Source organism: Hydractinia symbiolongicarpus, chromosome 12 (assembly GCF_029227915.1).
Source record: "Hydractinia symbiolongicarpus strain clone_291-10 chromosome 12, HSymV2.1, whole genome shotgun sequence".
Taxonomy (NCBI): Eukaryota; Metazoa; Cnidaria; class Hydrozoa; order Anthoathecata; family Hydractiniidae; genus Hydractinia; species Hydractinia symbiolongicarpus.
This window is the reverse complement of record NC_079886.1, coordinates 11,268,728-11,387,610: the sequence shown is the minus strand read 5'-3', so window position 1 is coordinate 11,387,610 and position 118,883 is coordinate 11,268,728. Positions and strand designations below refer to the sequence as shown.

Here is a 118,883-nt window from a genome sequence, read left to right as displayed (position 1 = left end):
ACTAATTGGCTTCCTTCGTCTGGTAAAAGGATTTTTGGATATCCAACCTCACATGAAAACCGAATAAACGCTTGGATAAAACCTGAGGTGCTGTAATCTTCCATGACTTTTATGTTTATGGTTGAAGTTGTGGTACAACAAAACACCAAGTACCAAATTTTTACAGTGGTTCTCTTGTTGTGCAGTGAATATGACAAGAATGGCACTGCTAGATCGACTTGACACACGTAAAACGCAGGAGCGATATTGAGATTGTGATTGGAGATCGGCCCCATAGCAACTTCGATAGTACGTTTAAGTAGATATTGACATCTTTCACAATTTTTCTGATAACTTTTACTTGTTCTCTACCTTCGATTATGTACACTTGCTTCATGACGTATCGATGAACGATTTCGATACCGGAATGCTTAGCAACAGGGTGGTGCCAAAGAACCTCATTGATTATACTAACTATATAAGCAATAGGTGAATATTTATCAACAATTGGTACAAAAAATGTGGAACTTGTCAAATCTATCATAACATCTGTCATAGCGCTCGTGTTAGTGAACTTCTGATCTGGTAGAATACGTCCTGTATAATACAGTGTTGTTGTTTTCTTTTGATATCTAAGCATAAGAATCTTTTTTGGGGAATTTCTTAACTTCAGCGGTTGCTTTTTTCCAAAAGTACTCTCTGGCAGCCTTCAAGTCATCACTAGACAAGATAATTGTTTCCACATGAGAGGTGGACTTATTTGATTTTGTAATAAAACAATTATTTTTACAGTTACTGATAAATCTGTAAGCAAGTCCAAGTAATTGGATAACTTGACTGAATCTATGTTTCAATGGATCGATAACGTAATTTGACAATTCGTACCTGGATATCACCTTGTCAGATATTTTTCTTAAACCTGTGAAAACAAGTATATCTGGTGATTCTTCATGGTGTGCAATTTCTTTCATTGTTTCGGGTAAATCTTCTTTCAAATTAAGTGTATGCAGGAAATTTTGATACGTCTGACTTCATCCACTCGAATCCTTCTATCCATGTAGATCCTGGACTGACATCTAAGATAGTTGCACCTCGTCTAGTTCCAACATCAGCTATCATTTCTTTAGTTTTGACATAAATGCAATCATCACGTTTGCTGAATCTGTTGATATCAATTACTTGATTTCTCACCCATGTTTGGGAGTTTTTTGTTTATTTGTTATCCAAAACAAAGCAATTTGACTGTCGGTTAGTTTGACTGATCCAATATGGAATTTTCCAAGAGATCTTTTCACAACAAAGCCTGCGTGGGCAGTTAAGTTAGCAGCAATTAATTCGGCTCTCGGCTGAGTTGTTCCTCCTGAAAACATTTTCGAGCATTCAAAAAAAGTTGACATGAAAACGAACCATCCTTTTTTAGGTAACGAGCATAAATAGCAGAACACGCAATTGACTGACTAGCATCTGCAGTATCGATTGTATTCACATCTAAATTTAAGGCATCAGACGGTACTATTGCTCTGTTGAACCAAATTATATTTATTTATTTCATCATTTCAAACTGGCAGCTTCATGATATCCAATTCAGACTGCCAAATGTAACGTTGCAGACACCACTCTTGCTCTATTAACTTGACGGTGTTGTACATTTTCTGTACATCTGTATGGAAAGCGATTGGATGACTAAACCAACGAATGACAATTTCCAGCAATTTATTCATGTTATTGGTACCTTTAGCAAGTATGTCATTTAAACTTGTTCCACTGTCGGTGGGTTGCGACACGTCAAATACAAGTCGGCATGGTGTTGTAAACGATTTTCCCCATACAGCTGTTAAAAGGTGAAATATGTGACTAACCTGATAATCCTTGTAGCTCTGACTTGGGTTTAACACAACAATCATTAAACACAACAGCAACACAACAGCAACGCAACGTTGTACCAATGTATCAGATCTGCACCAAACAGAACAAAAACCCCATCCAACACTATTGTAATTAGTTATACTGTCTAAACACGAACAGTAGGTTAACAACAGCACGCCAGGGAATGTAGTTTTGGAGTTGATAGTGTTTTAATGACTGTTGTTGTGTCGGTGTAAGGTTGTGCATAAACTCTACAAATCCAAGTTATTGCATTTTCTTTTCTGAATCAACAGATTTGTTAAGTTTTCTGAGTTGACTGTAGTAAACTTTCAATGCTTTTTTCTTGTTTGGAGCAAGTTTCACTGCAGGTTTATGAATGAATGGTAATCTGGCAATTGTGAGGTTACTTGTTTCATCTACTGAAACTGATCAATCTATTAATTTTTGTTCCACTTCTTCCTTTAAGCTTAGAATTTCTCTCCATTTTTGCATTTCTGACATGATCTACTATCAACACATCTATATTTGATTTCTGAACCAAATTATTCTACCTGATTGAATATTTTCTTTTCCGGACGATGTAAGTGTCCGGACTTTCATGATTTTCTACTGACGGCTTGTGTACAAATTGATGACTGTCTTTTAGGATTGCTACATCTGGGTTGACTTGATAGCCCATTTTATAAAGACTATATTGCTGGCTAAGGTACGATTGTTGTCTGATATTCGATCGATTATGATGATGAAATTTGTGTATTTCTGTAAACACAGAATGTGGTCCTCCTACTACTCCTCTGCCACCAGATGCATTCAAAAAGGGGGATCGATAAATTGTCAAACCTGAAGGCAACTGAAATACTATTTTGGGATAATATCGCAGGTACTTGATTCCAATCATAAAGTCGGTTTGGCCTCCCACAGACTCTGGTAACTGTGGTAGATCTTCTATTATACCTCCATGATTGCGATACGGTCTATGCAAACTCCTGTCATGACTGCATGTCTTCCATCATGTAGTGGGAACGTTATGCTGTAGATGCCATGTGGTGATTCAGTTTTTACATTGCCAACTCCTCCTAGTGTAACTGGACCAGCTCTTTCTTGAGTGCCATTTATTCTTTTAACTGCTTTATGTCTGCATACGAAATCTCCACATCCATTATCAAAGATTATGGTGTACGTCTCATTTTGTACCTTGATTGTTTGAAGTATGCAGATAGCATGTTCAGTGATAACTTCAGAGTTGGATTTCGCATTACCTTTCAGTGATACGTAAGCTGATTGGGTATGAAATGACAGCTTGATGTTCCTTGCGAATTCAGGCAAAGGTACTCTTTGTCTAAGGATGCATTTGTCTTTGTACTTTTGAAGAGCATATTGATTCGTTTCACAGTGGTCTTGGCATACCAAAACGTTTTTCTTCACTGTGTACTTGTCATGGTGAGAATGAGGACATATAAAATCGCGTTGACACTTTTCTTGTGAATGTTTACCTGTTGATTGTAATGCTCCTGGAAAAAGACATTGAATACATAAACCTTTACACTTAATAGTGTTGAATCTCTCTGTGGGAGTCATTTCAACAAACTTTTGACATGCAAAGTTGAGTACTAGAAGATTCATTACAATGTGACATATGGGGTCTTCATCGCTTTGCCTATCATTTATATGGTGACTTTTGTACCTATCTTGTGAATCATTGTGATAATTTTTTTCATATTTTTTGTACTCCGGAGCCTGATGCCTAGTAACCAAAGCCTTCTCTTGTTGTCTCCTTAATTCCTTCTCAAGAAATAAAATCAATCTCTCCCACTTTACAGGTTCTTGTAAATTTTCCTCATAGATAGAAGACAACCACCTAGTAACTCTCGCATCTCCCATAATATGGCAAATCATATTCAATCCATCACCAAAATAAAGCCTATATTTTGAATATTATGAACTTTGGACAGAGAAAGAATATCCTGGAGTAATATAATAAGTTTTGATAAACTGTGTTGCAAAGTATCAGGACTTTTTAATTTCCATAGTGGACCAAATTTCTTAACATCTTCGAGTTTCTTTTGAAGCATTGTTTTGGAATTACCAAATGCTCTTTTAAGCTAATCCAAATTTCCTCAATATTTTCAAGACCTTTCACTAAAGACAGCTCAGGTTCGTTAAGATGATTAAGTAAGTCTGGTAACAATTTTAAAGGTGTTGTTTTTGAATAAAGCTTCTCAAACATGGATTGAAATGAATAAATATAAAGCTTTGATTCATAACCTCTGAATTTCTCCAATTTTATATTAAGATTTGATGAACTAAACAATTTCTCTTTGGATAACTCCCTGGTTTGAATTTCAGTTTTAAGATTTTCGACATATTCCTTCTTTTGAAAATTTAATTTTTCATAAGCTTCTATTATCGTTTGCAAAACACTTTCCTTATCTGGATATTCAGGCAGGACAGTGTCCAACAACACTGGATTTTCTTTGCTAATTTTTCACATTGACATAAGTTGAAGTTGTAAATTCGATTCCTTTTTAACTACAGTACAGTCCAGATGTAAGCGTACGCGTACTCTCAAGTTTCACACCTTTTTCTCGGAGGCGGTAGATGTTTGTCTTTTGTTCTTATTAACGATCTTGCGAGTTTTGTAAGTCATTAACTTGCGCATAATAAACAAAAGATTATTGAAGAACAAATAGCTTATTATAACTGCGCGTAACTATTCCTAAATAGTGTTAACATAACTATTCCCAATAGCATAATTGCAAATGTTATAAACTATATCAATGTGGCATGAAGAGCCATCGTTTAATAGTTTTATTAAATAAGTTTTGCGTGGAAACTAAATAAACTAGCGAGAAGGCATTGTTGGTTGCACGGGTTAAATAAAGCTTTTAAGCGATAGAAATTATTATATTTTAACAAAGATTGAAACTTTAATTTTGATAGAAAAGCCTTTTTAGATCACGTTTTAAAAGTTTAAGAACCAAAAACGGCAATAGAAATGTTTTTTTAGATCGTGTTTTAGAAGTTTAAGAACGAAAAACAACGATAGAAATGTTTTTTAGATCCCGTTATAAAAGTTATATTTTTAGACTCTTTCTTTGGTATTGAAATTTAAAAAACAAAATGTTCTCACAAAGAGTGTTTTGATATTTCAAGAACGTCGAAAGTTTTATTTTTAGATTTTTTGTCTGTGGTATTAAAATTTAATTTGTTTTCGAAATCTTATTGTGAAGGGAAAAGTTCCGAACGTAGGGTTTTTCCGTTTGCATTGTTAAACGTTGCCTTTTATAAAAAGAACTTTTAAAAGTTTTGCATGTTAAAAAATATGTTTCGTGATAAATATTACTAAAAGTTTTTAAAAGTAGCAGCATATGTTTTTTTTAAACATTTAGACTATTGGATTTGTTGTTTTTTAAAAGAGCTTGTGTTTTTAAAATATATCGAGATTAAAATCGCGTTACTTTAATTAGTTTCGTTGTTAAAAAAAATAAAAATTCAATGGCATTCGCGTTTAATTTTTTCTCGCATAGAGTATTGTTTATAAACTATGTTTTTCGCTATGCTTTTGTTTTTAACACGAAGCAATTATTCTCGCGCAATTTGAAAGAAAGTCGCTATCTTATTGGGTTTTTAAATGAAAGCAATTATTTTTGCAAGTTGAGCGTACGCGTACGCTTACATCTGGACTGTACTGTATTTCATCGTTTGATGTGTCTTTGTTGACTAGAAAATCTTTTGAAAGTTCATTTATTAGGCGAAAACCAGTAGTTTTAATTTTTTGTTTCAAAATGATGTTTTTTGTTTGAAATTTCTCTTTTGCTCCAATTGATTTTCTCAGATCTTTGGCAGACTTGATATAAGTTTTGATGCTAGCAGAAGACATTTCGACGTTTTTGGCAAATTCTGCTTCAAATTTAGCTTCACCAATATATTTCATTTGATTTGATTAGAAAGCGATTGCAAATTTATGTCGGCAAGTAAAGCATTAATTTTGACAATTTTATCGTTTGCCATATCTAAATCATCAACACTGATGTTTTGAAGTAAATTTGAAAGTTCGTTTATTGATTCATCACATGTTGATGCGGTTTCCTTTTCGGTTTTTTTGCCCGTATTGTGCAAAAGTTTATAATCAATTCTGGATTGGACTCTTTTACTCATGAATTTTTGAATTAAGGTTCGAAATTTTGTAGGTTTGGGTTATCAGTTGTTTGAATGTTAAGTTTTCGCGGGATGACAAACAACCCTAATAGAAATGTTTGGAACTTTTATCATCAAACAAGGTTCAAACTAAAATAAATACACAGAAAATATGAAAATACGAAGAAAAACACAACGCCTAAACTTGAAATGAACAATAACTAAAATAAATAACAAATGTATACCAACTATTCTTTACAGGGCTTGAAAGGATGGACATTGTTGAGCGTATAACTTTCTTCGAACTTCTTTAACATACGTAATTAATTGCTTTGGGTTCCAGAATAATAACACAAATTGATAGAAACAATGTATTTCTGTTGGAATGAGTAGATACAACACATTCAGTATGCGTAGACTATTTATGGAAATTTTTGGGGAATGGGTAGGAATGAAGGTGCCTCCTTCGTGCTCCGTCATATGCACAAATATATAATGCATAACCTGAGCGTCAGGTTATGCGTTATAGGCGTTTTCATGCCCTGAGCGTCAGGTGCATGAGACAGATGAGATGCACTGAGCGTCAGATGCATCGACATGTCCTGAGCGTCAGGCACATGCTAATTATGGTGTTCTCTTCCATACCCTGAGCGTCAGGTGTATGAGAGATGCCCTGAGCGTCAGGGGCTTCATCATGCCCTGAGCGTCAGGCGCATGTTTCTTATTCACATGATGACTACACTAGAGATGCCCTGAGCGTCAGGCGCATCGACATGTCCTGAGCGTCAGGCACATGCTAATTACTGGTGTTTTTATTCATACCCTGAGCGTCAGGTGTATGAGAGATGCCCTGAGCGTCAGGGGCTTTATCATGCCCTGAGCGTCAGGCGCATGTTTCTTATTCACATGATGACTACACTAGAGATGCCCTGAGCATCAGGCGCATCGACATGTCCTGAGCGTCAGGCACATGCTAATTACTTGTGTTCTTATTCTACAATGACTTTTATCAACACATTACTTGCCTAAACGGCTGACGAAGGAGGCCCAACACACCCAAATTCCCCCATATTGTAAAAAGGAACAATAAGAAGAAACACACTATTGCATAATTCTCCAATATGACGTGATGCAATGTAATAACACAATAATAAATTCACATATGTAATTGACTGACACTGCCACACTTTATTGCACCAACACTCACAGCTGATATTACACAATGCAGTCATAAAAAAAATTAATTTTGAATAAGGAAACTGTTAACGTTAAATAATATTAAGACAATTTATGTCAACAAATTACACTGAACACACTAAAGAAGCCTCACATTCCATAGCCTAGTGATCTTATTAATCATTGGCAATATTATTACACCAGTTTTCTAAAACATTGTAATTAAGTGAATGTATCTGCGATAACAGTCACATCCTGGTTAACCAGATCTTACAGACTCCAAATGAAATTTTTTAACTTGATATGAATGTTAAGAATGTTATTGTCCTACGAACTAAAATCATGTGGTGATAAGTGTGTGAGAGGATTCCATTTGTGTTTGGGAGGAGAGATGTACTCTGATACTGAAAATGGCTGAAAATGTCACTGATACTAAGTAATACAACATAGTTTTATCGTAGTTAGGAAATTGCCTATCCCTCTAAAACAACAAAATCTCAGATAGATGAGCTGGAGTAATTGGTAGGCAAAGTACATGTATGTTACGCAAGCCTCCTGCTAAGCAGTCGGTTGAGCCTGGAGTTTAAAATTTCAATAACTAGTTGTGATAAATAGATAACACAATAATAACTGGTTTCTCATCATACCCTGAGCGTCAGGTGTATGAGAGATGCCCTGATTTTTAGATGCTTTATCATGCCCTGAGCGTCAGGCACATGTTTCTTATTCATGATAACTATGATAACTGCACTAGAGATGCCCTGAGCGTCAGGTGCATCAACATGTTCTGAGCGTCAGGTACATGCTAATTACTGGTGTTCTTATTCTACTTTTGAGAAACTCTTTTTATTCTGTCCACCCTTTTGTCTTTTATATGAAAATAAGTTTCTTAATGTTAAAGATTATCTCATCCTGCTCAAATTTTTAAAAGTTTCTTGAAATTTTTGACTTTCCAAGCCTAAGGTGTAACATGCATAGTTTATGTTTGGCATTGTGTTATAACCATAATAACGCTCTCATATTGGACTCCAGCAAGACAAACTGTCATGGTTTTTATTTGACCATTGACACAACGGAGGTACTCAAAGATTTTAAACCTAATTCCTGAAGTGGAAATAAAGGTGTTGACAATCGACAGCAGAACCCTTTGTATGCACGAAAACCAATACTTTCATAAAATTGTTTGTAAATTTAGCTTCTGTTAATCCTTGTACTTATATACACTACAAGCTTTATGTAAATATTTAGACTGAAGATGACATAAGAGTAGCTCAGAACATGTATATGAATTAAAAAAATGTGAGATTTTATTAAATTAGTAGTTATGACAGCATTTAAAACACTCTTCATTTTCAAACTTTACAGCTTGACAATACTCACATTTTTTGTCCATAACACCTAAATAATAAACATTAGGCAATACATGTTGACGTGCAACATTATAGTATGGGGCATTTCTGCGAGCACGAACAGCAACATTTCGTTGTGCATTTGCTCGTCTTCTATTTGCAACTTGCCCAACATTTTGCATTTGTCAAGCAATAGCTTGCCTTGCAGCATCTCGAGCACGTCTACTGGCAGTTTGATCAGGATTTTCTAAACGACGTGCGGCAGCTTGCCTTTCAGCAATTTGAGCACGTCTATTGGCAGCATGATCATTATTTTCTAAACGACGTGCAGCAGCTTGCCTTTCAGCATTTTGAGCACGCCTATTGGCAGCTTGCTCATTACTTTCAGCATTACGAATTGCTGCCTGCCTTATAGCATCACTATGATGCCTGCTGTTAGCTTGGTCAACAGTTTCAGTACAACGCAAAGATGCAACACGTTGTGCAAGTCTATGTCTAGCTAAAGACACATCTTCATTAATTGATGCACGTGGTATGACATTTACCTGCACTTCATGTGGCAATTCAACATGTTGGGGATCTGGCATTTGGCCCATAATGAGTCCTACTAACCTCTGATTATTTCCAGGGCATTGTAACACAAACCTACCAGCACTATTGAAAAGCCTAAAACCACGTACAGGGTTGTTATTGTTATTACTCTCTAATGGGTTTGACATTATTGGAGAAAAATACAACCTTAAAAATACAACCTAGTAGCTAGCTATTTACCACAAATTCTAAAAAATAAAATAAGAAAACAGTTAGAGTTTGCCCAGTAGCTATTACCGAATATCGTACTGCAAAAGTTTTAAAAGCTTAGCTAAAGAGAAGCTTGAAATTTCTTACTTCTTACACTGTCCTCACCACTAACCTTCCTCGTTTCGTCTTTATAACCCTGGCTACATGCAATGTCTCTTCTGATGAAATATCCAAAGCTTTTTATCTAATGCCTCCTTGTGCAATATAATCCAGTATATACATAGAAGGATAATGGCTAGATAGATAGATTTGGCTTCCCAAAACTGCAAGCTGTAAGGTACATCTGAAGAACTTGTGCAGTGTGGGATGTTGGGTTCTTATATGCAACCATTAATAATCAAGACCTGGGTAGAGTCCAGTTCCTTTACAGGCAAGTGAGACTAATAACCCTGGCAATCTTTAAGATTAGGTCTATAGGTAGAAACCACCCCCACTGTGTCAGGCTCTACATGACATGTTCAATGACTAAGGTAAACCTAATGTATATTACCCACAATACTAAAGAACTGTAATTCTGTCACCACAATTAACATGAGCAAAACTTGCAGTTTAGCTCCATATTATTTGAATTTTGATAAAAAAAACTTTGTAACTTTATATTTGAAATTTGATTTTAAACTTGTTACTTTGTCTTTTTGAGCGGGAATGAAACAAGAAACGTGAAAAAACTACATATATATAAATTTTATCAATGAAAATAGCACACTTGAGACACGAACATAAAACACAAGTTAATTACGCAATACACCATAAAAGAACAATAAAACATGCACGTAACATACATATTGAACACGAAACGAACGTATAGTATCATATATAACACGAAATCAACACAAATCCAGTGTTAACTGTACAACACTTATTTAAAATAAAATAAAAGATAAAGCAGCGGTGTTTAAAACAAAAAAAAACTTTCTCTTTATTCTCATTAACACCTAACCATCACGACACATCAAGACGGATTTTGTCACGATACTAGATTCTCGATAGATCGTGACAATTTATTTTAATTGTTTCTTATTATTATAAACGCGGTACATCACGTATCGAGGGAGCTCGATATGTTAAACAACCTTTTTCCAGTACTGTATATATATATATATGCAGGCCTGGAAATTTGTGGAGTCTAGGGAAACGATCCATCGTTACCGTAATTTAAAGCTGACGGAAACAATCAAAACGTTTTTTCGTTTCCGTGAAGTAAACTTTGCCGAAACGATACAGTAACGACGGTAATGATTAGCTTTAAACTGATAAATAAGTTGAGAACCATTTCATAATTGCCCTTAATTAGTGACAAGACCTACTCCGTAGTGCAATGTGTCTTCACCTTCCTTATAAGTAATCCAATTCACTGTGCCGACTGCCATATTGCATTCTCGCTATATATTTATTTGGATGGATATATAAACCATGTTGGCACTCAAACTGTATTTATGGTCATGGAAAATATCTCAAGTCATAACACTGAAACAAAGTTCTGGGAGCAACGTTAATGAGAGTTAAAAAGAGAAGAAAAAAATTTATAATTTGAAATATTGTCCAAGGGATCCGATTTATCGTTACCGTCTTCCTTGATTCGCGGAATAGTCCCGGAAACAATTTGAAATATTGTCTAAGGGAACCGATTTATCGTTACCATCTTCCTTAATTCGCGTAATAGTCCCGGAAACGAAACGATCGTTTCTGCCAAATTTCCAGGCCTGTATATGTATATACATAGCTAATTTGAAAAAGCAACATATAATCATACTATTAAAAACTGGTAAGTACTGAAAGCACAAATCAACCCAAAACAATCCAAAATGATCCTGAACCACCCAAAAATCCTATACTTTCAGAAAATTAAAACATAATATAATCAGCTAATGTTGCAACAGCAATAATATTAAGACAAGGTAAATTTTGTTAAAAGTGCAAATAATATATTTATGCTTTATATTTATGGAAAGTATTATTTTTTTATTCTAAGCAAGTATATTAGTGATGGAAATTGTTAGTGAGTCTCATACTAACTAACAAAACATGAAGACATCTGGCCTTTTTTTAAATAATATGTTTTTACCCCTGGAAAGTCATGACGCAAAATATGATATAAGATAGCACAATTTTGCTAGCTTTATCAAAGAATTTAACCTTTGTGACACCTGTCGAAGTAAGAAAGGAATGTCTAAAAATAGCTTCACGTAATAAATTCATTACGTTTTTAATTGTTTCTTAATTGCTTTTGGGAAACAATTTGTTTCAAAATTGGTTTCGTAATTCATTCCTGATTTTATTTCTAGATTCGTTTTAAAATAGTTTCAAAATTGTTTCCCAGTCTGTTCCCACGCGCTTCTACAGTATTGGAATCAGGACACCTCACATTGTGAGAGCATATCACGCACAACACAAGCAATCCACGACCCAATCATGACCATCGCAATAAAAATAATTAAATTTTATTAAATTTTAGAAATAAAGCGACTCCAACTTAATTGGTTGTTCTACAGGCGAAATTGATAGTAGCTTAGGGCCTGTCAGTCAGCGAAATGAAAATAATTTTACAGAAAATGTATAGTCAGAACAACAAAAAAATAATTATAAAAATAACAACGGAGGAGGGTGTTACAACAAGCATATTTTTCTATGTATTTTCGCATAACGCACGCAGTTTATATATTTTAGTTATGAAAAAAATAATAATTTGTCTCACTAAAAAAATGTAACTAGCACTCAAGGAAAAAAATAAAAATACTTGCATGCTCAAAAACTTGTTTCTACAAGTTATGCAGCTAAATTTTTTCTTGCGTTGTTTTGAAAGCTATATATACAGCAAGAATTATTCTTGTACTGTTTTGAAAGCTATACAGCAAGAATTATTTGTGTTGTTTTTAAAATTATACAGCAAGGTTTACTTAGGCTGTTTCGAAATTTATTTAATCTTCTCTAACTTAAAATAATGAAAAAACAGAAGTTATTTTAATAAAACATTTTAGTGTTCTTTTAATGTTTTTTGTGCAGTCTTATTAGAAAATCTAAACTTAAGTGCAAATCTTTTTACAGACTATAGTTTAGTTGGCAATATTTAAAGTCTTTTGCGGCATTAAAATCATTAATTTAAAATTCATAACGGAAGAGGGTGTTACGACAATAATAATCATTTAGCTAGCAGCTAAAGTTTTGTAAAAAGTAAGGTTAGCGTTAGGCTAGCTAGCTAGCTTTGTTCTGCCCGGATAATAAACGCTGCCCTGGTTAAGTACGGCAGTTTGCCCCGGTTAAGAACAGGACAGAAAATACATAATCAGGGCAACATAATCAGGATGGGCCGGCTTATCACTCAAAAAATATTATTTGGCACTTATAAAAGGAACATAATCAGGGAAGGCCGGCTTATGTATGACCAGGCCTGGTCAGGAGACGCGTGCGATCACACGCACACACGCGCAAAGAAGTTTACGCGAGCGATTTATCGCTCACGTAAGAGATTATTTATCAGAATTTTCTAGAGATCCTATATCACATTTTAAGAGAATCTACTAAATAAGTGCCACCAAAAACACAAAGCTTATGAAGAACGATCGTGTTATTTTGAAGAACATGAGGTAAAGAGAACATTAAGGTCGGCTCCTTTCCTTCATGCTGACACTCTTATGCTCGGCTGGTGCATTACACTGAGACTCAGACGAAAGAGGGAAGACCATTTGGAACCATGCCACAAGTCAGTCCGACCTTCATCGTCACAGAGAATACTGCGAGAAGAGTGTGCACCCATGCAAGTTAAAATAACCAGAACATGGGAGAGGTTAGGTGCCCTGTACCTTAATGCAGCAACACATCATCGCGTTCAACTTTGCATTTGTGGTTAATACGTTTTACAAAATTCATTAAATTTTTTGGGTTTCGTTTTAAGGCTGGGATTTCTGCATCTGCAGAAAGAATTTTTTTTTTTGTAACAGTGACCAAAAAAAAAAATTCAACCCTCGCTATGTTACTAACCCGGTCAGGCGACGGCAAACACAAACATTTCTATTCGTAATAATAATCGAAAAAATTGTATATTGTATTAAAAAGAAGTCCAGAAGTTCTTTCTCCCACACGACACAGCAGGCAATAAGTCAGCCCTGCCCTCGGTTTTGTGAGAACAGATGTTCTATGAAGACTCTAACAATTAAGTCTCCTGTACAGTTTTACTTAATGTTAAACTGTGCTGGTGACAAGCATTTTCGAAGCCCTAATCTAATAAGTTCGTCTAGAAACATAGAAAGCCAGTTAGCAGTGAACTATTAACCTAACGAAGTTCACCATCCAGAAGGTATGTCAATAGAACTTAGGAGATCAGTGCATTGAATTTATGAGAGGTCTAGCCCTAATAAAAGGTGAATGATGGACGATATTGCCAGCTGAACAATTTCACTACAAAAAAATATTGCCGACACAATGCAGACGCAAATCAGTTGAAATGAATCTCACACCGTTTTATTGCTGACGTAAAAAATCCTAATTTTAAGGGCTCTCGATCGAGTATTTTTGCTGATATTTTTGATCAGCGACGACTGGATTATTTTTAGTTTTATTTTACAGATCAAGCATGTGCATGTTGTAACTTTTTGTTTCATTGACCAATCACGCAAACTAATTTGCAGGAGCTTTTGTGATCGCACGTGGATCGCTCACGCAGATTAATTTTCGCGAGCGATATAGCGCTTGCGGGGGTAAATTTTCCCGACCGGGCCTGTATGACAGTCAAATATTATTCAAGACTTATAGAACAAATACAGTACGGTCCAGATGTAACCGTACGCGTACGCTCAATTTGCAAAAATAATTGCTTTCATTCTAATAAACAATAGGATAGCCAGTTCCTTTCAAATTTCGAGAAAATAATTGCTTCGTGTTAAAAACAAAAGCATAGCAAGAAACATTGTTTATAAACAATACTCTGCGCGAGAAAAAATTAAAACAAAAGCATAGCAAGAAACATTGTTTATAAACAATACTCTGCGCGAGAAAAAATTAAACGCGAAGGCCATTGAATTTTTATTTTTTTTAACAACAAAACTAATTATAGTAACGCCATTTTAATCGCAATATATTTTAAAAACACAAGCGCTTCGCTTTTAAAAAACAACAAATCCAATGATCTAAATATTTAAAAAAAAAATAAGCAAGGAGGTTTAAAAGAGAAGGAGACACATCTTTGAAAAAACATTTCTATCGCCGTTTTTCGTTTTGAACTTTTAAAAATCAATCTAAAAAAACATTTCTATCGCCGTTTTTCGTTTATAAACTTTTGAAATGCGATCTAAAAAAACATTTCTATCGCTGTTTTTCATTTTTAAACTTTTAAAAATCGATTTAAAAAAAACATTTCTATTGCCGTTTTTCGTGTTTAAACTTTTAAAACAAGATCGAAAAAAGCTTTTCTATTGCCGTTTTTCATTTTTAAACTTTTAAAAATCGATCTAAAAAAACATTTCTATCACCGTTTTTCGTGTTTAAACTTTAAAACACGATCGAAAAAAAGCTTTTCTATAGCGGTTTTTCGTTTTTAAACTTTTAAAATGCGATCTAAAAAAAAGCATTTCTATCGCCGTTTTTCGTTTTTAAACTTTTAAAAATCGATCTAAAAAAACATTTCTATCACCGTTTTTCGTTTTTAAACTTTTAAAATGCGATGTAAAAAAACATTTCTATCGCGGTTTTTCGTTTTTAAACATTTAAAATGCGATTTAAAAAAACATTTCTATCGCCGCTATTTGTTTTAAACTTTTATAAAGCGATCTAAAAAAGCTATTCTATCAAAATTAAAGTTATAATTTTGTTAAAATATAATAATTTGTATCGCTTAAAAGCTTTATTTAACCCGCACAACCAACAATGCTTTCTCACTAGTTTATTTAGTTTCCACGCAAAACTTTTATTTAATGAAACTATTAAACAATGGCTTTTTGTTTCACATTGATAGAGTTGATAACATTTGTAATTAAGCTATTGGGAATAGTTATGTTAACACTATTTAACAATAGTTACGCGCAGTTATAATAAGCTATCTTTTTCTTCAATAATCTTTTGTTTATTACCCGCAAGTTAATGACTTACAAGACTCGCAAAATAATTATTAAGAACAAAAGACAAACAACTACCGTCTCCGAGAAAAATGTGTGAAACTTGAGCGTACGAGTACGCTTACATCGGGGCCGACTGCTTTTATATCATTCGTCATCACTTCTGACAAGCAGATAGCCCTGGTGGCAAAGTTGTTTTTGTTCTCAAATGAAACAAAATTTTGTGGCAAATACTAAATTTGGGGATTCGCAAGTTTAATAACTTTTCACCAAACTTAACTCCCACAAAAAGAATAATTTAGGTTCCGTGAAATTTAGTTACTTCAAAGTATATTATGTTGAAATGTATTTACTACAAGAGTAGTTTATACTAAGACCAAAGGAAGTCGTACCTCAGTTTACCGTCGGCCGCCCGCATGTATATTTACCACTGCATGAAAAATTTCATTATTTAAAAAAATTCCATTATTGTCTTCACTTTCCCTCCAAAGAATGAAAATATGAAATAATGACTCAAAGAATATCTTAATAAAGCCTTCTGACATGCTTCGCACATCAGCACATCATCATCACTGAGGATTTCCAACAACAACTCGAATCACCGCGCATGTCGTCATCATCATCATCATTCATCATTCTCGGCTTAACGTCCGTTTTCCATGCTAGCATGGGTTGGACGGGGTATATTAATGACCCTCTTCCAATCTGATCTAGACTGTGTTAGATCTAAACTCAACTTCCTCTCTATCAAGTCTGTCCTTATAACCTCCTGCCAAGTCTTTCTCGGTCTGCCTCTGGGCTTTGCCCCAGGAACTATCAAGTCTCTACACTTTCTTACCCAATTATCCTCCTCCATTCTTTCCAAGTGCCCCAGCCAATTCAATCTTCTTATCTGGATAACATCTTTAATTCTACAGGGACTTAGCCTGCTTCTTAGCTCATCTGAACTCTTTCTGTCTCTCAGACTGGCATTACACATCCACCTAACCATTCTCATATCATTCCTTTCTAAACGGTCAAGATCTTCCTGCTTCACTGCCCATGTCTCACTACCGTACAACATAACACTTCTTACACAGGCCTCATACAACCTACCTTTTACCTCAATTGACAGGACTCTGCTAGTCAATAAAGGAAGTAACTCTCTAAACTTTTTCCAAGCAGAACCTATCCTGCAAGTAACACTTCTTCCAACACCCCCTTCACTGCCCAACATATCACCTAAGTAACAGAAGTTTTTAACTATCTCTAACGAGCCACTGTTGTACATCATTAAAGCTGGAAATACTTCATTCTCTATAATCTCACCTTTGCAACGCTTGCATACAAACTGTATGCCAGCTCTTAACCTTCCACTAATACTACTGCACTTCTTATGTACCCAATGCTTGCAAGTCTGACAAAAAATTGAGTTACTACCAACCCCTTTCCTGCAAACTCCACAAGGCCACTTTCCAACTACAGGGTCACACTTGGCTGCAATGCTACTTATCATGACTTTAGACTTTGCTGTGTTTACCTTCAGCCCTTTCTCTTCTAGTCCTTTCTTCCACTTCTCAAACTTTTCAACCAATTCTTCCATCGACTCTGCTATGAGAACCAAATCATCTGCAAACAATAACTCCCATGGGCAACCTGTTCTGAACTCCATCGACAGCGCTTCTAAGACTAGAATAAACAACAAAGGACTAAGTACAGAACCCTGATGTACACCAACATTTACACTAAATTCATCACTAAGTGAATCGTTAATCCTGACACGACTTCTAGCATTGCTGTACATAGACTGAACCATCGTAACTAGCCACTCATCCACACCTAATTTTCTCATAGCCCACCAAATAACTTTACGTGGCACTCTATCAAAAGCTTTCTCTAAATCTACAAAGGCAAAATAGAGATTCTTTCTCTTTCCTAAATACTTTTCCTGAAGCTGTCTGAGTAAAAATATTGCATCTGTAGTGCCACGCCCTGGAACAAAACCAAATTGCATCTTATCTATATCAATTCTTTCTCTAAGTAACTTATCAATCACTCTTTCAATAACTTTCATTACTTGATCAACCAACTTCAAACCTCTATAGTTACCCCTTTCTAATGCATCACCCTTGCCCTTGAAACAATTCACTATTACACTCGACTGCCACTCACTCGGAATAGCACCATCCTTTATAATCTGGTTAGCAAGACTTGTAATAAGCTCAACTCCAATATATCCAGATGCTTTTACCATCTCTGCAACAATACCTGATACTCCTGCAGCCTTGCCAATCTTCATTTTCCTAATAGCCTTCACTACCCATTCTGTCTTGATCTGCATGGCTGGCCCTTCTACGACATCATCATCAGACAAATTATCCTCGTCCCAATCAAACTCAGTGTTAAGCAACCTCTGATAATGATTCTTCCAAGCTACCCTTTTCTCCTCCTCTGTGCTAGCCAAAACACCTTCATCATTACGTATACACTTCTCACCTACAATATCTTGATTAGTCTTCTTCATTTGCTTTGCTATCTTGAATACCTCATTGCGCTGGTCTTCCCTTCTTAACACATCTGCAAATCTGTTTCTCTCTGCTTCTGATTTTGCCTTATACACTGCTGTACGAGCGCGACGCTTAGCTTCTAAGTAAATATTTTTACTACCACCTGACTTCCACTCTTTCCAAAGTTTCCTCTTTTCCTTTATACACTGGTCAACCTCATTATTCCACCACCAGGTCTGTCTATGTCTAGCTGGTCCTTTCGTCCACCCACAGGTATCATCAGAAGCTTCTAGAAGACAATTCTTCAAAGTAGTCCAAGTACTTTCAACATTGTCACTATCACATTGACTATTGTAGGCTAACTGCTGAACTTTTGCACTAAATTGTCTTGCTACAATCTCTTCCTTCAGCTTCCAGACTTTTCGGCGGGGCCTGTACTTTCCCTTGGCTTCTCTGACACTCTTCAAGATAATATCACAAACCAGCAACCTATGCTGGGAAACACACTCTTCCCCCGATATAACTTTCACGTCCTTCACCACTTTCTTGTCTGACTTTCTAACCAAAAAGTAATCTATCTGTGTCTTACAACCACCTGACTCATATGTTATCAGCCTACTCTGTCTCTTACTGAATGATGTGTTGCAAACCACCATGTCCGTTGCCATTCCAAACTCAAGCAATCTCTCCCCTTCCTTATTTCTGCTCCCAAATCCATAGCCTCCATGCACACCTCTATAACCTTCAGATGACTTCCCAACATGACCATTAAAGTCGCCGCCCACCATGACAAGTTCAGTGTCTCCAAACTTTGATGTGACTGCTATTAACTCATCATAAAACTTATCTTTATCTTCCTCACTGAGTCCACACTGTGGAGCATAAACTGACAGAAAAGTGACAATCCTATTACCTATCAAAAACTTTATCACTATAATACGACTATTAACACGCATAACATCTATTACTTTTTCTACCCACTTCTCTGCAACGAATATGCCAACTCCTCCATATCCATCACTATTACCAATCCAAAAAAGCTTATACCTTGCCCTCCTACCTTTCACAAATCTCACTGAAGCTCCTCTCCACCTAACTTCCTGAACACAACACATATCAACAGATTTACGTTCTAACATTTCAACTACTTCACCTGCTCTACCTCTCAGAGTACCAACATTTACACTAGCCATCCTCAACCTAGTGTTATCTACCTTGTGTGTCGTCATGCTTTAAAATAAATAAATAAAAAAACAATTAAATATTCAATATACATAAACGATGAACATATTCATCAGAGTTCCACAAAGAAAGAAATGAAATATACTCAATGCATCCTATTTCAAAAAAGCTATTGCGTAATTTCGATTGATGTCGCAATCGATCGAAAGTGTTCTTTTTTTGAATGTTTTCAAATGTAATGTAATGTGTTAATTTAAATTTCGAAGGGCCTTTGTTCCAATACGTGCCATACAAAGTCGTGCGATCAAGCCTTGCCTCATTTGGATGTATGTCCCAGTCTCCACCCAGAGGTTGTCTTTCGGCGCTGTAGTTCTGGTTCAGGCTCCGAGGGTTTCGGGTTCAAGCTAGCTAGGCGGAGGGGCAAAATAATGAATAATGAAAATTTCCTACATGGTACACCTGAGATACAGACGACAGTAAACTGAGGTACAAATTCCTGCGGCCTAAGAATTACATCTACTTTTTTCTTTGCCATGTCTAGATTTTAGGGGTGTTCTATCTTCCAGAGAATGTTTAATTCACAAAAGTTCGAAGAAAATGCCAATCACAGCCTGCCTGGCCAGCCATTTATAACCAGTGCAAAAAAAACATAATCGACAATGCGTACATAATCCGGCTGTCCCAGTTGTAAACAGGCCGTTTTTGCAATCTGGGCAGAACAGTTCTCGCTAGCTTTTCAAGAATTTTAGAGAATCAACTGAGTATTGAAGCTTCAATTAATACGCTAAAATTTATTTGCGATGCTAAAATTAAGGTAAATCTTTGTGGAAGGGATAAGAAACAACAAAAGAAGAACATCAGCATGTTGTTGTTGTTGAGTCCCACAACTTGGATACCATTTTAACACTTTTCGAAATAGACGGCATTCGAAAAAAATTAGGTCACTTTAAAAAATTGCAGACTAGTTGTGATTGTTTATTGCTACCGTACTTTGTTGTGGGCAGGCAGATGGGTGACAAAAAAACTGCATTTGATACTACGATTTGTTAAATATCCAAAGTTATTATGTATATATACTTCAACAAATTTAATTTTCATGTTTCTTTTATGAATTTTGTGATGATTTCCCTTTTTATCTCGCTTAACGTTGCGCTAACTCAGGTTTTTTTGGCAACGTTATTTACAATAAAATCGCATTTCACATTTCATTTCTCTTTGTTCTACAAGAAAAACACTAATGTAATTCCTTGTCTGGGAAATCAAATAAAATACACACGAAGCTATTCTTAATAAAAAACTTTTATTCACATGATTTTAGCTACATATTTTTAAAACTTGCATGTATTAAAAAAATATGTTTTTCGTCATTTTATTCTATGCTATTTTTTTCAACAAAACCACACAAAAGGTTTACACCCAGGTTCTTCGTTTTTAAACTTTTGAAATGCGATCTAAAAAAAGCATTTCTATCGCCGTTTTTCGTTTTTAAACTTTTAAAAATCGATCTAAAAAAACATTTCTATCACCGTTTTTCGTGTTTAAACTTTAAAACACGATCGAAAAAAAGCTTTTCTATAGCGGTTTTTCGTTTTTAAACTTTTAAAATGCGATCTAAAAAAAAGCATTTCTATCGCCGTTTTTCGTTTTTAAACTTTTAAAAATCGATCTAAAAAAACATTTCTATCACCGTTTTTCGTTTTTAAACTTTTAAAATGCGATGTAAAAAAACATTTCTATCGCTATTTCTATGCTATTTTTTTCAACAAAACCACACAAAAGGTTTACACCCAGGTTCTTTTGTTTCAAAGACTTCTTGCATTTTTTAAAATATATATCCTTCTGAATATTTTTATGTCTAGCTACAGTGCAGTCCGAATGTAAGATTCTGAAGCGCTATACAACACCTTTTCCTGCAAATCCAAAGCCCTTTAATCTTTTGTTTATCGTAATTACTTTAATGATCTTTGCGAGAACTATGTTACGAGTGATTTAACGAAAGCTTCGTGATAAAACAATACTGTAATTATTTTCTCATAACTGCCAGTTTATTGTTTATACTTATTGAAAATAAAATCCCCTTAAGTATTAGCCCAATTAATGAAATTTAATGATTTTTTAACTACGCGAATTATTAAAATAAATCGCCGTTTTAAAAAATATTTTTTTAAACATTTTATTCTACCCTATTATAAAAATCGTGCACAAAACTATTGTTGTTAAAAAGTTTTATGTGCTTGTTTTTTGTTTAAAATTATTATCCTTTTGAACATTTTATTGCATCTTATTTATTTAGTTATTCATATTTAAAGAATTTGATTATGATGTCATATTTAAAGTAGCAAATTTTGACATATTCTTTCATCAGTAATTTTAGATCAGTTAAAGTATGTGCAATCAAACTTCATCAATGCATAGATATTATAAAGGTGAATTAATAAATGATAAAAATGTTACTATGTTTGATTAAACTGAGGCAGTCTAAGGTTTATCATTTTTTGTTTCTTTTTTGTTCTAGTGGCCCCCAGTGGAAACAATCCACTAACTACAGGTTTTTGTGATTTTCTGGGCTAGCCACTTTAAACATTTGTATACGTCTGTCTGTCTGTCACGCAAAATGGTAGCTTAGCTGCGCGAGTAGCAAGACGCACGCAATGTGGTATTATTATTATTATTATTATTATTTATAATTATTATTATTATTATTATTATTATTATTATTATTATTATTATTATTATTATTATTATTATTATTATTATTATTATTATTATTATTATTATTATTATTATTATTATTATTATTATTATTATTATTATTATTATTATTATTATTATTATTATTATTATCTGCAGGTCAGTAAATATATAGGCCCTATACAAGCTTAGCCAGAAAATTTTTATTGCAAACCAAGTTACAGATCATCCCGAATTAAGGCAGTTGTCAAAATTCATTAAGTGGCTCTGTTCTATAAGAAAATCATTCCTTACTTTTCAATTTTTTTAATATTTAAAAAGTATATCTATATGTTTTATTTGTTTGCCTAAGTTTTTTGTTAAAATATAGCTATAAAAGAGCCATGGAAAATCAACTTCAGACTTATAATGTCATAACGCCATAATAATGTGAACTTTCTTGATAATGCTAATGTTTTTATGGAAAGGAAAATAATTTGGTGGAAAAAAGAAACTGTCAAACTGTCAAGTTCACTTTCCCAATATAAAATTACTTCTCTCCACTACTTGACTTACACCTGATTAGTTATCAAAAATTCTGTTGTTGTTACCCTACTTTTGCACGCTTTGCCTTTATCATGTGTTTATAATGCATTCTATACCTAAAAAAAGTTCCTTGTTCTGCTTTCTGCATATAGTCATGAACTTTAAGGCTTAATGACTGGGGATTGTTTGCCTGTATTGCAGGAGGTGTGAACTGTTACATGAGTGGTGGAAAAATTGTTAATTATTTTTAAGACAACTGATCAGAAGAAAGATGTCTTCATTTATACAAACACCTGTAAAGAAGACACAAGCAGTGGATTTTGTTAAACCATTATCAAACTATATCAAGAATACTTTTTCTGGTGAAGTTTTGAATGAAAACAAGGATACACTTGTGGAATTAAATCAACTAAGGGGAAATGCTGTTGTGAGATCCTTAGACAAGCATGAATCATCATTGGATGTGATACAGAGGTGCTGATGCTTTTTGTACTTTTATGCAAAATTTAATTTTTTTACTTTGCTATATGTAATGGTATCCTGAAATATTAAAAAAACTTTAGAAAATTTATATTACAGATCTAAAAAATCCAAATTTCACTTGTTTTTACCTTTACTAAATTTGTTTTTATATTTAAAAATTTTTGTAATGTAAAGGAATTATTTGGGGTTTTCAAGGATTATTTGCTTAACTCTTTAGGTTTATTGTGTTTAACTTTGCAATGGCTAATAAACGTATGTAATCTAACCTTTTCAGATATTACGACCAGCTTGTAACAATGGAAGCAAAGTTGCCCATCTCTGAAGATCAGGTTTAAAGATTTAAATTTGCTTTTGTTTTTTGTTGCATAGGTCATATTTAATTAAATTTAACTCAATGAGTAATGGATTTTTTAGTTATTTGGACTTATACGTGTGCAATACTAACTTTCATAAAAAATTTTTATGAGTTTTTGTTGATGACGTTGTTGTTCCTCTTGACAATCAATTTATTTTTTTAGATCAGGGTTTCATTTACTTGGTATGATGCTTTTGACAAGGGTTCCATATTTGGGTCTACTAAAACAAGTAATTGTTTTCTTTTTGTTGTTGTTGTTGTTTTTATTTTTATTTATTTTTTACTAGTAAAATAAGTATGATACCTTAAAGTAAAAATCTTCAATCAAGGAGCTCTTTTCAAAACCTTGCTTTAACATTCATTTTCTGCACTAAAAGAATTACCAAATAGCTATTTTTTATCCACATAAAACAATTCTACACATAGGCTGTATGTGTTTCTAGGTAGACAGATTTGTGTTAAATAAAAACCATGCTGGAATACTACTGGCAATTCTATGGGGCAATTCTATGGATTGTTACTAATCACTAGTTTTTGTCTCCATTTATCTTCAAACTTGAACTCTGAACCTATTTTTTACTTCTAAAGGTTGCCACACCTCAAAACTCATCCATTCTCCTCAATTTTTAAAAGTGTCCTCTAAGCTAACAACTCTCTCCTCAAATCTCCCCAAGTTTAGTTTGTCGCATGTTTCTATTTTTTTTTAATTTCCTAAGATCTCCTCAATTTCTTTTTTATGAAAATACAGTCAAAATACAGTCAAAAAAGGTAATTCCCATCAAAAGTCCTAAAATCTTCTCAAATTTGACTCTATAAAAAAGAAGTCCAACATCATTTTATACCTCGGGTTTCATTTAAGTGTTTCCTGTCTGCATTAGTAATTTCATAAAAAGAGAGTGTTGGGGTGCAGGTACAGATAGGTACAATTTTTTTTACCGTGATTGAAGCAAAAGAGTTAATACAATGATTAACCTGATGGACACCAACTGTGGTTGTAATTGTGCTCTGTAACTGTGTGAATGAATGAATATAGGTGTATTTTAATGGTTTTCTTTTTTTTAACAGCAATAAGCAGTGGTGCATATGAAAGGTTCTGTGTTTTGTTTAACATTGCAAGTCTATTGTCACAGTTAGCAAACAGCCAGAACCATACAACAGATGATGGATTGAAAACTGCAGCAAAATACTATCAACAATCTGCTGGTATCTTTACGTATTTAAAAGATAATGTTTACCCAGTGCTACAGACTTTACCAACACCTGATCTAGCTGTTAGCTCGTTAGGTGCCGTAAGCGCCATTATGCTTGCACAAGCCCAGGACTGTTTCTACAAAAAAGCATCCTCAGGTATACTATAGTTGTGATTTTTTTTTAAGAATGGAAAATTCTGGATTCCAATGCCTATGTTCTTCCTAAAAAAATTAAATCGACTGGTTACATATATATATATATAAAATTGAAGCAACTTTCCTACAAGCAGTCTCTAAAGTTTCAATTTAGAATAATCTTTCCATATGAACCAGGCTTAAACTAGATAACAACCACCAAACATATCATTCCAGAATTTTTAGGATCTTTTTTAGATAAACTTACTTGTCGGTGAAACGTACAGGCATTCATAATAGAAGGTAAATGTTCACGGAAATTTCTAAGGATTTTGGTATTTGTTTTTTTAGATAAAATGAAGGATAGCATTGTTGCTAAAGTTGCAATGCAGGCTGCAGACTATTATCAAGAAGCAGTGCGAGCTGCAACTCATTACGAAGTGAAAAGCATGTGGGAAAAGGTAGTCCAATTAAAATTCATACAACTAGCATCTTAGGAGAAATAAATTTCACAATTTTTTGAACTTTTTCGTGAAATATACAAGAGACAGTCATTCACAAAATTAATATAAACTAGTTAGGAATGGAGTATTAAAAGAGAATATGTAGGTAGGTGGTATTTTTTGAGAGAGATGGGTTACGGATGAGATAGATCATAGCAAAATGGAAAAAGATTATTCTCTTTTTAAGCATGCTTCCTAGCCGAAATTAACTTCTGCAGAAAATTGTTAACACTTGATTTGCGCAAGGTTCTCGTGTGCTTATATAGAATATTGTGTATAAGGAAATTTCCTCCAAGCTTTTATTAGAGAAAACAATCTAGAAAGCAACGTGCAGAGCATTTAAGGAAATAAAAAGTATAAACCTGCTGAAATTTCAATGTTTGCTAAGCAACTTCTTAGCAATTTTAAGGCTAGACACAATTTTTTTTCTTAGCAGCTGGAATTTCGTTTTAAAAATAAAGTTTCTAATGAAGTCCACGAGATCTTGTAAGGAAACTACAGGCAAAAAATAATTTTAATTTTTTTATTTTTTTCAGGATTGGATTCCATTGTTACAATGTAAACAAGCTTATTTTGTTGCACTCTCTGAGTACCATCAATCCAATGTAAATGTCGCTGCAGGAGGATATGGTGAACAAGTTGGAAGACTACAGGTAAATTATATAACTATCTTAAATTGCATTAGTTTTTTTGTGAATTGCCACATTAAGATGATTCTAAGAATTAACTATTGACAATCTTTAAATGTCATCTCGAATAAACGTGTATAATAAATTTTTTGAGTTCTTCTTTTTATGGAAGTTCGTACATAATTATTTTATTTATAATAATATTTCGACACGTCTTGACTGTCTTTTTCAAATCTAAACTAAGCTATATTTTTATATTAAATTATTTATTTTACATAATTTAATTATTTTTATTGTTTTTGTACTTTGTTGGATTTACTTCGCAGATGAATGCCATACAAAATTTCAGCGGAGATTAAATTTCGCGTATTTAGCCAAAATATGCAAAATCTGTTAAATATAGCCCCTTTAAATTATCCCAATAAAGTATGCTATCTTGATCGTTAAAAATATATGAGTCTTTCATCAAATTGTGATCTTTTTCTGGAAGTACATTGAAATAAAATAATAACATATAAGTGCAAATAGTTATGTTACTCTTCTGCACTTTTACATTCATAGAAAGCTGACAAATTCATAAGTGATGCTATCAAGCAAGGAGGACTGTACACTCCATCTGAGGTGAAGGTATGTGTTCGTAACTTAACATTAGCCTTATTTGTAATGTCGCAAATGTCGAGATAATCAATCATTTTGCATAACTGATAACTTTGCATAACTGATTTTTTCATAACACTTTTCAGCTCTTTCACGGTCCCACTGTCATGTTGCATCTCTCATCTTCTTCAACACTCTTTTCAACTCGTTATGTCTATCTATCTCACTGTCCTCACTTCCCAGCTTTTTGTTTTAATTTTTAAAATGTTCATTCTTCTATTCGTGCCCGACACTTTTAAACAAGATAGATTGTCTTTTCGTTTTTGCTTATGTGTCTTTAGACAGATAGGCAAAAACCTTAAGGCAAAAAGCTTCGCTTTGAATTTTGAATACATCCTAACAAGTGTCGCAAGATAAAAGAATGTTCACTCTGATGGGTCCTCATCTTAAATTGTGCAATTGAAAGCGTGTATATATATATTTTTTTACAACTGCTTCTTATTTATTTCGATCCTTACATAGACAATGTCTGCCACCATTACTAAAACCTTGACGCAAGCAAAGAAAGACAACGAAATCATCTATCTTGATAAGATACCAAGCCAGGATGCGTTAACAGCCATTGGTCGTGCGACGCTTGCTAAGCCGCTGCCTATCACCTGCCCGTTGAGCAGTAATTTTGTGGACTTGTTTACAAAACTGGTACCAATGGCGGTACATCAAGCACTGAGCGCTTACGATAATGCAAAAGCAAATGTTATAAACGTGGAGATTGGAAAATTAAGAGAAGCAACGCAATTCCTTAACGGGTAAGTAAGCCGTCATTGTTTTAAAAAAATTACTGTTTACGCTTTCATAGAAACTTTAGAGTTGCTTAGTATTTCGTTTCTACACTTCTTCATTAGTGCATTGCGTCGTCTATTTTTTTTATTATCAAACGCACTCACCCCACACTCCCTACCAACTTTAACCCCGCGCTTCCTACCAACCTCAACCACACGCTTTCTACCAATCTCAACCCCACACTCCCTACCAACCTCAACCCCGCGCTTCCTACCAACCTCAACCCCGCGCTTTCTACCAGCCTCAACTCTCGCTCCCTACCAACCTCAACCCAACAACCCCCTACAAACTTTAAGATATATTTCCAACAACAAACGCGTTATATTTCAGCATTCTGGCATCTTTGAATCTTCCAGCAGCTATTGAAGATTTGTCTGGAAGTAAAGTCCCGCAATCTGTGTTAGATAAAGCGAAAGAATTGAGAGAAAAGGGAGGTCTGGGCAGTATAGATCAACTCATGCAAAATTTACCTGATTTGTTGACAAGAAATCGCGAAGTTCTCGACGAAGTGAGTAGAATCTTTTTTGCTGTTTGTATTATTTACGTATTTTAACTCATGTTGCTTTTTGGTTCCGGAACAACACTTAACGAAACCTGAATTTAGTTTCTATCTATACACATTATTAAAAATGTGTGCATGGTCCACCCTATGTTTATCCATGCATTACATATTCCAACACGTAAAAAAAAACATTTAACTACACCTAATAGATATTATTGTTTTGTCATTTGTTCTGGAGAAAATGTTGTGAAAATGTTGTGAAAATGTTGCCATTGTTTGGGAAAACAAGTTCACTGTTATAAATATGTTTGGTTGTAACGACCTACACGACTTGTACCAAGTACATGTGGAAGTATGATATTTTGCAGAATGCTACTGTACAAAGCTGACATTTTAAATTTTTTCACAAAGCTTGAAAATAGTTATTTAGATGGTATTTGTTCTTTAAACTTTTTCTTTCTGGCGATGAACGCGTTTTGGTGTTTGTGGAACCCCTAGTAATAGCTTTAGTTCTTTCGTGTAGTCGATTCGTATGCTAAACGAAGAGGAGCGCGAAGACACGCAAATGAGAGATCACTTCAAAGAGAGATGGAACAGAACTCCTTCGGCTAAACTCACAGTTCAACTACGAGAAGAAGAAGCTAAATATCGTAACATTTTAGACAACGCTACAAGCGCTGATGGAGTTGTTAAACAGAAATACAACGAGCATCGACGCTCTCTTGAAATTCTCGGAAAATCTGATGTAAGTACTTCATGTTTAACTTTTTATTAAGAACGTAACGATGGAAACAAGCTTATTCTTGTATAATTTGCTGGTGTAAATAAGGTGGGGGTATAAAAACCTTATCAAATGTCTCCGTCTCCCTAAAAAGTAAGTAATATTTAAAACAAGTTAAATTTAAATTGATTTGAAATCCTCTTGACTGATTTCCATCTTTGTTATTGGAAAAAATATTAACGCAACGAAATGCACGAGTTTCATGTGTTTTTGTTGCTTTTTAAGTCTGAAATTGCTGCGGCTCTTCCGAAAGGAGATTCCTCTATTTCTGGTGCTGGTGGTGACGCAGTGACTCAACTTCGTCAATACATGGAAGAAGTCAATCAAACGAAAAAAGCGCGAGAAGATTTGGAGAAGGAGTTCAAAGGAGCCACTGTTGACATGCAGAGTAAGTTTCTGCAAGCCCTCGCAGCAGAGGGTTATTTAGACGGTGAAAGATTAATCAGCCATAATTTGGACGAGTTGTATAGTGATTTGAAAAAACAGGTGGAGGAGATCTTACAAAATCAAACAGAGCTTGTGGAAAAGATTCAGGTATGTATTATCTACGTCCATGTTTATTTAGTGGCTGGTTCTCAGCTTGCTGCTTTTAGTCGATAACAAAATCTTCAGCAAGAATATCCTCATCCTTAACAAATATATCATTTTTTTCTCAGCTTCAAAGACCTTGGATTAAACTGCATACGTTTGTGTTTTTAGTCAGCCAACGATAAATTTAACGCTGCCAAGCAAAGTCAAGGTGGGGCTAACCCACGTGATCAAATGTTGAAAGATCTTGCTGCAGCTTATGACGCTTTTGTCGAATTGTCTGCAAACCTGCAAGAAGGAACTAAAGTAAGGATTTATCTTGATCGTTAAATGGTTTTCTTTTCTTTTCTGTTGTTTTGTTTTTACCCTTGTTTTTGCCTATATCGTTGTTTAATTGTTCATTCAAAGCGTTTTTTATCTATTAATTTTTATTTAGTTTTACAACGACTTGACTTTGATCCTGTTAAAATACCAAAGTAAAGTCAACGATCTGGTATTTGCAAGAAAAACTGAGAAAGATGATCTTTCCAAGTACGTATACCTTTTTCTTTAATAAGGTTGAATGTTCTGTGTTTTTTCCCCAATGTTTCTCTTTTTAACCTTTGCCGATAGCCATATTCTAACAACACTAGTAGCTAACTCGTGAAAAATCCACAGGTTCGCCCGTCAGTGGTGTAGGACTCGGAATGAAGCTGCGTGCAATTATTTTGACAGACAGAGTTCGAATATTATTGATATAGAGATTCTTAATTTATGGTTGATTCTTAGCCTTATTGTACTTTATAAACAAGTCAGTCACGAGGTTTATGGCAAACTGATCAAGGTTGTACACATTCAGGTTAAATCTAATAAATGAATTTCACACATTTGTAAATTGTAAAATTTGTTTATCAAATTTTGTCAACTGGACCTTAATTGATTAACGTTTTACGCACTAAAATTAGGGACCTGCAACAACAAGCTGCAAAAGGTACATCAGCCCCTCCACCATCCGTTCCATCTCATCATCAAGGTCAGTTTTATTATTGTTTAATGCGTCAGTGTTTTCAGAGGAAACAAATAAAATATTCTTTATCTTTCTTGCAAAAACGTCTTCTGTAATTTTACTTGAAAAAGTTTGTGTGCGTGAGTAATAAGTAATAATAAGCTACAATAATATGTGAAAATATATGACAAGATACCTTATCGAAGAACGATTTTTGGAGCACGAAAATTTTTTGTTTTTTCGATAAGGTAGAATGAGAAAGTTACTAAAATAGGGTATCAAATATTCTCACCTGTAAGAATTGTGTTAATAGGTCAACCACCACAGCCGACAAGTAGACCTGATCGCCCACCACCACCACGTCAACAACAACCTCAGCAACCTGTTCCCGCACCAAGACCCACTCCACAAGGTTCAGTTCCACCACAACAGCCGTCACATAACCCAAGTGCGCCCTACCCGACACAACCTGTGTATATGCCACAACCTGGTTATTACGCGCCGCCCGGTGGTATGTCAGCTTATGGCGGTGGTTATTATCAACCACAGGGATACCAGCCTGCACCACAACCTTACCAAGGTCAGCCTTACCAATACCAACCCCAACAAGGGCAATATGTACCGCCATACGCCCAACAGCAGCCGCCCATGGGGTATCAAGGTTACCCTTATCAGCAACCACCGCCACGACAATAAAAACAGTTATTTTTCATGTTACCAAAAAATTGAAACATATTTGACGTGATAATGGCTGGTTCAAGTTTGGACGCATTACGCATTGTGTACTGTTGATAGAAGTAAAAATCAAATTTTTTTTTGTTTCTTGTTAATATCTTGTTTGTTTAGATTTTGGATGCTTGTTTGTTTGTTTTGTTTTGTTTCGTTTGTTTTGTTTTGTTTGCTTGTTTGTTCCATTTGACACAAGTGTTTTATCCAATAGTTTTTCTGTCATCTCGATGAAAGCTGAACGTTGAAGCCTTTGAATTTTAAGAATTAAGTTTTTTGGCGGCTGTCTTCGTAACATCTTTGATTTCATGTTCTTTTTTAGTACGTGTTGTGTCCCAAATACATTTTTTTTTATCAATTGAACAAATTTTAATGTGTTACTTTACTTGATTACATACAAAGACGTCTTTTTGTATTTGGTAAACTATGAATTTCATGAAACAGTGAATACTATATTAAAATTAAAACTTTGTCAAAATAGTACCACCCCCCGTTCGGATAGTTAGATCAGCAAATTTAGCTAGAGCGGAATTTTTATAATTTTTTATAAAAAAAAAAAACGTTAAGTTGTCTCACATTACGTTAAATTTTTATTTCAAAATAAAAAAAATCCGAATCAAAAAAACTGTGATAAGCGTTTGTACATTGGATTGATTTACATATGATTTTTCTCAACTATTTCTCGATCACTGGAATCGCATTGCTGATGTTGTTAATTTACATAAAAATACATCTGTCTAACAGCTTCAACGAAGCATATAGGTGCGAGAATATCATTCGCAGTCATGTTTACTCTTGAACTTCTTTCTCGTTTTTCTTCTCTACTGGAATGGAGTTCTTTTTATGTGGGCAGCAAGTAGGTGGACAGTATGAAAAGCAGGACACAGAACAAGCGGGTGGACACGCGGATTGACAGCATGTCGTGTCACAAGTGGGTGCACACGTTGAAGGACATTGTGGGCCACACTGGCCTGGCTGTTGGGGTGCGCCTGGTCGTTGGGCAAATGGTGATCCTGGAGCACTTTGCTGACCAGGTGCCCCGGATTGCTGTTGCTGTTGACCGGGTTGTCCCGGCATTCCCATACCATATGGACCAGCTGATTGACCGTTTGGTTTGCCTATGGTTTTGAGTAAGTTAACTTAAAAGTAAAGTAAATAATCAAGGCTAACAATATTCCAGAAAATGAAGACATGTCCATTTCATGCGGACAAAACAAACAGCTTCAAGCAATTGAACTTACCGGGCATAGGTCCGCTATTTTTCCTGTGTCGTGGTCCCTTGTTTTGGTGGATGGCAGCACCTAGAAGGTTAATCAGTAAAATAAACTAACGAAGGGCTATAGGATGAATTGAGATCGTGAAAAAGTATATTTACGCAAGTGTTAGTTAAGATTTTGAAGCAAGAATGGCAGCACAACACACGGCTCTAGCTTGTTTGTTTTTTTAAATTTTAACAAAACTAATTAGTAAACTAGTTCTAAGAGAAAGTAAAGTTTCACCCTGGTGCCATGCTCTTGTAAAATGGTTTTTGCACACATAGCATATAGCTCTATGGGATATTTTTTTCAGTCGACATTCTTCATTGCACAAAACTGTACGGCTCTTCGCATTCGGAAGGCTATTCAATCCTTTGGCTAAAATAAAATGGAATCTTCCAGACAAGCTTCCAATCTTCTATATGCTTGAACGCCATTATTGAGGGCCGCATTGTCGCTTTAAAAATCCTTATTTATTCCGTGTTTTAGTTAAGAATTAAAGTCCATGTTTGTGCTACCATCTTGGAAACTGATAGTATTGAAAATAAAGCAAACAGGATGGAGAGCGTTTATAAGATGCATGTATAATTTGGATGAACATCACAAAATCTTACCCTTTAATGCCTTCACAATTTTCTTTGCTTTTTTTCTTGGGTTCATTCTGTTATGTGCACTTTTTAGGCTATCACCTAAAACAACCATAGTGTTATTGACAAGCAATTATCTTACAAGTTACTGAGAGTACTCTTTTGTGCTTAATTGTAGGGGGGGGGGGGGGGGTCGAATAAGCAGGGGGGGGGGGGTACTCCGGGGAAAATTTCTTAAAGTGGGGGGTTCATAATATAATGACCAATTGGGGTATTACGAAATTTTTAGTAAAACAACTAAAAATAAAGATAACAATGCTTTTGAGATGTTTAAAGAATAAACTGTGCTGACATTTTGTTGATATTTGTTATTTTTAACCTGTAAATAGTATTTGTTCTTGAGATTTTTTCCAAAAGAGAGTTGTGTTTTGATTATAAGAAAAGATGCTGCTTTGTGATATCCAAAAAACTTATTATGGGGAGTGATAATAAAATAGGAGCACAAAAGTAGTTAAATATAGCGTAATGTCAACATGAATTTTGGAGGGAAAAAAAGAGTAAATTCAGCAAATTTATAACGCGTCATAACTGCTTCTTAGCCACGAGGCTTGTTAAGTTTTATGTGCATTGACGTAAAGAAAATAACAAGACCTGTTTACGAGGTTGCACAGGTTATGCATCCCTACCTAAATGTTTAACCAGAACACCTTTCACTTCATTGGCTGCTTCTTTAAACTTCATACCTGTGCATAAAAAGTTACGTCACACGATTAAATATTACATTCCGGTATCAAGAAGAGAGAAAAAAACTGGGGTCGACGTTGAGCTGATATACTTTCATTCAACCCCATCATATATTTTTGTACGTTTATATATTGCGGTTAGTGATATCATCATAATGTCATATTATTTTTTCCCCTTTGTGTTTTTCGTGTATAAAAAGGAGCATACAATCAAAAAGCAAAAAAACTGTGGAGATTTAATCTCTGTTTTTAACTGAGCTTTTCACCTTTTTTACATTTCAAGGATTTCAAAAATATTACTACACGTTTTGTTTTGTTTTTTAAGAAAAATGAAGAAACATGAGGCTCAAAAAGCCAAAAACTTAGAAACATAGCCTGTACTGTAGGAAACAAAAGAAGAGGGGTTATTTTTTAAAAAACAAGTAGCTTTTTTTTTACTTGAACACGTGCCCTAATCACGCTCCTACTTGTAATATGTGATATAACGGATTATCAAACATAATTATGAATTAAATTATTATAAAAAAAAGAATAAAACGAAAGAAAGCTTATTAAAAAAAAAAGAAGAGTGATGTGACAGTGATGTTTTTGGCTACTTCGGAGAATATTAAAAAAAAAATCATTTCAACAAATATTATAGGGTTGCAGGTCGGGTTGTTGATTGAAATGTACATAGTATTGACAGCGATAATAAATTTGGGTATGATGGGAGGAAGCAAGAAAATATTAGTTTAATTAAAAGTAAGTTATAACGAAAGAAAACAAAAACAAAAACTGCATTAAAAATGCCTAGAATGCGAAATTAAATTCGCACGAAATAAATAAAAAACTTTTATACACGTAAGAAGTGATGAAACGGATTCTTGCACGTGACACGCAACTATGCTTGAAATGCAAGTGAATCAAAAGGCGCACGGGAAAATGAATAATTGGTTATGCTTTATGAAGGAAGAGGATGCAACTGTTCGAGATGCTAACGTTGTTTTTTTAAACTCAGGCGGGTTTAATTAAATTTCTTGGAAAAGGGTGCGGCTTTAAGTTTAATATTTTAGGGGCAGAAGGCTGTATTTGACATTAACTTACTAATTTTTTCCTGTAGTAGTTTGTTGATCGCATTTCCTGCTGTGATCTCCGCTTTTGATGATTCTGAAACAAGAGAAAAAAAATTGGATACACGATACTCTAATTTGTCGTTTCGTATCGTGTGTGTGTAAAAATAATTTATCATCAGGTTTGACGAGAGTTTATAATGTTACCTGCGATATTGCTGTAATAAACCGCTATGAGCAAAGCTGCGACAGATATATACCCTAAGAACCCCATAATTCCTGAAAGTATAAAAACGTTTTATACACCAAAGTGGTACAATGGAATAGAAAACTAAGAAGAATACAGTAGTAAGTTTGAGAATTAAATTTGCCTTGAGTTGAATAAACAAATAAAAAAATTGGAAATCAGAAATTGAAAAAATACCAAAAAAATATTTTAGAATGTACCTCTATTTTTGAGTCTGTTCTTTTTTTATTTTTCGAGTCCTTCTATTTTTTTCGTATTGTTGTAAAACGGGTGGTTGCACACGATTTTCGATGCTGATTTCATACCTGAATTCGGCATATTTCTATAACGATGCTGAGAAAAACACATTTTCGCATGATCTTCACGCAGTGCTTTGCTTAATTATCCAGACTGATATCATGAAACAGGTAAAAGAGCTAACTGAATAAACGAGACGAAAGCGTTGTTTGAAAACTCAAATGCGTAGTGAGGGAACAACAATAGTATAGTTTACATTTCTGAAGAAACAAACATAGATTGTGTACATTCGACTTCAAGAACGTGAACAAAACTGCTAGTTTAAAAAGCTTAAAAACAACAACTTCGTTTTCAGGTGTTCGTGCCTCTTTGATATTGAGAGTATACGTCACGTAAGCATCGTTTATCATTTAACTTCACTAAAGTAGGTTTAATCCCAAAGAAATTAGGTACAAAGCTGCAACTCCGCTTTTCATTTCAGCCTTTGCTAACCAAAATTTTTGTTTCACTCTCAGTTGCTTAGCTTAATATTCAAATTTTGAACTATTTACTTCTAGAGAACTACTTTGCAGGACGATTGTAATCGAATTTGCCTGTTTCTTAACATTTCATTTTTATTCTAATATTTATAAACAAATGTATTTTTATTAAAAAAACAGAATGATAAGGATGAAGAATAGCACCGGGTCTCCTGGCTATTAGCAACGCAGTTGTATATGAAAACAACGTGTAAAAGCGGCCCATGAAACCACGAAAGTCGCCCTCCGTTCGTACGTCGAATGCGAGAAAGTCTGTCATGTGGAAAAGTTGCTTGTGTGGATAAATAATCAAAGAGTGTTTATCCAAAGGTTTTAGGTATTCCAGCTGATGCGACTACACAAAAAAACAACACATTTTTCTCATCTAGCCGTTCAAGTATTTTTTTACACTATTGTTCAAATCAAACCTTTTACAATGAAAATTTTTATTCGTCTAAATTCGCATTTTAACAAACTGATTCCAAGGTTTTCCTTTATTGAGAATTTCATTTACTTTAACTAACTACATTTAACGATACGCGCATGTCTTATAGCAGAAGAAAGTAAAACAAACACGTTTTAAGTGTACCGAACAGCGTTTTTGAACTTAAGGCCTGGCTCACACCTCGCCAAACTATAACACAAAATTAAATCTCAAATAGCATTTGCAACGAATCCATTAAAAACTATGGATGTACAGTTGTTTACAAAACTTATAAAAAATAAAGTTAAAAATAACGTATTTAAGAAGAAAATTCTAATCAACATTATTGTAAAAAAATTGCGTGAAGTCGAACACGCAACTCCGCTTCTCACTGCGCGTTACAAAGCAATCTTCACACTTATTGCGGCCACGTTCGATGTCGGTCGAAAATGATTCCTTTCTATATGTACCGAAGGTTGCGAAACAGGCAGTTTATAAAAAAAGGTGACTTCAGGAAAATCTATCAAAGGGCCACAACTATTTTAATAACGCAGAGAGATAAAAGCAGCATGTGGAGAACGCCCACAACGACTTGTAGCACACAAAAATAATGAATTCAAATTATTCTGAGTAGAGAGAGAAGAAAAAGAGAAAGATGATTGTGACTGTTACAACTTTACTTACATAACATACAAAAAAATAATAAAAAATAGTTCGTAACAAAACCAAACTGTTTAGCTTATAACTGTTTCGTCTATTTCTTTTTTGCTACGTTCAATAAGTGAATTAACTCTCTGAACAGCCAATAATAATAAAAAATTAAAAAAACAGCTCTTTTTTCCAGTGTTTTCTCTGTTCTCAGTTCGTGTACTTAAACGTTCGGGTTTACGTGAAGTTTATGGTAACAACTTCAAATCTGTTGATGTCAGTCGAAGTTCAACTTGCAAAACATCGTTATCGACACGCTGCATAATTTTCGCCGCTTCGGAGTTCATAATATTAAAGTCGGGGTCGTAAAGTTTCGAGTTACGAACTTTCGTCACATAAAGTCGGCGATAATTTTTGCGTGGGCTATTTGGTGAGCTATCAGCTCGTCTTCGTGATAAGCTCGTGCTTTTACCTCGCAACTCTTTCAGTTTAGGCGCACGTATATCATCCCCGTTTGTTTCGGGTTTCTTGTTCGGGCGACCAATACCCAACTTCATTTTGACGGAGCCTCCTTTACCCATTTGTAGTTTCATGGGCGGCGGTTCTGAAGAATTTCGATCTTTTTCCTCTGCTTCGTCGTTCTTCTCGTCTTGTTCTTGTTGTTTTTTGCTGGCACTGCTTACTAGTTTTCCTACCGTCAACTTCTTTCCAGATGGACTCATACTTCCACCACCTAAAGTCATGCTAACTTTCAAATCTTTCGGAAGTGCAGAAGGTTGTTTGTTTGTCTGATCCTCGGTCTTAGTGTCATTATTATTCTTTATATCCGCTGCTGAAGAAGCTGAACTATTTGTATGTGTTGGTGTTTTTGATTGGACGATTTTAGGCGATTCTGTTTTTTTATTGCTCTCGCTCTTCTCAACTTTTGACGCATCTTCTTCTTTCGAATGTGTTTTTTTCGTCTTTGGTAATTCCTCTTTTACCTGCGATTCTTGTTTCTCAGAAGTTCCTGGTAAATGCTTTTCCCCACTCTCCGTTGGTGTGGTTGGTTTAGACATTTTTTCCATACTATTTCGTTTTACAAACATTGGTTTAGGAGAACTTCTACCGGGAGTTGACTCAGCCATGTTGGAAAACTTTCCCGCCATTTTCGCTGCAATTCCTCCAGGTATCTTCCCACGTACAGATGTATTATGCAAGTTAGATTTTCCAGCAGGCGACTTCGCACCTTCCCGATTGTTACCTTCTTTACGCAACCGAGCCGGTGAACCAACAGCAGGCGTGGTTGTAGGAGATGCCGAGCGATGAACATCTTCTTTTCTAGCGATGACAGGAGAACTCTCAGCGGAGGATTTGTTGCTTCCATTTTGAGAGTTACGCCCTGTTAGTTTTGTGGGAGATTCCGTTCGACTTGGTGTGCTGGACGTGCTACTAGAAGAAGAGGTTCTTCCACTTGATGGTCTTTCAAAACGATTCGGTGTCCTGTTGTTTTTCACACTATCTGCTTTTGCAGCTAACTCAAATGCCTGTTTTCTTTTTTCTAACGCGGTAAGCTTAGGCATGCCAGTACTAATCGGTTTAACAGTGTTTTTGTGCAATGATTTATCACTCGAAGTAACAACAGGTTTTTTTTCCTCGACGATTTCTGTTTTTTTTGTTACTTTCTCGATTTTTCCAACTTTGGGTTCACTGGTGTGAGGTGTAGTTTTGTCCACATGTTGAACAGAATCCCTCTCAACTTCCATTTTTCCATCCTTATCTTCTTGAGTCTCCTCTTCTTCTAGGACCTCTTTTTTATTCTCTTCATCTTCTAGAATCTTTTTTTTATTCTCTGCTTCTTTATTATTTTCCTTAGAAACTTCTTTTTTTTCCATTTCTTTTGATTTTTTAGCTTCTTTTGGAATCGTTTTTTCGTTCTTTGATTTATTATCGTCAATATTTTCTTTGGCTTCGCTGGTTATCTTAGCGTCCGTTTCGCTGTTAGCAACAGGACTTGGTTTGCTATTACTAACGGAACTTGGTGCCTTTTCGATAACAGATGTCGACTCATTCCCGCTAACAGAAGTCGACTCATTCTCGTTAACAGAATTCGGTTCATCCTCACCAACAGGACCCGGCTCGCTTTTATCAACAAAACTCGTTTCATTTTCGGCAGCAGTATCTATATTCGTTTCTTTCTCATTTTTTTCTTCTTTTTTGTCACTAGCGACACTGTCACTCGTTTTATCCTTTAAAATTTCGGTCGATTTCTCTAACGGTGTTTCACTCTCGCTAGAGGAAGGGTATTCGTCTTCTACGAGAGGCGAGATCACAACATCCTCTGGTTTTTCCAACTGTATATGTTGAGCTTGGATGACATCTTCTGCTGTCAATCCGCCTTCTAGTTGTTTTAACCAAGAATGCTCCAACGCTTCGCAAGCACTCATCCGCTTCCTGCAGTAAACAATATTATATGTAAATAAACAATATTATATGTAAATAAAACAAAGTTTTAACTGAAAAAGAATAATTCCTCTTTTATTTGAATGAAAGTAAAAAAAGACGACAAAATAGAGAATGACTGTCATTTAAAGATCATGAAACAGTTTAAAACCCCTACTTTGGCTGCCGTATTAATAACTTCTCTATGAAGTCAATGGCGTCATCAGATATATCGTCAAATTCTTCGCAGTCAAAATCATATTCAACCATGCCGATATTTGAGTAAGTTTCCATAACATCGTCACCAGCAAACGGAGAGATACCACTTAACCTTTATGGAAAAGAAGCCGAATTAGTAACAGATTCAAGTAATAATTTTTTTTCAAAGACAGGTTTTCTCACATTGTCCGACTTCCTTTAGTTAGTCAGTGAAACTGCAAATTACATGCAGAACCAGGAAAACATCTTCAATCTGGTAAGTGATCTCAAATATTGACTAAATAGCAAAGATGGCAAGGAATTTTCTCGGCATATTAAACATTTAATACAACTTTTAACATATCAGGAGCCTGCTGAAGTAAAGAAACTTACAAGACATAAGTAACGACGCCGACACTCCTACAAAAAAAAGAAGAAAAAAGTTGGACAAACATGCGCACACAATCAATAGTAATGTTGAGAAATAAACTACTGGTAAAATAAAGCAGCAGAAAACACATACCACATATCAGAACCATAATCAATCGGTTCATACGCCAAAACTTCTGGTGCTAAAGCAGGAGTAAAAAGAATATCCTCTTACGTTTCATATAGAAATTGGTTTGTCGTGTAACTTTAGTTGTAAAGTTTCATTTATATCTTACGTTTCATATAGAAATTGGTTTGTCGTGTAACTTTAGTTGTAAAGTTTCATTTATATCTTACGTTCCATATAGAAATTGGTTTGTCGTGTAACTTTAGTTGTAAAGTTTCATTTATATCTTACGTTTCATATAGAAATTGGTTTGTCGTGTAACTTTAGTTGTAAAGTTTTATTTATATCTTACGTTTCATATAGAAATTGGTTTGCCGTGTAACTTTAGTTGTAAAGTTTCATTTATATCGTCAGTCTAAATTGTTAAAATTCAGCTGTTTTACTAAGTACTTACCAACATATTCTGGTGTACCAACAATATCAAACTGACTGTATGGGACATCGAGTCGACGAGACAATCCAAAATCTATAAGTCTGATTTCAGGGAACACCTCTGAATGTTTAGCCAGTAAAATGTTGTCTGGCTATAAAAAAAAAGCAAAAGAACAAATCAATGTTAGTCCGTGTTTTCATTACCTTAAGAGAACAAATTACTTACAGCAGAAATTTTTGCGGAACTTTTTTTGCGTATTAATGGTCCCAAAACGCTTTATTTTAAAGAATATATTTTTCCAGGTGACTAACATATATAATAGAACGAAGAACTCTAAGGCTTAAGTCCTGCAGGAAGTAAAATTTAGAAATTGTTCCAGATAGAAATAAATAGAATTTATCTTTAAATTTTTTGCAGAACCTACTTTTGTGGATTTGGAGCAAATCCGTAAAAATAAATTTCTTAAAAATAAGTTTCACAAAAATGTTCAAGTAAGGTAATATGAAACTGATATAAAAGTTTTCTACACAAAAGTTAGTTTTTTATTTTTAACTAACTAGTCCAAAAAAAAACTTGCAGAAAAAACTAAAAAGTATTCCAGACCATTTAGATTGAAATAGATAAACCACGTTGAAATCAAAGTTCAAATGAAAAACTATCTAACATGTCTTCCATACAATCACCTTAAGATCAAGATGAACAATATTTTGATCGTGTAAGTAGCGAACAGCTTCGCAGATTTGACGAATTAAATAACATATTTCCTTCTCAGTTCGTGCAACATCTCCTTCGATGCAATGTCTGTGTAAATCTCCGCCCGCAGCACTAAAAAGATAGAACACGATTGGAAAAAATACATAAAAGTGACGCAACAAATAGGTGTAAAAGCAAGCACTAGCAGGTCTGAAAGTCACAAGATCGATTAGTTGTCTATTTAATATTCAACACAAATTTCGTGATTCTTTAGTTTTTTGTTGAATACTCTTTTTAAAGAAACTTTATTCTTCACTTAATTACCCTAAATAGCAGTTAAAAACATTAAACTTAATCTCAACAAAAGTGATTCCTCGACTAAAGTTATGTTATGAAAGCTTTTATGTACTTTTCACACACCAATCAAACATGGACGTGTATCAGCTGTCAAAAATAGCAAAAATGAGGAAATTGCATGTGACAAATGATCATGTCACTCTTGCTGGCCATCTGGCAATGCGTATCAGTTGAGTATTGTAGCGCAAAACCTATTGCCCATATATATATAAAGGTACTTTTATATTTATCAATTATATAAGAGGATGTATTGTTTTTTCTCTTATCCTCTCTTTTTAAATTATTAAAGTATGTTTATAAAACAGTTGACATGTCGTCAGACCACTTATTAATTAGTGACTATGAAAGAACAATACTTAGGTATGCTATACTTCACACGATCTATGCAGGTGATAAAACAGACAACAAAATTTTACATAAACATTTTTAAAAACATAAAAAACACTAAATAGAAAACAATTAACCTGATTAGCAATACAGTGGGAATTACAGGGATATTTAAAGGTTGTTAAAACCTATCTGAAAATCTGCATTAATTCTCCTTGGGCCAACTGCAGAAAGAAACGTCAAAGGTCAACTACGTATTTATGGAGAAAAAAAATCAATTTTAAACACAAATAAAACTCCAATCATGTCACATAAAAATCTCAAACAAACACTTATCTATTTTCCTCGCAAACAAAACAGAACACAAAATTGTGAAATTTAATGTGTCAAGCACAGTGAAGTGTTGAAAATCACAACGTTTAACAACATGGAGAACAACTTTGTGCTCCCTATTCTCAAACGTGGGATTGTTTGAGCTTTATTTGTACAAAAAATGAATGAGATTCGCAGATACAGTTACTAACAGTTGTTCACAAACAAAATAAGATTTTAAACACGTTTGGTTAGCTTAACTCGCATGTAATATTTTGTCAACACACAACAACCTTAGGCACACTATTATGGAGATAATAAGTCAATCAAGATTTTAATCATTTTTTTTTTTTAAAAATATAAACACCACTCATTAAAATATGTGAAACATTCCAGCAATACTTAGCAAGATTTGAAATTGCACATGCTTCTACATCTGTTGCAGTGTTAGGTGTTGTGTCCAATACAATATTGTAAATTCTTTCCATAAAATCAATAATAATTACTGATCTTAATTAATGGGGTTATTTTTACATTTTTTTCTACAATTTCAAATTTGTGAAGAAATAAATTTATAACTTTTGTAGGTTTTTTTCAAAATACTTAGTTTGAGTGAAAAATGTTCCTTCTAGTCCAGTATTCAAATTTATCCATGCAAGTGAATGTAGCCTAGTGCCTAATAACAATATCTACTTTGTAAGATCAAAACTTGTGTTTGCAGTGGTATGTAACTGTCACTGAAGATGAAGAAAAAAAATTTTTGAACAGACAATTTGAGTGATCTCCAAAAAATATCAATTTTTCATTTCTCTTCCTAGTCTTATTTTTTTGTTTAGGAATTAAAAACAATGCAGTTAAATTTTAGTGAACAAGAGTATTAGTTACCACTAAATTTTGCATCTTTGATGTAATTTCATTAACATCCGGAATAACAAAAAAAAAAACAGAGAAACTTACAATTCCAATATAAGCTGCATTTCAGTACGTGTCTCAAACACATTATATAATCGAACCATTTTTGGGTGATTGGATTGATTTAAAATGTCAATTTCTAAAAGTAATTGCTCTCTCCCACTCCGTCCATGACTGTTTGTTCTTGATTTTTTTATAACCTTAGCAGCATAATGTTTTCCTGTTTTCTTGCACGTGCATTTCTTCACAACTGCAAAGCGACCCCTACAAAAGAAAGGTTGCAGTAACTTGTGTAGATTACAATATGATCATAAACAATATGCACTTTGATGATGAGAACATAGTCTTTATCTAACATCTAAATCTCACAGAGAACTAGCAAGGGAACCAAAATAATTAATCCAAAATAAAGAGATGACCCAGATAATGAAGTTTTTGATATTGTTAGATACAGTCTATACAGTTTATTTATGCCAGGCAACTATAATTCTTACCTTTCTTATCCGTGGAAAAATTATTTTTTAAACCGAAACAAACATTAATCTAATGCATTTTATTTATTTCAACAATATCCAATGATCTAATTCCACCTTAAAAATTCCAGCATATCGCAATAATATTGTGGGATGCTGGTTAAACTGGTTGTGAAATGCTGGTTCGCCATTTCTTAAATGTATAAATCTAATGGCTCCAAAACATTGCAAGAAGAGAATATGCATCAGGTAAATATTTTAAAAACTCTTACCTTCCTAATTCATTAAGGACATCGTAGTGCTTATCATAAGATTCGGTTTTGTTGACCAAATCCTCTATGTGCTGCATTTTTTGTATCGATTTGTTGATCGTCAAACATGGACTCTTTATTGATTACCACACAAACAATGCACTTCGAGAAAAAAACGGTTCTCTGTAATCAGTGTGTAAAATACAGTGTGAAGTTATCTAGAAGATAATAAAAAAAAGAAAATATAATTGACAAAACATGTGTGGAACAGGGATTCAGGCTATGTCATTTTGTACATGAGTTTTTTTAGGATAAAAAATTTTAATAGAACTCTTTTAATAAATCATTCTTTCAGACATGCTAACAATAACATTTAGCTTAGACTAATACTTATACAGCAACCAGCTTTTAATTTATATTTTCAAAGCAACTTGTCAGTTTATACAGATTACAAATAATTAAGTATGGTTAATACTTTTTGAAGAACAAAAGGGAATGTTTTAAGTGCTTCCTTTCAACACAATAATTTTCTAATAAAAAACTTATTTTATTACTTAAAAAATTTTATTACTTAAAAAAATATTTAACGTTTTTTAAAAACATTATGGTTGAGTGTTCAAGAAAATAAAACTTTATTTTTAAGTTTCTGATTTGGTTACAGGTTTTTTAAATATTTAGGCGAATTGACATCTTAAACTTTTCAAGATCCCCTATTTTTTACCCACATAAGGGGTAATATTTGTTGAAAAAGACTGTGCCAAAAATTACTGATGTGCCTATAGAAAACAGGTAGGGCATTTATTTGTCTTACATAGGTGGCTACATCAATGCCTTCCAATTGGTTGTTAATTCTTTTTCTAATACAAGCAGGGGATGGACAGATTTTATTAATGGCCAACTTTTCAATCGTGTTATGGTACTTTGTCTGCCTTCCATAGCCACTAAATGTGACTAAAAATACCTGGTATTTTTAGAACTTTTACCAAGATCTCTAATGCATTATGATAATTCTCCCTAATTCCTAACTTTTGCAACATTGCAACAAGTTTAGTTTGCTGAGTTTATCAAATCTTTTCACACAGACGGAAACATGAATTTAGATATATTAATGAATAAACAGGATGTAACTTTTAAAAGAAAGAAATGTAGAAACTGGCTGCAAACTAAAACAATACAAAAAATGAGCAATTGCTGTTTCGGGGCTAAATTAAATAATCTGTCTTAGGTAATTTAAGAAGCTATAATATACTCTTGAATATAGAGCAACCCCACCATTTTTACAACAACCCCACTGTTTTGCTCAACTCCACCCTTTTTTACTGAGAATTTCAGAAAGCCGAACCCATATGAAACCCATAACAGCGTTACAGAAACTTAAAAAACTTCTCTTATATATTAATAAACCTATATTTCTCTTAAAATGCCTGCCAAAATATGCTTACTTGGCATCAACTATTTTTGCCATGCCATAGCATGCAGTTGGTTCAGTGTAAAAAAACTTAGATCTTTGGGACCTAAGGGTACATTTATTGCACATATATTCACACATTTTTAGTGTTTATCATTATCCCAGACCTTCAACCTATGATCTTAGAGTACACACTGCGAAACATCAGTTTGCACTGCACGTTCAAAACATCTTGAAAGAGTATTGCCAATGTTAGGACTACATTTTTTCTTTTCCTCTGTGTACCCAGTTTATGTTTGAAAAAGAAGTTGATAGAAAAATAAGCATTGAAGTCTCTAAGAAGCATCACTTCATGTCCAGTTTTAAAGTTTAAAACAGCCCTCGACAAGTTTCTCAAAACTCTCCCAGATGAACCACCTAAGAAAACAGTATAGTCACTGTAGTTCGATCTAACCCTCATCTTCCTCTCTTTAGAGATGGAGTAGAAGAAGAGGAAGAAGTGACTGACATCGGTCGTCCATGACAGGGGTGAAGCTACAACTTCAAAAGTTAACATAAGTAACATAAAGTAAGTAGTGACCTACCGATGTCATTCTAACACTAATTTGGGAATAAAAAAATGTACTGACCAACCATCCTATCATGTGTCTTAAATTTTGTTCACCTATAAACTAAAGTGAATTAAGGCTACTGACCTAACTAGGTGTTTAGGCTAAAGTAATGAGTGAGCTAGCAACCTCCTCCATCAGGCAAGACCTACCTGAATTGGGTTTCTTGTTTTAAATTTTTTTAAATGGAAAGCAGCTGGCGCAAAGTGCTTTATGTTCGCTCAATGGCCACAATAGCACGTAAAAAGGCACAGAAATTCAAGTGCTGACTCAAATGGGAAATTGAATATTAGTGCATAATGAGCATTCTCACTTTATCTTAGTTTTGTTACTTACTGCTACTGGTGAAAAAATTGATTTGTATACACACTGCACTGCGAAATCACTCCATGAGTTATTTTTTTTTTCCAATCAAGTAAGAATCGCTCAATCCAGACTACACCTCTATTGGTGAACCTTAATAAGAGGAACACACAGTATAGACATGTGTCATGTTTGATTTTGCATTAGGAACACTTTCCTGCAAGTTGAAAAACAGACCACAGAAGTCGAATAAATTCATTTATTAAAAGACTTAAAATTAAAAAAATTAAAATAAAAAAGAGATTAAGTTCAGTGCCTTTGTGTCTTGTACTTCATAAATTGTGGGTATAATGGCTCTGCATGAGCCATTATACCCACAATGGTTCTGCTTCTTTACCTAGAATGAGTGGTCACATACCAAAATATTTTTAAGTTTTTATATAAAATATTTTTTATCTTAAATATTTTTAAGTTTTTATTGTGACTTATAGAACAACAACTTGTAGCTATAGCTAGTTATATAGCTAGCTTTGTTTGGCGAAAGGCTTCATGTTGGCATTTAGCAATTGCTCATGTTAATGCCTACATGTAAGCCTAAAATCTTTATTGTCGGCAAATGTCGGCAAATTATAGCAGAGGTGTTTTTTTTATTTTAGATGTAAATTAAACATAAAAAGTTTTTACCTTGTTTTCAGGCTAAATTTAATTGGTATATATGTGCGTGGTAGCATACAATAGAAGTTTGCCAATGCGAAAAAAGTGACAGTTCAATTATGTGACTTTCTGTTGACATAAGGGACCGATAACAAAAACTTTTGTTCTGCAAAACGAACTTTGCTAATTTAGCATGATAAAAATCTTGATTAAGAGTGTCCGTACCTTTCTTGGGAAAGAGAGGGAATATTCAATGAATAATTTACTCATCAAAAACGATGCCATATTAGTTTTCAAAGCCATGAATCACATTGCTCCTGATTACATGCTCTCAAAATTCCTTTTGACAAAAAACTGTCATAATCATCAAACAAGAGGAGCTCCAAAAAACAGGTTCACACTTCCCTTGGTCAACACGGAATTTGGCAAAAAAGCCTTCCCATTTAGAGCTGCAAAAGTGTGGAATAATCTTCCAGACCAAGTGACCTGTGATGGAAGTCTGCTTTCGTTTAAGACTTCCATCTCTAATGTATTTGGCAAATTCTAATGGAGATCACTTTTTAATTTTTTAATTTTTGTTTTTTATTCTTTTTCTTTTCAATTTTCACAGATTATAAATGTTACTATGTTTGATTGAGCTGAGGCAGTCTAAGGTTTATCATTTTTTGTTTCTTTTTTGTTCTAGTGGCCCCCAGTGGAAACAATCCACTAACTATAGGTTTTTGTGATTTTCTGGGCTAGCCACTTTAAATAATTATTATTATTATTATTATTATTATTATTAAGAGGTTTCAACAACTATTTTTTATATGGACATAATAAAATCAAAAACCTTACCAAATTGATGCAGATAATATAGACAGAGAAGTCAGGGAAACTAACAGTAGTAACCAAGAAAACTCTTGCTGAGCTAAAACAACAGTGTCAATTTTTTCTTAGTTTTTATAATAAAGACTTTGGATATATATTTTGATGACCCTGAAATCCTTAAATAAATGATTGAAATAAAATGGTTGTACAGTCACAGAGAAAAAACAAACTAAATTTTGCGAACCCTGATATTTAATGGCCAAAACACAGTGATGTGTAGGAAATAAAAAAACAAATTGAACATAAAGACTCTACTCTGGTCTGGCTGTGAGAACGTGACAGCTACAGTAAAGGGGGTGTTATAGATGACTTTGTTTACATTTTTTCCACAGGCAAAGAGTTTTTTAACTAATCAGATCTTCTAAAAAGAAGTATTAGCCAATTAAATTGCTTTATTTTGCCTGCCAAAAAAATAAAAACAAAAAATTTATTAAGATAGCAAGTCATCTATAGGTTCAATAAAAGATGAAAGAAATCACGTTGAGAATGAAGACAAGAACTTGTAAATAATTAAAAAAAATCAGAAAATTAGAGAATTAAATTTAAATAATAAATTAAGTTAACTTTTGCATACAGATTGGCATTGACAAAACATCAAATCTTCACGAAGAAATACTGCAAGTACTAAGCTCAGCTTACTCCTCTCTTGTTTATCCAAGTGGGGTCCTTCCCACAGCAAGTGAGCAATGGGTCGTTTTATGATGGAGATAAAACTTATAATAGAGATAGTTTTAACCCGGGAAAACCGCGGACACACGCCTGGGGTCGAAGGGTTGCTTTTTTACGATGTATTGATATTTTCGTCTTTGTTGCGAAGATACAGCAATTTTTAACATTTTTCTATGAACATAAGAAGCTTATTTACAAATTTTGAAACGCTATCTTTTGATACAAAACGTAGCACTGTGGCAGAGGTTTGGGTTTGCAAACCGTTTAGCAACGTTGGATAAAGGCAAAAGTCCATTAGCGATCGCAAAACACAACGGCTGTCCCTGGAAACAAGCTCAAAATGGCACTTTGTTTTGACTGACGGTTAAAAAGATTGCGGGCGTGTTTCTAGTTCCTATTAAGCGAGATTGAATTGAAATGGTAGAAATAACATCTTATTATAAAGGAACGAATACAAAGGGGATACGTTTTATCTTGATGCCGATTAGATGTTAGGAGAAGAAGACATGTCACAAACGCAATCAAACGAGAATGCCGTGAACAAACATGCGGCTCTTAACAATGATGGAATAACTAAGAAAATTTTCCATACATAAAGTTTAGTAGAACGTTCCGTACTGCATGAGGAGCTTTACAACATCAACGACAATGTATAGCAAGAACAGAGGAAGTTGGACAGCCTCCACCGAATACCGTAACGCCAGAGGAGTAACGGCAGATGAAACAGAATCATTGTTCCTGAAAGTTTTATTGGAGAGATGTCAAAGGCAATAAACTGAAAATATACTATGGTCAAGGAATGTTACGAAAAAGTTGTATTCTGGAGAAGAAACTTATTTTTGCTTCCAACTGGTGCTGCTGGTAAAAGTTTCATTCAGGAGAAAACCAGGCTGTTGAATTCCTGGTGTGAAGACAGTCCACTCAGAGAAATAGCATTCAAGGCAATACATATAATGCCTGCATTACTCTTACAAAAACCTTTAAAAAACTTAAAGAGTAAAGACCATACAAGAGCTTTGGAAAAAAGAATGAATCTATGGCATTAGGGGAAAATAGAGAGCTTGATGAAAGAAGCAGAAACACTGCAAAATAGACTTCCGTCGACGATTAGAAAAAATGACATTGGAAGTATATCTAATAAATATAAAGAAATGATGCAAAAAGAAAATGTTAACGGTGTAATGAAATTAGTATCAAACAATATGGCTGTTGGGGTTCTCCCTTTAAATGATGATTATACTATTGATTTACTCAGAGAAAAATATCCCGCGTCATGGACAATCTTAACGGCAAACTTGATTGTGTATGGCGTAATTGATGAAGCCTGGGGGTGTAGAAATACTAAACTTGTTGCCTTTGCTCATGATTTGACTTGTGTAGGTTCTTGAAGGTAGGTTCTATAAAATGATTGATTGATTGGCGGATAAGGTTGATTGATTTTGGGTCGAAATATTGGTATTATCCAAAGCCATCCAAATCTTACATCGTGGTAAAACAAGAAAAAGTTGAAGAAGCGAAAACTGTATTTTCTGGTATAAATGTAAATATACCGTCAACTGGCAAACGTCATTTAGGTGCAGTTATTGCCAGTCAGGAATATAAAAGTGAATATGTCGATGAAATTGTTTCGAGATGAATCAAAAAACTTGAGCTTCTTTCAAAAATTGCAGAAATTCAACCGCAAGCTGCATATTCAGTCTGGTTTGCGTGGAAAGTCTGGTTCACATCAAATCGCCGACATGGAAAGAGATTTACTTGCACTACCTGTAAGATTGGGGGGTCTTGGATTGGATATCTGTGTCAGGTCAACAGTGGAGAATAACTGCTCAAGAATGTTTACAAAAAAAACTAATGCAGTCAGTGATAGATCAAAAAATTGTGTTTGATTATTTTAATGAAGAGAAGCAAAACATCAAAGCAGAAATTAAGAAAGTGAGTAGAGAATTTTAATCGACGTAGATTAAAGGAAATCCATAACTTGATGAATGAGGAGCAGAAGACACAGCACGACAATATTTAGAAACCAGGATATTCGTATTGGTTGGTGACTATCCCGCTGGTAGGAACATGGTTATACGCTAAGCAAATTGGAATTTTTGGATGCTATCAGATTACGCTATAACTGGTCCGAACCTTCTCTCCAATGCGCTTGTGGCGATTTGTTTGGTGTGCAACATTCCATGTCTAGCAAAGAAGCTGGTTTCATTAGTCAACGTCACAATGAATTGAGGGATCTCATAGCGAAATTTGCGAAATAAAGTTTGTAAAGACGTAGAAGTTAAACTTATGCTCACTACGTTGTCCGGTGAAGTTCTTACGCACGACGATGCACGATTAGATGCAAGTGCGAATGGTTTTTGGATGAAAGGGTAAAAAACGTTTGCAGATATTAGGGTATTTGATCTGAATGCTTCACGATACAAACAACAAACGATAAAGTGAAAAACGAAATGGAGAAGAAACGCTATTATAAATGAGCGAATCCTTCAAGTGTAGCACGGTAGTTTCTCTCCATTGGTGTGCAGTGTGAATGGTGGTATAGGGATCGAATGCAAATCATTTTATTTAAAACTTGAAGATCTACTGACGGAAAAAAACAACCAAAGTCTATGATTGCATCTTGGACCAAAACAAAAATAAAGTTTGCTCTCTTACAATGTTGTTGTGCGTGAGAGGTTCCAGCAGATCGATGAAAAGAACAATTCATCTTGGGTAAATGAAATCGAAATTGCTGAGAAAGTAGAGAAAATTGTAAATCTATATTTAGTTGATATTTATGTCGTATTATAACGTCATGTGACAGTCGTCAATTGTATCGTGTTTATGTTAAATTTTATGTCCATGTTTAGTTGCCTAGGTATCAAGCCGAAAAAATGGATGGTGTTGTGTTGAAGGGTTGAGATATAACTCACCATCTGAAAAAAAATAAAAAATTGATGAAGTTGTGGAATTGAGATCGAACGAAGGGACGACACAAGGTGATCCGCTCGGTATGGCTCTATATGCGATAGGTGTAACACCACTACTTGACATGATGTTGTCGATAATCAAATGGTAGCGTTTCCTGATGATATTACTGCTGCGGTAAGTGTATCACTAAAAAAATGATGGGATTCGTTAACAAGCATTGGTCCGTTATTTGGTTATTTTCCTCACCTGAAGAAGTCTTGACTAATAGTCAAACAGCAGTTCTATAAAGAATATACAAGTATCATGGAGAGGAGAAAGACACCTTGGTGCAGTTATTTGAAGCCTTGAATACAAAGATAAACATTGCAAAACAATAGTTCATGTCCGCCGCCAAAAACTATCCATGCTATCAAAGATTGCAATGACACAGCCTCAAGCTGTGTATTCTTGTTTTGTTAGTGGGTACCAACATCGATTTTCCTACTTTATACGAACAATACCCAGTATGGAAATATACCTTAGTCCAACTGAAGAAGAAGTAAAACACCAGCTGATTCTGTTAATTACAGGCAATCAAGTCAACGATGAAGAACGGGCTCTACTGTCATTGCCGCCAAGACTCGGTCTTTGACGTTAAAGCTTCAGAACAGTATCATTGGTAAAACAGACAACGAAAACTGCGGAAAAACGATCGAAAAGATCAAAAGTGAAAGAAAAGTGAAAGAAAAGTTGTAAGGGAAAGCTGTTAAGAACTAATATTAATGACGAGCAGAAGCGATTGAACGATGACAATGCCATGGTCGGATCTTCAAGTCTACTTATAAAAGATCTTGGATATGACCTGAACAAGGAGCACTTCGTATCTTCCCAAGCTACCTACCGCATGTGCATATGGAAGCAAGCTCGATCTGACCTATGCATCCTCGTGTAAAAATGTGGATTTGTTACATTACGTCATAACGAACTGCGCGATATCGCCACAACATTTCTTTACAAAGTATGCAAGACATGAGGCGAGAACTACCAATGATAAAAGTAGGTGAAGAAAAGCAGTTTCGCACAGCGAACATTAGTCAGGAAGCAAGACTTGATATCAGTGCTACTGGTTTCTGGACACCTGGTCAACAAGCATTTTTTGATATACGGGTTTTTGACTTAAACGCTCAAAGATACAATGGTTTAAAAATTCGGACGTGTAATGAGCGTGGAAAACGGTACCTTTACGCCAATTGTATTCTCGGCGAATCGGGGAATCGGACGTGAGGGTTCCGTTTTTTACAAACGCTTTCTGAAATGGCGGCTGAAAAACGAAATATTAAAATTTCTCAAGCTGCAAATTTTATGAAAAAGAAATTATCTTTTTCTTTGATGAGATCTATACTGTTATGCTTACGAGGTTCTCAAACAATATACAGCGAACGCTCACTCAGTGATATTGTGCTATCAAACATTCAGGAGTCCGAGATAATGCTTGATGGTAGTAGTATATATGGAATTGACTACTTTCTTCTCTGAATGCCTTCAATTGTCCTACACATGATTGATCCAAAATCCTTCAGAACGTTACTTCTCTGTAAAATATTTGGATCAATTTTGAATACATCCAATCCATCTCGTCGTCGTTGATTGTGTGAGTTTTATTTTGTTCAAACCGGCGGCCTTTCGCTATACAAACAGTGCCATTATTTGCAGACATTTATGAATAAGTACAGTGTAGTATGAGTATATGTGAAGTAAAAAAATATCATTTGTAAAAATATTATTGTTTGGAAGATAAAGAGATATTATGACCAATAAAAAAAATTTCAGCGATTCAATAAGATCATTGGTCAAAAATATGACATTACTTCATTATGCACTCCAGCGCTTACAGCTCTCTTTAAAAGCCTACTTTTTGGAATTTTTCAATAAGACATTGAAGATCACAAATGAAAAGCAAATACGTTTTTGGTCAAGTAACAAATCCTTTATTTTCAGATTTTCTGTTGATAGTTTTCGATAAGGATAGTGTAACATCTGCAAGTGGCTCACACAGTAACCTTTTCGGTCTTGTGTCCAAGATAGCGTCTCGTGAAGAAAATCTGTGTAGTAACTGGACATATGATGCGTAATTTAGCGAAAATATGTTATGGGCGCTTGTGCTTGCGTCATGAGAGCATTTTATAGGTGATCGAGTCATTTTTGTAATAATCGAGAAAGGTGACTCGTTATCTAAATTAGTTGTGGAAACACTGACGTCAGCATTGTTACTCTTGCATTGATGGTCGTGACTTTTGACAAAGGGTTGTGGTTCCGTGTGAATGTAGCCATTACTAAATATGAAATTAAAAATCAAATTAATGACACAAAATATATTATATACTTTCTTTTCTTGACAATTCAAAAGAAGAGTATGTAAAAAATCATTTTAAGCAAATAAGCTTAACACAAAATTGTTTTGTTAAAAAAAGACAAAAAGATGTACTAGAACGGTTACAAAGTGGAAACGAAGCCAGCGGTGAATTAACACTTGCGTGGGAGATTCAACTAACATGTTTATGGAGATTGGCAAGATTTAAAATCAGTCTGTAGGACAGGACAACGCTTAGCTAGTACAATCTTTATTTTTTTTAATTTTTTAATTTTTGAGGTGTGCTTCATAATTATCTTTTCTGCAAATATACGGTCAAGGTAGCAAAATAAAAATAATTATGTGCACAAAATGTTAGCTGTAACTAAATGGAAATGTAAAACTAGAGGGAGAAATATGTGACCTAAAGTTATCGATCCATCCAAGAAAGATAAACATGAAAGTTTGGTTTGGTTTCCCAATCGTTCTTTTTTAGCTTGATGAGAAGTAGCTATACCTTGAATGGTAATGTTGTTTATTGTTTTGAAGCATGCTCTTCATCTCTAAAATTTCAAAATGCTGCCTTCGATTCTCTCCAATCAATTTCGCCATGTGAACTAAGAAACAAGGTATTTCTTATACAAAAATAGATGAAATACAACGCCAAACTAGTAACTAGATTATATACACGTGTGGAACATGTAAATTAAGAAAAGTAGTCAAAGCTTCTTTAGTTCTTCTGATGTCCCCAAAATCCAGATACCGTTTTGATGCAAAAAATGAGAAGCCCTGGGCACAAGGTTGGCATCTAGACAGTTAGAGTTGTGCAACTTTTGTTGATCTAACAGAAGATAGAAAATTGAACAATTTAAACATGTCCTAAAATGCTAAGCATCTGGACAAAAAAAGGAATATTAAGTCCTCGGAACTGGTTGTCTGGAATAAAGCACAGTGTACCTTACTATGAAAGGTAGAAACAATATCAAGCATATATTCACTGCAAAGTAGGAGAAATCTATAAACTGAAAAACTTCCACAGTCCATACCTTTGAGTTTCAGTTCCTCCACTTCAACTTTTCTTTTGATACTTCGGAGATTAAAATCGCTGTTTTTTAACTGTTCGTTTTTCAAAGTATTTTGTTTGCGAAGGACATATAATTCCTGGAGTAACATTCCATCTGAGTGTCTCAGAACCATCTCAAGGGACACGGTTTTTCACCTTTACGCTTTCCTTCTTCGTGGCGGGAGAGCAAGTGGAGACAAATTGTTTTGATGAAAATTTTTCAAACATCGAATTCTCGTTCTGATTGATCAATAATTCATTTTCTGTGAATAAATAAGTCGCTATGGAAAGCCTAGTTTGCTCTGAATAAAAATAATAGAAAACTTTTTATCAACCACATCCGTGACAAATAAACATAACTAAATTGGTCAAATTCGAATAAAAACAAAATCGACTAATGGAAAATTTCGTTTTTAAAAAAGAGTACCACGCTTGCGTAAATGTACAATAATCAACAACAACAACAACAACAAATGCGAAATTTTTTTTATAGGCAAACCAATCTCGTTTTTAATAACTTGATGCGTAATGTTTATGTTCTCATATCTCTGTTTTGCTATGCTAATGTTTTTTAAGAGTTAGTTTCCTTTATAATTAATTAGACCCTGTTTCACCTGGCGTAAGTCGTTGACGTTATGCGGCCAATGCACAACTCACTATGAATACAGGAAAAGGACAATCAGCAAAAGTTAAGGCCGATTTTATAAATCTTTGTTATTTGATTAGAACAGGACAAAAAAAAAAGAGAAAGGGAGTTTGAGGGTAGAGAATATTCTTATCTAAACTTTTTCTACTTAACTATTGATATGTCAGATTTGCAGCTTACCATGTTTTCTGTTTTACTTTCAGTTCATGGGGGAGGCAGACTTTTCATCCTCAAATTTTCGCAAAGAAGTTTCTACTAAATTAGCAAAAACTGACGGAGAACTATATGTGATGCATCAGATTTGAATTAAAAAAAATGCTGTTAAAATTCGGCCTTAATTAATTATAAGCTAGCTGTAAAACGGCATGTATTTTAGCTATCATTATATGATAGCTAAAATATTACAAACCTGCGAGAAAGTGATAAAGTTAAGGAAACGAGATAATGATAATTCCATTTTTAAATGGAGCAAAACGGAGTGACCACAGTGATAAGAAATACACTTCAGGAAATACACCCAGGTTTTTTTACCTTTTTGATTGGTTACTGAAAGTGCACACTTCTTTACTTTTTGGGCAACGACTCTGATAGGTATTTTAAGCTTATGGAAAGTATCCTTGGAACTCAAAAGTAATTTGCTATGCAATCTCGTCTTCAGGACTTCTTTTTCACTTCCGTGAAAGCGAAGCAGAAGTCCCAAGATGTTCATTGAGGATGACGACGGAAGAGTCAAGTAAGCGCTAGACTTAGACATCAGACAAAAAATTCTGTGGACAAGAAGTTTGGCTTACAATTGAGAATTTTTGTATTTAAATAATTTCTGCATCTTTGATATTGAGTTAAATCTTAACATTTAAATTCTAAGCTTGGTTTTACATATTTTATATAAATTTCTTTCTTTCTTTCCTTGCTAAAATAATTTGCAAAAAAAAACCTTTGTTCACGATCAGTATCCAACAAATCAGTTTAGGTAATATAACAAGGGCTTCATTGCATTTATTATAGTCCGTCAGCTTCGCTCCCAGGGCTCTCGTGTCTTTTTTATACCCTTCTTAAAAGATAGAAAATAGCCCTCTTATAAGGGTGGCATTCTATCTTCAAAGACAGTACAGGCTCTGGGGTTGAGGTTGATTTATCGCATATGACTTGTTTCAGAAAACCATATTCAGCCTGACATATGCACAGAAGAAGAATTAATTAGTTAGGTTTTTTTCAAGGTTTTCTGCTGAAGAGAGTTGGTAACTAGGTGTTATTTTGAATAAGTATTCTATCAGTTGTCTTCGTTTGGTTGATCGAGAAAAAGGTCGAAATACACTTTTGCCAAGGAGTGCATAAGACAAAAAACGGCCAGTAAAATTAAATGAATTAATGATATCTAACTCAAACACAGGAAACTATAAGACAGCTCTGCCTTACAAAATATTAAAAATATATAATTGTTTTTATTTACTTCTCTTTAGTAGGTTTTTTAGTAGACGCAGTGTTTAAATTTTGAGTTTGTAATAAAGTATTTCTAAGTTTACTTTCCAGCCGATGATAAATACCTCCCTCGAAGGTTTCGACAGCATTCTGAACGTGCGTTTTATTTTGCAGACGAAGTTCTTTTAGAAGTTCATTCATGCGTTTCAAATCATTCTCTCTTTGCACGTCTTGGTTTAAACGAAATGGAAGCTCACTATTCCAAGTTTTTCTTTTGTTCCTTAAAGAGCTTTCTTTCTGATGGATAACAACGCGAACTATACCTTGTTCATCCAAGTCAGTATCGTCCTCTTCCGAAGGCGCTTTTTTCTGTTTATTCTTTGTTTGAAAGGATCGTTTTTTAGAAACAAGATTTTTCTGTGAGGAAGGACGTTTTTTGTCTCCTTTATCCTCCCTTTCAGAACTGTCTTGATCACTAATGCAATCAAGATCTTGTTTGGTCATGGTATCGACATTAAAATATGACGAATTTTTGGGTATGATTTGCGATTTGGTGTCACATACAAGATCAGCAACACTCAGTAGCTCATTATAAACTTCAGCAGATCTTAACCAATCAAAGTCCGTCCTATCTGGGCTATTAATACTACTTAAATTAACTACATGTTTTCGATACGTACAACCTGTGTTAGTGTTGATGGATTCGAAGAGAATGTTGACTTGATCACAACACGGGTAGACCTGAAGTTCTTCATTCGTATCGCTTTTCGTGATTGGATTTTCAGGGTGGTAAAGACATGATTTGAAATCACACAACGCAAACACACAACCGCAAATGTAACATTCTAAAAAATTCACCATACTCCACAATCTAAAGAGAGAGGCAAATCTATAAGTTTCAGTAAAATGTAGATCAACAAAACATAAAAAAATGAACTTAGTACTACATGCACGACTTCATACTTATCGGGGATTATTTGGTAACATCGAAAATATTAAGCGGTACTAATTATTTGGTAACATCGAAAATATTATACGGTACTAATTATTTGGTAACATCGAAAATATTAAGCGGTACTAATTATTTGGTAACATCAAAAATATTATACGGTACTAATTATTTGGTAACATCGAAAATATTATACGGTACTAATTATTTGTTAACATCAAAAATATTATACGGTACTAATTATTTGGTAACATCGAAAATATTAAGCGGTACTAATTATTTGGTAACATCAAAAATATTATACGGTACTAATTATTTGGTAACATCGAAAATATTATACGGTACTAATTATTTGGTAACATCGAAAATATTAAGCGGTACTAATTATTTGGTAACATCGAAATATTATACGGTACTAATTATTTGGTAACATTAATAATAGTATACGGTACTAATTATTTGGTAACATCGAAAATATTATACGGTACTAATTATTTGGTAACATTAATAATAGTATACGGTACTAATTATTTGGTAACATCGAAAATATTATACGGCACTAATTATTTGATTCCCAATATCTTTTTGAACTGGTGTGGGTAGTGCTGTGTACGGGAAGTCCGAAAAATGCATTTTAAAGGTTGTTTACCAGGCCAAGCGATTTAGAAGAATGAACCTTTCTAAGCTCACCGCTTATACTGCTTTGCTCAGTTGATAGTGGATGGCAATTTTGAAAATTGTCAAAAATTGTTAAAGGATTGTAATTACTATACTCGGTGTAATCCAGCATCGTCAGTGGCCGTTAAATGGCCATCTCCCAATTAAAATGTATCCTGAATTTCCCAATTCATAAAAGCTCACTATACTTACTCCAAATATGGAATTTATAAGCCATTGCATACAAGTTGTGACGAAAAAAGATTTGATTAACACCTCAAACCACCTTGATGAAATTTCCATTAGCAAATCAACAGTACTATTTTAGATTTCGGAATTACTTTCAGGGCACAAAATTTCAGTGGAAGAAACTTTCGTGAGACCAAAAAATCGCGAAATTTTGCGACAAAAATTTTCGCGGGTTGAAATGTTACGATAGATTTCGCGAATGACAGGAACTGTCAAGTTTTAATGAAAGTTTACAAATACAATTTACAGCACTTTCTCCTCCCATTCCAAAGTTGTGTCTCTTTCACAACTTTTTTGACATATCGACTTTAGAAGATATCTTTCTTCTTCTTACATAGTTCATCCTGGCAAATAAACTTTTGCTCCAGCGAGAAGAAGACATATCAATATCACCTGCTGAGGTGAGGGCACTTATTAGATAGAGCTTTTGGCAGTTGCGTTTGCAACAGTAGTGTTGATTACATTTCCTTTTTTGCTTAGATAATGTATGTGCTGTTGGAACTATTTCGTTTACCTCACCGAAAAACCAGGGCCTCTCGGTTCTTCGGGTATACTTCTATATTTTTTCGATTCTTTGAGCCTTTCCTTGCATTTCTGCACTTCTTCGTAGTACCTATTTTTAAGTGATCGAACAGTACTTTCCCTGAGGTCTTAGGATTCTGTTTTGAATTTTAAGACCTCAGGGAAAGCCTGTAGTAGAAAGAGTAATGGGAGAGCTTGTTTTTAAATTTGTGATGACATAACCTCCGTTATTAAACATGCCTGTATCTTCGAAACAAAACAAAAGAAAGAAAAAGGATACCACTTCACTTGGAAATCGAGACATACGCGAATTTTTTTTCGGGCAGCAAAAAGAACAAGAAGACATAATCAGAAAGTGATTTTGTAATCTTTTTAGAATAATTAAGAAATGAAAAAATTGAAAATATAAAAATGAAGTCGTCCTTTCTTTATAATATATATATAAAACAATTTGATTTTATTCAGAACTTTTTGTTGTTGTAAAAATTTGCGAAATTTGAATTTACTTTCTTGCCAGGCAGACACTTTCGCGAAAAAGGGTAAAAATCGCGAAAATCGCATAAGTTTTTGCCCGCGAAAGTTTCTGCCCCTAAAGTATATCAGAATATCCAATCTTTTTAGGAAAAAATATGACAAATTATGCATGCTGGCTTATACGGATTATTTGTAGGCTAAAATAATGTAAATTCCGGGACCAATTTGAATCAATACAACATAAGGTTATTCAATATTTTAGTTTCTGTCCAAGTTAGAACGAATTTGAGTGATAGTAGGTTTAAAAAAACATTCAAATTTCGCGTTTCGACATTTTTGACTATATTTTGAAACTTGCAAAATTAGCTTCGGTTAATTTTTGTGACAAACAGCCAAATCTATTGTCAAAATATCTCCAAAAAATTGAATTTATACTTTTCTTCGTAATCGATGACTCGAGGTATTCATTTTGATTATATCTCATCATTATTTTTACTTGTTTTTTTTTCTTATGGGAAAACAAGGACAAAGAAAGTAAGAGAAAGTACGAGCGCTTGTGGAAGTTGAGATTTTGATATTGTATATTTCTTATATAACTTTTTCGCAGGGACAAATTTTTGCGGACGGCTACTATACAGATTTTCGCAGAAACTTAATTTCGCGGATTAGGCCAAAAGCTGCGTAAATTCGCGAAGTTTAAATTCATCCGAATAAATTACCCGCAGTGATATTTAACTTTTCGTAAGGATACTGAAGTGAAATGCAGATCGAAGTGAAAGACTGTCATGTCGGAAGTTCGAAAGTTTTGAACGGATACTAAAGAGATTTCACTTCACTTCGGGCGGAGTAAGTGTGTAAACATTGAAACGGTAAAAATAAAGAAAACTTATTAAAGGATGACTTTAATCAGAAAAATTAAAAGTTTGCAGTGTGCGTTCTGGGGTTGACTTTGTTTATTTAAAATTTGTTCTGTACCTCCAAAATACGTGTCTCCAAGTCTTTCCTTGTGTTTTAAGATTCAATAAAACTTCTGTAATATCGCAAGTAGGATCTCTAAATTTAAAGATACAAAGACTTCATCTAGAAATAGCTTGTATATGGACTGTTTGCCACATATATACAGACTTAAAAATCAAGTTACAATAAATCCAAAATCACTTTATCAGAAACAAAACAAGAAATGTTGAAAATTTACAATCCACTGCGTTTCTTATATAAACATTCATCAGCACAATGAGCAACAAGCAAAACGGCATCGAGTGTGTTATAGACTTTGACGAAGAATAAACTTTGGTTTAAAAAACGTTTAAAATGATACTGTATATGGTTAGTCGATATTTTGTTTCTGAAAAATTGAAACAATGAAATTCAACGCGAACGTTTTCTTTTTTTAACAAATTTTGGTTTCTACAAACCCAAACAAAATGGCTATCAATTAATAAATACAATATAAACTGTTTTGTCTTTCTCTTCCCTCGGTCAGTGTATCGACCTCATAAGCTCGGTCTATACTTTTGACCTCGGGTAATATTTCTCAGTGTAGATAGACAAAACAGTTTATATTGTATTAGAATGATTGAGATTAGAGAGTTCGTGAAAGAACTGTCTGCTAATTTATATCAGGAACACAATAAAAAGAAAATGACAACATACCGTGTATGGTTGTATCGTATATTTCCCCTATTGTCCAATGTCGTCCTAACATAAAAAGTTAAACATTGGAATTAAAAAATAAATAAATGGCTTTCTAGGATTTTTTCATACAATTTTTTAAGAACAACACTCAAAGGTACCGACTTAACTTTAAAACCTAAAATAGCCACAATCATGTTCATAAATCGTTGGAAGAACGGCTGTCTTCAGCGTGTGCCCCTGTTCCCCTTCGGCCACTGTGGGTTTTGTGTTTATTTTTCCGACAATTAACTGCTAACGAGTTTGGAAAAGACCTCTGACCAACAGTAAAACTGGGGAGTGGTCTTGCACAAACTATTTTGAACGGGTTGTAGGATTACGATTCTACCATCATAATGATCACTATTATAGACCTATGTTCCCTATGTATAGATCACCCAATTTCCCCTACGTAAAATAGGTTGAACCGTAGCCGTAACTGGTTTAAAAACATTTACTTTAAAAACATTCACTCGCTTAAAGGAGAACTAACGAAAAAACTTACTATGTGTTTTTTTGTAAGAAAAGCATTCTTACATATTCTGAAAACAACATGGCATAAATTTTTTTAATTTTTTATAAAAAAAAATTTCCAAATTTTGTCCAAATTGATAATTACATTACCCGGTCCCTGCTATTATTAAACAAAAGCAAACCTGGCTCGTACATATTTCGCTGATTTTTGACGTCACACGGTAATAATAGACGATATTGCGATTAAAAATAAGTTTCCCGCGCACAATGCATTCTGGGATTGATTTGGTGATATAAAATCAAAACAAACGCTCTAGTTGATGAAAATGGCTGGTAGCTGGAGCTTTTCAAACTTTACATCATCAAAAAAATTAATGTTATGTTTGTGAAATGGGTGGAAATGATTTTTGTGCAGTATATGGTTGTTCTAACTGTAGAAGCAACAAAGATAAGTAAGTTTTTCGCACCGAAATGAAGCATTTTCGTAGCTAGATGACATTACCCTTCTACGATAGCTGACATGCAACTTTGGGGAAAGATGATGCAAAGAGAAGGAAACTTCAAAATATCTATGAGTACAAAGGTGTGCTCCAATCACTTCACTGCAGGTATTGTTCAGATGTGTGTCGAATACCGACTTTATATATGAAGGGATACGATCAGCAACTACCCAAAGAACGCCAAGGAGCAGTTAAACGAAGCGCTTCTATTGACTTTGAAACTCCTGTGAAAAAAAGATCACGACATGTCACTCGAAAATCAACCGATGAATCACAAAATGATATCCTTCTTTCACCAACTCCAAAGGATCATGATTATGAGATAAGCGAGGTAGATATGACTTCTCCACATTCTAGAACTGTAGCTTTTGTCCAATGTAGGATGTAAAAACACAAGAAAAATATTGGTGAAAACTGTTGAGCAAGACATAATTCAGAAAAGTATTATAATGATCTTCAATATGAAATAACATATTGAAATCAGAGTTGAAAAGCCGAAGTACCTTTGCAATGTCGGATGTTAAAGAAAATGACGATTTGTTTACATTTTATACTGGTCTACCAAACTATACTGTTTTTAAATGGCTTTACGATAAAATTCAATTCAAAGCAAAAAATCTCCAATATTATCGAGGAGTTGGGTCATTTCAAGCAAAGCGACATCAGGTTCTGAAAAAAAAGAAAAGTGGCAAATCAAGACAAATGACCATTGAAAATGAACTTTTTATGAATTTAGTCCGCATTAGACTGGGGTTAACTGAAAAGGATTTGGCTTTTCGGTTCAGTATATCACAGGCGGCTACATCACAGATATTGGCAACTTGGATTTCTTTTCTGTTGAAAGTTTAAGAATCAAAGATTTTCGTATCATTCAAGGAGCTTTACCTTTGACTTTAAAGGACCAACTTGACAATATATTTGTTATTTGTTCAGCAATAACGAATTTAGGACCTGCACTTGTACCTTTATGATGTTATGCGAATTATTATAAATCAATATTTTGTCTTTCTTTTAATGGTTGAAGATTCTGTTAGCTTAAAATGATGAGATCAATGTTGTTCCCTATTTGTGAGAATTACTGTAAAATGTAAAATCGCCCATTCGCTAAACTTAATCCTCGCGAAATTTTTTAAATTTGCTATTCGCGAAAGTTTATCCCATGAAGAAATACCTTTTTTTTGTTTTTTCTTTCCCAATATGACAAGGCAAAATATGTGCCGAAATTTGGGTTTGATTTTTTTTAATATTTTGAAATCGCGAAAGTTTGTCCATCCAAATTTTCAAAATTTATTCACTCGCGAAAGTTTATCCCTGCGAAAATTTCTATGATGATGGATTCGCGAAAGTTTATCCTCGCGAAATTTAAAGATTTCGCGAATTTTCTAACTCGAGAAAGTTTATCCCGCGAAAGTTTATCCCATTAAAGATAAATAACTCCTATATATACAGAGGTGTGGCACTCGAGGGCTAAAATATGCTGATATCAGCAGCAAAAATCTGAAAATCATAAGGCAGAACCACATTTTTTCACAATTCCCAGGGTTCCTCGACGTTGTCCATCATATTGGCCAGCGCTGAAACTTGTGAACGAGACGCTGTTGGAAGCTAAGAAAGTCTTAAGTAATTTTTTTTTCATTGGATTTACACGAATTTGAGGTACCCCACAATGAGAAGTAAAGAACAGAAACTCCTTTCTGATGTCTGATGATGAAAGATGGTCACATCTGGATAATATTTATTTTGTGATTTTAAGCTACCTATAGCTAGTACCATGCCAGCACTCCAGGGGCACATTTGTTATTAAACAATGAAGTGATAAAGTACAGGAGCTAAATATAATATTTTTATGTAGCTAGCTGCACAAAAGTTTTTTTAAGGCATTCTGTCATTTTAAATAAAGATAGCTAGCTAGCTATTTGGATCTCCCATAACAGTGAACAGTTAAGACTTGAGTGTATAGCTAGTTAGGTATGTAAGACATTGCATGTTGGTTAAATATGTTGTCGCGACAAACAGAAACCTGTATTGCATTAATAAATTTCTGCAAATGTTCAGGTTTCTTTTATCGAACGGGAACCTATTTTTCATAAATAAATTTTTGTAGATTTTCAGGTTCCTTTTATAAAATAAGAAAATTTGGGAAAGTATAGCCAGAAGGAATATTCGCTTGGAGAGGGAAGACCTAAAGTCTCTGTCGAGGTTAAGAGTTAATAAAGGGTAAACTGTGTCACACGGAGAACACTTAGCGTAATGTGTTACAAATCCAGTGGAGCGCTTGTTTCATTAAAGATTCAGTATATTTTTCATAAACCAACATTCACAGGACTTATGATGAAGCCTATTGATACTTCTGCAAAGCAAACACAGTTGTTTAGAATTTTTTATTTTGCATAATAAGTTCCTGTGGATATTCAAAAATTAATTGTGAGTGGTACCAGGCTGAGCGATTAGTGCAAGTAAACGTGTTGCAGATCCAGGTGGACAAAAAAATAACTTTCTAGCCACGTTGTATATATACGGCATAAAATTTAGATTATGTATTTGGCACTGTGCTTTAGAAGCACATTCCCACTTTTTCTGAGCTGGATAAAGAATTTGGTCCTAAACCTGGGACACATTTTATCTGTTTGAATTATTTTTAATCCTGAGAATCACTTTGAATGTTTTCTATACACATGGCTTGTCAAAATTGATATGCTGTCAAAAACAGTTTATTGGCGTCTCCAAAAATGACTAAATTCAGGAACTCAGAAACTATGATAGTAGTAAAAACATTTTTTGGGTTCATTTCATCAAACTGGTCCAAAAACATATAATACTAAGTTTCAAGTCATTATTTCAATTTCTACTGAAGAAATAGGACTTTTACTTAGTATAGCTTTTCACACCGCTGGCACCAAATTAATTTATAATATTTTGATAACAATGTGTTTTTTTTTCTGCAAAAGTTGTTGCAGAGCTTATGTATATGACATTAGGATAAGGATGAAAAAGTTACTGTGGGACATGGGTTTTAAACCTTAAAAATTTCCAGCGAGAAATTTGAAAACTAATGAACGACAAAATCGCAAAAGTTTATCTTAAAAATTTTAATTTTTGTTAATGTAAAAGTAATCCACATGAAAAAGTTTCTGATGTTTTTATGAAGAAATCTCCATATTACTCATATGGGGTAACTTGACGAACAATGAATTTTCCTGCAGGTGTTCTCAAATATGTGTAATATAATTTTGTCATGTAATTTTCCTCTTAAGTTTTGACTTTTAACCCAGCTAAAAAGCTCAGCCTTGTCCTTTCATACTTAGTCTAGCTAGCTAGGGCCAAAAAGTTTAATATTCAACTTGACTTATTTTACTGAGTTTTAAGTAATAAATGCTAGAATAGTCTTAAATCTAGCTATAGGGTAGCTAAGCTACCTGTAAGAACAACATCAAACAACATCGAGGTTGTTCTCTTTTGTAAACAAACCCAGTGGTATTTTTGTAATAAGTAACACAAATTTTATGTGTGCAATAATTGCGCTTGAGTGTAACCAAAGCATCCTGTACGTAAATCCTAAAAATTTATGTCATTAGCTCACTCTTCACGAATGACACCACGTGACAAAGAAACCGTACTTTGCTATTTTCCGTAACCTATACCGAGATTCGGTTGTGATATATATCAGAATTAATTGTCTTTAAAGTATCCGCATGTCTGATGTAAACAAGTCATATGTAAACAAACTGATTTCGGGCATCAAAGTTGATTTTAGAATTTTGATCGAGTCGGCGCCCCCAAATAACATTCTTGCGCTCCTTCTCAAACAAAAGAAAACAGCCTGATTCGTCGAAAGATTAGCAACTATGGAGTGCCAGAATTGCAAAAAAACAAAAGGTGATAAAAAGTTCGCAAAGTCATTTCGAAATGGTGGCAAGTTCAACAAAACAAACGTATCATATCAGAAATAGTGGGAAAGGTTGATTCAAAATGTGTATGTTAAAAATATGTATCACACCATTAGTTGGAAAAAAATTACAATGTTCATAAACGTCGCAAATTTTGTTTACAATATCATTTAAAACTTCTTCAGCAACTTCTAAGTCATGCTGAGCTTTCTTCCATGTTTTGTTGAAAAGTTCTGGAATGATGACAATTTCATAAAAAATCATTGCTTTTGTAACAATAATGTACCAGAAAGCTGCATTAAATGGTATTCTCTCAGTAAACGATTCTTTAGATGTGCAAACGAAAAAATCACAATATCTATAACCAGTAACTCCCATCTGGCAATGTACCTGAAAATAGTATTGATGATTTCGTTTCAACTCAACATGACCATTTACAACATGCAAACAACTCTCCTTTTTTTCAGCATACTCTTTCGCAGTCAAGTTTCGATATGTCCAAGGACATTTTATTTCTAATAATCCAGTTTTATGACATGCACAATGAGCAATTCCATCTGGGGAGGCACCAACAAAAGGGTGCTGAAGACTTATATGGAAGCCGGTGCATCTAACACTAAATTTCTTATGTGTTTTTTTCATTTCTTTAACATATAATTTACGAGCATTATCTTTATTTTCGATTCCCCATTTTGCTGCTTTGGATGTATACGATTTGTAATTGCCGCAAATGTTGAATACAGCAGTTTTGACTTTGTTTACATTTTTAACTGCATTGTTCTCCACTTTGTATGAAACCATTTTGAATTCCGATGCGGTGATGCGATGTAGTCGGTGTTCGAACCATTTTGAGCTTTCACTTTGAAGTAATGTTTCATTTTGAACCAATCCAGCTTGATTTTTATTCATCACAACATTTTCTTTCAAAATTTGCACTTTTTCGTCAAAGTCAACATTCAACTAATCAATTTCATCCACATGTTGTTTTATCGTTTTTGGAAATTCAATATGTTCGCTTATTTTAATTTCGACAAAATTACATGGTTCAGTTTCTTGACTACCATCATCTTCACCGTGTTGGCGTATTAAAAGTACAATGCCACAATTACCATTAGTAGCAGAGGCTAACATGTTGCAATCGGCTTGTGACACTGTGATCGGTTCTCGATGATGAGGCGCTCTTGGATCAAATGAAGATCTTTCGTATTTTGGGTTTACAGTAAAAATATTTTCAATCTTTGGCTTTTTTATCTCGATGTTATTAATCATATCCGGTTGATGTAGTTTTGTTTGCCTTTTTGTAGGTGCATGCCACATCTGTGGCTTTGATGTGCATGTCATGTTTCTATCTTCACGTACCTCTCGTTTAATGTACCATAATAGGCATCCAACATGCTTGCAAACTCCTCCAACACTAAAAACAAAAAAATAATAATACTAAAATGAATCTCATGAAATACACTAAAACTTCACTCAAATGGTAATTGATTGAAATCACATTTACGGTATGGATACTTTTGCAAATCGAGTTAGTTATGTCAGACAGAAATACTTTTTCTGTGAACAGAATGAAGTCATCAAAATATAATTCACTCACCCTGCAACATAAGAACAATCGCCACATATAACTTTAGCATTGTCTTTGTGCAAGCAAACCCAAACATTGTAATATTCGTTGCTTAACTTCTGCTCTGGCAAGCATATACCTCAAACAAAACAATACCGAATATTATTACTGATATTGTGCGACATAACATTGTCTAAATGGTTAGATGCTAGTAAACTCTGTCCACCCTTGCTTTCCCAGCATCATTTTTGTCTAAATATTCTTTTATGTCACCTTGTGTTGTATTTGGTAAATAAGATGGAGCCTTCATCCAGCCATCGGTTAATGTAATATTTAGTAATTATTATTTAGTAATTTAACAAGACCACCTTCAAGATGCAATTTCGATGATCGATCATTAAGAATTTCAGCCTGTTCTTCTTGGGGGTCCAGAAAAACTACAGGAAATTGGAGATTATAAGCGGAACATGCATTCAAAACAAGTTGCTCCTTTCTACCAGATCGGTTAATTCCTATCTTGTAAAAAATCTTGTAACTGTGCTACAGTCCATTTACTAAAACTTTCCTGCACCATACCAGGGTGAGTGGGAGGATATTTTTCTCCATGAAGTATTTCCTTTCTATGATTTACAACAGAGTCGCTGCTACTCTGTTTGGTGAAATCTACACCTGCAGTCCAAAATGAAACCACTTTCTCTAACAGTGCTTCCTTCTTTAAATTCGAGATTCCCTTGCTGTTGTTGGTAAGTTTCAGGAACATTTTAAGGTCGACGATGCTCCACGTGCGAAATATTTCACTTTTCGAATCTTCTTTTAACCCCTTGTGGGAGAATCTTTCAATAATTTCATTAATTTTTGGAGACATTTTCTTTTCCTTATATAACTTTCTACTGATCAGATCAAAATGGCTCTTCTTAAAGAAGCGACAGCAATGTTATCACCAAATCAATCCCAGAATGCATTGCGCGCGGGATATTTATTTTTAACCACAATATCGTCTATTTCCAAGAACTTAAAAACATGCGAAAGTCGGTAAAGAAATAAAACCTTGATACTTCTTTTGTTTTACTTTGCTTTCACAAAATCACTTCAGTGCACTTTATTGCGCCTTGCAAGCATAACTTGTTATCAATCGTTCGTTCTCCTTTAAAACTATAATTTCGTTTCACATGTACTGTGATTCGAATTTGCTTTGTGAATTCAAAATGGTTTAAACTCGAACGACCCTGAATTCCAAAAATATCAAAATCGAACATGTGTTTTTTTCTTAGTGAATTAAAAAATGGCTTCAACTGTTTTGTTTAAGAAAACTGGTGTTCCAGACGGTCAAGTTCGGTCTGTACTTTCAACCGTAGGCTCTGTGTTTCACAGTAAACCGGCCAGTGTGAAGTAACGGGTAACTTCTTCAAAAAAAGGAAATATATGGCAACTTTCTCATTACCCTTTTTATATTAAACACACTAGTTTAAGAACATTAAAACCAACCTGGAATTTGTACATCGAATCCGTTCCTGGACAACAGATGAAAGCATTTTACCACAATGAACACACCTAAAATGTGATTAGAAAAATTGTGTACGCCACTACGTTAGGTAATAAACATGCGTCTTTCTCTTTGATGATCCTTCTGACAGAGCTCTCAAATTTTTCGCGTGAATTAAATTTTCGCATAATTTTTTATGCAGATTCATTTTAGCCCTTTCAATTTTTCAAGGAAAGGAATACCTGTTTCGACCTTTGCATTAGCCCAGTAATACTCTAATGATTTAAAAATATCCCAACAGTTGATAAATCAGTTTTCACCTTTATAACGTATAACAGCAAATCAGCTTGAAAATATTTACATTTGCTAGCTTTTGATTTATTGTTATTTATTATTTCTAAATATTTCTCAAGGATTTAAACGTCAGTTAAAAACTGCTATTAATGTGTATTCTTGGTATAAAAACAAGTAAAATAAAATAAAATTGAAGCTTTAAATATTCGCCTTGTGCAAAAAAAATCCATAAGAAAACACATAAGAATAGTGTTTTTGTCGTTTCAACACGAACCTTCCTTTTGAGCAAAAATTATCCTGGTATTCTTAACATATTCTCAGTACAGTTAATATTGAAAGATCTGAGAATGCAAACTGATGTAACAATCACCACTAAAATGCTGGTGTTTAAGCAGCCTAATTAAACTGACCAACAACTAGATTTTGTCGGGAAAATACTTCAACTGAAACTTTAGAAAAGATACAAGTTTGTATGAATTAACAAATAATAAACTTGAAGATAAGCATATTCGTGGGATATTTTTAAGTTTTCGTCTAATTTCATCTTAAATATTTTTATATCACTGTACAAATTACTGTAACAGGACTGCTTGAAGTTTTATAAACACATCAAGTTCACATTCTTTTTATAGAGTTAAAGTTGAGGAGATTCGAGAACTTTTTATGGAAAGTTAAAGGTAAGTAAAGAACAATTATTTTTGTACCTGTGTGACATTTCTATGAATTTCCAAAATAAAATCATGTGCAAACCATATAGTCTTGTTAAAAGGAAATGAAAAGTTTGGAGAAAAAAGTTGGCAAAAACTCTACTTTTGGAAGAGTTTTGAGATTTTCGAAAATTTATATTTAAGGAGCTTTGAAGAGACGTGGCAACACTGGCACATAAAAAATGGTTGTTAAAAAGATAACTGAATAGGTTTGGGATTTGTTAAGACAGTTAGAGAATGTTTTAAGAGAGTTTAGCAGAATAGACATTTGAGGACGTTTAAGGACCATGGGTATACTTAGTGGGTAGGAAAGATTTTAAGACTATTATCCATTTTGCTTTATATCACAACTTTCTGTTTAAACACACAAACTAAAAATAGAAAACAGGGGATAACAAGAAATATTTTATAAGCATACCTGAATAGACGGCTAGCATTATTTGGTGAATAAACACTACTGTAAGTTTCAGAGAACAAGTCTTTAATCTTCTTACAAAATAATTTACTACAAAAAAATACGAAAGCACAGCAACATTAAAAGAAAGTAAAATGAGAAGATTTCCAACAGGAAATATATCTTTTGTTGCTGTAAATGTCCTTGTACTGTAGGAGTTCTTATTTTTACTGAATTGTTTGGGATTTGTTAAATTCAATTTAAGAAAAACTGACATGTTTCAATATAAGGAGATTGAGACATATCTTGTTTCAGTAAAATGCTAAAATTTTTAGACCTGGTGGTACCTCTTGAATTTATCCTTCTTGTCTTTCACTTGTTCAAGTTGATGTTGATCAAATGTGGAAGCAATTCTACAAAGATGAAGAAAGTGAAGATATATTTTTAAGCACCACAACACAATTACTTGTTACATTAAAATATGAGATAAAGAAACCAACCTGGTTACCAGTATATCATTAATGCAATTCATGTTGCATGGACTAGCAATAATAGCAGACAGGTTGTGGTGACAATAATTGATGCAGTGTTGCACCTACAAGAAGTACTCCAAATAAAACAAAATACATAATGCACAAAGTATCAACACCCTACTGTCTGACTATTACAATACAGTTTATGTGTTTAGACTTTATACGTTATATAGTGGGTTTGTCTGGCTGTACTAATACATATAAATTGCTACAAAATATGCACATGCTCCATTCCTATTATAATTTACTAGCTTATACCCATGGGAGAATCCACTGAATCTCTCATTAAACCGATGTAAGAGATACCAAACAAAAACATACAGCATGTGGTAATTTGAATTTTTAAAACTTACAACCCAGCCTGGCTCTTTGTCTCTTTTTATAACGGGACGGAAAAGAGAGAGAAAAAGCCCTGGGATCGAGGTTGCTCATTACTTTATATTTATACCTGTTGAAACCAAAACGTTGAAAATATAAGCAGGTACAACAACAACAACAACAAAAATGCAAAACGTCCAACAAAATCAAAGGCATCTAACAACCGTTACCTAAAAAGCGAAATCTGCTAAAATTTATACTTGCTTTGCCATGCCAGAAGTACACCAGGGAAAAAAGTATATCAGACATTTAAAAAATCCATCATATTTTGCCAAGTTATACAAAAAAAGTTATTACATAATTTCCCCACTGTACAGTTTGTAAGACGTCATACCAAAATCAGATATTCAGTCTATTGCATACAGCAACCCCTTCAATATTTTACACAAAATATAAGAAATTACCAGTTATCTGAATTCCTGTGAAAGAATCCATTGAATCTCTCATTAAACCGATGTAAGGGATACCAAACAAAAACATACAACACAGTAATTTGAATTTTCAAAACTCACATTTCAACGTCGACCCAGGGCTCTTTGTCTCTTTTATAAGGGGATGGCAGAAAGATAAAAAATGCATTGGGATCGAGGTTGCTCACAATCTGCATTATTCTATGTGTATAACCGCTGAAACAAAACGTCTAAAAATATACGCATGTGCAACAAAAAAATAATTAAATAAATGAAATTGTAAAATAAAAATGGAAAATGTCCAACAAAATCAAAGGTGTCTAACAACCGTTCATAAAAAGCGAAACACGCTAAAACTATATACTTGCTTTGCCATTCCAGAACTCAAAATATAAGAAATTAATAGTTAAAACACATAAAAGAGAAATATAAAAACTTGAATCATTTGGCATATTGTATATCTACCGAAATATTAAAAGAACAGACCCAAACTTATAATCTAGAAAATCACGCATAAAATCAAAGAAGATAACAATGCAGCGTTTTCGAATTTAAGAATCGAATATATTTCAAACAATTGTAACGTAACAGATGTAAACATTGATTTAAGTTTAGGATTTAGGTTTAGTTTTTTTATAACGACATCAACACTGAATTACACAGTTTGTAGTGTTAAAAGCAGTAACAACGGAAAAAAATACATTTACGGTTTATGCAAATTCTTCTCTATGATATGCACCGTGTATTTTATAAGAATTATTCTGTTTCAGCTTTAATGTTCTTAACTTTTTGACAAATACTACCCTCATTATCCTGAATATATTCTTAGCATGTCCATGTCCTGAAAATACATAATGCCTTAATAAAATAAATCTTGCTATAAGTTGCTACCGGCCAATTCTTTTATAGTTATTTAAAACAATCGAGGTTGGACATATTTTAAGATATCTTTAACTGACCCTGGGTATATTCTTACAAAAAAAAAATACGTTCAGGCTGAAGACAAAACATATTTAACTTCATATTTAAGGGAAAGTTTAGCTGGAAGCGTGTAAACAACTTAAAAACGTTATTTACCTAAATTTATTTCCCTACCAGATAATCTAAACAACACACCTGGTTTTCTTTCGCTTTCTCAGTAGTAGCTAACATTCTCTGGATAAAAGTCCAATCAGTTTTTTACTTCGATTGCTAAACTTCGCTTCATACCAAAGAAAATAAATTGAAAATGTATAGCTAGCTACAAATGTCTGATACATTTCCAATCAGTTTTTTTTTGACGTTATATCATCGTACGTTTTTCTTCTTTATAGTAGCTAACGTTCTCTGGATAAAAGTCCAATCAGTTTTTTACTTCGATTACTAAACTTCGCATCATACCAAAGAAAACAAATTGAAAATGTATAGCTAGCTACAATTGTCTGATACATTTCCAATCAGTTTTTTGTTGACGTTATATCATCGTACGTTTTTCTTCTTTATAACAAATATTTCTGACAACCAACATAAACTTTTTATACTCGCTAGTTTTGTTTTTTTACATTTTAAATTCGAATTATCATTTGTATTCGATAGTTTTTTTTAAAAAAGAAAGCAACCTCGGTCCCAGAACTCAAAAATGATAGGAGAAACAAATAACCTTTAATCTAACCTCATGATGAGTAAACATTGTTTGAAATAACTTTTTTCAGGATAGCTTTGAAAAAGAGACAACCTTCTTCGCTTCAGTTTTCTTTTTTCAGTTGATAAACTTTGTTTCCGTGCAATACGGCGCGCACATGGTAAACCTATCTATCTATAAACACCAATGGGGCTTTTAAAACAAAAAAACATATAAAAACATTTGGGAATAAAATAAAAATTAGTTTTTTTTTAATAACAAAAAGAGTTTTATTTTTAAAAGTAATAAGAAAAGAGAATTAAATGTTTAAAAATAGTAACCCCCAGATTTGCGTTTTTTTTGAGTTGGTAAATTTTAGCGTAACACCACGTCATAAAAAAGTGACCCGTACTTTGCGTGTCGTGGACTCACATGGTTACTCACACAAGCGTATTATTATATAGATATTGTAATATTTATATAATATTACTGACCAACTGATCCATCTTTAAGAAATCTGATGAGATGAGTATTGAGACTGCGTTTTGAGCATCTAAAAAGTTAACTCAATGTGATATAAAGCTTTTAGCGCAGTCTCATAAAATACTTAAAATAATAACAGTAAACCTAGTTCTGGTAGATCTTCTTCTTTATCCCTTTTTACATATCTTATCAACCAATCAAATATTTTAATGTCACAATGGACAGAAATGTCAACATCTTCCCATTTCTCTGTGTCAGCTGATAAATAGTCTTGAAAATACTTCATTTCTCCCAACAGCAAGTCCCTGGGACATGTGAAATCTTTCTTTACTAAAAAATAATATAATAATAATGCAATATACTATAGGAAGATTACCGAATAAAAATTATAATTATATCCACAAAGCGAAATCCCCTCTTTAGAATGATAAATTCATTTTAGAATTTTTCAAAGTTACAGAGGAGTAAACAAAGATATACAAGTAAACCTAGTGTTATTTCAATATTTTTTGTGCTTTCTACTTTTCTTTTTGTAGCGTTTACATATTGGTAAAATGGTACAGGTAAAATATAAAAAATAATGACAATTTCTGTGGTTCAACATGACATCATAATTACTACAACATAATTAAATACGACAATCTTATAATATGAAAACGTAAAGAGCTTTTTTAATAATGTAAAAATCTAAATAAACTTGTTAACAACTTTTTAGGCTCTGTAACATAAAGTCAAAATTATTTATTACCTCATAATCCCAATAATATGAATAAACAGCAACAACATTAAAAATACGGAATAAATGAACACAAAACAAAACATAGCTTACAGTTTTTAGTTTCATCACAAACATGAATTGTGATTTCCATTCTAAAAAAGTGGTAATATGTATAATGTAATATTATACCATAGTAATGTATTTTTAGATAACTCTGGACATTACCACTTACTTAGCAGTAATTCCAATAGGTCTTATTATATTGATTGAGCTGGATTTTGATGACTCAAGTTTTTAATTAAATTACAACCCTCGTCGCCAGGCATTTTTGCCTTTTAGAAATATAATGGATGACGGCTAAAAATCCCTGTGGAGAAGGATGAATAAATGACATACCAGTCATGAAAATGTTCTTAGTAAGTAATAACTCCTCCAAAAATTTTATGTGTAGTGGACCACTACACATAAAATATATTGTGGTATTCTGTTTGAGGCATTTCTTTATCTTTTTCAATACACACTTTTTTATATATTATATATAAAAATTCTAACCAGGCTGGTCAGCATTCTTATTTTTCTTTTGTCCTAAACAAAAGAACTATTGTTTTTAACCTAAAATCCCAGCCTGATATTCTTATAAAGCACATTCATTATAAAAAAAAAGCATGTGATTTGACACCACCATGATTTAGAGGACTCTCGGTAGCCATCTATTTTGCCATTTATTGTGTCCATTGATAAATAAAATTAATTACTCTGCTACTGATCTGAATTGATTCGTGATATTATTTTATTCATGCTCATGCTTCAGGACCTTTAGGAAAAATATATAGACTATGGGTGTAAAATTGCGGACCAGATTTCTAAATTTAGTTGTGAAGAGAAAGTTTGGGGCCACATGCAGAGTGTTAAGTGCAGAAGAAAAGTGCAAGAATACAGAAGAGAAATGTTTGGATCATGGAAAAGATGCTTTTAAATTGGAAGAGAAGTGAGCCATAGGGGCCATCGTAGAAATATTAAGATAAAAATGCAAATTGTTTCTAATTATATTCATGCATGAAAACCCCAATCAAGGTTTGGCACATTTTTTGCTGATTCCTGCTTTTTTGCAGACATTGTTTTAATAATGTGATGGTCTGAACAAATTTCTCTAATAAGAATATATAAACTCTGCTCACTACATACGTTTATGGTTTGACTATTTAAAAAGGTAGATCATGCAGGGACAAGTATGTCTAAATTTCACAATTTTTACATCCTAATTCTGTTTATTTTAATGTTAGAGAGACCTATTGGAATTACTGCTAAGTTTATTTTATGATTATGAATGAACAAAGCAAAAGCTGACTACAAACTATGTTTAATGCTTCAGTCATATTGGGAAAACGTCAATAAAACTGCTCTTACATACAAAATTTTGTTCAAGATTGTAGTAAAATCGACCTGAAGCTGACTGTTTTTCTTTTTAGATTTAGACTTTTCAGTCAAATTTGCTCTCAATAGAAGGTGATGCCTTCCATACTGATGTTGCCATATATAAAATTGTTCAGACAGTATTTTTCAATTGCAACGTGATAATTAAAGCTGTCCTAATTACTTCATTGCCCTCGCTAAAAAGGTGCATGTTTTCTATTTACATTTTCTCCCTTGGTCAACAGAAATAAAAACAAGACCTGCTGCACTGGACATAATTTTTTGCTCCTTATAAAGCATGCTGTGACAGGAGCAAGTTTGCATTTGGTCAGTATTCTATTGATAAATTTAAAAAAATATCATTTCAGTCATTAGCCATAAATCCTCTATTTAGGGTAAATAAGCAAAATGAGCAACCACTTTACGATCTTTAATAATTTTTACATTTAAGGAATACTCTCTATTGCCAATATAATCAGTATATACATATTTATGATAAATTCAAGACAATTGAAGGATTCTATAACTTTGAAAAAAATGTCATACGTAAAAAAAATTCGCCTCAAAATTTTGCCAACGCGAACTTAGTTTTTTCAAATCACCTCGGCATATGCTGTGTGTCGACATGAAATAGAAAGGCTGCAGTGTATGTTAGAGGGTGTGTCCAAAAAAACAAGAGTCACTCTTTCTTGTGATCTACTTTGTTGCTTAGAACAACTATATACTTTTTCTACAATCTACCAACCTAGTACTGCTCACTGAGCCTGTACTTAAGGTCTCTCAACCAAACAGAAAGCACAAACTCACACAAGTGACATTTTTTAAATAAGGGGCTATTTCTTTCGCACACAAGAATCGGTTCTAAATGCTCCAAGTGCTCCAACTATCATTTCTTTGGTAATTTGGGGCATTCAGAATCGAATCTGGATGAACTCCTCGAGGAGCAGTTCACTTGGAGCATTTAGAGCACTCAGAACTAATAATTTGACTTACTACGGTCAAAGCCTTCTTGCTCCGAAAACCCATTTCTTTGGCGCACATTTTTTCGCTAGTGAAACTCTTGCAGTGAAAAACCATTTTGAATACTTTACATAAATTAAAAAACCACGGGAGACGGAACTTAATTATACGGAAAAATAAACAAACAGGACAGCTTCAAATGTAAACACAACTTGATTAAAAGTGAAAGCGCGATGTCATTTAACACTTCTTGCGAAGATTACGGTTTTTATTTACAGAATATATGGGGAGGAAATGATGAAACAGGAGAATTATCTACGATAGATACCAGCGCCATACGTCAGTCGCCGTCTCCACCGAAAAAAAAATTAAAAATGACTTTTAAATTAAACGGGGTGGATAAAAAAAGTAACAAAAACAAGAAAAATAAAACAGGTGAAATAGTTGACCAAAGCGTGCCATCAACTGCTTGTACAACAGTGGAGGATGAACCTACTCCAATTTATTGGAAACAAGAGGCAACCAATATCTTAATTGCAGAATATGAGAAATCCGTCGACAAATTTAAAAATTTAATGTATAAAGCAAAAGAAGTATGGCAAATTATAGCGCATGAAGTTAAAAAGGAATTGTTAAAATTAAAGTATACAAATTTTCCATCTTGGCAACAATGCAACTCAAGATGGAAAACTATTACCAAAATATATAGGAAAACAGTCGACCATAATAATAAATCAGGAAATGATAAAAAAAGTTGCCAATTTTATGAGGAACTAAAAAATGTTTACGGTTATCGCCCAAACGTCAAGCCCATGTGCACCGTTAGTTCATCGGGTATGGGTAATGTTCAAAGAAAAAATGAAGTCGATGAGGAAGAAGCTGATGAAAGTGTAAGTGAACGGGAAGAGGAAGATGTTGAAGTTGGCGAGGTCAGAAAAGAAAAAAAAAGGAAAAGGAAGTACGTTTCAAGTGCTACCAAATCCACTAACTCAATTTTAACGTGGCTTGAGACGTACCAAGTTAAGAAAGATGAAAAAGAAAAAGCACTTGAAAATAAGCGAGACGAACAACATCGGGAAAAAATGGATTGATTTAAAATGCTAATTGAAAAACTTTAAACAACTTTTTGACTTTGTTAATTGCTTGTTTTTTAGTTGTATGCCTAAATAATGTTTTTTTGTATTTGTGGCTATAAAAATAGCCGTTTTATTTGGGATTAATTAATTACAGTCCTTTTACGATGTCAGATCTTTTTCTAGCTACTTCGATTATGGAGCTTCCAGAAGGCCAAACAATGTTAACTGGGACCAAACAACACATAATTGCCTTCGATACTCGACGTATAATTCTGAGTACTGTTGACTCGGTAACATCGAAGCGATCAGCAATGCTACGAAGTGGTTCCTTTGATGCACAATACCACAGGAAAATACATACTTGTTTGTGCAACTTGACCATTGGTCTTCCACCACTATTTGATTTAAAAAACTGATCGAAGTTGCCAATCTTTAAACACAATGATTCAACTGATGTTTTTCTCAACCTAAAATGGCTTTTAAATGTGTCATCGGTATACAAGGGTATCACTGTCTCAAAGTATCCTGGTATCCTAACAGCATCGACACGATCGGTAGAACTAATTGAAGCAACCAATGGCAAAATTAATTCAGTGATATCCTCCGCATTTCTTTTATCTTCTTCATTTTCTAATTCGCTGAAGGCTAAAATCGCTAGCGCTTTCGCTTTTGAAACAGCCATATTTGTTTACAAATGAGCCGTGGTTTCTTAATTATGCAAAAATTATGCAAAAATATAAGCTATATTTTTAAACCACATAAAAATGTCGGAGCACTTGGATTCGGTTCCGTGTTGTTTCTTTGGTCACCGGAGCAGTTGGAGCAGTTGGAGCATACAGATTTGAATCTCAGGTATGAAAGAAATAGCCCCTAAGTATATATGTGACAATTCCAGGGAATTTGATAGAAAGCTATTTAGCGATAACTTTTCATTATCAATCACTTATAGCGCCTGATCGCTAAGCAAAAAGTTTTATCGATAATTTAGATTAAAAATATAAAATTATCGATAAATATGACTAAGGGATTTTTTTGTTTATTTATCGCTATTTTGCTAGGGCTAAATTAGCATAAACATAAATTATAAGTAGCTTTCAAGTCTATGATGTAGCTATCAGCATTTCGCGATTTTGAAAGTTTATAAGGAGCATTTCAGCACTAAATTTTGTTTCTATGAAGCTTTATGTTCTTATATGGAAAATATTGTATTAAAAAATAACGTGTATCAAGGATATGCGTCTCAAAATAATGAATTATTACAGATCGTCTGTAACAACGATATACTGAAGATTCTTTCTCATGTTTTTATAATTTTATTATCCATTCTCATCTTACCACTCATAGTGAGCATAATAAAATAAGCGGCAGTAATGGGGAGGACAAAGTTTCACGTGTCTTATTAATTGTATTTTTAATTTTTTTTCACGTATTTTGATGGTGGTGGACCAACAGTTCACCACATGTTAATTGCGGTTCCTGAAGTAAGTACTTATACCTTGTTGAGAGGCTTGGCTTTGATTGCATTCAGTATTCAAGTGTCAACAAAGATGGCTACTAGCATCATTGAAGGATATACTTTAGAAACTCAATGTTATTCCAAATCTAGAATGGTAGACTAGTGAAAAGGGTGGTCACAAGGCATGAACACTAGGGGCCCTCAAGGTAACTAACCAATACTGTTGTAGATCCAGGCACCTAAGATTGCCTTGCCTACCTATAAAATGGGAGCAGCTAAAGTCAACTAGTTTCCATCATCAGATTTTGCTAATAGTTTGGTTTTAAATCTCTGTACTCAAAGTTCTCATTATGGCTCCGAAGCAGCAGCAGAAGACTACGAAACGTAAGCAAAATACCTCTTCTGTCAATGCTATAACTGTGCATGAGTTCTTGCAGTCACCCCATCTATTTTCCTTAGAACAATGGGTACAGTTGGGAAAAGAGACCCTTCTCCTACTTGCCTCAAGCCGCGACCTGCCTGTTCAAGGAAAATCAGTTAGAGAACTTGCTATAAGCATTATGGAGAGCGCCAATAAAGACCACGCGCATCCAGTGAATACGGAGGAAAAGGAACCTGCTGTTGTTTCGAACGATGTTGTTGATTTTAATGCCCTAGAAAATAATGCTATACCTGAGGAAGTGATAAGTAGCAATGACGAAGAAAAAAGGGGTACGTGGACTGTAACCCCCATAAAAAATTATCAGAACGAAGGCCACAATGCTTTATCATTTGTTGAAAGCAGTCCAGCTATTGGGGTGGTGGGAAAAAAAAACGGAAACTGTCTTCCCTTAAACTGAGACGCTGAAAAATCTCAAATTCAAATTTCAACCCAAAAGCATTTGCCGATGAAATGAAATCATACCTAAAAAATGAACTTGCAACTTTTGCTAAGACTCAGCAGTTTACCTCTGCTAACGTTGTAAACAAGCAAATTTCGTTGCCGTTAAGTCCGCCATCTTTGCCCCCTATCGTTAGTTCTTTTCCGGCTCCCGGTTCTCTGGAACCAACATCAACCAATGATGGCGTGTTGGTAGCGGGTATGTCCAATATTGCCCCTGCGTGCGAGTCTGCTCCTCCAGTTTCTTTTGCTTCCTCCGCTTCTCTTGCTCCCTCTGCAAGCTCATTGCCTGCTATCCCTAAGCGAGTTTTGGAAAAAATTAGGACAGGTGAGTATGTCAACTTCGATCTTCTTTTGCCTCCTGGCCTGAATTCTTCTTCATTTGCCCTTTCCTCCCTGGCTATGGACGATGCAGGAGAGTTTGATTTAAGAATTAGGGAGATGGATGGTAGGCCAAATGTGTCGCTTAGTCAAAAAAGCTTTAATAAGTCTAAGGTTAAGGACTTCCATTCTTGGTGTTTGGCATGGTCAAATTATTTTATGTGTATGTTGCATTACTTCCCACACCTCACAAGCCAGCTCCTTGGATATCAACAGATGGTCTTTAATTTCGCCAATCAGTATGAGTTTAGCGCGGTCTACATTTACGATCAGCTTCATAGGTTGCAAATAGCAAATGATCCAACCAGGAAGTGGGATAAGTTCGATGAGCTTTTATTCAATAACCACATCCGAGGAGCAAGCACACGTCTTGCCCCAGCCTCGACATCTCCAGCTAGCAGGTTTGGCTCACATTGCTTTACCTGCCGGAAAGAGTGACATTTTGCCAGCAACTGCCCCTCTGGTTCTCGGCAAACTGGGGACACAAGGTTTCGGAATGCCTCCCGCTCGTGGGGTAATGGACAGCGGGCAGGTTGGTGTTACAGATACAATAACAGCCTACCTTGCAGAGAAGATACTTGCCACTTCGTTCACAGATGCACTTTGTGTGACAGGATGCACCCATCCTCCGGCTGTTCACTCCGCCCCTTTGCACCAAGTCCCAAGTAATTTTTTCCAGTTGTAAGGCCTGTTTCCACGCCCATCAATGTGAATATTTTGGAGTCCTTGCTTGCAGGACACCCAAATAGATTAATTGTAAATTTTATTGTTTCCGGCTTTAAATTTGGTTTTAAACTTGGTTTTTTTGACTGCTCACTAGCCTCTAGTGATTCTAACAATAAGTCTTCGGTGATCCATGGTCATAAGGTATCATGAGCAATTTTAAAAGAGTTGAATCGTGGGCATACAGTTGGACCTTTTGATTTACCACCGCTTCCAGGTTTCCACTGTTCGCCTTTGGGTGCAGCACCCAAAAAAGATAGTACTGTAAGGGTGGTCTTAGACCTCTCATCACCCAGAGGCTCCTCAGTAAATGATGGCATATCGAGAGAGGATTGCTCGGGCTCATATTCATCCTTTGATGATGCGGTAGAGATGGTCAAAAGAATGGGCAAGAATTGTTACATGGCAAAACTTGGTATCAAACACGCCTTTAGACTCTGTCCAGTCCATCCTGATGACTGGCATATACTAGGATATAAGTGGCAAGGGAGGTATTTTTTGATGTAGTTTTACCATTTGGTGGACGCTCTTCGCCTTACATATTTAATACTTTTGCAGATTTATTAAACTTTATCTTACATTTTGTAGCAATGACGAATGAGTTACTGCATTATCTTGATGACTTCATTACTGCGGCGTTACAAAAAAATGAATGCCAGTATTTGGTTGACCTCATCAAGAATGTCTTTAAGGTTATTGGCGTTCCACTTGCACTCGATAAAGTAGTGGGTCCATCTCAGGTTATAACCTATCTGGGCATACAAATTGACACTGTTAATTTTCTGATACGTCTGCCTGAAGATAAGTTTGATGCCTTGATGGTCACTTTAGAAGGGTGGCTCACCAAGAAAAAATGTAAGAAGAGGGAGCTTTTGTCTCTTATAGGCTCACTTTCATTTGCCTGTAAAGTGGTAAAATGTGGCCGTATCTTCCTACGCCACTTGATTGATCTAGCATCTACGGTTAAACACTTAAATTACCACATCACTATCACCTCTTAATCTAGGAAGGACGTCGAGTGGTGGTGGGCATTTCTTCCAACGTGGAACGGGATAGCTATTATTCACACAGAAACTCTCTACTCATCGTCCCTTCAGTTGTTTACTGATGCATCAGGCATTGGGCTCGGTGGATTTTATGGTGGGAAATGGTTTTCAATAGAATTAGGCCATGCCCTGCAGCATAGCATTTCCTATTATGAGTTACTGGCAATTGTTGTGGCTGTTTTTTGTTGGGGTGTTGAATGGAGGAATAAACAAGTCATAATTTTCACAGATAACCAGGCTGTTGTTTAGATATGGTGTAGCGGCTCATGTAAATGCCCACACATCATGAACTTGGTCAGGAAATTGTTTTTCTTTCTTGCACAACATAACATAAACTTGTTGTTACGTCATATTGAGGGTCAGTTTAACGTTTATGCAGATCTTCTTTCTCGCTTACAGGTGCAACTATTCAAGACCAAGTGTCCAGACGCACTAGCAGAACCCTCTCCACTACCTCAATCAGTGTTGGAAGTCTTGAAGACGAACTGAGGTGTTACTTTACTGCTGCTCTTGCTCCAAACACTAGACGAACTTATTTATCTGGCCACCGTAGTTATGTTCGTTTCTGCAAAAGCCTGCATATCACACCATATCCTGCAGTTGAACGCACCTTGCAACTCTATGTTACCTTCCTAGCTCGCCACGTTACATATAACACTATTAAAGTGTATTTATCCGCAATTCAATACCAAAGTGTAGTCCTTGGCTTCTCCACACAAATTTATACAATGCGTCGCCTCTACTATGTCGTGCGTGGTATTCGCAGATCACACCCACATCAACGTTTAAGACGTCTACCAATCATCCCCGTTCATTTGCGGGATATGCTGCGATTTGTTGGCCAATCAGGGTTTAAGCCTATAGATAAACTAATGTGGCGTGGCCTCATCCTACTTGCGTTCTTCGGTCTTCTTCGCGTTTCTGAATATGTGTCACCATCAGTTAAAACATTTGATGCCTCTGTAAATCCCATGGCCACAGATATTATTATTGACTCGCACTCTAACATAGCAACTGTTAATATAAAGTGTTCCAAAACTGATCCATTTTGAATGTGTTTCAAAATTCGCTTGGCTCGTATTGGCGGTGAGGTCTGTCCAGTAGCTGCTTTAGAAAATTACCTTCTCCTTCGCGATACAACGCCAGGTCCATTGTTTGTTTTACATTGCGGCGACTGTGTTACCAGAAAATATGTGTCTTCCTTCGTAAAAATTAGTTTACCACTTCACATTGATCTTAATGCACATAGTTTTCGCATTGGAGGTGCTTCTACAGCAGCGTCATGTGGCATTCCGGACTCAGCTATTAAAATCATTGGGAGATGGTCTAGTGACTGCTATAGACGATATATCCACCTATCTGATAGGGCTATGATAGAATGTTCCTCTCGGATTGCAGGACTCAACGGCATCACGAAAATTTGAGACATTACGTCCACATATTGAATATATAATATTGTTTAGCAGTCTTATCCACACATCTATATGTTTGCTAACTATATACCCCTCCTAACACTTTTCAGAGTTCTATTGTCAATTATTTAAAACTTCGCCACCCACTGTTATCAGCTTCTGCCACTAACAATTGATAGTGCTATTACTGCTATAACTCTAAATTAAAGTACAATCCTTATTCATTGATTTCGTATTATTGACAGCAATTGTAGTTATTATTTGTCAATTTAAAGTTGTGTATTATCAGATTTTGAAAGTTAGCTAATAACATAATGGATCGCAAAATTGTCTCCTTTAAAAAATCCAGTTTGGGGTAAATTGGGGATGTCAGGCTTCCTTCGTGATTGATGAGGTGCGTTTCCACGAGATACGCCATAGCAGGTAGTAGGCAATTTCCAAGCGAGTTGCTGAGGTGTAGGCGATTTCCAAGTGAGTCGCGGAGAGGTAGGCAATTTCCAAGCGAGTTGCTGAGGTGTAGGCGATTTCCAAGTGAGTCGCTCAGATGTAGGCAATTTCCAAGCGAGTTGCTGAGGTGTAGGCGATTTCCAAGTGAGTCGCTCAGATATAGGCAATTTCCAAGCGAGTTGCTGAGTTAGCGTTTCCACGAGATACGCAGACGTTTCCACGAGATACGGAAGGATAGAAACACACGCATCTGGTTTGGGCCCCCCTGATACCAAACCTGACATCCCCCCCCTTTCCCCAAACTCAAGTGTAGTTATGACATGCTTCAACTCACTATTGAACATAGAAAACTAACGAACAAAGAAAATAACATTGTAAAAATAGTGTTTTTCAATAAATCCAACACCAACATAAAAGCATATTGGCCGCAAGCGCATTCTCCGCCAGTTTCTCGATTAATTATATTGTTTGTCTTTCAAGCACGCTAGAAAGTACTGTGAGTGCAGTAGCAAAATGTGCGAGTATTTTTGACGTACTCATACGCGCATTATACTCGTCGCATACTCGTGGAATACCCAAGGAAGAAATTACTCGTACCCGTAGTTTAATACTCATGTATAGTTACTCGCGATGGGTACTGTAGATAGCGGTTTTTTACATACTCCACACAAATAAATTTCAATCTTTGGATTCTTTGTTGTTTCAACTTTATTTTTTGTTTTTTGGATCTTGGCTGGAGGTGTGTCTACAATAGGTGGTTTTTGTTGAGATTTTCTGACCGATTTTTGTTTGTTTTCGTTGTTTGTTCTATTGTTATTAAGCTGAATCATTAGTTCTTATAAACATACAACTTAGATTGCAGCGAAGCTTGAGAGCGCAATTGGTTCGTTTGTTTTGATTTGTTTATATAAGAAGGATTTATTTTAAGTAAGATATTAAAAACTAATAGCTTTATAAAATTCTATTTTTTCTTTAAATACCCTTTTAATGATATATATCAATTCCCCTCATAAACGGGACATACAGCTATTTACGTTTTTAGTTTGTTTACCTACCAAAACCGCCATTTTGAAAATATTACCCTTTAAATATCGTCTCTTTATGCGCGCGCATTATATACTTTTTAAAAATTGACAAAGGTGTATTATAATACTTGTATACGTCTGTCTGTCACGCAAAATGGTAACTACAGTAGCGAGACACGAAATGTGGTAAATAAAGGACGGGTGAAGCTGTGGATATATCCACAGGCCACCAACTAGTAATATAAAATTAAGTACGCAATGCAGATATAGCTACCTCAGATATGTAATTAATAAAACACAAAAATGTTTGGGCATAAGCTGCAACACGAATATGCAGATATGCCTTTTTAAAAGAATGAGAAATTGAGAGTCATATAAAAGCTGCAAGATAAGCAGAAAGGGTTAGAGTATCTGCATTGCAGTTTTATTTTCAATCATAAATTTTTAGAGCCAAGACTCTTCTCAGCCTCTCAGTTCAGTCTAGCAACGTGGTTCCTTATATATGCACATAACAAAATGATAGCTAAAATGCACCATATACCTTTCATCTGTGTTTACTCTTTCTAACAGTTCCCTTTTTTTATTCCAGTTAAGGGTGTAAGTGAATCCGTCATATTGTTCCGTACGATGTCATTCACTGTATGAAGTTAGGCTTTTTTGCCGTAGCGCTGAGAGTGACCATCCTCGTACAAAACTGACCATCTTCGTCGAATATCGTCAAAAAATAAAACTTTTATAATAAAATAATAACTTTTTTAAAATATCTTCTTTTCTTTTATTTCATTTTCAAAAAGAATACATTCTTTTTACGATCTAGATGCCTATTTGAAAAAATACCAATGAGGCGAGCAGGTTAGACTCCTGTCTGGATCTCATCAACCTCGTCCCCAGGACCTGTTAGGCTTTTTATATTTGGACGGCCTGCACAAGTTGGGATCTCATTACATTTTATGCAAATAGTTTGATGAATATGAAAATGCTCTTTTAATAGATATATATTTTTATACTTTGTTTTATAATAACAGAGAATAAACAATGATATTTTTAAAAAATGGCACTAGTGCTCGTAAATATAAACTTGGTCTCTTTGATTCAAGGTATGATAATGTTATTGGTTTTTTTATAAACCTTTCCATGGTTTTTATGGTAGTGACCTTTGAATTTTATGCTATATTGAATTTTCGTGCAAAAAACCTGTAAATCACCCTTGTCTCCAGTGCCTTTGCGTGGCTCGTACGAAACTGTTTTTGTAAGCATGGTTTTGTTAATAATTGAGTGAGAACGGGGAAGAACGCAAAAACTTTCAATATATTATTTTTTCTAACCTTTTAAGTTATTTCGATAGGAAAAGGTAGATAAATTTCGAATCCTTTTCGAGTACTTTTTTGAACGCACATTTTTAAATTTTTAACGCGTGTTTTTATGTTCAGCACAATGGAGACTGAAAAGAGGTACATGGAAGAAAAATTTTAGGAATGGTTGGATGTTGAAAGGACTAAACGGAATTCCGTAATAATACCCGAACAGACTTATAAAACAATGATGGATTTTTATGTGGAAGAACAGACAACGTTCCACGTGCTATGAAACGAAAACTTCGAAGAAAAAAATTCCAAGTTGTACAAATTAGTATTGTTCAAAAAAATTCAACTTAAGTAGAAGAAGTGAAGTAGGCCCAGCCTCGTACACAGTTATTTAAGTTGTACGAAGTTGGTATTTTTAAAAAAAATTCAACCTAAGTAGAAGAAGTGAAGTAGGCCCAACGTCGTAAAAAGTTATCTCAGTTGTATGAAGTTGGTTCGAATCAGAAAAATTCAAATAAATTAGAAGAAGTTAAGTAGGCCCAACCTCGTATATAGTATTTGAAGTCGTACGAAGTTGGTATGGATAAAAAGAATCAAGTTTTAAGTGGGAGCAATGACGTTGCCCAACCTCGTACACAGTTATTTAGGTTGTACGAAGTTGGTACAATCATTAGATAATAATGGTCAAAAATTAACGTTCAGAGAATATTTAAAATATTATAATGTTTACTGAATGTATTTAGCAATGCTTAGATATTCATTTCTAAACCAAATTATTCGTTGCATAATTTTTGTACAGCAATTGTAAAGCCAATCTTCGTACAAAATTGCCCATCTTCGTACAAGCGCGAAAAATGACCAACCTCGTACAACGGGTCAATTTCGTACGGAACAATATTTTGTTTACATCGCAGGGGGCTGCCATTTTAGCTTTTATTGTCTTTTATTGTTCAACGTGCACGAAAAAAATCCGTGGTGTTAGGACCGCGGCAACGACTCCATTTAGCACCGTGTTAAGTGGTCCCGACACACGACGTATAACATAATTAGCACCCCTTCATACTTCATCGACATAAAAAGTCCGACAGACGTTCATTGAGGGTACTCCAACCACATAGACCCGACAGATGAACCCTCATTATCCGACATCCTCTCTATCGTTCCATAACAAATACATATTTTTTCTGTCGATGGCCATAACCAACGTAATATCGCATAATACTGCATAATACCTTTATAATACTCTCTATCGTTCCATAACAAATACATATTTTTTTGTCGATGGCCATAACCAACCAACGATATACATCCATACACATTTAGAAACAAAAATATGGAGACTAATTAGTGAGACGCCTGTACACCAGACATTGTAACGTTCTGTACTCATCCATACACCAGTAGAAACAATATTTTGGACAAGTATCCTCCCGCGAATAGACATTATTAGTCCTAAATAATCCTCTCGCGAAATCCTATAGAAATAATCTCTTGGACAATTACTCTCCCCTGAACATTTTTAGACGTCATCTTTCATATCAAGAAGTCAAAAAACCCTGGGGACGGAGGTGCTCCCCTGAATGGCATATTAGATGTCCTAAAGCAGACCAATCAAAGAAAATGGTTCCAACCTCAATGAAAACCAACTTATATTTGTAAACTAGGCGATTGCAAAGCAGGGAGATTGGTTGGTTTAGAACTTTTGATGTGTCATTTCATGGGAGGGTATTTGTCCAAAATATCGTCTCTATTGTGTACCGATAGGTATTGAACAATACCGCCTGTTTAGTGCATAGCATCTCGTGTCATTTGCAAAGGAGTACTTGTCCAGAATATGGATTGTATTGGTGTATGAATGTGTATCCAACATCAATGCTTGGTCATAGCGTAAAGTCTTTATATTGATTTGTCTGCTTTAGAACTTTGCTTTATTTCGCAGGAGGTTATTTTTCCATGGTATAGTGTTTCTTTGTGTATCAATATGCATCCAACATCAGTGTTTGTTTGGTTTACATTGTGAAGTATTCCCTTTGACTGGTCTGCTGTAGGACTTTTGATGTGTCGTTTCGCGAGAAAGTATTTAGCCATAATATTATTTCTATTGGTGTAGGGATGTGTACCCAACCTTAACGGTTGTTTATTTTACAGTGTAAGTCATAGTGTTTACTTTTTAGACCGTGCAAAAATGTATTGAGAATTCCAAAAATGAGTTTTTTTGGTGCTACAGGCTCGGTTTTTAAAATTTCTAATTGAAATTTTCCCACTTGATGTATAAAAAAATGGGAAATATGTCCCCCAATTTTCAACAGCTTTCTTGGATTAGATATTCCAATATCGCGATAATTGCAATTTTATCTACTGCAAATTCGTATTAAAGGTGTTCTTTCTTTTTACCAGCTCAAATTACCAACTGATAACTGAATTTTCGAAAACAAACGCCAGGAGCATTTTTTAATGGATTATTCCATTAAAATATGACGTTTTATTTTAAACAAAAAAGCCTCTACGAAGACACCATTTAAACTGTGCAACAACCCTCGGAAACTGTAATTACTTGTAAAATAATCACGAATTTGAAATGGATTACTGAAAAATAATTTAAATAATATTGTCATTTCTTTTCACCTAAGTTTTGACTTTTAATTTGGAATTCTTTCATATCAGCTCAAAAAGTATTGTTTTTTTTTTCCTAATGATACGTTATATTACTGACATGCCTTCTACAGAATTCAGCAAAAGCCTTTGCGGATAAAAAGTTATGACCTGTAGGACTTTTGATGCGTCATTTTCAGGGAGGATATTTGTTTCTACTGCTGTACGGATAAGTACATAACAGTAAAGCATGGTAAATGTATAGTATAATACCTTACCTCAGATTGGCATTTTTGATTTCCGTCGCCGCTATGTGGGGCGGAATCTTTAAAATCGCCTGATGGAAGATAACTTCTTCTTCGCGCCATCCCCGATATCAAAAAAGCGAAAAGAGGTCCTGGGGACGAGGTTGGGAAGATAGATATATATATATAAATAGAGACAGCACAGAGCCCGGACGCTGCTAAGTTTTTGTCCAGGCTAAACGCTCGGAAAATTCCATTTTTTCGAAAACCAATGAAGATACTTTATTTTAATCTCTGTCAATTAAATGACCAATCTAATCCGAGAGTGTACTCTTCGTGTGGCCAGAACATTCCGTGTGTGCTGGCTAGCTAGCTATCTCAATTTTTGGTACTTACTTGGATCTCCTTTTGATTGAGTGCCTTTTTCTCTTAAAGAGCAAGCAACAAAAAATCTTTATCCTGCCTTGCGTAGTTCTTCCATGACTGGACACCGAACTCCTGTTCTTATGGGGAAAAAGGAGGCTAAAGATAACTTCCAAATGACATTTTGTGGGACTACTTCTATCAGATAAAAAGATATATATATTAGCACAGGATTTTATTTATATTTTTTGCAGAAAAGTTGTTGAAACAGGGCAAAAGTTCATTGTTGCTTGCACTGAGCAGCCGGTGAACTGATTAACCTGTAACAATATATAGTTAGCTGATGCAGGATAATTACATGCTACGCCTAGTATAATTAGCCGTTAAAAGCTTCTTTGTGTTTTTTACAACTAACTGCATCTTTTCCATGTTTTTTTCTTGAAATCAGAATAGTTTTGTTGTTTAATAATATATATATACGACATATATATGTATTGCTAGCTACAGTAGAATTATAACTTTTTTGCAAAATCGTTTCTTGTTCTTTTTCTTGGTTTTATTTGAAACACAACTTTATGTTGATCTATATAAATATAGATGGCTATGGGGAGATCGATAACGAAGAAAAGTGAAAATTTAAGTAAAAAGATATATATCGTATAAGTAGCTGTATAAGCAGCTAATTATACTGTGCGCACCGTATATATAATTATTCTGCATAGATAAATAGAATGTCTGTATATTTTATATGGCTAGCCTTACAAATCCTGTCTATTATTCCCAGGAAAGGCCATAGCTTAGATAGGGAGTCCTAGAGTATTTAATGCTCATTTTGAGCAATGCAGACTCAATTAGGGTCTGAAATGAAAACTTGCAACTAATCCGACTCCTTGAAAGAAATTCAAATTTGAGAATTTGAATCAAAAAAGAATAATAAACAATCAGTTGAATTCAATAAATTGATTTCAACAAAATAAATCCTGTATTGTCCACAGGTTTCAAAATCATGCATCCTGCCTAATATGTTACTTGATTAACAAAGATATCAAAAGCCGGCCTTAAATGTATATACATATTTATATATATAATATACCTGTGCATCACATCGCATGGATTTGTATCTTTGTATTAAATTCCCTTTTTTAAATCAAAGAGGCAAAGAGAGGTTAAAGAGACAATAATTAAGCAACCTGGTTTTAATGCAGTTTATAGTAAAATTGTATTCTTGTTTCTTATTTTAAACGTATTTTTTTTTAGATCAGCTGTTATCAAACCATGTACCATCAGCATTTTCAAAAAATTTACAACAAGAGAGTAAATTTTGAAGGCCTAAATACTGAAATATTCAAATGCCAATATATTAGTCCAAAATATATTTTCTATTTGTTATCGATGAGCATAGAACACTACCGCCTGTTCAATATTTTGTACAAAAACGTCTCTTTGTTTAGCCTGCAATAGGGCCGTTAATATGTCTTTTTGCAAAGGGCTATTTGAGCGAAATATCGTTTCTGTTTGTGTATGGATGTGTATCCAACCTCAAACTTTGTCTACTTTATAAAAAGAGTTTTCCGTAGATGGCAGTTATGCGAAATACTGTGGCATATTACGTTGGTTATGGCCATCGACAGAGAAAATATGTACTTATTTTTTTAAAATGCGCTATTATGTTGGTTATGGCCATTGGCAGAGAAAATATGTATTTGTTATGGAACGATAGAGAGTATTATAAAGGTGTTATGCAGTATTATGCGCTATTAAGTTGGTTATGGCCTATCGACAGAAAAAATATGTATTTGTTATGTAGCGATAGAAAGGATGTCGGATAATGAGGGTTCATCTGTCGGGTCTATGTGGTTGGAGTACCCTCAATGAACGTCTGTCCGACTTTTTATGTCGATAAAGTATGAAGGGGTGCTAATTATGTTTTACGTCCTGTGTCGGGACCACGTAGCCCGGTACTAAACGAACTCATTGCCTAGACCCTGCTGTGGCCTTTGCTTTTTGAATTCGGCCACCACGAGCAGGGGTGTGTTTCATTATTTATTCAAGTCAACAGCAGTCATATTATGCATGATCAACTCTATGGTCATTAATAGGAATTCTTTACTTTTAGTTTCACACTCAAATAAACGCCTATTCTTCTTTGCTTTGATAAAAAAGATCAGTTTATTTATGTGAATCATGTTTTACGTTTTCACACCTCTAGATTTCTTTCGTGTTATAATTTGACTACTTCCAACGTTAGTCAATGTTTTATTTTATTTTTTCTAATGTTTCCTGTTTTGTCCTGATTGATAGCATTTTACGTTTGTACATATTATTTACGTATTTAGTATTAAGAACCATTGTAAATTTATGGATTCCTTGAAATACATGTCGATTAAAAAAAAAACTTTTATTTTTGTATCGAATCTCAGATTTATGATTAAAATTTTTGTCTGCTAGAGTAAGGATGTGACCAAAACATTTTCCTACTGCGCTGAGTGGAATACTCAGTTTGTATAGTGTTATTCTGCATATCATACTCCTTTCACCACGACCGTTTTGTTTCTAGAGGTAGAAAGTGCTGTAGACATACGATGTGCCATATTAAAAATACACATCGCTAACATGCTCCCAATTAAACTAAACTCTGTAGGATTGTATTTAGGGATCAGTAGCTCAGAGCGCTTTGCTCATGAGATTTCTGTAGCTCAAATGGAAGCTTTAAACACTCTAAATCCGTTTTTGTGAACCCAGCGTATATCACTAAAATTAGTGAAGCAACCAAGTAAAATATAAATCGCACAGATAGTTATGACCGCAAAGGCCCAAAGGTTACATTTTAACTGAATCAGATTTGTCAAAACAAATTAATTTTTGCATGTTTGATAGCGGGTCGTGACGTAAGCTATCTAATTAACTTCAAAATAATTTTAACAAAATTTGTTGACATTAACAGCACATAGTCAACATAAGATGGTTTAATGAAACATAAACACAGTATGAACGTTTGACTAAAAATATTTACTAGTCATGTAGACTGCAAAGACATTTACATTTAAAATGGCGAAAGCTATACTAAATGGTCTGTTTGATGCTATTAAAAAGGGCGATGTACCAGTTTTTAAAATGTGTGTGCAACGAATCGGTCACCGATTGGATTACCTTAACGCAAGGAATTCTGAAGGCTACACAGCCTTGCATTTAAGCTGTTTAAACTCTCACATTGGCTTTGTAAGGTGGTTGGTAGACCTAGGTGTTGATACAGAAATCAAGTCAAAGGAGGAGTGCTGGACAGCTCTCCATTGCGCTTGCATTACCTCCAGTAAACAAATTGTCATATTTCTTCTTAATTCTTTTGCGAATCCATTTGTTTCGGACGAACAAGGTTATAAACCGATTGATGTAGCAATTAAAAGTGAAATTAAAGACATCCTGAGAAAACATATGGAAATTGATAGCAGAAAAGAATCAATTGTTGAAAACAAATATTGCGACGAGAATTGCAGACACGAGGAGTACTGCCAAGTGACAAGACTTTAAAGTATCGTTTTGTGAAACAATATTTGAAAATGGTGGACAGTTGTGTCGTAACTTAAGAGCTGGTAAAGAAACTTTGAATTTTTTTCACAAAAACGAAAGACAAAGTTGATATTACATATCTATATTATTGTAAACAAAAAGTAAGTATTGCTCTTCGAGACGTGCAGTCTGAAGTAACTGGATTGAGACAGGGCGGTTTTAATCTCGTAGACACTAAAACTTGCACCTTGCTACGGGCCTGTAACGCATATAATAATTCCTTACAATGAAAAAAATGGTTAAAATTTTGTAAAGTATAAGTTTTTTTTAGTGTAAATAAATGGACCTAAAAGTTTATTGCAAAGTATGATTCTTTTTGTCTCTGCTTCTCCCAGATATAATAAAGTAGTAAAATCTTTAAATAAATGCATCGCTCCTCTATCACTTGCTTTACACGCATCCTCATTGTGACAATATCTTCTGTACAAACACAAATTACTACTCTGTTTAAGGTTACCAAAAAATACGCTCGCTTTGTTTAGAAAAGCATCAATGCTCAATTTTTCAGTTGGAGAGGCGAGATTATAAATTTGAGAACTTTTTTGTGATTAAGTAACTAAGGACTGTCGAGAAATTTATTTTTACATTGGCTAAAATGCACTTCAAATTTCAGGACTGCAGTATGAAATTGCATTAAGAGCAATCATGTTTAGTCTAAATTGGACTTTTTCGTGTTAATAGATTTTTCAGGGGAAAGGGATTGGGAAGTGGTCCGACCGACAAGTTGGAGTATCGCTCCTACTGAAACAATGGATTTTCTGTACCTATATGCCCCGAATCAATAGATAGTGGAAAGCGCTTTTAAATAACGGTACTTGTCGGTAATTTCACCCTACATTTTAGGGAGAGAGGAATAATTGGCAAGTATCTGAATGTCTTCTAACCCCATCTATTAGAAACAATCCAGTTTTCTCAAAGTCTTAAAATCGAAAAAAAAAGACGAATTTTCGTGGTCTTTAAATAGTTAATGCATTGCAAGGATGTCACTGTCTCGATTTTGCACTGACGTTTTTATTAACGGTAACATTAGAAGACATTGTAGTGTTAACGCAACGCATGAGAGCAGGAATTTAACTGAATCAAAATTCAAAATTTTTTTCAAAGTAGATACCATGACCGAAGAATTACTGACACAAGTCATTCGAGATATACATATGGAATCATCACCGGAACCAGATGCATGGGATCCACCTGATAAAATGAAAAGTCTGACAGATGAATGCTTGCTGCGCATTTTTTCATGCTTAGATTTTAAAGCAATATGCCGATCGTCCTGTGTCTGCAAACGATGGTACGTAATAGGGAAAGATCGGAGTTTGTGGAGAACGGTTAACTTATCGCCCATGAAACAAGAATTTAACGAGGGTGATGTCATTAAATTAGTTAAAGCGAGGCTTCACTTTACCCGCAAACTCAACATCGGTAATTTGAAAGTTAATCATCGGTTTCTACGTTTCTTAGAAAAACAATGTCCACATTTGCGTATCCTTATCTTTGGCCCAGACAGTTCTGTCCAAATGCCTTCGCGTCGTCTAACGGTATTTGATTTTCCCAAACGTATTGAGACGTTGGATCTTCGACATGTGGCAGGTGATTTTGATTTTTTAATTCGCAGTAACCGTACGTATTATAATATACACAACATTGGTATCGGAAGGTTTTTATTCACGCAGACCGATTTAACGTTATTGTTTGCAAAACTTCCGAATCTTGCTATCGTAGATCTAACAAACTGCGTAGAATTTGACGACAACGGATTAAAAGTACTAGCTACAAGTTGTCCAAATATGGAGTCGTTGTGTTTAATTGGCTGCCGTGGAATTCAAGGGAAAACATTTCATACATTGTTGAAGTATTGCTGGAATTTAAAGACATTACTATTGCGATATCTGAAATTCCAAGATCATGTATTGACGCAAAACATCTGGAGGGAAAGTGTCATCGAAGAACTAGACATATCAGCTTGCCCAAAAATCACCTGGCAAGGACTGTTTTCATTTTTGACACAACTTAAGCATGTAAAGTATTTAAACATGTCGTACTGTGGAGAAGGTCATGCTGTCAACGATGCTGTACTGTGGGAGTTGGGAAATAAAGGTGTGGCTGAACGACTTGTTATGTTAGACTTAAGATGGAGTTTCCACTTGACACCCAATGCTTTGTTCAATTTTGTAAAACGTTGCAAAAAGATTGAATACTTGGGACTTTACCAGTCAGTTCAAGTTGGAGCGGATAACATCGCCGCGTTAGTAGGAAACTTGCCAAAGATAAAAGTGTTGGAATATGGTGGCTCGTTGCCCCAGTTCCTGAGTGATAGTAAGATTATACCGAAGTTGATGACTTTCTCAAAAAAAATTGAAGTATTGTCACTGATTAACTTCACAACACAATCAAAAAAGGATGATTACAAATTCTTAAAAGCTTTCATGAGAAAATCAAAACATTTAAGGCGAATAAACTTTTGTGATTGTTCGCCTGATCTAGTTAAAGTTGGAAGCGAGGCTGCGAAAAAAATTCACCGCGTGAAAGTGACTATGAAATGGGAGTGCGCGCTGCCGCCACCGAACTTAACTTTAGATTCTATAGTATTGTAGTTTTTATATCACCAGGGATTCTGTTTTGTCCGAGGAGGGGGTTTTAAATTTTTTATTTCTTAAAACATTATTTGTGGATTAAACTGCTTGCGTTTTTTGCAACAAATCCTTTTATCCGAGCAAGGTTCAAAAATTCAGTTGCGATTTCCATCAAACATTGCGACATTCGTATTTATAGTAAAATTTGTCTGTATCTTTTGTATATTTGTATGTTTTATATAGAACATGATATTTTCATTTGCCAGTGTTTTATTTTGCTATCATAGTTTCGCTGGATTCAGGAAGACGCAGGGGGGGGGGGCATAAGGTTGCGCTTTTTTGCAATTTACACTTTGACTAAGAAAGAAAATACAAGAATTTTGATGAAGAAAACACTATCAAACTTTCATTTCCACGCCTCGTCATATACAATCACATGCGTGAGTTTAAGTTTACCGATTTGCTTTACTAAATATTTTTCAACGTGTCAGTATGTCAAATTGAATGCGATATGTTTATGCGCGATATGTGTATGCGCGATATGTTTATGCGTGATATGTGTATGCGTGATATGTGTATCCGTGATATGTGTATGCGCGATATGTGTATGCGTGATATGTGCATGCGTGATATGTGTATTTATATGTGTATGCGCGATATGTGTATGCGTGATATGTGCATGCGTGATATGTGTATGCGTGATATAGTGTGTGCGATGCAACTGGAGGACTGCAAAAAAATTTTACGTATTGGACTAGTATTGAGATGTTTCGTTTTCATAAAGAACCAGATGTGGGATGGTAGAAATGTCCTCCCCTACCTACGAAAACCTGGAGACGAGCTACTTTTTCGACCACTTGAATATCTTAAGCATACTCTGAAATTCGATTCATTTTTGTCTTCTTGATGTTACGAAATCCAGGGCCGTAGAACTGGTTTTCAAAAGGGCGGACCAAAATAGCGCCTGAGAAGGCCTAACCATGGTTAGGGCAACCTTAAAAAATATTTGAAATTTAAGACCTTCAGATGATCAAAAACACAACAGTAAACTCAAATGTTTTGAAGTTCTGAAACTTTTTAAAATCGGTAGTACACATCATACAAACGTACATAATAGCAACCAAAAGGAAGCACACTGAAATTTCTTTGAAAGTAAAGTACAATGCTTTACTAAAGGAGATAGAAAAGGGGAACCAAATAAAATTGTGGCAAGTCAATTCGAAATTCCAGTTGGTACCCTTGCTACTTGGGAGAAAAAAGATAAGAGAGTTAGAGAAGAAAAATTGCCAAAAACATCAGTCGATAGAAGCTATGATGATGCTCAAAACAGTTTGGTGAGACGACCAGTAAATCAATTGTTAACTATTTTTGAAGTCAGGAATCTCAGAGGAAAGGTGCTATAGATAATCGCGATGACCCCTTTAAAGATATGGTTAATAATACCGTGGGCGATAGTGGGTAGAAAAACGATGCTGTAAAAGAGCTGGAGTTCGATCTGGATCAACTTTGCAAAGTCGGGCCAGACATGGCCCATGAATCCATTAAAATTGAGGTAGTGACCTACGAATCCCGGTCATTGTCTGTTGTGGAAGTAGTGAGTATCACCGGTTGAAACTGTTGATCTCGATAATATGAGCAGCGATGAGGATGATTTTCCTGACGATGATTCTGATTACCACCATCACTCAATGTTAAAACTTTCTATTAACTAAATTAAGAAATAGGCTTCTGGTCGCCCACTCATAGCGATTTGTAACACAAATTTCTCTTTCAAAATAGAACTCCCTTTTAAACACAGTATAAAAAAAACTTCAAGTGTCCTCAATGTTTACCATCTTAATGTGAAAAAAAAACACTTGCTGTGGACCGAGTCAACATTTTCATGATTATAAAGTACACTTAACCACAAACGACTCCTGACCACAAGCACACTATTAATTCAGAGAAAAAAGTGAAAAACACAGATAAAACAAAATCGCGAAAAAGAGTGTAATAACGTTTTAACTCTTAGGAGACTATACAGATAAAAAAACAGGACGGCTCTTTAAAAATATCTTTTTTTTTCAATCGTGCATAATGTCTGTTTCGAAATATAACTTCTGTCATACATCTTAATCACGTTGCATATTCTTCTAACAAGCGAACATGCTGATACAGCGTTTTTGTTTTTTTGTTTCATTCGTTTTTGACGCATAAACTCTTTGGACAAAAACTCTTCAAACCGTAATGATTTTTTTTGCTCTCGATCAACCAGGTTACTTCATTTATTTGAAGCTCGATTACTCAAACCGCTACTTTAAATCCATGAATTTAATGTCACTCACTATTAAATATTCTTTCGGCAGAGGTCTGGGTGCTGGCGATAAAACTGTGAACATCTTTGACTCAATGTCTACATTTGTACTATAAAAATGATCAGGACATTTTTTTGGCCTCTACATAGCGAAAATAACAATCGAAAAAAAAACAATAATAGATATATGGCTACAAAACAGCAAACTTACATTACAATGAATCCAACAACATTGGATTTCGTTAAATCGTCTTCCGGCGATTCGGCAGCACTGACAGCACACAATGAATGAAGTAGAGCAACACCTAGATTAAGAATAATGTTATTTTAAACTATAATTTTGCAGCAATGAGAGGAAATAAGAAGGATACGGTTCGTATTTTCATACGTTTTAAAAACACAAATAAAGAAAACAAACAAAAAAGTTTGGGATAAAGATCTCCCCCAACTTTCTGGGAAGGCACTAAATATTGCGCATGTCAAAGAAGATCGTACTTGGTGCTACAGGAACAGCTTTCATACTACTGTCTTCAGGTTCCATACCGAGTGGTAAACAGGAGTCGGGAACTTCGGGAGCTGTACAAAAATGAAAAGTATTATCAAACCTTTTATCAACACAACCTGCTAAGTTTATCTTCCGTTGTATAAAACAACAGATGAATACTGCCTTGTTAAATCCTTAATTTGTTATGATTCAAAAAATTTTTGGTTTTTAATTGTATCATTTTGCTGTTGTGTACTGTATACAAGAAAAAAGATTTATGTTCTTAACCTCCAATTTTAAACAGTTTCACTTCATCGAATTTTACGTCGAAAACATGAGGATACAACGGTGTTCGGCCACCGTAAAAATATTCTCGAATTTTCTCATCACGTGCGTTTCTTCTCTGCTCTTGACTTCTTTCAAAGACCTACAACATACATGCAAATATATATCGAAGGTGCAATCTAAGAAATGACCTTGCTGGAAGAGGGCCACGGTCCTCAATATTTGGTTTTAATTATTAGTTCTCACCCCACCAGATTTAGGCAAATGTACGCATTGAACCAAATCACCAAGATTTGTTTTGAAATCGTTGTAAACACGTTCATGATCTAACACCAAGATCACATCAACTAAAAAAATAATCGAGATAAACTGATAAGACTGGATGAGTTTTACATTAATAAATTTTTTACAATTAACGAATTTTTTTGCTTCAAAGAAAGAAAAGTTTCTTGGGGAGTAAAATTGGTCTTTAAACGCCTCGAATGCACTACACTAAAACGAATCTATATTTTTTGTGAAAGTAAAATTATTGCAAGCCGAAGAAAATATTTTCTAAGCCTAAATTTTGCTTGACTGCTATTTTAAGTTACAGCCAGTGAATGGCCCAAATGGACACTAAATTTTAACATACCTTTAAAAACTTGTACAATATTCATGAGAATCTTGAATCCACCCCCTGTCACCCAACCACAGGTGTTAATGATGCAACCACTAACGCCAGCTAAAATAAACAAAAAACATATAACAAACAAAAGTTATCATTTGTTTGAATGCTATGAACAAGTGGTAAACAATACAATATTGTTTTGTTGCATTTATCGTTTGGTTTGTTTAAAATTTTTGAACTATAATTCACGGGGTTTTTCTGACATTTTTAATTATGAACTGAATCTTGAAGCAGATCTTACCTTTTTCGTTATGCTCGAAATGTTTGAAAACAACATCTGCTAACTGTGTGGCTAGAACATTGTACAGTTTCATGTTATCGGCTGGACTTGCATTTCCAAAATTATAAACCAAAGGAGTCTGTAAAGAAAACCCTGAAATACAAAAATCAGTTTCTACACAAAATAATGAGCATCCTGTCGCTACTATAAAAAATGTATGAGTTGATCCGGAAGACAAAACTGAGCATATAAGCATATATATGTATTATAATTTTTGAGATTTATTACCTTCCTCTGCATCAGCTGGCCTTTCAACAAGAAGAGCACCTAAATACAAGATATACAAGAAAAAGCAGGTATTTAATTTCAATGATAATGATGCTGAAAAGGTATACATTAATTTGAAGATTTCTTAGAAAACACAACATACCCATTGTTCCAGGAACAGATATAGATCCCTGTTAAACAAAACATTGTTTTAAGTTAAAAAGCAACTAAGTCTTACGAAATAATATATCAAGACCAAATCCAAATTCTGGAGTACATCACATTATCACTATGCCTTTCATAATTATGGATTGTCAAAGTTGGTAAAAACGTCAATTTTTTTTAAAAGCATTACATCACACCGTTAGTCATTTTGCAATCGAAAAAAAAAGCATGAATTATAACATATCTGTTCGCTATCAGATTGTAAACCAAAAAAAATTTATCATGTGCAGTGAAAATTATTCTTAATTTAGTTTCCAAGTTAACGCCAACTTATGCATTACCTGCCCCACATCGAGGTCAACAAATATTGGTCTTCTTCCCATTCGAACACTGTAATTTAAAAGAATACGACTGAGAGTTGATTTTCCAACATTGACAGGTCCACATATCATCACCTTGCAATGAAAATAGGAAGTAACGCTTTTATTGGTATATTGTTAATACATAATTCAATGTGTAATAAAATTTGTATCATACCTTTGGACCAATGGAACTGTCATTTTGCTTTTCAACTTTTTGTCTCATTTGCTCAATTGCCATATGTACGTTTAAATATATAACCATCGGTGTTTCACCAGAAATATAACTTACTTCTAATTCACCTGTTACCTGAAAAATAAAAACAATAAAACCGGTGACAACATAATGCATAAAATACCTAATTTTTGTGTTAACTAATTTGCGTGAAGTGATCAAGACCAATATTTTCCCAAAATTATATTTTATAAATTTCACAAAAAAAGAATTTTTAAGGGCTATGTATTCTGTAGTATACGATACTACAAAAACTCTTGAATAGTAAATTGTAAGGAAAGAATTAATGAAAACTTGATTTTCAAAAAAGAAAATAAAATCCAAATTTTGTAAGTTTCCCGAAAATTTTCACAAAATGAAAAATAGTTAAGTAGGCTTAGAACATGATTTAATTGTATATATCTCGTAGGAAGAATTTTTTTTGAACAAACTTAACCTACTGTTAGCTGTTGATATTTCTAATAAAATTGAAAATATTTTCTGCAATTACCTCCACAACACATCCATGCCATGTAAAAACAGCAACTTTTGCACCACTACCAAATAAATAGCGCCTATTTCGGACCAACTCTGTACCAAATATTTCAGCTTGGCCATCAACTATCTATAACAAAGTCATGAAACTTTAAACATTTGTATATATTTATTTATATATTTAATAATATAAATTGAAGTTAAAAGAAAATTGCATGCTGATAATAAATTTTATATATACAGAGACCTGGGATAATTGCATAAGATGAATCTTGTCCACATCAATGACAAAAGAATTTCTGAGAATTCAGACAAATTCAGCATTTCAAGCTTATAAGAAATTCATCAGCAGATACCAGAGCTAGTATTGAGCAATGCATAACTCTGGGGCAGATCAAGCTATATTTATTCCAATGTGGAGAGTAAGATGAGTGCATAATTTACGAACAGGATACTTTAACAAAGTTGTGGGATTTTCAAGACACCTTGTGCCTTGAAGTTCAAGAGCTAGAAGTATATATACATTTTATTTTTGTTTTTACAGTGAAACATACATACCATAACTTCTACTTCATTGTCCTTAGCTACTTCAAGTCGTAATTCGTGGTCTACTTCTAAAGTCCACTCCTTTTTAGGTGGTGCCTAAAAATACATATCAGGGTTCTGTACTTAGTCCTTTTTTATTTGTTTTAATCTTAGAAGCACTGTTGATGGAATTCAGAAAGAGTGTCCACAGGGGTTATCGTATGTAGATGATTTGGTTCAGTGGTGTTGATGGAAAAATTAGTTGGAGAAGTTGTAAAGACTAGAAGAGAAAAGATTTAAAGTGAATACGGCAAGTCATGATTAGTAGCATTGACGCCAAGTGTGACTTTGTAGTTAGAAAGTAACTTTGTGGAGTTTTCAGAAAAAGGGTTGGTAGTAAATCAATTTTTTTCAGCCTTTTAAGCATTGGAGAAGTGCAGCAGGTTATTAAAAAGGTTAAGAGCTGTCATTGAGTGCAGCAGGTTATTAAAAAGGTTATTAAGAGCTGTCATTGAGTTTGTACAAAGATAAGGTTATAGACAACAAAGCTTAAATTATGTATAAAATGGCTTGTTAGAGTTAGTTAAGAACTTCTGTTATTGACGTAATATGTTGGATAGTAGAATTGTTATGTTGTAATGTAGCAAAACATGGGCATTGGAACAGGAGGATTTTGACCATTTAGAAAGGAATATAAGAATGGTTAGGTGAACGTGCAACACCAGTTTGAGAGACAGAAAGAGTTCAAATGAGCTAAGCCAGCTAAGTATTGGTAACATTAAAAATGTTATTCGTGTAAGAAGACAGAGTAAACTAAGAAAGATTTTGTAGAAAGTAATAAGGGTAGACTTGATGCACAGAGAAATTTGGGTTTAGAACTAACACAGTCTAGATCAGATTGAAAGTAGGTCATTGATATACCGTCTAATCCATGCTAGAATTAAGCTGAGAGAAAAAAATACTTACTTGAGCAGAAGGAGTGTCAGTATCCATGCTCTGTCAAACATAAGCCACCTCAGAGTGCAGTTAATTAAATCAAGAACAAATACTTTATGTAAAACCTAAATACATGACTTTGTTTTCAGAAATTTTTAACACAACATTAAAATATATATAAAATATATATATATACTAGTCGATAAAGTCCATGGAAAATCCACTCAGGCAGGAAAACAATGGAGAAAAAAAAACGACATTAAATTTGATGACGTCAGCAAAGTCCGTCCATACAAGAAAAAAATTTCTTTAGGAATTTGTATACCCATTGTCTTTATCGTATATAGGTCTTGAAACGTTGATCAAGAGAATGTATAGGATCATGTACTTTTCACAAACACTTACAAAAATAATGTGGTTTCATGACGTCATAAACCTGTTCGTTCCGAAACAGATTCAGGTACCCAGGTTTGGGAAACTTACCTAATTTGGTCCTTAGGTGGTCCCTAGTTACCATATATATATTCTAGCAGTATATGCATTCCAGCGAGGAAGTTTCCACATAAAAAACATGTGTTCTCTTTATCAATTTTTTTATTGGTTTAAAATGTATAATTGAATGTGGTCACGTTTACTTCTCAGCACTAAAAATTTTTTGAAAATATAAGAATTTTGGAATATATACTTTGTTTTTTAAAATTTAAATAAGCAAATTGCTACTAAGTAGGATGTAACTGATGCCTGATGACACAGGTCACAGGTCAAAATATATTTACCATATATTTTTAGCTTGCTTTCGATATTTTTCAATACTCAACATTTTGGTAGTCCTTTTTGGTGATGCTGCACCATAAACACATAAATTTGATCTGAGCTTACGTTAGAGTAAAAAGACCCTAGGACGAGGGTGGTATTTCAACCGAAATTATCCACATGGTATGAGAGAATAAATTAAAAACAATTGCCAGTTTATCAGATACTTTTCACACCTATGTGGTACTTGCAAAACCATTGTTTGAAGGTGTTTTATAATATATATATGTCCACATGCAACAATGGCTGTTAATCCAGTGTGGTTGAAGAAAGAGAGAGAGAGATGTGCATATTTTACATGGCTAGCAACAAATATCAAGGGATATACCCTGTGTATTATTTCCAGGAGGGGCCATGGCTTAATGCTCTCTTTTAGCTACCCAAACTTAATTAGGGTCAGCGCTCTGGCAGACAACTCCCTGCAACATCCAACAACCCACACAGTGCGCCATCTCCCCAATTTTCCTCACATGGCTTGGGCTAACCTGGACTATGGTAATATTCAATTGCCCACATTGAATCGCCGCCAAAGGGAATTGAACCCCAGTTTCCCGCAAAAAGTACCAGAGTAATAACCACTAAACTACGGCGCCACAATACATTATGAGTGTAGCTAGCTACATTGATGTCTTTGTGTGACAAAATGGACTGATAATTACTTTGCTTCACCTAGCACCTCCTTCTTTTTCTGATGCCAACAGTACAGAAAGAGCTTACTGCTAAAAATGTAAACAACAGAACAATATTATAATCTATCAAATAAAAAAACTTGTTGTTTAGTTAGTCATGTTCTGCCTAGATTGCAAAAACCGCCTGTTTATAAACAGGATGGCCAAGTTATGTACGCATGGTCCGATTATGTTTTTTTGCCCTGATTATTTTGTAATGACCAGATTATGAATGCTGATATGTCTGGCCAGGCAGGTTGTGATTGGCATTTTTTTCAAACTTTTGTGAACAAAACAATCTCTGCAAGATAGAACAGCATTGAAAACTAGGCTTAGCGAAAGAAAAGTCTCGACATAATTTTTCTCTGCAAGATAAAACACAATTGAAAACTAAAAAAAAGTTTCGACGTAATTCTCAGTATAAACTTCTCTTGTGCGTATACATTTCAACATAATATATTTTGAAGTAACTAAATTTCACGGAACATATATAAATTATTTGTTTTTATGGGAATTAAGTTTGGTAAAAAGTTATTAAACTTGCGAATCCCCAAAATTAGTTTCCACGAAATTTCGTTTAATTTGAGAACAACAACAACTTTGCCACCAGTGCTATTTGTTTGTTAGGAGGGATGACTAATGATATAAAAGCTGGTCATGTTCTGTCTGGATTTCGAAAATGGCCTGTTTATAAACAGGATGGCTGGATTATGTAGGCACGGCCTACATAATGTTTTTTTGCCCTGGTTATATATGTCGTGGTAATCGGGTTATAAACGCTGACATAATGGCTGGCTAGGCAGGCTGTGATTGGTATTTTCTTCGAATTTTTGTGAATGTAACATTCTCTGCAAGAAAGAAACCCTTAAAAACTAGACATGGTGAAAGAAAAAAGTCTTAACGTAATTTTTATTTGAAATATACAACACCATTAAAAACTATGCATGGCGTAAGAAAAAGTCTTGACGTTATTCTTAGTATAAACTAATCTTGTATATACATTTCAACATAATATACTTTGAAGTAACTAAATTTCACGGAACCTAAATTATTCTTTTTGCAGGAATTAAGTTTGGTGAAAAGTTATTAAACTTGCAAATCCCAAAATTTAGTAGTAGACACGAAATTTCGTTTCATTTGAGAACAACAACAACCAAGGCTATTTGCTTGTCAGAAGTGATGACGAATGATAAAAAAAGCACTCGGTCCCTATTATGTTAAAGTGAGAAATAATATAAAACATAAGTAGGCCTGCTCCGATATGTTCGTTCTATAAGACTTAAGTAATATTAGACTGTCGTAGATAAAAATTACATTTTGTGGCACCATAGATTAGTGGTTATAGCTGTCATACTCTGTGCGGGAGACCAGCGTTCGATTCCTCTTGACGGTGATTCAACATGGGCAAGTGAATGTTACCGTAGCCCTGGGTTAACCCAAGCCATGTCAAGGAAATTGGGGAGAGGGCACACTGTGTGGGCCGTTGGATGTTGCAGGGAGTTGACTAGTAGAGCATGGCCTAATTGGATCTGCGTAGCTCCAAATGAGCATTAAATACACTAAGACTCTCCATCTAAGCCATGGCCCCTCCTGGAAATAATAGACAGGGTCAAATGATATTAGATTGTGGTACATAAACTGGCCTGCCCTGATTTATGTTCCTTTATATGTGCCAAATAATATTTTTTTAATGTCTTACATAATTAACCTGACTGTCCTGATTATGTTGCCTAATTATGTATTTTCTGCCCTGTTTTTAACCAGGCCAAGCTGCGGTACACAATCGGGGTAGCGTTTATTATCTGGGCAGAACAGTCCACACCAGTCAGCAGGGTAAACACTAAAAGCTTATTAGAATGGAGCTAAACTGCAAGTTTTGCTCATGTTAATTGTGGTGACAAAATATAGTTTTTAGCATTGTGGTTAGTATATATTAGGTTTACCTTAGTCATTTAAAATATCATGTAGAACCTGGGAAAGTGGGGTGGTTTCTACCTAAAGACCTGATCTTAAAGGTTGCCAGGGACACTAGTCTCACTTGCCTGTGAAGGAACTCGACCCTACCCAGGTCTTGATTATTAATGGTTGTATATAAAACCCAACACCCCACACTGCACAAGTTCTTCAGATGTACCTAACAGATTACAGTTAGCATGTCCTTGGACGCTCAAGACATGTCGATGCATCTGACGCTCAGTGCATTTCATCTGTATCATGTACCTGACGCTCAGGGCATGAAGATGCCTATAATGCGTGCCCTGACACTCCGGATACACATTATATATTGGGGCATTTCCTGACGCTCAGGATATGTATTTTGAGCATATGAAGAAGCATGAAGGAGGCACTTTCATTCCTACCCATTCCCTAAAAAAATTTCCATAAATAATCTACGCATACTGAACGTGTTGTATTTACTCATTCCAATAGAAATACATTGTTTCTATCAATTTGTGGTATTATTCTGGAACTCACAGCAATTAACTATCGTATACTAGGATGTTTACCCCCCTGATGACTGCACTTATTATGAAAATTCTGTATGATTTTTATGGAAAGCAAAATATTATGAACAGAAGAAATAAAGAAGAGGAATAGACAAAAAACAACTGACAAGAAACACGAACAATAATTCCAAGACACTACTTTGACTACCATCTTTAAGAGGTCGACCGGTCATGGGTCATGGGTCATCAGTTTTCTTTTTACCTCTGAAAAATTATACGCATATGTCCTAGGAATTCAACCTTGTCCCCAGGGCTCTTTTTTCACATTTTTAAAAAATTCTTGCAGAGAACACGTCACTTAATCTACTAACTCTTTTCGATAAATGTTAGAAACATCATTCAATAAAATTCAAATATAAAAAAAAAGAATTTATTATTTCTAGAAAAGTCATTTAAGGTGGTCCTATACCTGAAAATCACAAAAAAATCATTTTTTTAATTTTATCGTTTTTATGCATTTTCGTATGAGTAGAAAACAGTGGCATCGTTCCTTTTTTATGAAAAAACCCGGAAATTGCTCTATTTCTTTATCAAAAATTAGTAGTAGTTTTCAAAATTAAAAATTCTTCTTGGATACGGCCTTAGCAACGTCTTTTCCTTTTGTTATTTGGCCTAAAACTTAGTTTTTACACCAAACCCGGGGTTTCATTAGAGATAGAGAAATGTTCGTTCTGGCACAGTCGACGTCGACCAAAGGGAAATTCCCTAAGTCATCTGTTAGTCACCAACACAAAATAATATGAAATAATATTAAATGCTAATAACTAACACATAATAATATATACTATAAATACATGACGTCATCTGCCAATCACCAATACAAACTCATATTAATGTATATATCGTTAAATACTAACACATAATCATATTAAATAATATAAAACGAAATCATATGACGTCATGAGCAATAGCATATATTCATATTATACAGAATATGAGTAAAGGGAAATTCCCTAAATATTCAAAATCATGACCGTGCTAGAAATTTTGCTGAATCAAAAAAACTATAATAAAGAATGAATTCAAATACTGTAAAAGAATTACACTCAATCGCGAAGAGCCAGGGGATTAAGGGTTATTCAAAATTACGCAAAGCAGAAATTGTAGCTTTATTAGAACCCACTCCTACCTCATTCACACCAGACGTGATGGATATTTTTGAAAAACAAGAGATGGCAAAGACTCGTCCTATTAGGAGTAAGATAGAGCCACATGTACTCACGTTTGAGGAAATGAATAAATTTGAACGCCAGGAGCTCAAGAGAACTCGTCCAGTAATCAAGAGTAAAGGCGGATTTCCACCAGTGCGAATCTTTCTATCGCTCTAAAATTACACAAAATTTTAGTGCGACAGGAGTTCTACGCTGCAAATGAGTTTTAGTGCGATAGCATGCCAATACAAATTATTTTTTGTGCGAAATTTTCTTATGTGAACACACACATTTCAAGATGGCAGACAGTTCAGAAGAAGAAGAAGCTGTAACTGCCTTAATAGTCATTAGAAGTATAAGAAAAAAGAGACGAAGAAAATCGCCATTCTCTTGGGTTCGTCAAATTTATAGAGAAAGAGAATTGAAAGGAGTGTATAATCAACTGCTTCAATAAATGAAATTGCACGATAGAGAATTTTACTTTAGGTATCTAGTAAATCAATAGTTGTCATCTTGGCCAAACTTGGTGATTTTATAGCAGGGTCATTCTCGTTATTTAAATAATCTTCAACCGCTGCCTCCGAATAAGAATCAATATCTTCCTCATCCTCCGGAGCCGCTATATTTGATTTTGTGTCTCTCATTTGATAATGCTTATCAAGCCAAGATAAAAAAGACTATTCTTTCAAATCTTTGACACATGATTCAACGTCAGCCAAACCTGATCCAGATGCAGATTTCTTTTTTAGGTTATTCTTTTTCTTGCTGTATCTTTTTTTCAAGTTGTCCCATCTTCGAATAGCTTCCCCTTAAAACAGTTGAATTTAAAAACCTTTTTTTTCCAAATAAGTAATAGAACAAGCTGAATACGCTCAAGTTTTAACAGCGCAAAAATGTAGCGCATTGAACTGACAAACAAGGATAAACTTTACCCTCTTCACATACTAACTCCTCCTCAACATTCTTCCAAGCATTTGCCACTCGATCTTTTTCTCGATACTCTTTGCAACTTTTGTCGTACAGACATGAAAAATTTCGAACAGCCTCTGCTAAATATTCATCTTCCCTTAAGTCGCACCTATTTGTTTTTCCCATTTTATAAAAACTTTTTTTACAACACTGCTCGGTTCACAACACATATGAAACTATTTCTTGTACTCAACACGTGTAAGCATGTGCTGAAGTTAAATTTCAATAGAATCTATTCAATTTTTTTAAATGGACATTCGGTATTTCTTTGAAGTTGCACTTTTGGGCGAAAACTCAGAGCGATAAATATCAAAACTTTTTGATAATTGTCGCTCTGACTATCGCACTGAAATTGGGCGATAAGAGCAAAAAAAGTGTCGCTCTGCAATTTCCACTAGTGCGAAAAAAGATCAATGGGTCAAAAAAGCCAGAGCGATAAGAGAATTCGCACTGATGGAAATCCAGCTTTAATTGCGAGAATTGTCAGAATGGCTCATCGACCATGTACCAGAGAGTATCAAGGGACCGGTACGGCAAACATTTGCATTAGTTAAAAATCGTATCCTCTCATTATATCATGGAGCAAGAAAAACCCTTTTTGGTGAAATAGAGGAGGAAGCGAGGAAAGATCATGCAGAGGATGATCAAAAGGAGCATGATTTTACACCACAAGAGCACAAACATGCATTACACAAATCATTTAGAAGTTTTCGCATAGCCGGTATTGATAGAACAGATATTAATGGGTACTTGGACATGGTTCGATCATATGTGAAAAAACTCATCGAAAACCAAGTGGAAGAAATGGGATCTGCGAAAATCCAATGCTCCCTCTGGATCCTATGGAGGAAGCCCATCGATGGTACTAACGAGTTTATAGAAGTAGACAAGGTATTCCACAGCAACATGACATCAGTATTTCAAGGCACAATCGTGGATGAAGTGATGGATATGATGTTCGCACAAATCAGAACACATGTAGAAAATCCTGCATTACCCAAATCTGGGTTTAGCATAGGTCCCATTCAGCATTTAGATGTTGATTTTCATAAGCTGAAGCTAACGCGAGGCTCATCATATATCGAAACACCAAAATGGATTGCGATGAAAAAAACGATCTTGAATCCTATCAATGATGATGAGGAGTGCTTTAAATGGGCAATTATAGCTGCCATACATCACGAAGAGATAGGTATAAACCATATCGATACAACTGGCAGGGCATTGAGTTCCCCACATCCATTAAAAACATCATCAAATTTGAAAGAAACAATCCCGACATTGCCGTGAACGTCTTGTATGCAAGAGGGAAGAGCTTTAATATCCTGCGGCGATCTACATATAATGAGCGTGAGAAGCAGGCTAATTTGCTACTAATCACCGATGAGAAGAGGAACCATTACGTAGCCATCAAAAATCTCTCACGGCTATTAGGTAGCGAGATATCGAAGTATCATGGGAAAATGCATTTCTGTCTAAATTGTCTGCAGGGATTTCAAACGGTGGAATCAAGAGACAATCATTATACCTACTGCAAAGACAACGAGACGGTAAAGATCACGATGCCAAGCGAGAAGGAAAAATGGCTATGCTACCAGGATGGTCAGCAACAATTCAAAGTCCCATTCGTCATCTATGCAGACTTTGAAAGCTTGTCGATACCTATGAAAGAAAATGCTCGGGATACAAAAACTAAGAACCTAAACAAACATGAACCATGCGGTTGGTGTACGTATTCCACTTTTGCATATGGAGAAGTGCCGCACCCGTTAACAGTATATAGAAACGATGACTGCGTACCCCGCTTTGTCAACCACCTGGAAGATGAGGTAAAGCGGCTCTACGCTATCTTACCACAGAAGCCTATGATGGAACTAACTGAGATGCAGAAGAATTCATATGATTCTGCTGAAACATGTCACATATGTATGAAGCCGTTCAACGATGATCCGAAGAATCGCAAAATAAGAGACCACTGTCACTATACAGGGCTGTATCGAGGAGCAGCACACAACACCTAATCACGTACCCGTAATATTCCACAATTTAAGTGGCTATGATGCACACTTATTCATCCGTGAATTAGGCGAAAAATATGAAACCCAGGATATAGGTTGCATCGCGGAGAATACGGAAAAATATATCTCCTTCAACGTAAATATCAAAGTACCTATTGCAGGTATTGGGTATGGTGATGGTGAAACGTATAAAAAGATTGAAATACGATTCATAGACAGCTGTCGATTTATGGCTTCATCATTAAAAAAATTGGCAAGCAACCTCGATGATGCCCAATGCAAACATCTCCGTTGGTATTTCACTGATGATGATATCTTTAAGCTCATGCAAAGGAAGGGTGTATATCCCTATGGGTATATGGATGGCTGGCGACGATTCGAGGAGACTAAGCTACCTCCAAAGGAGGCTTTCTATAGCAAGTTGAATATGAAGGGTATCAGTGACAATGATTATGAACATGCTCAGGAAGTATGGGATGTTATCAATACAAAGATGATGAAACTACCATGGGTGACTACCACGATGCGTATTTAGTGAATGACGTTTTACTACTCGCCGATATATTCCAAAACTTTCGAGGAGTCTGCCATGAGAACTACAAGCTCGATCCTGCCCACTTCTATAGCGCACCAGGCTTGGCTTGGAAAGCAGCACTAAAGTACACGGGTGTAAAGCTTGAGCTACTGACGGATCCTGACATGCTCCTGATGTTTGAAAAAGCTGTGCGGGGGGGGGGGGGGGGGGTATTACGCAGTCCGTATATGGGGGATCAATATGACCCAGAGGTTACCTTCAGTATCTGGATGCGGGCCTTAAAGGATATACGAAAGACCAAGCCACGTTTAATGTCCAAAAAATGTAGCGATAGTTTCATCGATAAGGCATCAGATGAAATAGTCGAGAAAATACACGCCGAGGTAGCCGAAAAGGAAATCCAGGAAAAAGTGGAAACCACCGCGAGAGCCATCAGCAATCATGCGTTTGGACTATATAGCAAAACCATCAGCAATTTTGTATCCATCGATGATGTCGATGCTCTCCGTAAGGATCTGGAAAATGATTTGATCATCCGCGAATCTATGAACGAGCTAGGAATTCTCGTCTATACGGCGTTCGGAAAATTTTATCCGCCGACAGAAAAAGCAGCTGTTCCTATGGTACCCTAGTGAACGATCTGATATGAAGCTGCTTGATGAAGAGACTAACCTGATAGAACCTACCGACTGGTATATAATCAAAAATCAACTCAAAAAGTCAAAACACGCGTGTTTGTATATTCGACTCGAGCACCCAAGGACCTGGAGTATATTGGAATAAATAAATGGCATACATACATCAATTAGAAAAGCAATTGGAAAATTGTCATGAGGAGATGGATAGGATCCCTTATCTGGAAAGTCAACTAGAAGCCCTCCAGGAAGACCTTAGTGATGTTATGGAGAGAAAAGATCCACAGGAATATTATTCATTTTGCTATATTAATATCAACCATCCTACTCATTGTGACCCTGGTTGAAACCATTATTTAAATAAAGATGTCCTCGCTTGCGTTAAACACATTACCTGCCATCGAAACTTTATTCGATGCGCAAAATCGGCCTCTTTTCAAACGCGCAGATCTTGGAAGGTTCTTGGGAATTGTTGATATAAGAACATCCTGTAGAGCGCTTAATATAGTGGAGAAGACGCGTATAGAGCTAAATGCTCAGGGCCCGGCATGGTATGCCGGGCCAAAGGAAACTAAAAATGCTCACGATGTATTCATCTCCTTGGATGGTGCCTTGAATATTTGTGCACATTCACGAAAACCAATGGCTTTTGAAATTATGAGGTGGCTTGCGATGAAGGGTATCGAAAAATTACAGATGCGTGGTTTTGTGTGTTATGAACACACAAAATCGAGAAATATTATCATTCTTTCACATGCTCGGGAGGTAATTCAATATCCTCGGGTATTAGCATTAATTCCTCTGACACGAAACTCCGATCAGGCACATTTGTCAAGTAGTATAACAATCTCCTACCAGTTACGAGACGGTTGAGTCTGTACGTCCTTTTGCTCCACCAAGCATCCGTTGCACGTCTTTTCGAATCCTTGTGTTCCTCTCCAGGTTGCAAGAGGTAGAGGTAGAGCCCGTCTTCTGGTAATGGGTTTTCCTCAGGATACTCCTCATTTTTTGCAAGTGGCACATCATCAAGCTTGATGGCAGATGAAGGTTTCATTCCGATCATAGCCGTCTTGGTGTTGTTCATGGTTTTCACAATAGTGTACAGGTGTTTGACCCATGTAGTACTAGTTTTGTCATTTACCAGCTCTATAGTCTGAGACTTTTATAAGAAACATTGTCAAGACGTGAACCCTATTCGTAGTAATTTTCATATACGCGCAAAAATTTAGTCAATACGCGAATTATTATATGACTAGCTGTTTCCCGTGGAAGAATCCACTGTATTCCATTTAATTTATGTAGCAGATATATGTCCATCAAAAAACAAACAATACAGCAGTGCACATCTTACATCTGCATTATTATATAAATGACCAAAAAAATTAAAGGTTTTCAACAACTGCAGTATTTATGTGACATTTAAAATCTAAATCTACTAAAATCACTTGCTCTGACCATCTGACAAATGCGAAAATTATTCGGAAAGAAGTTTCCAAAAGCATTTCAACATACATCTCACCCATAAAATTTAAATCACTTAAAACGCCACATATATACAAAAAAGCTGATCAATGTCAAACACAAATCTCTCTCATTGTATATGTTAAAATCAGTTAGTTTATTGCAAACCCTGCCAAAGGTTGACACACAATGTTAAAAATAAACAATAAATTGTGCCTCTGACAGAATTTTTTATCTAAGGTGTAAAAAAAGGGATTTGCAAGGACAAATTATAATGCAATAAAACATTATTTGATATATTGCATACAGTCCCTCCTCACCAAACTTTAGACAAAATGCCAACAAAATAACGGTGTTTAAACCTAAAATTAATAAAGTCCTTTTAGCAATTTGCATGCTGTTTTACCATCAATAAAGTAAACAAAATTTCAAATCTCACATAGTATTCTGTCACAAATTTTCATAAAATATATATATAAGTCATAATGAGTCATGTTAAACAACAGCAATCAATCTGTATATAAGTTCATTTTATGTCAATTTTTGCACCAATTTTGCAACACAAAATACAAATTCTAAATAATACTAAAATCTCTTATTTTGGTCCTTCGCATACTGACGGTCTCCCACAAAAGTTTAATCAAAATGTAAAAAATGAGAGGTAACGACAAAATCAAAGTTTGCAAAATTTAACTATTTCAGTACATATATCTACTGCATATGCCCTCTAAAACAATATTTTAATCCAAAATGCCAAAGAAAAACAGTATGCAACAAAAATCAGTTATTTCGATAATATTGCATACACTCTTTCCTCACAAAAGCTTCACAAACTGTAAAAAAAAGAATGGTTGTAGGGAGTGCTTCTGATTCAACAAAAAAAGTTTTTTTGACATATTGCATCTAGCCCTTACCCATTAAATCTTACACAAAATTTCTAAAACTATAAACGATTTAGAACACATCAAATTTAAATCTAGAAGGATCAGTCATTTCGATATATTGCACGGAGTCCTCCCCAGTAAGAATTTATACAAAATATAGAAAAACAAAGCTTGGAAGGAGTAAAATTGAATTCTTCTTCTGTGTATATATATATGGTCCTTCCTCGCAAAATTAACACAAAATGTCAAAAAGGTTCAGATATAACATCTAACACAACAAAAATCAGTTCTATCAGTATATATATGTCATGCCATTGTCTTCCACCAAATGTTCCCCTTAAAGTTTCACAGACACAGCCTGTAAATTAAAAACAACTAAGATCAGGTATTTTGGTCTATTTCATACCATTCTGTTCCAAATAACTTATAAAATGTAAAAATTGAGTGGTAAAACAGAAATGTCAAAAAGAAGAAAAAAATAGCTTACAAAGAGTATAAAATTGAAATCAACAAAGTATATAGCTCTTTTGGTGTATTAAATATAAGCCATACGCACAAAAGTTTACACTAAATGTAAGAAAATGGTTGTGTTTAGTAATTCTAAATTAAGAAAAGTCAGTTCTTTTAGCATGCTGATTAAGGTTTTTGCCCACAAATTCTTACATGAAAATGTCAAAACCACAATTTGAAGCAAATTAAATTTAAATTTTAAAAATAAGTAATTTCTGAACTTTATTTTCAGAATATTTGGAGAAAAAGAACTTCGCAAACCAAAAAAAACCAGGAAAATGTTTAAAATTTTCAGGGTTAATAACGTTTGATGGGTTTTGTGGGAATATATATACTGGGAATCTTTAGTTTAAAGCTAGCATTAGCTAGCTACAGCAGCTAATAGCTAGTCACTTAAATATAAACTGGAGACTTAGCTAGGTATAAAGAACATGGCTACATATATATATATATATATATTCCTAGCTAGCTAGCTAGTTGTTGGTGGTGGTTGGCTTTTTATGATGCTAGCTATAAAACATGTCTGGCAACAATAATATAATAAAAACTGAAAATAAAACATGAAAAAACCTTACAGAACCTTGCTATGATTAATTTATAAAACGATGCTCTTCTTCAAATGTTTTTTTAAAGATTTATTTTGAATGAAAGGGTAGAGAATACTCAAAAAGAACAGCCATCTTTTTCGTAAACACAATTTCCGTTTTATGCTAGGAACTTCATTTAACAGTGCGTATGCTTTGTGAATATCTAATAATCCGTTCCGGATTAATAATCCGTAATAATCCGTTTCATATGTAGCGATACCTATATATATATGCTAACATAGAGTTTTTTGGCATAAGGGTATATATATTTATATCGTTATTAGCAGCGGGTTATATATTTACACCTTATGTGCGATTTCTATGAAGTAAATTTTAGCGTACAGCCACGTCATAAGAAAGTGACCCGTGATTTCCGTGTCGTGGACTCACAGTTTTACTCACGCAAGGGAATTAATATATAAGACTAGCTGTTTCCCGTGGAAGAATCCACTGTATTCCATTAAATTTATGTAGCAGATATATGTCCATCAAAAAACAAACAATACAGCAGTGCGCATCTTACATCTGCATTATTATATAAATGACCAAAAAAATTAAAGGTTTTCAACAACTGCAGTATTTATGTGACATTTAAAATCTAAATCTACTAAAATTACTTGCTCTGACCATCTGACAAATGCGAAAATTATTCGGAAAGAAGTTTCCAAAAGCATTTCAACATACATCTCACCCATAAAATTTAAATCACTTAAAACGCCACATATATACAAAAAAGCTGATCAATGTCAAACACAAATCTCTCTCATTGTATATGTTAAAATCAGTTAGTTTATTGCAAACCCTGCCAAAGGTTGACACAAAATGCGAAAAATAAACAATAAATTTTGCCTAAGTAGAAATTTTTATCTAAGGTGTTACAAAGGGATTGCAAGGTTAAATTATATTGCAATAAAACGTTTTTTGATATAATGCATATGGTCCTTCCTCACCAAACTTTAGACAAAATGCCAACAAAAAACGGTGTTTAAATCAAAAATTAATAAAGTCCTTTTAGCAATTTGCATGCTGTTTTACCATCAATAAAGCAAACAAAATTTCAAATCTCACATAGTATTCTGTCACAAATTTTCATAAAATATATATATAAAGTCATAATGAGTCATGTTAAACAACAGCAATCAATCTGTATATAAGTTCATTTTATGTCAATTTTTGCACCAATTTTGCAACACAAAATACAAATTCTAAATAATACTAAAATCTCTTATTTTGGTCCTTCGCATACCGACGGTCTCCCACAAAAGTTTAATCAAAATGTAAAAAATGAGAGGTAACGACAAAATCAAAGTTTGCAAAATTCAATTATTTCGGTACATATATCTACTGCATATGCCCTCTAAAACAATATTTTAAGCTAAAATGCCTAAGAAAGACAGTTTGCAACAAAAATCAGTTATTTCGATAATATTGCATACACTCTTTTCTCACAAAAGCTTCACAAACTGTAAAAAAAGAATGGTTGTAGGGAGTGCTTCTGATTCAACAAAAAAAGTTTTTTTGACATATTGCATCTAGCCCTTACCCATTAAATCTTACACAAAATTTCCAAAACTATATACGATTTAAAACACATCAAATTTAAATCGAGAAGGATCAGTCATTTCGATATATTGCACGGAGTCCTCCCCAGTAAGAATTTATACAAAATATAGAAAAACAAAGCTTGCAAGGTGTAAAATTGAATTCTTTTTCTGTGTATATATATATATATAGTCCTTTCTCGCAAAATTAACATAAAATGTCAAAAAGGTTCAGATATAACATCTAACACAACAAAAATCAGTTCTATCAGTATATGTCATGCCATTGTCTTCCACCAAATGTTCCCCTTAAAGTTTCACAGACACAGCCTGTAAATTAAAAACAACTAAGATCAGGTATTTTGGTCTATTTCATACCATTCTGTTCCAAATAACTTATAAAATGTAAAAATTGAGTGGTAAAACAGAAATTTGCAAAATTCCATTTTTTTATATGCATGTATATTATATGCCTTCTACAGCAATAAGTTAATTCAAAATGTCAAAAAGAAGAAAAAAATAGCTTACAAAGAGTATAAAATTGAAATCAACAAAGTAGCTCTTTTGTTGTATTAAATATAAGCCATACGCACAAAAGTTTACACTAAATGTAAGAAAATGGTTGTGTTTAGTAATTCTAAATTAAGAAAAATCAGTTCTTTTAGCATGCTGATTAAGGTTTTTGCCCACAAATTCTTACATGAAAATGTCACAACCACAATTTGAAACAAATTAAATTTACATTTTAAAAATAAGTAATTTCTGAACTTTATTTTCAGAATATTTGGAGGAAAAGAACTTCGCAAACCAAAAAAAAACAGGAAAATGTTTAAAATCTTCAGGGTTAATAACGTTTGATGGGTTTTGTGGGAATATATATACTGGGAATCTTTAGTTTAAAGCTAGCATTAGCTAGCTACAGCAGCTAATAGCTAGTCACTTAAATATAAACTGGAGACTTAGCTAGGTATAAAGAACATGGCTACATATATATATATATATATATATATATATATATATATATATATTTCTAGCTAGCTAGCTAGTTGTTGGTGGTGGTTGGCTTTTTGATGCTAGCTATAAAACATGTCTGGCAACAATAATATAATCAAAACTGAAAATAAAACATGAAAAAACCTTACAGAACATTGCTATGATTAATTTATAAAACCATGCTCTTCTTCAAATGTTTTTTTAAAGATTTATTTTGAATGAAAGAGTAGAGAATACTCAAAAAGAACAGCCATCTTTTTCGTAAACACAACTTCCGTTTTATGCTGGGAACTTCATTTAACAGTCCGTATGCTTTGTAAATATCTAATACCGTTTCATATGTAGCGATACCTATATATATATGCTAACATAGAGTTTTTTGGCATAAGGGTATATATATTTATATCGTTATTAGCAGCGGGTTATATATTTACAGCTTATGTGCGATTTCTATGAAGTACATCCCTAATCTTTTTAGTTAAATTTTAGCGTACAGCCACGTCATAAGAAAGTAACCCGTGATTTCCGTGTCGTGGACTCACAGTTTTAGTCACGCAAGGGAATTAATATATAAGATAACATGCAAAAAACGAACGTAATTAAAGAGCTGTTCATTAAAAGCTAACTGACTCGGTTTCTTTTGTTGGCCTAGCTAAGTGGGGTGGAATTTATCTTGTGAACCGAACTGAAAACGCGTTGACTTCACGTGAAATTCGTACGCGAAAATTCTTACACAAAAAAATTTTACCCTGTCTAACCGCTATCTCTACAAAGCAGTGTGTTCTTGTCATTTAAACGAATATATTTCTATTTGATTTTATTACCAATAGCAAAATCTCGGCTTAGCGAGCCAGAGTCCAGGAGAGAGAGAGAGAGGGGGGGGGGGGGGGGGGTAGCTCTCTTCATAAAAAAACACTAAATAGTACTTGTATTTGTTTGGTAAAATTTCATAGCTCATTGTATAAACACAGAAACATAATAAAGATGACGAATAAAGCAAAGGTAAACTTTTAAAATTTCTTTCAGGTGAACGAGGAAGATCCCTCTACCACCTACAATTAACCATGATGCCACATTTGATTTATACCATCGGCAATAATTGATACCTGCCGTCACTCTTCGGTCCATGAATATAAACAATTTTTATAAAATAATATTATAGGTCAAATTTTTGATATTTGGGATAACAGAATACGCTATGATCTACATCCAACACTTTAAAACACTTTAAGTTGCATAAACTAAAGCTCTTGTGCATCTTGGGGTTTAAAGAGCCTTTGTGCTAGTATCTTGTTGTAACTTTCGACAAAAGCTGTGAATGTGTGATGGTA

At 34.5% G+C, this 118,883-nt stretch overlaps 10 protein-coding genes across 13 annotated transcripts; 4 read left to right on the top strand and 6 right to left on the bottom strand.

The window, feature by feature from the left end:
• Nucleotides 1–22,465: 22,465 nt before the first annotated feature.
• Nucleotides 22,466–30,963, top strand: LOC130622779 (programmed cell death 6-interacting protein-like). Its single transcript, XM_057438288.1, has 15 exons — nt 22,466–22,713; nt 22,997–23,051; nt 23,241–23,307; nt 24,143–24,424; nt 24,754–24,863; nt 25,442–25,558; nt 26,096–26,161; nt 26,654–26,940; nt 27,305–27,482; nt 28,000–28,221; nt 28,483–28,791; nt 28,957–29,091; nt 29,222–29,316; nt 29,730–29,797; nt 30,084–30,963. Exons 1-15 carry the CDS (start codon nt 22,511–22,513, stop codon nt 30,464–30,466), a joined length of 2,577 nt encoding a protein of 858 aa, XP_057294271.1. The 5' UTR covers nt 22,466–22,510; the 3' UTR covers nt 30,467–30,963.
• A 100-nt stretch (nt 30,964–31,063) lies between these two features.
• Nucleotides 31,064–35,658, bottom strand: LOC130622784 (translation initiation factor IF-2-like). Its single transcript, XM_057438295.1, has 7 exons — nt 34,579–35,658; nt 34,339–34,410; nt 34,166–34,228; nt 33,026–33,082; nt 32,367–32,441; nt 31,738–31,797; nt 31,064–31,614 (listed from the first exon to the last, which is right to left on the bottom strand). Exons 2-7 carry the CDS (start codon nt 34,403–34,405, stop codon nt 31,286–31,288), a joined length of 651 nt encoding a protein of 216 aa, XP_057294278.1. The 5' UTR covers nt 34,406–34,410; nt 34,579–35,658; the 3' UTR covers nt 31,064–31,285.
• Nucleotides 35,659–36,213: 555 nt separating this feature from the next.
• LOC130622778 (death-associated protein kinase related-like) lies at nt 36,214–47,629 on the bottom strand. The gene is made up of 9 exons (XM_057438287.1): nt 47,496–47,629; nt 43,100–43,296; nt 42,400–42,618; nt 40,437–40,578; nt 39,775–39,904; nt 39,348–39,396; nt 39,218–39,244; nt 38,805–38,957; nt 36,214–38,638 (listed from the first exon to the last, which is right to left on the bottom strand). Exons 2-9 carry the CDS (start codon nt 43,174–43,176, stop codon nt 36,454–36,456), a joined length of 2,982 nt encoding a protein of 993 aa, XP_057294270.1. The 5' UTR covers nt 43,177–43,296; nt 47,496–47,629; the 3' UTR covers nt 36,214–36,453.
• A 4,815-nt stretch (nt 47,630–52,444) lies between these two features.
• On the bottom strand, nt 52,445–55,749 carry LOC130622785 (uncharacterized). Its single transcript, XM_057438296.1, has 3 exons — nt 53,876–55,749; nt 53,347–53,446; nt 52,445–52,812 (listed from the first exon to the last, which is right to left on the bottom strand). The coding sequence occupies exons 1-3, from the start codon at nt 54,024–54,026 to the stop codon at nt 52,452–52,454; spliced, it is 612 nt and encodes a 203-aa protein (XP_057294279.1). The 5' UTR covers nt 54,027–55,749; the 3' UTR covers nt 52,445–52,451.
• Nucleotides 55,750–55,889: 140 nt separating this feature from the next.
• On the bottom strand, nt 55,890–86,354 carry LOC130622781 (SANT and BTB domain regulator of class switch recombination-like). 4 transcript variants are annotated; one of them, XM_057438290.1, is made up of 11 exons: nt 85,268–86,353; nt 74,019–74,059; nt 73,334–73,519; nt 73,201–73,259; nt 70,286–70,380; nt 70,133–70,198; nt 69,810–69,896; nt 68,393–68,458; nt 60,462–60,506; nt 59,784–59,861; nt 55,890–56,828 (listed from the first exon to the last, which is right to left on the bottom strand). In XM_057438290.1, the coding sequence occupies exons 2-11, from the start codon at nt 74,056–74,058 to the stop codon at nt 55,985–55,987; spliced, it is 1,566 nt and encodes a 521-aa protein (XP_057294273.1). In that variant the 5' UTR covers nt 74,059; nt 85,268–86,353; the 3' UTR covers nt 55,890–55,984. The 4 variants fall into 4 exon arrangements, with proteins under 4 accessions (XP_057294273.1, XP_057294274.1, XP_057294276.1 ...); XM_057438291.1 differs by lacking the exon at nt 74,019–74,059 and having other exon boundaries at nt 85,268–86,354; XM_057438293.1 differs by lacking the exons at nt 74,019–74,059; nt 85,268–86,353 and having other exon boundaries at nt 72,758–73,259; nt 73,334–73,424.
• Nucleotides 62,243–67,923, bottom strand: LOC130622783 (uncharacterized). The gene is made up of 2 exons (XM_057438294.1): nt 66,938–67,923; nt 62,243–66,754 (listed from the first exon to the last, which is right to left on the bottom strand). Exon 2 carries the CDS (start codon nt 66,247–66,249, stop codon nt 65,389–65,391), a length of 861 nt encoding a protein of 286 aa, XP_057294277.1. The 5' UTR covers nt 66,250–66,754; nt 66,938–67,923; the 3' UTR covers nt 62,243–65,388.
• A 5,924-nt stretch (nt 86,355–92,278) lies between the features above and the next one.
• Nucleotides 92,279–92,758, top strand: LOC130621246 (notch-regulated ankyrin repeat-containing protein B-like). Its single transcript, XM_057436555.1, has one exon. The coding sequence runs from the start codon at nt 92,279–92,281 to the stop codon at nt 92,756–92,758; it is 480 nt and encodes a 159-aa protein (XP_057292538.1).
• A 601-nt stretch (nt 92,759–93,359) lies between these two features.
• Nucleotides 93,360–95,787, top strand: LOC130622030 (F-box/LRR-repeat protein 2-like). The gene has a single exon (XM_057437424.1). The coding sequence runs from the start codon at nt 93,778–93,780 to the stop codon at nt 95,389–95,391; it is 1,614 nt and encodes a 537-aa protein (XP_057293407.1). The 5' UTR covers nt 93,360–93,777; the 3' UTR covers nt 95,392–95,787.
• A 1,563-nt stretch (nt 95,788–97,350) lies between these two features.
• Nucleotides 97,351–102,466, bottom strand: LOC130622031 (protein CLP1 homolog). The gene is made up of 14 exons (XM_057437425.1): nt 102,311–102,466; nt 101,378–101,461; nt 100,836–100,949; nt 100,289–100,420; nt 100,093–100,206; nt 99,750–99,777; nt 99,608–99,646; nt 99,341–99,472; nt 99,064–99,153; nt 98,679–98,779; nt 98,436–98,574; nt 98,159–98,239; nt 97,875–97,968; nt 97,351–97,773 (listed from the first exon to the last, which is right to left on the bottom strand). Exons 1-14 carry the CDS (start codon nt 102,335–102,337, stop codon nt 97,662–97,664), a joined length of 1,287 nt encoding a protein of 428 aa, XP_057293408.1. The 5' UTR covers nt 102,338–102,466; the 3' UTR covers nt 97,351–97,661.
• Nucleotides 102,467–109,525: 7,059 nt separating this feature from the next.
• LOC130622101 (uncharacterized) lies at nt 109,526–110,753 on the top strand. Its single transcript, XM_057437505.1, has 2 exons — nt 109,526–110,217; nt 110,248–110,753. The coding sequence occupies exons 1-2, from the start codon at nt 109,543–109,545 to the stop codon at nt 110,407–110,409; spliced, it is 837 nt and encodes a 278-aa protein (XP_057293488.1). The 5' UTR covers nt 109,526–109,542; the 3' UTR covers nt 110,410–110,753.
• Nucleotides 110,754–118,883: the final 8,130 nt, after the last annotated feature.

Bases quoted from the DNA above. Each gene is read 5' to 3' on its own strand.
- LOC130622779 (XM_057438288.1), top strand. From the start codon at position 22,511: ATGTCTTCATTTATACAAACACCTGTAAAGAAGACACAAGCAGTGGAT. The intron at 22,714-22,996 runs GTGCTGATGCTT...TAACCTTTTCAG, and splicing joins TCATTGGATGTGATACAGAG to ATATTACGACCAGCTTGTAA. The intron at 29,317-29,729 runs GTACGTATACCT...CACTAAAATTAG, and splicing joins GAGAAAGATGATCTTTCCAA to GGACCTGCAACAACAAGCTG.
- LOC130622784 (XM_057438295.1), bottom strand. From the start codon at position 34,405: ATGGGGTTCTTAGGGTATATATCTGTCGCAGCTTTGCTCATAGCGGTT. The intron at 34,229-34,338 runs GTAACATTATAA...CTCTTGTTTCAG, and splicing joins TTATTACAGCAATATCGCAG to AATCATCAAAAGCGGAGATC. The intron at 31,798-32,366 runs GTAAGATTTTGT...TTAACCTTCTAG, and splicing joins AATTGTGAAGGCATTAAAGG to GTGCTGCCATCCACCAAAAC.
- LOC130622778 (XM_057438287.1), bottom strand. From the start codon at position 43,176: ATGCAGCACATAGAGGATTTGGTCAACAAAACCGAATCTTATGATAAG. The intron at 39,905-40,436 runs GTGATTGTATGG...TTTTTTTTATAG, and splicing joins TTGTTCATCTTGATCTTAAG to CCAGACAACATTTTACTGGC. The intron at 39,397-39,774 runs GTAAGTACTTAG...CTCCTGCTTTAG, and splicing joins TGGTACACCAGAATATGTTG to CACCAGAAGTTTTGGCGTAT.
- LOC130622785 (XM_057438296.1), bottom strand. From the start codon at position 54,026: ATGGTTCTGAGACACTCAGATGGAATGTTACTCCAGGAATTATATGTC. The intron at 53,447-53,875 runs GTATGGACTGTG...CTTGTTTCTTAG, and splicing joins GGAGGAACTGAAACTCAAAG to TTCACATGGCGAAATTGATT. The intron at 52,813-53,346 runs GTATAGCTACTT...TTTCATATTTAG, and splicing joins AAACAACATTACCATTCAAG to TAATGGCTACATTCACACGG.
- LOC130622783 (XM_057438294.1), bottom strand. From the start codon at position 66,249: ATGAATAAAAATCAAGCTGGATTGGTTCAAAATGAAACATTACTTCAA.
- LOC130622781 (XM_057438290.1), bottom strand. From the start codon at position 74,058: ATGGAAATCACAATTCATGTTTGTGATGAAACTAAAAACT. The intron at 70,199-70,285 runs GTTGGTTTCTTT...TCATCTTTGTAG, and splicing joins AATGATATACTGGTAACCAG to AATTGCTTCCACATTTGATC. The intron at 59,862-60,461 runs GTATGTTGTCAT...CTTTAAATTTAG, and splicing joins ATACGATACAACCATACACG to AGATCCTACTTGCGATATTA.
- LOC130621246 (XM_057436555.1), top strand. From the start codon at position 92,279: ATGGCGAAAGCTATACTAAATGGTCTGTTTGATGCTATTAAAAAGGGC.
- LOC130622030 (XM_057437424.1), top strand. From the start codon at position 93,778: ATGTCACTGTCTCGATTTTGCACTGACGTTTTTATTAACGGTAACATT.
- LOC130622031 (XM_057437425.1), bottom strand. From the start codon at position 102,337: ATGGATACTGACACTCCTTCTGCTCAA. The intron at 101,462-102,310 runs GTAAGTATTTTT...ATGTATTTTTAG, and splicing joins CTGACACTCCTTCTGCTCAA to GCACCACCTAAAAAGGAGTG. The intron at 98,780-99,063 runs GTATGTTAAAAT...TTATTTTTTTAG, and splicing joins TATTGTACAAGTTTTTAAAG to TTGATGTGATCTTGGTGTTA.
- LOC130622101 (XM_057437505.1), top strand. From the start codon at position 109,543: ATGGGCAATTATAGCTGCCATACATCACGAAGAGATAGGTATAAACCA. The intron at 110,218-110,247 runs GTAAAGCGGCTC...ATCTTACCACAG, and splicing joins TCAACCACCTGGAAGATGAG to AAGCCTATGATGGAACTAAC.